This window comes from Triturus cristatus, chromosome 7, assembly GCF_964204655.1.
Source record: "Triturus cristatus chromosome 7, aTriCri1.1, whole genome shotgun sequence".
NCBI lineage: Eukaryota > Metazoa > Chordata > Amphibia > Caudata > Salamandridae > Triturus > Triturus cristatus.
Genome location: NC_140590.1, coordinates 383439944 through 383584122, shown reverse-complemented (window position 1 = coordinate 383584122; position 144179 = coordinate 383439944). Strand labels below are relative to the sequence as shown.

Sequence of the window (144179 nt, the reverse complement as noted above, 5' to 3'; positions counted from 1 at the left end):
CATGGTGTGCAAAAAGGATGGAGCAGGGATATGCACACAGACATCGGAGGGCAGGGGGAAGGAGAGTAGGGGCAACAAGCTAAGCACAGAGGCTAAGCAGGAGGTCAATGACGGGGCATAGAATTGGGCAATGGAGGGCAGAAGGAGTGGACTGGGACATCATGCTAAATGGAGGGCAGTGGCAGCACATCAGACCATGCATAGCCGGAGGGAGGAGGCTAGTGCATGGATTCAGACAACAGAGGATAGGGAGGAGGTGGATGGAGCAGCAAGCTAGCTGTTCAGAGAAGGCAGGAAGGCCAGTGGCAGATCCAGTGGCCACATAGGGCTGTAATAAGGGAGCAGGGACATGGACTTGTACAATGGATTGCTAGGAGGAGGGGAGGCAGGACCAGCAAGCTTGGGTGGTAGCAGCACAATGCCAGGCCAGGCCCTGCTTCCAACCCCCCACCATCCATTGTGATATGCATCTTACTTAACGTTAAAAAAAACCTAGAAATTTGCTGAAAAAAACAAAGATTACAGGGACGTTATAGTTAGACTCAGATTTCACTCATACACAACCAGTGAAATTCAGCAGTTATAGTTACCTGAGCTAACTATAACTTACGCCCCCGCAATTTACTGCTAATGACCTCAGACATTACATCACTCCTGACATGTTCAGTTACATCACTCATGACATCACTCATGACATCTAAAATGAGCTGTGAATGGAATGGAACTATAATCGCAAGAACTTTATTTAGGGATAGTGTGTGTATATTAACATCATAGGTTTCAGGGGCGTTATAGAGTTATGAATTATCATTTAAAAAACCTCAGAAATTCACTGAAAAAAACAGGTTTCAGGGACATTAGAGTTAGAAATTAGCATTTAAAAAATCTCAGAAATTTTCTGAAAAAAACACAGGTTTCAGGGATGTTATAGTTAGTTGGACATTTCACTCGTACAAAACCAGAGAAATTCGGCCGTTATAGTTAGTTGTGCTAACTATAACTCACGCCCCCGCAATGCACTGCTGATGATGTCACATATTACATCACTCATGACATGGTCAGTGACATTATAAGATCCTGGCAGACAGCTAACAAAAGATTTTACCAAAATGATTACAGTGCATATCTTGTCCCAAGATGATTTGTCAGCGGAAGTAACCAACACCAAAAACATTTCCTACAAAGATAATCTGGGACATTTTATGCAACAAAAACCTATCCATAGTCTTTATTATGGATATTATGGAAAAATAACACTCCAACGCAAAATGCCTATTGATTTGTCAGCCTAATGCTTTTACCATAACTCTTCATAATAAACAGACCTGCCCTATGACAGTAGAAATATGTTTTCCTAGTGAAACAATCAGCCCTGTAGCTGTTATAACTGCCTTATCACCATAACCAAAGCATGACTTCTGCACTGAGCACAAGCTTTTCCACAAGGCAACCATCAAGCATACAGTTATAAAAATATACTATTATACAAAATCACAACTGGCAAAGAAAAATGATATCTCTCATAAGAGGGCCTACCTAACAAGGATTCTGACAGAACCAGCACCAAAGCACGTGACTACCATGGTAGGATTACATGTTACCAAATACCTTTCCATGGCATGTAATATAAAACATTATAACACTCCACTGTTAGTGGACTATTTGCTTTACTACATGCGTTAGACAATAAATGAGCCAGGCCTACTGCTTTTGTAATAACATTTCATAATAAGCAAGTCAGACCTATGACAATAGGCCGAACATTAACCAGCACACCAAACTAGCCCATTGCTGTTATAATTGACTAGTCACCATAATCAACTCAGGCCTACTGTATTGAGCGTAAACTTTCCCTGGAGGCAACCATCCTGCATACAGTCATAAAATTGCAATTGTATACAAAAATTACAGTTTTGAAAGCAAAATGCTACTTCTGTAAACAGGGCTGAACAAGGATTCTCACAGTGCAAATCCTCTATACTCATGGTTTGCCAGAGACAGTAACCAACACCATATCCCTTTCCTACTAGGGTAATTTCTGATATTTCATGTAAAAAAACGAATCAGTAGGCTTTAATTCAGAGTAATAACAATCCACCCTTGAATACCTATTAACTTTAACATATGCTTTTCACAATCATTATTTCAGGCCTACTGCCTTTACCATACCCTTTTATAATAAACAATCAGGCGTATAGCCTTTATAATTCCCTTTTCACAATATTAATACAAGTCAATTTTACTGAGCGTAAGCTTTCCACATGGCAACGTCTGGCATAAAGTCATAGAGGTACAAATGTATACAAAATTACAGCTGGAAAAGGAAAATACTATCTCTCCTAAGAGAGCCTAACAAAGGTTATTGTAGTGCATATGTTCTATCGCCATAGCTTGACAACTGTGGTAAGCAGGGTTCCAATCCCTTGAGTACTATTGTAATCATGGTCAATTCCATGTGACAAAATACCTCCCTAGAGGCTTCGGCACAGTATAATAACACTCCATCCTCAAAAGCCTATTGTCTAAGCCCCATTCTCAGTAGGGAAGGGCTCTGAGAGCTCTGTTTTGTTGATCACATAAGGTCATATAAGGTCAGGTGACACTTGCACTGTCAAGTCAGACCTACAAAATCCCTGTAGATTAGTGTAGCCCTGGGCTCTCAAATACATAATTGCACTCTGAATTCTATAGTTAATGACTTCCCTCCTCCCATCCCTGCAGCTGCCAGAGAAAAACAAACACAGTAAATGATCAAGTTATCTATGACACTTTACTAGAATTGCAATATCATGTGTGTGTGCCCCTGAAAGTTCCAGTCCAAACGTACAGTCACTGGCCCCAGGAGCTAGATAAATAAAAAAAATTGATCACAGCAGAGAGGAGGGCAAGCACCTTTTTTGTGGAAGCACAGAACATCTGCCCAATCAAAGCATGTACTTCCGGCTACGAACATGTGGGTGGAGCCAACACCCCTCTGCTGGTAGTGCTTCTTAAAGCCCTTTTTAGGTCGAGCATTCGAGACCTCTTGTATATACTTTAGTATATGCTTCTTATATCATTTAGTATATACTGGGCTTACAGCCCACCCTAGGATTCCCATTTGCTGGCTCCAGTGTCACTCTCATATTCTTTCTCCCCATTTGTCCATGGCATGCATTTGTCAACCTCCAAGAACCCTGGAGACCTGTGCTGTCTTCAAACAAACTGGTGGTGCAGTCTCTGTGCTTTTGGTGCCCCCTCCAGTGCTGATCTTAAACTCCAGGGCCTGTGTCTCTGAACCGCAAGTACTTACCTGTAACAGGTACCTCTTCGAACAGCGGGGCAAGGCAGATCTAAGTTTGCCATAATCTATCTGGTGTGACTGTTTATTTCATGTTGCATTTAGTTTACGTGACCTTGCTGCGAGCTTAGACCACTGTTTCAAATACATTCTCAAAGCTCATTAACCCCCAACACCTGAATACTAAATTGCTATCCAACACATTTTATTTCTTTTCACCCCAAGGAAGTGAGGCCGGGTGGCATGCTCCTTCCCTCAAGAACACAGATTGGACTTTTCAGCGATTAATTAAAATATAAATATGCCAAATAACAGAGCCTGAAGGGCAAGCCCAGGCCAGACAGAGCGACAGCACCATTAGGAGGTGTTTGTCCCTGGCTTGTTTGTCACATGAGCTTTGAAGCTCTTTAGTGTCAGTGTGTTGCTCTAGCCAGAAAGATCATTCTGTTCCTCTGTCCGTGCTGTATTGATGTGTTTTCAACGAATTCTTTTTCTTTCTGTCATTTGAAGGCGAGGAGCTCAGTGCATTTGTAGAAGCTGAGATTTGTTTTAAGTTACGTTTGTAGTTTTTTATATTTGTGTTTCTGTGTGAGCACCTGCAAGTGTAATTTTTAGTTTTGAAAATGGGGATGCCATGTTTTGTCCTCTGGTGTTATTGCTTGTGCACCTCTACATATTGTGTTTGCTGAAATGTTTGGGGCAACAGAGTAGGGAGGGATGGTTCCAACAGGAGCCATCACTCCCCCACAGAAGGCTCAGAAGGAGATTAGTGTGGCCGGACAAACATCAGGTCGTGATAGAGTGTGAAACCAACTGCCTTTCAATTTGAGGGGGAAAAAATACATACGTCTACATCCAAGCAGCTAGACCTTTATTCGGCGCTAAAAAAAACAATTTCACATTTTTATGAGCCATTCTGTAACAAAGACATTTTACTCTGGTTTCTGAATCTAAAATGGTTCTAGTACTGTAATTCTGCAATTGAGGGCCCTTTGTCAGAACTGGGCTCCTAGCAGTAATACATGAATGTGAACCCAATGGGTTTACAAAAGGACATTTTTATTTCCTCTCTCTATTTACAGGGCACATCTGCCATTTTTACTAACACATTTGTAGGATCATGGCATCATTAATTCATTTCATTAAAAGATGCCTTTGAGTGTAGCGAATCTGCAATGTCAATATTACATGCAAAATTAATATTCTAGTGTAAACCGTGTTACAACACATATTGGAACCTGACTACCTAATCATATGTCAGGACAGATTGAGTGCAGAATCTACGTTGCAGCATGTGTTGCAGCATGTTCCTCTTACAAGCAGTAAATATGTGGAATAGAGGCATTTTACAGAGCGATCCCTCTCTGTCAGGCAAGGTAGGAAAAAGGTTATATAGATTGTGTTGCAATCCGTCCAGGCATTTCCACCCATCCCTTCACATAAACGCAAGTGGGAAATCAGTTACTCCACCTTGAGGGAGGCCACCTGAAGGATAGGAGCTTCTGTCTCCACCTCCTGAAGGTGGATAACATCGCCTAGAATTTTGCCGAAATTGCACCTATTGGTATTGTAAATGACAATGTGTTGTATTATTATAAAAGGCATTGCCATTTACAATACAAATAGCTCAAAATATCGCAATTGCGAGCCCTATTGCATTGTAAAATGCTTGTTTAGGTTACTCACATAATGTCGGGCGACAGCTGCACTGTCAAGCCAGACGTATTAAATGATAAAGCGTGAAATGCCCGTGTGACTAATGATCATGAGAAATAGCTTTGAACATACTGCCACCTTTTGGCCACATAAAAAAGAGGCTCGGTCAGAGAACACACAACATAAAGGTATGTAAAAACAACTGTAAAAACAATACTAAAGGTATCTGGCTACCAGAATGAAAAGGAATTAAAAAAAACAAAGAAGAAATCAATTCAAACATTTTTCCGTGAAACAGGAATCAAAAAACGAATACAGGGGCTATTTAAAAACAATAAACATTGACAATGTCTATAGACAGGGACTTTGTTTAATAGTGGCTTCTTAAGCTTCGCAAGTGTCCCTCAGAACAGAGAAGTGTGGCAAAAGCAGGACACACAAAAAGGGACACTAAAGCAGAAGAAGACACTGACTACTTTCCCCTGCTCCAAACATGGGTTGAGTGCTCTTACTACATCACCAGGGATTGGAATTTTACAGGTGCTATTCCATCTTGTATCAGAATACAGAGAAACATTCTGATTATATTACAGCTCATTCAACCACAAAATTGGACTGCTATGACTACATTATAATGTATGTGATAGAAGAAGCAGATATTACCCGTCATGGGGTTACAGTCAGAAAATGTAAAATGTTTAACCTGCAATACACTGCAGAAGATTATTCTGATCACTCAATTATTACATTATTGCATTCAGGTTACATTACCTTGCATTAAGGTGAAGGGCATTGCTCTAATTATATCACTCACAAAGCTGCATTCGATTTCATCCAGAATTTGCTTTGCTTACTGTACCCTACGTGATTACAGAAATCATTTTCTAAGAATACTTTATCCTAAATTAGATTACAGATTATTACTCCAATGTACCCTTTTTTAGATTCTGCGGCAATACTCTCATTAATGTATCCCGTTAGATACAGATAATGAGCGTTCCGATTATGCGATCTAGGATGTTTTAAAGAGATATTATGAATTACTTTTACCCTGCATTAGACTAATTGAAATTACTTTCGCCTTTGTTAGACTACAAAACAATACACTAATAACTGCACCCGAATGAGATTACTGAATGGGATCACTCATGTTACCGAGGCCTTTAATCAATTACAGAAAGGGATTACTTTGATTGTTTTATGGTGCATTAGACTGCAAGCAGTGATTCCTGTACTCTTCACTGGACTACAGGAGGATATCACTATTGTTCTACTATGCATTAGACCACAGAAGAATTGTTTAGAGACCAAGGTCTAAATAAACATTCCTTTGACTGACTGACACAGAAGATGTTTAATCTGGTTACTTAACGCTACATTTGGTTGTAGTGTGAGGTTACTCTGCATTAGGCAAAAAAAGGAGATTGCTAGGACTGCCTACTCTCTACAGAATTTTAAAAGGCATTACTTTGATTGCTGTACTCTGCTTTAATGATGAGTGTTTAATTCGATTACTTTTCCTTGCATTACATTGTAGTAGATTACTACAGTTAGCGCAACACCATTCCAAAACAGCCACTCCGTGAACATAGCTCCGGGTGGCTATTGTGGAATGGTTTTGCCCACTCTATGTTGTACATGATGGCTGTTTCGTTTCTTCTGAAACAGGGGATCATTTTGGATTGGAAAAACTAAGATAAAGCATACACAATATCATTCAAAGACACCTGCCTCTTGTTATAGAGGTGGCCATGGGCGATGCAGTGAACTGGATATGAAATGCATGGCAGCAGTGCAAGGGAGCAGCCCACTAACACTGCCTGGGAAGGAGGCAGGCCCTCTTTGAACAAAAGAATAAAGTAAGACATTTTGAATAAAGAAATAAGAGGGAATCTGGCAAATGAAACAGTGACAAAAGCCCTGGAAATTAAGTGCACTCATTTTTATGCAAATGAGGACGAGGCAATGGTGGAAGATGGGCTGGCCCATTGCTCCATGCCATATGTGCAAAGTGTAAATGACACTCAAAGTGCCCAACAGATGAATAGGGCTCAACAGTAGTACTTGTACTTTCATATGTATGAGGACAATACACAATTTAAAAAACCTCAACAGTGTAAGTGCAATTGTGACGAGTGAAACTCAGGACGGGTGCACTCACTATCACTGATTCACTGGTGGATGTTAATCAACTTTCTTAAATTGGCACCATCCAAAACTGGGATCTTTGTTATTAATTATAAGCTATATAGAGCAATTCCTCTGGATGGCCAACAAATATAGGTATGGCTCCTTCCACTGCCAGGTACGCCCAGAACATAGAGATCGCCTAGAGGGCCACCTTTCATTAGAAACTCAGGTAGTGAATTTCAAGCAGTTTCAAGCAGTTGCTTCTTTCAGATAAATCTCTCCAGAAGGTTGCTCCACTAACTTGTACCTTAACATCATATTCCCATTGTCAATGTATGTATCCAATCTAGACTTGACTGCGATAAAAGCAGTCAGCTTAGAAGTATCAAACACATTTCTTTCCTGGCTGCAGCTGGTACAAAGTTCCACAGAAAAATTATTCCAGATCTTTTAAATACCTTATCATTTCAACCCCATAAACCAGGGTTTATTTTGGTTGCCAGTGAAACTCCAAGACTTGGCTATTCACACAGGTAACGTACACTTATGCCGGAGCATCATTATGACACTCCAACAGTAACTGTACAATATCATTGATATTTAGGGTAAACAAGGTGGGAGCGAGGACACACCCCTCCTGACGTACCCTTCGCATAACTGGGATGCGATCCGTCAACTCTCCCTTGTTTCCCCACCGAACCTAGACATAGTTCGAAGTATGAAGCTTAGCCATTAGGTTGACCAAGTTTGTGGGGGCACCCATTTTCTTCAGAGCTCTCCACAGGTTCTGTCGAGGAGCAAGGTAGAACGCTGCCCTAAGGTCGGCGAATGCCACATACAGCTTTTGCTTCAACAGAAAAATATATTTCCAATAGAGAACAGGTAGTCTAAAGACTTGGTCTGAAGTGCTGCTACTGGGGTCGGGAGCCCACGTGTAATGGAGACAGGACATTGCTTTCTTCAACCCATATTACGAGTTTATCAAGACACTGTCTTGCAAATTCTTTTTGCATATTGTCAATAAGGCTTATGGACCTGTAGTTGGACGGTATGTAAGGATCACCTTTTTTATAAACTGGGATCACCTCAGCACCCCTCCAAGAGTCTACAATCTCTCCCCCTTTTAATATTGCAATGGACATAAGATTGGCATAACTAGTCCAAAGTAGGGGTTCGGATTTATAAAGGCTATTTTATCAGGCCCTGGAGCCTTAGCAGACTTAAGAAGGGAAACTGCATCGGCAACTCAAAAGTAAAAAAACACTGGTTCTTTTACCTCATGTCTTCTACCGTCCTTTCTGTGCTAGATGTTGGCATTAGCATCTTGAAGTCAGGGGAGGAGATAGCTGCTACATCAGTTCCGTTAATGCATGCCACTTAGAAAAATGATTGACCCAGAACTCTGGTTGAATGTGGCAGTGAAATGATCTAGTCTTATCGTTACTGCTGTGTGATGATAATTGCCAAAATTATCTGTTGTCCTTCAGATCAATGACCAGGAGCAGGTCTTGCCAAGTTTTTTCACTCTAGTATTTCTTGGTATATGCAAGAGCAGGTTAATAATTTCTCCTTGCTTCAGTCAGTGGCCTCTAATCGCTGCTCTCAGCCTAGCTAGAAGCACAGAGCCTATGGTAGAGAGGGGGAGTTGGCACAGGGACCTGCCCAGGGACTTGATTATTATGTTCTTGGCTTCCTAATAGGGCATTGGCAGGGACACCACCATTAGTTAGTTTTTTCAGCCCCAATTCTAAATTCCCCGGTTGGATGGGGTTCCATCCACCCTATTAAGAGCAACTTGGTGCTCTAGACCCTTCTCCTAGCTAATGTATTCAACAACCTGAGTATAAGTACTTTTCCACTGTCCTGCTTCCTCTCATCAATTGTGCTAATTTTTAAGAAGGGCAACAGGTTGGAACCAAGATGTTAGCGTACCTTATCCTCGATTTGTTCTGCAGTAAAATTCATTGGCAGGGTCAGTTTTAACCAAATGCGGGAATGGACTTATGAACATAACATACTACATTTCAGTCAATATGATTTCAGAGAGCAGTTGGGTACAGTGAAGCAACGCCTGAGTCTCTAGCTTATCATGCGGAAATATACCATTGCTATGTGCTCTCCGCTGTACCTAGCATTCTAGGACCTATTCATAGATTTCAATTGTGTGAAACGTCCCAAATTATGGAGGATGTTGCTGGATTTGGGACTTAATTTTGTTTTCATGGAAATTGCCCAGAATATGTATCTACCCTTGTGCAGAGATATATCCCCACTCTGGATCTTAGGTCTTCCCATCTGAATCTCTTGGCTACTCCTTTCTTTAAACGCAAGAAATTGGGGGGACTAAGATTTGGCTTCCCTCATATACATCTATAGCTCCTAGTGTGCCTTTACTACGGCACACAATTTTGGGGGTCATACTAACGCCAACCCATACACCTAGAGGACAATCAAATTTGTACTTGCTTACTGAATCAACCTTACTTCAGCTCACATTTTTTTTTTGTATATGTTTATTGAGAAGTACATGTCTGTTTATAAACAATACATAAAAAAGGAGTATAAACAAATCAAATTATGGCCACACAATAAATTACTATGAAATGTTACCTTCTCAGATTTTTAAATATAAAAAGGATAATACAGATATCAAAAGATACATTAGTTGAGGTACTCATAAAACCTGGAAAGGAAGAAATAGGAAAGGTGGACTAGGGAGGAGATGATAAAGATAGTATTCAGTATGTAGTAAACCATGTATTATAGATAGTTGGAAGAGAGTAGCGATAATATCATACAAATATAATATTTCAAGTGAAGATATTCCCACTAACGCAACAATTTCAAATAGGTGAACAGTAAGTCCTAATTCATATAACAGTGTTACTGGCTACAGCATCAACAGTCCCAATGATAACATCAACATCATGAATATAAATAATGATGGTAATGAATTAATAAGGAAATGAGAACAGAAGTAATTCACATATTGTAGTTCTTAACTAGAAGAAAAATCTGAAATATTACCAGAAATAGAACATTTATTAGCTAGAAAGGGGTTCCAAATTTGGATGAAAGTTCCAACATTGTGCTGCAATCTATAAATGAGTTTTTCATATGATGCTATTTTATACATTTCAATAAGCCATTCGTCATATGTAGGGCATTGTGGTGTTCTCCAATGTCTTAATATACAAATTTTTCCTACAGTGAGTGAAATAGCTATCAATCGTCTTGTATGGTTTGTGAGATTTGGGAGATCAGTAACATCATGTAATAGAACTACTTTTTCTGTTAAAGGAACAGACACTTGTATAGCTCTGTGTAGAGAGGCAGTTCTGGAAGACCAATATTCCTTCAAAATTGGGCATTGGAATAAAATGTGTAGTATATCGCAGTCCTCCTCTGGGCACCTCCAACAGGTAGATCGGTGTAGTAAACCTGCTGACTTGAGTTTTTGTGGTGACCAGTACCAGTTATGAAGAATTTTGAAAAGAGTAAATTTCATTCTGGCCTCTCTGATTCCCTTATCCATGTTAATAATAACATCCTCCCATTCCTTATCGGAATAAGCTACAGTAATTAACTCTTGCCATTTGACATGAAGCTGTGCAAGTAATGGGTATGAGTGTAATTTATGCACCATGAGATTATAAAATCCAGAGACTGCGCCTTTGAATTCCTCCCAAATTTTTAAGCATTTTAATACTGGGGAATCCTCAACTATCCAAGGAAAAGGTCCTAGTCTACGAAATAGGGCTTGTTTTAGTTGTAAGTATTTCCCCTCTTGGGAGGCAGGGAGTTGAAATTCTATCTTAAGCATTTCAAAGGTTTTAAGCTCACCTTCTAAAGTGAGTAAGTGATCAAACGTTAGAATACCTGCTCTCACCCATATATCCCAGGATATAGTCTGTTTACCTATTCTAATATCAGTGTTATGCCATATGGGGGCCTTTCCATGCAGTCTTGGGTCACTCTTAAGGAGTTTGTGGGAATGTATCCACATCTTAAGCATAGATTGAATAATAGGGTTGGAAGTTTGTAAAGCAGGTGATTTATGAGTGTAGAACATGTGCAAACCTGAAGTTGCCTGTACAGTTTGTCTTTCAATGAGAACCCATAGTGGGGGATCATCCTGTCTGGGCCAAAGATAAACCAATTGAGATAAATGGAGGGCTGTATAGTAATGCTCAATACACGGTAAACTGAGACCCCCATATCGCCTGTGAGCAATCAATTTTGAGATTTTAAGCCTAGGTCTCAGGGATCCCCAAATAAAGGTTTTAATACCTTTGTCAATATCTCACAATATTGATATTTTAACTGTCAAAGGCAACATACCTAAAACATAAGTAAAACGGGGCACTATAATCATTTTCACTGCCTGTACTCTACCCCAAAAAGTTAAGATGGGACCATTTTTCATACTTCATTTTGGCAATAAGTGGATCTAAGTTATCTTGAATCATACGTTCTAAGCCTGTGTTGATGTAAATACCTAAATACTTCAGGCAGTCCACTTTCCATTGAAAATTATAGCCCAAAATAGCTGCTTTTGTTTTACCCCTGGACAATGGTAGAGCTTCACTCTTATGACAATTGACTTTGTAGCCAGAAATGATCGAGAAGCGAGAAATGGTAGACATGAGTCTAGGGAGTGAAGTAGGCAGATCAGTAAGTGTGAGGAATATGTAATCTGCATAAAGAAGTATTTTTCAGATCCCTGCTGGTGTAGGAATGCCTGCTATTTGTGAACACTGTCTTATTGCCGCAGCCAGCGGTTCAAGTGCAAGAAGGAACAAAAGGGGCGATGAAGGGCTACCCTGGCAGGTACCTCTTTGCACTAAAAAAGATTTTGAAAGGAAACCCCCACAATTCACTTGTGCGGATGGTTTCTCATATAACCATTTGGCCTCAGAGATATATTCATTGCCTAACCCCAGCGTATGTAGTGTACGGAACCTATAGCTCCATTCAACACGGTCAAAGGCCTTCTCGGCATCTAAGGAAAAGGCTACTCTGTCTTCTCCAGCATCCTTGGAAAGCCAGAGTATGTGAGCCAAAGTACGTAGATGGTTACGAGAATTTCTGCCTGGCATGAATCCCACTTGAGAATTATGTATGAGTTTAGCGATAACTTGTTTGAGTCTTTTGCCGAGAATGGTGGCTAATATCTTTAAATCTGTATTCAGAAGGGAAATTGGACGATAGTTACTGCAGTATAATGGATCTTTCTCAGGTTTGGGAAGGACCGTTATGATAGCTTTATTTGTGAGAGAGGAGAGGCTACCAGTTTCCTCTCCTTCTTTATAGGCCTCATAAAGGGCGTCTATTGCTTCTGGTTTTATCCAACGGTAAAATTCCCCAGGAAAACCATCTTCTCCCGGTGCTTTATTGTATGGAAGATTAGAGATTGCTTGGGCAATTTCATCTTTTGTTATTTCGCCTGCCAGTATGAGCCGATCCTGTTCATTGAGGCGGGGAAGTGTTATTTTATCAAAAAATTCCTGATCTTTGTGGTGATCAACATCAACTTCTGAGCTATATAACTTCTCATAATAATCTGCAAATGTATTAGCTATTTCCTGAGTCTCAGTTATTAGCTTACCTTCATAATTATAAATAGCTGGAATAGTTGTCATAGCTTCTCTCTGTTTTAATCGTGCCGCTAGTAAATGACCGGCTTTTTCTCCTTGTTCGTAATTTCGAGCCTTAAGTCTATATAACATATATTCTGCTTTTGAAATATATAGTGTATTAAGCTCCATTTTAGCCTTTTCCAATCTACATCTGGAAGCTTCGGTTGGATTAGTAAAATGAGCATGTGTCAGGGTTTTGATATCATTTTCTAAAATAGTCTGTTGTTCTGTTCTACGTTTATTGGCTATGGCAGAATCTCTCATGATTTGCCCCCTAATGGTGGCTTTTGCAGCTGCCCATAAAATTTGTGGAGAAGAAACTGAACCTTTGTTGTCTTTCATATAAGTAGTCAAATGTGATTGTAATTGTGATTTTTCTGTCGGTAGTTTGTATCGGGATATGTTTAAACGCCATGGTTTCCTACAAGGACGTTTCAGACCCAAATCAAGCTGTAGACTGATAGGAGCATGGTCTGAAAGTGCAATTTCCAAAATATCACAATCAAGTACATGTGGTATGATAGAATGTGAAATAAAGAAATAGTCTATTCTAGAATAGAAATCATGTACTGCAGAGTGATATGTAAACCCTTTATCTGAAGGATGTATTCAGCTCATATTTCATTTGTCACAGCGAGCTGGGTTTGCCCTACTTAGAGAACAACATCAAACTAGCTCCATTTCTACTGTGGATTTCGGTATGAGTTGCCCTGAGGCGAGTTTAAATATGGCTATTTTTAGATATTGTTGTCAATAAGACAAAGGTTCTGCTATTAGTTGGTTAGCCTATGTCAAATCACTTTTTAAAGATATTGGTCGGCTGGAGCTGTTTTATTCCCCACTATCCATCCATAAGGAGGATAAAGAGGTGTGAAATCACTTTTTCTCAAGAAGAGGTCAGTGTCCATGGAGCGCACCGAATGCTGCAAAATCGCTGTATATAATTATGTACAATTAAAAATTAATTTTAGCATGGAACCTTACCTTACCTGAAAAATGGGCAGATGGATAAGGCCAATTTTGTTACGTTTTAAGGCTAGTACAGTCCACCACCTGCTTCGTTTTCCTGTGGGATTCGCTATAGAAGGACGTAGGGATGCCCGTCCCTGCAACCACACATCGAAACAAACTGTGTCCCATTTAATCTTTTCCTGTAAATGTTATCAACTTTAAACCTATATTTTGCTGCAGTTTTAAAAAAAGTATTGTTTTGTTCAATGCAGCGTTACCCTCGGATTTTTGCAATTGTTAAGTAGTGGGGAAGCCTGTTTCTGGATGGGCACTTTCCTGAAGTTAGCTGTTCAGGCTAGGAAAACTACGATTAACTGATTCCTTTTTTAATAAAATGTTGTGTTGGTGTTATAGACTGTTAAGTTCTTTGTTTTCTCCTATGGATCATGGAAAACATTATACGTATCTATTTCACTCTAATGCTGTTTTAATGCATATGTCCAATATTTTATGGAAAATATTGTATTCATTGTTGTAATGTTGCTTTTATCTTGCTTTTATGAATATCTTTGTAATGTGTCCATAAAGTTTGAATTTAAAAACTGAATTATATTTATAACTATTTTAAATAATTTTGCAGGGAGGGAAGGTGGGGCTAGTTATTAGTGGGTTTCCTGAACAGCGACGCTGATGTTGGCAGCAGATACTGCTACGAAGTCTGTGTTAAATTATCTATTTGCACTGCTGAATTGTCATGATATTACTATAAATTATTAATAAAATATGTTAAAAAATATATATATATAACTATTTTAAATAATTGTGTTTAATTTAACTTTATTTCTTTGGGGTTCTATTTTAAGTTTCTACCTGCATGATTTTGTATGGGAAGGTGTTTCAGTGGCAGTGGTAATTTATTACTGTTTTAGCTCCTTTTTGGCAAGAGTAACTTTAGAAGTACATTTTGTGACTAGCAATTTGATGTAAGTGAAACTGACGAGGAGAACACAAAGAGCTTCACAAGGTAAGTGTGGGTTTATTAAGGAACACAGAAGTACAGCGTACAACTCCCCAGCTGAGCGGACTCGTAACTGCCTGAGCTCGAATGCAGCTGGTTGAAAGAATACACAAAGAACATTCCTTGGTTCTAGAAGCGTGAAGGGAAAGGACACAAAGGAAGGGCTAGAACCAAGTAAACACCATTCAAGGATAAACATTTACAACACATCTTCTCCCTTTCAATTAAATATAAGACACAAGAATAAAAATAACAACATGTAAATACTAGCATAAATAATCATTCAAGAACATAGGTGGTCTGCGTGATAAATGAATCTGAACATTAGCACAAATAATCATTCAAGTATATAGGAGGTCTGCGAACTCTTCCACACCTGGTTTCAACGGCAGAAGGACACTCCTGAGGAACCTGGGTAATAGAAGTTTGGGAAAACTGCTCACTAGAACAACTTTGAAAGGCATCAGCACCTCCTTCGCCACTGCGAGAAATTGAAGAAGAAGATGGATTTGCCTCAACCGAAGTAGAGAGCATATAACCAGTGTTGGACATGTATTCCTGAATCAGGTGATTGGAAAAGTTAGGAGAAGAAGATTTTTGATACAAAGCAACTCTCCGAAGATTCCACTTCTCACCGTTGTCAAGTACAACATAATCAGAAAAACTTTCCTTAACTTAATAAGGACCCTTGAACTTAGCGAGACCTTTAGTAAACCTCCCCGGTTTAACCTTAACCAAATCACCACAAGATATGGACCTGGAAAAACCCCGGTTTTCATGCAAGCAAGAATCAACCTTAATGTTTCCAGATAATCTGTTCTTGATCCAAGAAGGTGTCAATTTGGTACCAGGGCGCCTCCCTCGCATTAATTCAAAAGGAGACTTACCCTTATGTTCATGAGATGTGGTGCGGTAAGCCCACACCATGTCTTGCACCATCTCATTAGTAAAAAGACCGGAGGAACAAGACATTTGTATAATGCCTTTTACCACTCTGTTAGCCCTCTCACAAGCACCGTTCCCTTGAGGATTGTAAAGAGAAGTACGGTGGTGTGTTACACCACAGCCAGACAAAAAGGTACGCATTTTATGTGAAGTGAGCTGTGTGCCATTGTCAGTTATCATAATTGAAGGGCAACCTTCTTCTAGAAATAAATCCTTTAGAAACTGTATAGAACATTCAGTAGTAATGTCCTTTACAAATTTGACAGTAAGCCATTTACAAAACAAATCCACAACAACGATGGCAAAACGTTGGTCTAATGGTAATTCATCCATAGGGCCAATAAAGTCAAGGCAGATACTATGCCAAGGTTGTTCAGGAGCAGAAATACTGCTCATGGTTTGAGTAGAAGCTAGTTTAAGCCTTTTTTCACTGTCTCTGCAAACTGGACAATTTTCAACCCAGGCAGAAACCTGTGCATCCAAACCGGCCACCAAAAATCTGCCTTAATTCTACGTTGAGTAAAAGTCTGTCCCAAATGGCCTTCATGGGCCAATTTCACTAACTTGGGTCTCAAGGTAAATGGAGGAATAAACTTATCCCTTCTCATAAGAATATGATCGCCACAAACAGATAATTCATCCAATACCTTGATAAACGGACGGCCCGAGGGTTGAACACAACTCTCACGTCTTGCTCCTAATTTAACCAAATCCATGACATTCAATAAAACACTGTCTTTAGACATGGCAGAACACCACTCCTCTTTATCAAAAGTACCATCACTCAATGCCACAACATCGTGAACAAATGCAATAGCACCATCGTCCTGGACTTCAGATGAGTCATTTTTACAACTTTCACTCTGCATAGACAATCTTGACAAACAATCAGCTTGTATATTGCGCCATCCTTGAATATAAGTTATATCATACTGGTACTCCTGAAGCCTGGATGCAAGCCTAGCCAGTCTAGGAGAACCTTTCCCAGCCCCACCAGGAGACAAAACACGAATCAACGGTTTATGGTCAGTCATAAGCTGGAACCTGGTACCCCAAAGGTAAGTCCTAAAATATTGTACGCCCCATGCGGCAGCCAAAGCCTCTTTCTCAATCACTGAGTAATTTTGTTCTGAAGTGGAAAGAGTGCGTGATGCAAACGCATTAGCTCTATCACCTTCATCAAACTTCTGGAGAAGAACAGCCCCTAAACCAGTTGCGCTTGCGTCCACCATAAGCACCGAGGGACGTCTGATGTCAAATGATGCTAAAACTTTAGCATCATACAATTCTTTTTTTATTGCATTGAAACACTCAGTATGACTATCACCCCAAGCGAACTTCACACCTTTTTTTAGTAAAAGTCTTAAGGTCAGAGTCTTATCAGATAAATTCTTAATAAATTTTGAATAAAATTCAATAAGTCCCATAAAAGATCGGAGTTGATCTTTATCTGCGGGACAAGGAGCTAAACGTATGGCTTCCAACAAATCCTTTTTGGGCCTAACACCTTGTGCAGAAATTTCATACCCTAGATATTCGATCTGTTGTACTAAAAATGAGCACTTTTCTTTGCGAAGAGTTAAACCAGCATCTCCAATCCTCCTTAGAACCTCTTTAAGAACACAATTATGATCGCCAATAGTTTCCCCAAAAATTAAGATATCGTCTTGAAAAAACACAACCTTATTGATACCTTTAAACAATTCTGTCACCATCCGCTGAAAAACACTGGCAGCAGAGGTTAGACCAAATGGGAGTCTAGTAAATTGGAATGTACCCTCTGTAGTAATAAATGCAGTGAGGCTTTTGGATTCATCATGTAAGCGAATCTGATGGTATGCACTCTTAAGATCTAACTTGGTAAAAATTTTGCACCTCTTAATGTGGTAACTAATTCCCCAATGTTAGGAAGAGGAAAGGTATCAGCTATGACATTTTTATTGAGGGACCTAAGGTCCACACAGAATCTAATTTTTCCATCCGATTTGCGGGAAATCACAACCGGAGAAATCCAAGTGGATGCCTCAACTGGTTCAATAATTCCACCTTGTAGCATTTTATTAATTAGTGACCTGACTTCATCTCTAACTGTAAGGGGAACTCTCCTAAGTTTATGTTGAATAGGAACAGAATTTTCCTTTAACAAAATCTTGTGAACATAACCGTTTAGTTCGCCTAACTCATTTTTAAATACACTGCTCGCTTCTTGTAAAATGCTATCAAGTGAAAGCTCATTTACAACCATCACTTGGGGAAACGCCATAGGGTTCACAATTATATGTAGGTCATACTGGTGAATCCACCCGAGGATTGGAGGACCATCAACAGCAACGTAAACTTTACCTTTTGTGGACTTGCCTGAAAAAGAAATGTCAGCATCAAAATATCCTAACAAACCTATACATTCACCTTGATAACCTGTAGGACATATGTCACTGGATGAGAGAGATAAATCAGACCACTCTTTTCTGAATACAGGTTCAGGAATTATTGTATATCTTGAACCGGTATCCACCATTAAGGTTATCACGTGACCATTGATATCAAAGTCTGCCCTTGGACGTTTTTCCCGCCTCTCATTAATAACATTAACATCCATAATAGAGTCATTTACTATTAAAATCTTATCTTTCTCTCTCTTAATTTCAATGAACTTATCCTCCACAACTGCTACTTTAGGCTTTCCTTTATATCTACACATTTTCGAAAAATGACCCATCTTGCCACATTTTAAACACTCTTTGTTGTTGGCAAAGCAGAATTTAGCATCAGACGCATGTGTATTGCTACCACATCTAGAGCAAAATTTTGTTGGGTTTTTTACAAAGGTATTTTTCTTTCCGAAGAATTTTCCTTTAAATTTGAGCGCAGCAATAGACTCCTCAAAACACTTTCGCACTCTTGCATATTTTTCTCAGATACTTCAGATATCTGTGCTTGGGTACTGGATCTCTGTAATTCCTTCATGCATATTTCAGATTGTTTAACGACTTTAGCCAAATCCACTGCAACTTTTAGCGATGGATTCTTGGCTTCCCAGAGTCTTTCTTGTATCTTTTTATTATTGCACTGCACAATCAATTGGTCGCGTATTAGTTCGTCTGCCATGGAACCAAAATTGCATTTCACAGATAATTCTCTTAACCGTGCTACAAAATCGTCAATAGACTCATCAATGCGTTGTTTGTGTGTATAAAATGTATACCTATTCATGACTAGATTTTATTCCTTTGCGAATCTTACTTCTAGTCTGCACACAGCATCCTTGTACTCATCGGGTAATGACTGACCACTAGCTTGCAATGCTTGAGGAAGGTATTTAAAGATACGTTGTGCTTCTTTGCCAAGGGCACTTAAATATTAAGGCTTTCTTCCGCTTTGCAGAAAACTCCTGACCATCAAGGTCATCAAGATAGTTATCAAACATAACTATCCAGTCCTCCCAAGGAATTTCAGGTGTTCCTGGTTCACTTAAAAAGGGTGGAGGAAGGGCCACAGTGACTTGCTGCGCCATGATGGTGATATGGAGCTAATGTGAGTTATGATTTTAGTCACGAATGTGAGAATACAAGCAATATAAAAGCAGAAACAGATTACATAAATTGTGACTGGGCATGTGATCCTCCACAGTTGATTAACCAGAAATACCTTTGCTTGAAAATGTGAAGGTACATACAATATGAACGCACAAGAAGGAAAAAATAAATAGTCACCAGTTATGCGATCTCCACCAGAGAAGAACCATGTATCTCCACGTGGTACTGCAGAGAAGAATCTACAGTGCACGTTGTGGGATAACGCGCACAGTCCGAGATCTGCTAGTGAAGTCAGCGTTCTAGCTGACTCGCATCCAGAATGATTCCAAATGTTTCCCCGACGTGATTTGATGACGTTGCAGCGTTACGCTGTGCCAGTAGATTGCGCTCTGAGTTCGTCGCGTGTAGGCTGAGCGTAATTAGGCAACGCTTGTCACGCGTGAACTCGCGCGCGAAGGGAAATCATCTCACAGTTGGGGATGATGTAGGTGCCAAGCTCCTCCACAACGAAACAGGACAGCCAAATCGCCTGAATTCTCCAAGAGAATAGGAACGGATGCACGGAGATGATGCCGATGCCGTCGCACGCAGGATCCGATGTTTGGGGAGAGTCGCCGTCCAGAAAATGTTCCAAAACCACACACGAGTCGCAGTCCAGTCAGCTTTCAAGATCGTCGCCAAATGAAACTGACGAGAAGAACACAAAGAGCTTCACAAGGTAAGTGTGGGTTTATTCAGGAACACAGAAGTACAGCGTACAACTCCCCAGCTGACCGGACTCGTAACTTCCTGAGCTCGAATGCAGGTGGTTGAAAGAATACAAAAAGAACATTCCTTGGTTCTAGAAGTGTGAAGGGAAAGGACACAAAGGAAGGGCTAGAACCAAGTAAACACCATTTGAGGATAAATATTTACAACATAATTGCCTTACTCTTTTTTGGGTAAGTGAATGTCCCTCACTAGCCCTAACTATATACTTCCTTACTACTCCCTAAACCCCTCTTAATTTAATAGTAAATAAGCCCCTTTTTCCAGCCACTCCCCCTGGTCCCGCCCACATTTTTCATTGAGTAGTAAACTTAAATGTGAATAGAAAAGATAGGAGAAACTGAGGTGGAGATTTACACCTGTAGAATTGTGAATAGCATGTTGAGGTACCATTGGAGTAACAGCCATAAACCAATGGTAGCAACAGACCCCTGCCATTTGAGGGTCAGATGGAATAGATAGGAGAGCAGGGCCGGACTGGCCGTAGTGGGCACCGGGCAATCCCCTGGTGCGCCGCACGGGTGGGGGCCGGTTTTGGGCCCCTGGAGGCCATTTTTGTTTCAGGGCCGTTTTTGCAGCATAGCTACAAAATCAGCTCTGTAACAAAATCGGCCGAAAACCACCCTGGCAAAGAGCTCGGCGGCACCCCCAACCCCAGTGGGGGCCGGCCGTGCACTTTGCCAGGGCCAGCGAGGTTTTTGACACTTGTCCTCTCAGGCCTAAAATTGGATTTTGGCATGGAGCCTTACCTTACCTGGAAAATGGGCAGATGGATAAGGTCACTTCAAATGTGTTACTTTGTAGGGCTAATACAGTCCACCACCTGCTTTATTTTCCTGTGGGATGCGCCAGAGAAGCCTATTGGGAAGCTCATCCCTGCGACCCCACCTTGGAACAAACTGTGCCTCATTTAATCTTTTTCGGTAAATTTTATCAGTTTTACACTTATAATTTGCTGCTGTTTTAAAAAAAAGTATTGCTTTGTCCAATTCAGGGTTGCTCTTAGATTTTTGCAAATGTTAAGTAGAGGGAAAGCCTGTTTTCGCATGGGCACTTTCCTGTAGTTAGCTGTTGGTAAGTGAATGTCCGTCCCTTCGTATCCCTCCCTATACCTAACTGGACCCCTACTTTCTACTCCCTAACCCCCTCTAATTTAGTAGTAGATATGCCCTGTTTTCAGCCACTCCCCCTGGTCCCGCCCACATTTCTCACTAAGGGCCTGATTTCGATCTCGCTAGGACAGCCCTCCATACGACTCAGATCTGTAGGGCTTTCCTAGCGAATTGCGCTGGGCGAGTCCGACCGAAAGAGTATGATGCAGTGGTATGCTGACGGACTCGGTTCGCTCGGACTCCCATTGAACCCTATGGGAGCCTGTATAACGACACATACACAGGCTTCCATATGAAAAAGGGTATGGGTGGGGAAAAGTGTACACCCTGTGGTGAACACCCCATGTTGGCCGCCACACTGTGCATGCTTGGATCAGGGGGACCCATGCGCAGCCCCCTGCGACCGATTCGGAGGACTCTGGGTGAAGGGGGGGCCTGATCTGGCCCCCCAAAGTTCGATTCTGACAGCCATTTTGTGTCGCTGAGACCAAGTCGATACGGCTGTTCAAATCGTACTCGCTCGTTCGGTAGCCGGGTCCATTGCGTGGCACGATTCGGCTCCATGCGAGTCGGACGGACAGATTCGGGTTCGGAAACAATTCGGGTTCGGAAACGATTCGGACGGCGTGGACGAGATCTTTGCATCGAAGTTGGTCGTTCGGAATGGGGAACGATTTGGATGGAAACAGTGGCTCCGAATCGGATTTGGTAATTCTGGATCCCATCGGGAGCCCTTCCGACCGAGATTGGAATCGAGCACTAAGTAGTAAACTTAAATGTAAAAGGATCCCCCTATAGAAAAGATAGGAGAAACTGAGGTGGAGATTTACACTTCTAGGTATGTGAATAGCATGTTGTGGTACCATTGGAGTACTACTAAATGTACTACAAAATGCAGTTTGTGAATAGACCCCAAAGTTTTCAATTACATGGTCATTAAGCACAGAGATGTTCATCAGGGTTCTCTGTAAATTCTAGTTGCATCAACCATCACATGCCCTCCAGTGCTCACGACAATACAGGCTAGCATTTACCACGGTGCATACTGTCGCATTTGGGGAATGAGCGTTCTTTATTGCCTCCGCCATTCACTGGAACTTCCTCCCATTCCATCTGATGGCTGAAAAATGATTTCCTAAGTTTTATCGAATTACAAAACTTGTATTTTAATTAATGAATAATTCTTGTTTTAAGTTACTATGCCAAGTTTTATTTTCTCCCCAATGGCTTCCTGTGGCACAATAATTTTCAGTCTAATTGTAATATTGTGTTTAGAAATACATTACACACCATAATATAACATATATGCATTTTATTTTTTTATTTATGACTGTGTTTGATTATATGAGACTGGAAAGACAGCTATAGCTGTTAATATGTCAATCCTAAAAATGCACCTCATTGAAGGAAATATAAAAAACAAATCCCCAAATAACCAATCCTAACCATAATCTTTTAAACTCACAAGTGATAATCTAGATGTATACAGAGGCCAACCGATCAGAACAAACACAAAACTAGAAGAGTACAGTGAATTAATAACAGAGTTCAAGATGCCCTACCTCGCAAAAGCTCGTAACCTTTCTAAACATTTCTAATCCTTTAAACCTATCTATAAATCACAAAAAAGCAAAGAGAATAAGGAAGACAAGAAATATGACTAACTGTCATACCATGCCCAAAAACATCATCACACACTCCAACATCCAGAGTCTGGGATGATACCTACACCACTCAGGTTCCAGCATAGTAGAGACTCCGATGGAAAAGTGAAAACCTACCTCGTCTTGCTTGGGGATTGCAGCTGGACCATGAACCTTTGTAGCTAGTTGATCGAACAAGATTATCCCAGGAAACCTGTTAAACACTCCCTAAAAAGGGATTGGTACACACCACACCAAGGAATTTCCTCCTGGCACTGAAAGTTAAAGACACTAGCATTCCTCAACTTGTGTCCTCACCTTCTCTAATCTTACCCATAAAACTAAAAAGATAATTTCAAACAACATAAAGGTCTCAACCACCTTCCAGATCCCAGGACCATTATTTTCTTTCAAATGGGGCAAGAATATGCGACAATGTCTGGTCCAGGTTGTACAGAAATCAGAACCCAAATCCTTAACTGACCTCTTAAAATTGTTCCCAGCGACTGGACATTACAATCAATCATTCAATGGCTACTATCGACGGTTATGGACTGAGAGGAGGACGCTAAGGAAATTTAGACTTCATTATTGCATAAATCGATTTTGGCTACCTGATCAACGCCATACTTATAGCATATACGAGACGCCTGATATGACATGGATTTACTTTAAGAGTTCATAGACCACACGCCTTGAAAAAGCCCCGGCTTACGGGCCGCAGTGGTTGAAACACGTGTTGGCTGTACCTCGCAATATGTTTGTTTCACAATAAGCACAAAAAGACTCCAAATAAAACTTGGAGAAATAAAAAGTTCTCAACTGTATTATTTACCTACCTTGGATTGATTTCGCCTAGTGCTTACAAATACGATTGATCTCTTATAAAAACTAGTACTTGTCCAGGTACTTCCTCCTCTACTGTTGAATGGATGGGAAAGGGGTTTCCCATTTCCATGGACAAGTGATACTGGAATTTTCCTCATTTGCAACAGGAGACAAACAACTGGACCAATTACCCCTGCTATCCTCTATCAACCAATCCTTAAATGATTGACTGGACATTACAAATGCGGCCAATGTTTGGCCAGCAAATTCACTTTAAATTCCAAAGAAGTCACGGTGCATGGAACAAGACGCAAACAACAAAAATTCTCAAACTGCAACACCATAAGTGTTGTGCACTGCTTTTCGTTCCCCTGTGACAAATGTTACATAGGCCAAACAACCCAGTTCATAAAAAAACACATCCTGCAACATAGATACAGGATCCAGTGAAAAACACCTCTAGTCGATAATTTTTCCACACAGCAGTATTCAGAAAATGACCTAAAGTAGTCAGTTCTCTTTGTACCTTTCCTAAACAGACGAGGTGGATCTATGGAATCCCTATTGCTCCAAACCAATGTCAGATTAATTGTCAAATACCACAACCATGAGCAGGGCCTCAATCAAGAAGTGGAATTATGGGCTCTTATTCAGTCTTAGATGGTTATCATGTCCATGTGTTTTTCATGCATATACAATTTGCGTCTATTTTTACCACAACTTTTGTAAGGGTTTCTTACATCTGTTTTCAGACCTGAGTTTTGAGAATTGTATGTCAAGAGGCCCTTTCACAATATGATTGCTCACTGCCATTCAGCCAAAGTGTTGAGTGAGAGTTTCTCATCTTCTTTTGGCTACAAACTCATCACATAATGATTATATCAATCTTCCATGGTGTTTACATATTGGTTCTGATATAGATGAATTAATGTATGTTCAGAATATACAATAGGAGAAACTTTGTGAAACAGGATGGTTTTCATCATTTCCCTTGATGCGACAAAATACACTTGAGTTAATTATATGACACAGTGTAGATGACCAATACACTTTGCTGTATAAAGTTTCATGCTATACAATTTTTTAATAAACTTCTGTACACAATGACCATATTTTCCTGCACTATCGTCTTTTTAACTAAGCTTGCTTACCTACTTTTTACTAACGATAATTAGGCAGATCCCCACACTCGTTATCTGCGACATTCAAGATCTGCACCATGATTGGCCTCTTTCATAGGTTTTTGATGGAGCTAGATATACATGGAGCACTGATCTTATCCTGCTTGCCAGTGATGGAGCAGGGTTTTACGAAATAAAACCTGCTCGGATGAAACTTCTCATTGTGTGAATCATTAACAAAATGGTGTGAAAATCAACTGTGCCAAACTAAAAGGGGATGATAAAAACTGCGCAAACGTGTTTCCAGTGTTTTCAATAGTAGGACAATGCAGAAATAACAGCAAGAGAAAATAATAATCTTTTAAAACATACATAATGTATAGAATAATTGCGTAAATTAGTGGAGTTTTGTAAAATAACAACGATAATTACACATGTATTTGTTTTTCCTAGAGCACGTTTCACTGCTTGCAGAGAAGGCCTCAAGAGTCTTTTTAGGTTTAATTTGTTTTCTAAAATGTAGGCAGCAAAAATAGGAAGAATGTTATTTGTTCTTCGAGAGTTCCTGATGATGGCCAATGCTGTGTGAAGGAAATAATGAACATTATGAATTGAATCTATCTCCTTTCGAGTGGAGTATGTGGACATTTGTACGAGTTTGATACAGAAGAGAGCTGGAGAAATGTACAAACTGCGGAAGAAAATTATCTGAGGTTCCTCGGCTGAAGATCAATGACGAAAGCTGTCTAAAGACAAAGAAACTGTTGAAAAGTTAGACGTAATGAAAGTGGAGTGACCAGACACCCCCTGGTTTTGACCAATAGGGTTAGAGGATTTTTCGTGTGATGATACATGGGGGGGTTGGATCTTTAGTGAAGTCTACCCGAACTCCAAAAGGACCTGCAGACGACCCGAAAAGATGTGTGGGAACTCCAAATCCCCAACAGACCTTGACAACTTCAAAACAGCTACCGCCGCCCACCACAAACTCATCAGACGTGCCAGGAAGAAAGCCCTCCAGGACAAAATCTCCACCAACGCACACAAAAGCAAAGAACTCTTCAGCATCATCAAAGAGTTCGCCCAGCCCAACAGCGAGTCTACAACCCACCCTCCCAGGACCTCTGCGACAGACCCAGCACCTTCTTCCATCACAAATTCAAGACCATCTACAACAACTTCGACGACAACAACACCCAAGAGGAACCCCCTCCCACCGCTCCAAGCACCACGCATACTACACTAGACAACTGGACCAACATCAGCATCGAAGACACCCTGAAGATAATGAAGACCATCCACTCCGGGGCCCCCACGGACCCCTGCCCCCACCACGTCTACCACAGAACCGCAGACATCATCTCCTAGTGCTTCAACAAACCATCAACCGATCCTTTGAGACTGCCTCTTTTCCTGATGACTGGAAACACGCCGAGATCAACCCTTTACCAAAAAAACCTTCAGCGGACCCACCGACCTCAAAAACATCAGCCAAATCTCCCAGCTCCCTTATCCAGCCAAAGTCATCGAAAAAGCCATCAACAGTCAACTCACCGGCTGCATAGAAGAAAACAACATCCTCAAACCATCCCAATCAGGCTTCAGGTGGCAAAAGACGACATCTACTCCCTACACGACAGGGGCGAGACAGTGACCCTCATCTTCCTGTACCTTTCCGGAGCCTTCCACAGCGTCTCCCACCGCACCCTAGCCAACAGACCCCATGATGCGGGTATCCGGAAGAAGGCCCTCGACTGGTTCCGCTCTTTCCTCTCCGGCAGAACTCAACGTGTTAGACTCCCACCATTTCTTTCAGACCTGACGACAACCACCTGCAGAGTCCCACAAGGGTCCTCCCTCAGCCCCACCCTGTTTAACATCTACATGGCCCCGCTCGTATCCATCGTCAGATCACATGGACTCAACATCACATCATACGCAGACGACACCCAACTCATCCCCTCCCTCTCCAACGAACCCAACATCACCAGATGCAACTTCCCGGACGGAATGGGAGCCGTTGCCAGATGGATGAAGAACAGCTGCCTACAACTCAACACGGACAAAACCGAAGTGCTCATCATGGGCCAACACCCCAAAGCCTGGAACGACACCTGGTGGCCCCCTGCCCTTGGGACCCACCCCCACAGACCACGCACGCAACCTCGGAATCATCCTGGACTCCAAACTCAAAATGAACCCGCCAGGTAAACACCATCACCTCCTCCTGCTACCACAGCCTCCGCCTACTCCGAAAGACATTCAACTGAATCCCCCACGAACATAGAAAAACCGTCACACACGCCCTCATCAGTAGCAGACTGGACTACGGCAACTCACTCTACGTGGGATCAACAAGAACCTCACCTGCAAACTCTAGAATGTCCAAAACGCCACCACCAGACTAGTCCTCAGCCTACCACGCCACTGCCACATCAGCCAACACCTACGGACCCTACACTGGCTCCCCGTTGAGAAGAGAATCACTACTCACCCACGTACACAAGGCCCTCCACAACACCGGACCCGCCAGCCTTAACCACTGCCTCACTTTCCACACTCCCCAACGTTCACTCCGCTCGGCCCAGCTCACCCTCGCAACAATACCTCGGAACAAGAAGACCAGAGCAGGAGGACGCTCCTTCTCCCTCCAAGCAGCTAGGGTATAGAGCTCCCTTCCCCTCCACCTCCGACAGACCACATTACTCCCGAAGTTCCAGAAGGACCTCAAGACCTGGCTATTCAATGAAACTCAGTGACCCTCAAGACTGCTGCCTCCACTTTCCCCCAGCGCTTTGAGACCCTTTCGGGTGAGTAGTTTGCACTACACAAGCCGATTGATTGATTAATTGATTGATTGAATTAGGGTATAACTATTAGTGATAGTTTTTCTTAGTTAGGCAGACTAGGAGAGACTTTGCGAGAGGAGAGAGTCAAGTTGCTATTTTCTAATCTATTTGGCTGGCTTTTGTTCTCCTAATCCTGACTCTCTGACTTTGCTCCTCAATCTTTGAGGGTGCCCCAGCTTACTCACTCAGCTGGAGGGTAGCTTTCCTGACTATTATCAATTTATGCTATAGTTATTTCATTGGTGCTTATATTCTGAATTTGCATATATTTTATTTGCAAATGTCTTTATTCTTTTGTCTTTTAACTATCCACTCTCTCATGCTACTCATATTTGAGATGTGTTTCTGAGAAATTACTGTATTGATGTTTCACTTGTATGATGATCCATGATTTGAGCTGTATTGAACCTGATGAGCATTCATACTAAAGATTGAAAATTTAGATAAAGCATATTGATAAGTAATTAGAGCCTGTCTTTATTAATGTTCAAAGGTTATATTGAATTATTATTTTCTTTATTCAGGTCCTCATTTACTAAAATTCTGTTAGTCTTTTGCCAATCCTTATCCACTATCCAAGATTCATGCGAGAGAAGAAAGGACCCAAATAGGCAAAGAAATTGGTATTGCGTTGTCTGCTGATGTGGTATTAAGCAATAGATGGGTTGGTAATATTTAGGGCTCCCGGGTTTTATGGTATTTATTTTTTTAAGCTTTCCGTCTGTATTTATCCATATTTATTTTTTGGTCATTTTTTCAGTATTTATCTATATTTATTTTGTCGCGAGCAAAAAAAAGATGCTGTCACTATAGGTTCAGATAGATTTATGCAGATGGGTAAATGGGTTACTGCTTTTAACAAAGAGATCCTTTTGTTACTTGCTGGTAATAAATTGCAAACCTTCTAATATAAGACAGTGAGCTATGAAGGGCCTTGTAAGCCTCGCTGTCTTATGTAACGCATCCTATGCATTGAATTACACATGATTTATTGTATTGTATTGTAATTGCATTTATATAGCGCTTACTACCCTTTAAGAGGCATTGAAGCGCTTTTTTATCCAGTAGCCCGCAAACAAACTCAGTATAACCCCGCAGGACGAGCACAGGCATTGACCAGTAAAGGTTAACGCTGTCCTCACTTGTTATGTCCCCACCGCTTCTTGCCCCGGGAAGAGCCTCCCCAGACCGTAAATGCTGTGGTACTCTGAAGTAAATACAGTGCTGTGCAGAGCTCCCTGTGAAAGTCGCACTGGTCCTGCAATCACCTACCTCAGTCTTAAAAGGACCTTAACAACGTTGCCAAATTATGAAAATGTCACACATAACAATGTGAAACCATGGCAGCTATGTGTGTGCATTAACATAAACAAGAAACTGTCCACAAAGAAAAAAACACGGGAAAGAAACAAGGGGGCACACTCAACTTTCCCTCTCCCCTCCATATGTTGTAAAATGTGTAAGGCACGGCATACACACTCTATTGACACCCATCAACACTTACTACAGAGGCCATTAGACCGCTATCGTGCACACTCAGAGGCATGAAGCAGGAAAAAGCAGCGGCACTAGAGGTCCATCAAGCAGCTGGCTCCGAAGATCATTTCACACGAAAGTATAATGTGTCAAGTAAAGCGCATGCGTATCTCTTGTATCTAGGAGCTGAACAATGTCAAAAGCATGCCTCTCAAGTATCTGTGAAGTGATTAGCTTTGTGCATTTGTTTTCCCTCCATTTATTTTAGGTGTGCATCCTGCCGCACCTCTGCTCCCGCCAGGAATGCTCCAAGCCAGGATACTTAAACAAAAGGAGGCCTAATGGCCCCTTAGCATCGACCTTTGTATTGAAATCCGATAAGCCCTCTCTCTGCCTGTGGTCAGACAGACTTGTCTTCTCCTCGAAGACCACAACAAAGTTAAACCTATTTATTGGCATTTTTCAATTTTTATCTATAGATGCAGACTAAGGAAAAATATTTTTCCGTCTGTATTTATTTTTAAAAATCCGTTTAAACGGAAAACCGGGAGCCTTAGTAATATTGTATAAGGAACTTTGAAGTTAGTATAGTGGAGATTTATTTGGGTACCTTTAGAAAATGCAGCTGAAGAAGTCCTGAGAATTTTTCACTTGATTGAGGGTGGAGTAATGCTGGTCAATATTCTACTAGTAGCAAAAGAATTCTTTGAGTGATTGAATCTATCTCTTTCTTTTAGTGGAGCAGACAAGCATGTTTGTTATGGGTTGTTTCAAATTTTATGTCCCTTGTTGAGAAGTTTGTAATTTTACTGCAGATTATTTTTGCAAAGGGAGGGTAAGTTGTATTAGTTATACTGATGTTGCAGAGAGCTGCGCTGACATTGGTCAGCTAATGTGAAATGTCACGTTATTGGTTGGTTGGTGTGAGTCACCCTGGTATAGGTCAGTATGCTTGGTGTTAGCGTAACAAATGAAATAAAATGAAGTTATTGAAAATGTTGAAAACTTTCTTTAGAAAAGATGAGCCTATAGTTATTTGAGTGGGTATTACTATTCCGCCTGATGGTACGCCTGTTTCTTTTATGTCTTTAGAACGAGGATATTACAAGTGTACATGGTTGGAGAATTGGGTGAAATATACAGAAAGGAGATGGGAATTTGGCGTTTCCAGAGTATGGTACTTTTAATGTAAGGATTTTAGAAAATTTGAGATATCAAATTAATCAATTAAGACCAAACCCTAGACCTATGCAGTATGAAGCGCTTGAGGAATGGGAACATGAAGCATATAAGAGAAATAGAGACAGGTCTCAGAATAATTACAGAAATACCGTGAGTAGATACTGGGAGGCAGAATGGGATGCTCTGAAGAAAAGGTGGAGAAGAGATGTGATTGCAGCTGGGGAAGGTTTATATCCGGTTATTGTAGCAGAGGATCAGGAAGATGCAAAGTGTAAAGAGAAAAAGAAAAATGTTGAGTGTTCAGATCCAAACGAGATTGATAATGAGTTATTGGATGAATTATTACTGAATAGACCTCCGCCATATCAGGAGGATCAAGAAAGAATTACCCTGAGTGCTCCCTTGATTCAAGTAGAAAATCCTCAGCCTTCTCAAGTGAGAAATACAAATGTAGTGAGTCAGGAGAAAGATGATTTGACACAAAAGATTACTCAATTAAATTTGAATGCAGAAGCTTCATCAGTTCCCGTGACTATTAGTCCTATAGTCCCATTGTATTAATCGCCAGAAGAATTGGATAAATGGATTAGTGGGATGGTGTCTAACAAAGTTAATATGAGCATGGATGTGAGTAGACTAAAAGCGGATTTGGAGGAAATGATTTTAGGTACGATTAATCATGAAAGACTGAGTAAATATCAGGAAGAAGAATGGCTGTTTTTGTGTATGAATATTACAATGAGAGCGAGGAATCTTCATTCAAGATTTGCTGAAGTTGCACAAACTTATGGAGTTATCATAGAATAATCAAAGGCTTTACAAAAAGACATATAGATTGGATTTTAGTGATAAAGATTTGGAGAATTTGAATGCCTCTGGTAAGCGATTGCAAATTAAACAGCTGATTAACACATTGATGGATGGATTGAATTGGAACGTTAGAAAGATAGATGGGCTAAAACAAAGAAGAGATGGTTGCAAATCAAGGACCTTCATCTATATTTCCAGTGCGAAACACAGGAACAGAGACAACAGTGACTGAAATGTATCCAATGAGAGAAGTACCAGGAGGTGGAATATGTTCACGTTGCATGGTCAAGGCAGGATATACTGTCTCTTACAAATGAGTTTCCCAGATTGAGAGAAAAAACTGTTGAGTGGTACAAACAAGTAGAAAGATTTGTAAAAGTTTCAAAAGTTTTGTTGAAAGATTTAGATGGTTTGTTTGACATTGTGGTTCCAGCTGATTTATGGGTTGAGTGTAAGATTGCCGTAAACTGGCCAAAAGAAGAATATCCTAGAGATGCAAACACAGGAGCACCATCAGATGAAGTGATGAAGAAATATAATCAGGTCATTACCTATTTGAAGGGAAAGGTCTCTCCAAAAGAAACTGGGTGGAAATAGATAGAACAACTCAGGAAACTAAAGAAACAGTACATGCTTATTACAAGAGACTTCTACAAGTATTTAAACAGTATAGTGGCATTGAAAGCGGAAATGACAAAGATATGGGACATTTTGTGTATAAGTTTGTATTTGGATTTAAACAAGAAATTAGTAACATGATTCAGCAGCATTTGATTTGTTGGCAAAACAAGAGTGTAGATGAAATATGGAGGTATACAAAATACTCTAGTGATGATATTGAATCGAGGCATAAGAAGCGGAAAGAGAAGTTGATGTGGGCACAAATGAAAGCAGCACAGAAAGGTGGTCATTTTTTAGATATTTCTCAAACATGTTTCAAAGGAACGAATCAGAATACTCAGAATGGTCAAATTTCAAATATTGGAGGTGTCATGGGCAATGGTGGTATTTTTACTCAGGGAAGAGGTAGGGGTAGGGGTAATAAAGAGGAGATGAAAAATACATTTCTGTGTTATGCGTGGGGCAAGCTGGGACATTGGAAAGTTTTCTTAGGGAATAATGCAATGAATCAGAATTGTAATCAACAAATGCAAGTTGAGGTTAACAGAAGTGAATTACAACCACTACAACCACAACAGGTGGTTACACAGGTACAAATACCCCAAACCCCGATGCCAAATAAAGATTTGAATGCTCAGGTACAAAGATACAGTGCAAATGTGGGTTTCCATACAGGTGAACAAACTAATAATATTCAAAATGTGCAAATGCTTTCACAATACTGGCTGCAGAGCCAGAGAGTGATTCAGATACATCTCAATGACGGTGCCTGAGGGAGGAGGAAGATTGAGTGCTTGGCGCATCTCTAGAGGTAGATCTGTATGGTCCCTTTGTGGATGGAAAAGTTGAAGGTAATGTGGTTACATTCCTTGTAGACACTGGTGCTACCCGTTCCACTATGAGAACAGAGGAAGTTCCTAACATACCCCTCTCGGGAGATACAATCCAAGTCATGGGTGTTTCAAACAAATTGATCAGAATTCCAGTGACAAAACCAATGAAAGTATAAATTGTAGATTTTTATGGCTTGCATCGTTTGGTGGCGTGTGATACAAGTCCAGTTAACCTGGTAGGTAGAGATTTATCTATTGTACATCAAATGGGATAGCATTTCGTGCACAGGATGAGGATGCAATTTGTTAAACTAATGATGATGAAGCAAGGAATAGAAGTGAATGATTTATATCCCTTATTTACGGCGAAGGAGACACATTGATGACTGATGTGTGGGATTTTTCAGAGAAAGACATTGGATTGATGAAAGGAGTAGATCCTATTCAAATTTCAGTTAAACAAGGTGCCGAATTTCCCAAAACGCTTCAGTACAAAATTAGTCCTGAATCCATTGCAGGAGTAACACCTGTAATTGAATTAATGATTGAACAAGGTATTCTGAGAGAGATACTAGGAAGCCCTTGCAATTCACCTACTATGGGAATTAAGAAACCGAGTGGTACGTACAGGATAGTTTAAGACCTTAGGAAAATTAATAAGATAGTGCTACCTTGTTGCCCAATAGTGCCAAACCCCGCAGTGATTTTTTACCAGATTCCTTGTGATGCAGAATGGTTTATTGTGATTGATTTGTGTCAAGCATTTTTCTTCTTGATACCTTTGCATCTCGATAGTCAATACTTTTTTGCATTTCGGTTCGCAGACCGTGTTTTGGCATGGTGCCGAGTTCCTCAAGAGTATACAGAGAGTCCCTCAATTTTTAATCAGATTTTGAAAAAATGCTTCGAGCCATTGGTAATGCCAGAAGACTCAGTTTTGGTGCAATACATTGATGATTTGCTTGTTGCATCAACGACAAGAGAAGCATGTGTGACAGATACAATTGCTCTACTAAACCATTTGGCATTAGGTTGGCATAAAGTTTCACCAGCAAAATTGCAATTCTGTCAAATAAAGGTTTTACATTTGGGCCATAAAATTGAAAAAGGAGTCAGGAAAGTATCACAAGATCGAATAACTGTGATGTGGCAAATGAATCCACCCAGAACACAGAAACAAGTTTGAATGTTCTTGGGTATGGTTGGGTACTGCAGACAATGGATCATTGGGTTTTCACTGACCGCTAAGCCATTACAGAGATTGACACATAAAGATGTGACCGATCCAATTGAACTGGATGAAGAAAGCATGAAGGCATTTGTAGAGTTGCGAGATAGCCTATGTCGAGCACCTGCATTAGGAATGCCAGATTACAGCAAAGATTTTGCACTGTTCTGCTGTGAGAGAGACGATTGTGCACTTTCAGTTCTAACGCAAATGCATGGAGCAGCACATCATGCAGTGGCATATTTTTCTGCAATATTAGATTCAGTGGCTGCAGCGTTACCAGGATGTTTGAAAGCAGTTGCTGCTACTTGTGTCAGTTTGGAACAGAGTGAATCGATTGTAATGGGATATTCATTGAAAGTGTATGTGCCACATTCTGTTGAGATCTTGCTGACAAGAACTAGAACACAGCATCTTACAAGTAGTCGATTGACAAAATATGAGAGAGTGATTCTGGGAGCAGAGAATGTGACTGTGGTAAGATGTACAAATTTGAATCCAGCTACTTTGTTACCGAGTCTGAGTTGTGAAGAAGTGGTGGATGAAGCTGATTGTGATTGACTGAACTGTGTACAAAGCCAAGAGCTGATATAAAAGGTACTCCATTGGATGAATCAGATTGCGTAATGTTTGTGGATGGATCTTGCTTGAGAGATGATAAAGGTACTTTACGTGCTTCATATACAGTTGGTAGGGTGGCTATGGTTTTGGAAGCTTCATGCTTAAAAGGAGTAAGTTCCGCACAAATTTCTAAGCTGGTTGCTTTGACCGGAGCATGCATAATTGGCAAAAATCTGAGAATAACCATATTCACTAACAGTCAATATGGTTTTGGGGTTGTCTATGATTTTTGACAATTCTGGTTGATACGCGGATTTTTGACATCATCAGGTTCACCAATTCGGAATAGTAACTATGTTAAAGAGTTGCTATTTGCACTACAGTTGCCCGAAGAAATTGGAGTTGTAAAATGATCAACACATCAATATAGACACGATTATGTAACCAAAGGAAACAGATACGGTGATCAAGTTGCACATTTTTGTGCTCGAAATTCAATTCCAATTAACAAAGATACACAGAAATCTGATAAAATTGTCATCTGATGTTTTCTTCTGTGGAGACATGGGAAGAGATTAGACAACTGCAGGAAGAGGCAAGTGAGGAAGAGAAAGAAATTTGGATCAAGACCGGTGTTCATGTAGGGCTGAAGATGAAGTGTGGGTTTACACTGATGGAAGACCAATAATGCCAGATAGCTTACTGTCACAAATGACAAGAATGTACCATGGCTCGACTCATGTAGGAAGAGATGCCATGATCAGGTTGTTTAAGCAGACAAGGTATAATCCAAAGTTCGGGGTCATTGCAGAAAGTCTTTGCCAGAGCTGTATAACTTGGCAGCAGCAAAATGCAGGGAGAAAAACAGTTGTCAGTTGGGGAAGAATTGGAAAAGCAGCAGGTCCATTTACAAGACTGCAAGCTGATTTTCTTTGAGCTGCCTCCATGTAATGGATTGAAATATATGTTGGTGGTGGTCTGTTTATTCTCTCGTTGGGTGGAAGCTTACCCAACAAGAAGAAATGATAGTCTGTTGCTAAATTGCTACTGAGAGAGATAATACCTAGGTTTGGATTTCCAGTCTCTGTAGAAACTGATAGAGGTACACATTTTAATAATGAAATAATTTGGATGAGTTGTGCAGTATTACAAATTGAGCAAAAATTACATTGTGCCTATCGATCAGAAGCCTCAGGTTTGGTCGAGCAGATTAACGGTATAATTAAATCAAGACTTTCAAAAGTGTGTGCATCCACAGCATTAAAATGGCCAGATGCTTTACCTCTAGTTTTAATGAGTCTGAGAAGCATTCCAGATAAAAAGACTGGATTATCACCCCATGAGACAGCCAGTAGTTCCAGTAAATCAACTGATGAATATAACTGACGATGGAGTGCTCGATTATTGCAAAGTGTTGGCTGATGTGGTGCGTTTGTGTCGGTGTCTGTGTTTCACCAGGTTGGAGAAGTTTCGACCACAGCACAGCAAGAATAAGCGCATGATCTAAGTCCAGGAGAGTGGATCCTGGTGAAGAAACACGTAAGAAACTCGTGTTTGGAACCACATTGGCTTGGGCCATATCAAGTGATACTGGTGATGACAACAGCAGTAAAGTGTGGTGGCTTACCAAATTGGATACACGCAAGCCACACAAGAAGAGTCCCAAGTCCATTCAAAACAACAGAAACAGATGAAAGAAATAAAGATCAGGCTGAAAATCAAAAAGAGTCTGAACAAAATCGAATAAAGTGGGCACCAGCTACTGGGACTCGTGAGACTTTTGTTAATGTTGATGCAGAAGAGAATTTGATTCAAGAACACGTGCAAACAAGAAAAGAAGCAAACAAAAGAGGTTTTGAATCAAGTTTTGAATCTGGTGACTCTGTACCAGTGAACTCTGAATGAAAAAGTACCAAATGCAATAATAGAAGTATCGAGCCAAACAGAACAAAGTGATTCAGAAGAAGAAACAGTTCGGAAAACAAAAAGAGCAAGAGTCCCGACCAAGAAGTACACGGCACCTGAATAGACATATGTGGTGACTGAAGAAGTTCAACCTACAGATCATTGTGAGGCAAAGACAAATACTGGATCAAGCCACAGAAAGAACTACAAGCCACCCTAAATGAACTATGTTGAAATTAAGGATGCAGAAGATTGGAAAGGCTGTTCTGTAAAGAGCAGAATATGAAGCTGGAACTCAGTTAAAGGTTGTAGGGAAAAAAGAAATTATAGGGGAAGGCAAGAAGGCTTAAAGAGGTGCTTGGATACACTACATGTTTACATATGTTTAGCTTAGTTTTTGATTGTTCTAGAAAATGGCAAGGGCAAAATTTCAAGAGACTGGATATCAAAACCGAAGCTTTAAACATAAATGTATTAATGCTTGCTTTATTGGTGTCTTACTAATAATGATTGGGTGGGTAATATTAGTTTTTGTGGTGCCTTATTTTATGTATTCTATTAAGAATAATATTACTAATAATTTGGTGAGTGAAAAAGTAGATGTGGAAAATCTTAAAGAAAATCCAAAGACTAACATTGAGAAAATAACAAGTGATAAAATATTACATCTAGATAATTCAATTAATGACTTTTCGGTAAATGTTCTCACCAAACTATTGTATGAATATGTAGATACTATGGATGTGAGAGATTGTTACGTGTGTATGCAACTACCTCCGTCTGAGTCTGAGGGGGTGACTTATCATCACCTACCTTTAACATATGGAGTTTTGTGTAGTGTACTAACAAGTTTGTTCTATGAAAAAGGAAGCTTGCAGTATTTTTATTCAATTTATGATTTAGTGTTCTCTAAAGGACCTTTTAGAAAGAATATGAATATGGTGAGTAGCGCGAAAAATGCAGAGTATTTTGGCTAATTCTTCCATACTACTAAAACGATAGATACTGTGTATGCACATCATAATAACTTGACCTGTAGTTTGCGTCAGGAAGAGATTGAATTTATAAATCTAGTGGAAGATAGAAGACAGAGTTTTAAGGAAAAAGCTGCCAAGCAAAAGTCCCATGTACCTCCTTGGGCTTTTAGAGAAGGTGATTACAAAAAAAGTAAGACATATGGAGCAATGACTCTGGATTGGCATCATAGGGGAAAGCTTTTCTTACTTAGACAGAAAACTGAATATAACGATTATTTCATCAGTTCCAGTGAATGTGACTGTTGTAATCCTTATCTTCTACCACTCTTGTATTGTTACCTCTGTTTAAATTTTCATACTTATGTTAAAATTTCTTTTTTTCCTGTAATGAAAAATCATTTGTAGATTTAGAATTATCTCTAGACAATTCAATTGTGGATAATAAAGAACGTTCAATTCCTTTAGCAATATCGATTACTTCTTGAAGAGTAGGATTCCTACATGCCAATAAACGTTCCTGAATTTTCTTGGTATAACAATGAAAAACAAACTGGTCCCTTATATAAACATCGACCATGTCTTTGTATTCACATTTAGTTGCAAGAACTCTTAGTGCAGCAATATATTCTTCAACCGTTTCATTTTCCATTTGTTTGCGCATTGCAAATTTATGTCTGCCCACCATAATGTTTGGCTCTTCTGAAAATTGTTTTTCCATTCGCCTAACTGCTTCAACATATTCATCCATGTCATCAATTTGACCTGCTGGTTGCTTAAACTCTGGTAAACTGTCGAAGATTTCCTGCCCAGCATTACCGAGTAAACCAAACATTATAGCTTTTTTTCTTTCTGCACTATATTCTTTCCCATCAATCGCCACCAAATAGTTTTCAAATGCTCTATGCCAATTTTTCCATCTCATTGGTGGTTTTCCAGCTTCATTTAAAAAATAAGCTGGCGTGCAGATTGCATTACTTTGAGCCATAATTGTTTTTGATACACTTTTATTTTCTGTATCTTCTTTTATTTCTGTATCACTCATTTATAATTTTTTGTCAACAAAATGTTAAGTTTTCAATTCGTTTTTCCAATTTTGCTTCAATAGCCCTTGTTTTAATATTCTCTCAGTTTTTTAGTTGAAGGTTTATTTTTTTTTTAAAAAACAAAAGCGTTTCCTTCATGTCGATTTACAGCACACTAGTCAATTTCACAAGTTTAAAATGGCCGCTAGCTCAATGTGTGCGTGCGACGTCAATACGGAGGCTTGAAAGGCATAAACAAGGATCAGCTGTTAACGCGAAGCGTTACGTCACCAGAACGGCTCGAGGCAGGGCTCTGCACGCTCGCACTGTTTCACCAACGGCATTCCCAACTGCCAACGAAACCGCCTCAGAAGTTAATCATCATAAATAAGGTATTTTCCTTCTACGCGCAAGCAAATATACGCGCTAGTTTAAATACCTTAACTTTCCTTTTAAGTTGATTTTCGTCAGTATAATTTTCCGAAAATTCTCACAATGTTCCTCAGAAGAATGCGTCGTGGGCCTTACAATTTTCCTCATCGCCAAATTGTTGAGTCAGGAGCCAACGGAACAGTGACCAAACTTTCCTAATTAAGGGGTGTTGGGGATTGAGCGGTGGTACGGATCCTGTTTTCCCTGGTATATATTATGTGTATGGTTAGAATGCCTATTACAGGTTACCTATGTGGGTGGTATGGGTGTTGTTATGTGGGAATTGTCTTTCCTAAAGTATACCATTTGGATAAAAGTCATGGAACCAATGAAAAGCAGATTGTACTAACTTGTAATAAAAGGTGAATTAGTGCTGCAGAGATTGTGGGTGAAATTTGTGGAGGATTGATACCTTCAGTTGGAGTAATCTTGAATTCACATCAAATTAGAAAATTGTCCACAGTAGTTGATTGTTTATCAAGAGGCACTGCTGGTGGGTTCTTAATGATTGATACAGAAATGCTGGCTATAAGAGCTGTGGTTTTACAAAATAGACGTGCACTTGATGTATTATTGGCAAAAGAGGGCGGAGTCTAGCATGTTGAAAATTCAACTGTGTTGCACATATATCCCTGACAAAAGAAAGAATTTAGAGGGATACATTACAAATATTACACATTTACAAGAAGATTTAACTGAACAGAAGGTTGACGTTGCTTGGGAGAAACTTGATAAGGGTTTCTCTTCAGTAGGTAACTGGTTTTCTACTTTTAGTAAAAGCTTGTTAGGAAAATTCTAACGCCAATAGTTGCTGTTGCTACAGGGATATTAATGCTGGTATTAATATATAAGTGTTGTAAGTGCAAGAAACCAGCATTAGAGATTAAGCGAAGAGCGAGAAAGAGAAAGACAGAAGAAATAGAGATGGAAGACAGAAGAGGAAATTACTATGAAATAGTAAAAGACATAGATGGGGTTATGTTGAAACAAAAGAAAACTACTGCTTTTTGAGTAATATAGCATGATGACAATCAGTTTTTTTTTTTTTTATGATGGCTCAAGTCACCATCAAAGGGGGGATTGATGGAGCAGGGATTTGCAAAATAAAACCTGCTCGGATCAAACTTCCCATTGTGTGAATCATTAACAAAATGGTATGAAAATTAACAGTGCAAAACTAAAAGGGGATGATGAAAACTACGCAAGCGCAAACGCGTGCTAGAAGAAATTAATGTTTCCAGTATTTCCAATCATAGGATAATGCAACAATAACAGCCAGAGAAAATAATAATCTTTTAAAACATACATAACATATAGAATAATTCCGTAAATGAGTGGAGTTTTGTAAAATAAACGATAATCACACATGTATTTGTTTTTCCTAGAGCACATTTCACTGCTTTGCAGAGAAGGCCTCAAGAGTCTTTTTAGGTTTAATTAGTTTGCTAAAATGTAGGCCGCAAAAAGTAGAAGAATGTTATTTGTTCTTCGAGAGTTCCTGATGATGGCCAATGCTGTGTGGAGGAAATGATGAACATTATGAACTGAATCTATCTCCTTTCGAGTGGAGTATGTGGACACTTGTACGAGTTTGATACAGAAGAGAGCTGGAGAAATGTACAAACTGCAGAAGAAAATTATCTGAGTTTCCTCTTCTGAAGGTCAATGACGGAAGCTGTCTAAAGACAAAGGAACTGTTGAAAAGTTAGACGTAATGAACGTGGAGTGACAAGACACCTCCTGGTTTTGACCAATAGGGTTAGAGGATTTTTCGTGTGATGATACATGGGGGGTTGGATCTTTAGTGAAGTCTGCCCTGAACTCCACAAGGACCTGCAGACGACTCGAAAAGATATGTGGGAACTCCAAAACCCCTACCGACCTTGACAACTTCAAAACAGCTACCGCCGCCCACCACAAACTCATCAGATGTGCCAGGAAGAAAGCCCTCCAGGACAGAATCTCCACCAACGCACACAACAGCAAAGAACTCTTCAGCATCATCAAGACGATTGATTGATTGATTAAGTTATTGATTGAATTATGGTATAACTATTAGTGATAGTTTTTCTGCGTTAGGCAGACTAGGAGAGACTTTGCAAGAGGAAAGAGCCAAGCTGCTATTTCCTTAATCCATTTGGCTGGCTTTTGTTCTGATAATCCTGACTCTTTGACTTTGCTCCTCAATCAGCTTACTCTCTCGGCCGGAGGGTACCTTTCCTGACTATTAGCAATTTATGCTATAGTTATTTCATTGGTGCGTATATTCTGAATTTGCATACATTTTATTTACAAATGTCTTTGCTCTTTTGACTCTTTAACAATCCACTCTCTCATGTCACTCATATTTGAGATGAGTTTCTGAGAATTACTGTATTGATGTTTCACTTGTATGATGAGCCATGATTTGAGCTGTATTAAACCTGATGAGCATTTATATTAGTTTAGATAAATCATATTGATAAGTAATTAGAGTATGTCTTTATTAATATTCAAAGGTTATATTGAATGATTATTTTCTTTATTCAGCTCCTTTTTTACTAAAATTCTGTTAGTCTTTTGCCAATTCCTATCAACTATCCAAGATTCATGCGATAGGAGAAAGGACCAAAATAGGCAAAGAAATTGGTACATGTTTTAAACTCATGCAGCGTGAAAGGGACAAGTTAGGTATTCATTTGGGTCCAGATGGTAAATATTAACAAAATCCCTTTCCGCTGCATCAACAGCTTTATATATATTTTCAGTTTTTATTGACACTAATGTCCCGCTTTACATTCTACTTCTCCAGATTTAGCAAGCTGCCGACTACATTGCACCCAGAATCAAACATCTCCTGAGACCAAAGGCACATGCTCTAATTTCTTGGGGTGCGGCGCCACGTCCCATTAACTCTGCCCACTTTCAGGCATGGCCGACGCCATATTATATTTAGGTTAGAACTCTGCCGCCTTCAAGAACGGCATAGTAAGCCCTTTCACACACCAGTTTGCTGACCGCATTTAAGACCCAATAACCAGTGACGGACTGCCTCTTACACTCCTCTGTTTTTGAACTCAACCAGTAAGTTTATGCTACAGCCTTGACCACTTTAAGTATATTTATTTATTGGCCACACCTCACTTTGCAGCGCCCTTTTCCCCCCGGGGTTCTTTGACCTAGGACTTGCCTAGAAGCCGCTATTCCACAGGTTTACCCTGCCTTTCGACCGCACAACCTGTGTCCCTGGCCCCTCATGCATTGCATTTAAGTGTGCACTTATAGCAAAAAAGCCAAGATCTCGCTGTTGTGTTTGGGAGGCGCCGAAGTAAGTCGCAGCCTTGTCCACTGCCAGCCTTCTTGGTTGATCTATTTTCCACCATACATGTAAGTTTGTCCCTTTGTTCCCTGTTTAGGGCGGAGCTCTGATTTCTACTTTCTAGCAGCAATCCATCAACTTGATAGCTTTTCTACACCAGCTAGATGGTAAGCAAGAGTCCCAGTATACATTTGTCCTCCGAGCAATACTAAATATACATTTCATAGGGAGATCCTTGGTGCACAGGACTAATTATTTCTTGATCTCACTAATAGTGCAATTTGTTCACCAAGTAAGAGGTACCCATTCACTTCCTTTTTACTTCACTCCAGCATAACTGATAAACTCCTTATTGCTAACAATGTGCCCTGGGGTCAGCTCTTAATATTTAATATCTACTTCAGGATTTTCCTTTATTGTTCTGCATGCTTTTCACTGGGTTACTATGTGTATGGTTCACACATCAGGGCAATATGTGCAGGTAGTGCACACCAGCCCACTTTCTTTTCAATCCTATGATACTATGTATTCAACCATACCGATTGATCCCTTTTGTCTTAAAATTGGGTGACACTCATTCTGCAAGTCCTGAAATTGGCTGAAACACGTTGACCAACATTACCCAGGATCAATGGCAAACAAGAAGAAATAACACTGAATTTAAACGTTGTTATAGACCAAAGCTGTAGTTATAGGCACATGCAATTGATTTGTGCACCGCATGAGCATGTCTATTGTAATTTGACGTTTCTTTAGTAACGGTTCATTGTCCGTCATCGCAGTCCTATTGGTCACCTGCATACAAACTGTTTTCCTTGACATTTCTGTTCCTGATTCATAGTAACAGCAATTTTAATTGCTTATAAGACCAGTTGATAGATCTTATGCTTCTTTCAATCAGTTTTGCTTTCTCTGTAAAGTATGCAATAAAATTTGATTAGGTAAATATTGCTGTGAGAACTATTTTTGGTGTCACTGGCTTCCTTGACTGTAGCACATCAATGCCTCTAATAACAATCGAACAGTTTAATAAGATAAGTAAGATTCAATTTAAAAGGGTGATTTTAGTTCCATTGAGGTTACAAATAATAAGTTTACCTCCTATTTAAATTCAATGTATCTATCTTGCTAGAGCCTAGTGTATATTCCCTTTTTCCCATGATCCTCAAGCAAGAATACTCCAATTGGCATAATGGTTTGCCTTTTTTTGGGGGGAGGCACCCTTAGCGCAAGAGCCAACCCCCTTTAAGGCCAAATATTTAAGGACCTACTCCCTTCCCTGAGGAGGGTGATTGGTCCCTAGTCTCCCCGGATTATATCCCACCAGGGAAAGGAAAACTCCTCAAGACAAAAGGGACAATGGAAGCTGCCATTCTGTAAAACTGCTGTCTGCTCCTGGAGGGCTGATGCTGCACCCTGGACAGAATTATTGGTAAGTGAGGCATGACTGAAAGGGGGAGACCTTCCCTTCCCGATGTTGCCCCTCCCCAAAGGATTCCTGAACAGGCATCAGGTATTGTTTTTTTGGTGGTTGGCCTCCTTGGCATACTGCTCAGCGATCCAGAGGATCAAAATAATTGTGAACCTTTTCCTTTCCTTTTCTTTCCTTTAGGACCCTGATGATTTAGAAAAGGTCACTAGACACAAGGGTTGTCTAGCTGGGGCATTCTTTTTTCCCAGGTGGTCCATGGCCGTAGGCCGTAGCTGAAAGCTAAGAAGACAGGAGAATGCACAAAGTTGAATTTCAAAGTGTAAGAAAGTGGGTTATCAGTAGGGTAGCATGTGGGTCCTCTACAAGGAATAAGGCCACACACTTCTTATGTTAAACACAAAATTCACTAGATACACCTGGGTAAGCCCCCTGGCAGCTATTGCACAAAACAGCCAGGCTAAACTTAGAGAAAATTAGCGAAGCATTTAGCAGTACAAAAACAGGTAAAATGTCGAAACAAAATTTAATAAAAGCCCCACAACCAACTTCTGAAACTCAAGAAGGATTAATAAGAAAAATCACATAAATTAATTAAAATCCAATCAGGGGAACCAGGTATATGAATTTGAAAAGTTTGGAGGTTAGAAAGTGCCAAGAAATAGCATAGCATCTATGGGTGCAGTTGACTGGGAACTAGATGCAATTTGAGGCCAACCTTGAAGCATTGGAAGCTGACTAAGACTAGCGGGTTGCAGATTTTACCTTCACACTTAGTCTTTTTTTCTAGAAGTATACATTTAAAATTCTCTAGCAGGGCGTGGTTAAAGGTTGTACCCGAAGAGGTCCTCTTGAAGTTGGATATGCAGTGGATGAGGCACCATTGAAGCTGTTGGTTTTGGTATGAAAAGGTTTGAGCTGGAAAATTCAAATTTCATGCCCACTGAAGTCCTGTGGTTGGCTGGATACCGTAAGCACCTTCATCCTGTTGTGTGCAGCAGAGCTTGCCTGGTGATACATATGTTACATTATTATAATGATATATTTTAGAGTTTACAGCCACTTATGCTGCTAGGACAGAAGTACTGGGATAAGCTTCTCATAGCAAATACTAGGGGGATACTAGCAGGAGTCATAAACATACACAGACATTTGAGACAGTATATACTGCAATACCAAAGCACTCAAATAGCAAAAGGTACACAAATACCTGCACAGACACCGCCTATTGCCAATAATCCACAAACTATAAATGCTATAACGGAGCTTTCATCAACTAAACAAAATGAGATACCATTTTGCTTAGCTAAGAAGATTTATCAATTAAAAATGATATTTCATCATTCAACTCCTCAGGATAAACACCTGACTTTAAATGTGTACCTACCTCAATAAAATATTGAAACATAAATATGTACCAACCGATGAGGATGGGCCACACTTAACAAAGTTTCATGCTTGGGGAAGCATATTTGCTACCCTGCACACAGCTACACATAGCACACCCTTAATAGTAGTGTTGCCTTATGTTTTACAATAAATAATGAATCTTATATGTTACATAGGCAGGGTAGTGGTATTTGCTCTTGGTAACGTTAAAAGCGCTGCAGCATTATTGGTCATATACCAGAGGTCTACAATATCATGAAAAAGCGGGATACCAAAAACTATTTTCTTAGGTTCAAGGCCACAAAGACCCTGTTTAAAACAATGAGAAGATATGAAAAATAAGAAGGGTATAACCTGAGAGAAAAGATGGCAATAAGAGCTCCAGAGAGCTATCCATCCTCTGATAAGCATTATTCTCATTCCTCACAGGAGCGTGGAGCATCAAGATCAGAAGAGTGCAGCTGTCCCCATCCTACCTCAAGACAAGAGGATAGACACAACTATCAAAATGGAAGAGGGGACAGTCGGATACTGGGCCCTCTAAGACAACTTTTTCAGAAGAAAAGGGAAGCTGCAACATAAAAAGAAGGATGCCTCACAGAAATGGGTTCTTGTGAAGAGCAGGCAGTGTGTAAAACCAGTACTTGATAGTGTGACGGAAATAACAATGGCACACTGGAAGCTCAAGCCCCTCCTCACTGTGGAGAGACCAATCACTGATTCAAATTAAAGGATATGTTGAGCAGATAATAGGAATGATGTTCTAGATTCAATTGACTGATTCCTAAGATATAATACTTGCCAAGGAAGTTTGGGTCCAACAGGTTATAATTGAAGCCCCTTAGGGGTCGGAAGATATAATAGAACTGTTTTTTTCTTTGGTGCCCCAATCACTTGAGGTGCCTGACAAAAAGGGTGTTTCAGCTGGCTCCAGCACTGTAAAAATATCAAGCAGGTTAGGATAAAGATGCAAAATCATAAGTAATACTTTTGAAAAATAAACAACAGGTTCAAAAAGAAATATTCAATGAAGCTGAAGGCTTTAACGAATCATAAATGAATTCCAATATCAGGGAATCGTCATCTCATGGTCATCAACAATATATTTTGGATTTACCTGATTTTGTAACAAAATATGTCTTGCGGCGTAGTTTGACTGTCACAGTGTGAACCAACATTGCAAAATGTATGCTGTACAAAAATACAATGCTGAATTGTGGATGCAGCCAACAGACAAAAAATACAAACCCACAATAGGCAAATCAAATGTTTTTTCCACTCAAAGTAAAGCCCCTGAATCATATTCCACTTCTTTTACTATAGGGGGAACTTAATTTGGCTTCACAAGATTAACACCTGAGTATTTTTAGACGCGTATATTTGAGTTACTTCAATATGGTTTTAGTGTCCTCTCTTATGTTGAATACTTCTGTTATCCTTAAATCTTACAATCAAATTGATCAACAAAAAATGTTATGTGAAAGGGACTCAACAGAAGGTTTAGTCTTGGTGCAAGAATTTTAATTAGCGCCTTTCACCCATTATAAAAAGTCAAGTATTACAAGGTTAATTCATTATTTGATCGCAATATGCTTTAATGTATTGCAGTTTAAAAGTTGTCACATAAAGAGAGCCGCAAAATTGCATTCACAATTAGAAAGTTCTCTTGTTAAATATACCTGGGAATTCCATATCCAATTTATTGTTTACTTCAGTAACAACCTGCACTTTTAAGCACAAACAAATTCTTCTAGCTCTTTTGGGACATCGGTAATAGGTAAACAGATAATTTGACATGATGAACACAATACAATTAATTTAAATTTTATTTCCAAATTGAAAGTTTCATCAAAACAGAAATTGCTGAAATATTTGTGATAACAAAAAACAGTTCACAAATAATGGGATTTATACAAGATTGCTGTTCACTCCTTAGATGTTGCACTTACATGGTTAGTGTGAGAGAGATAACTGAGGATAACTGAGTTTCGTGGTTATAATTTTATATCCACCACTACAAGGAGTAGTAAATACACACTATTGGCCAAATATAAACAAGTTCTTGTATGCACATTTTGACAAATTAGCAACTGTAATATCATTATTGTTAAAACAGGATGTGGTGTGGCTACGAGCTAATGGAGTAAGGTACAGAAATTGGAACTCCCGGCTGACCGGCCCCTATACAGAATCCTTACTTCGAGTGCCGAGGGGACAACCACAAGGTAGAGTGACCCCCCCCTCCACCCCCAGGAGGGCTAAAACAGCTTCAGAGTGGCCCAGCCAGCCTTCATTGGCAGCCCGAGGTTGGAGTCGGCAGTCGCACAGCCACACTCCTAAAATGGCAGCTTAGTGGAGTCACTAAAAACCTGAGTGCGGGCACCAAGAAGCAGAGAGGGAGGCTTCCCTGACCAACAGCACCCATGATGGGCACTCCCCACTGGTACCGGATGTATGGGGGAGCCGGATTGGCGACCCTGGCAGATCTGAATTCGCATTCCGTGCCTGGAGCAGGCGGTTGGACAACGTGCGTAACAGCAGAGGGAGACAGATGGCTCCATACTCTGGCAGGTAGATAGTAGTGAGTTGTGAGGGCATTGAGAGCGCACCATGCCCCGGGAGAACACTAGCTGCACTGTGCCTGTGGGTGGACTCAATTGCTGGACCGAGGTCTCTCTCCATCACACCGTGAGCGTGAAGGTCTGCACACAAGGCCCTGATAACTCGGCTGCTGACTTTGTGAAGCAGAGCAGAAGATGCAACTCTCTGAGCAAGGGTGGGGAGAGAGGCACATCTCAGCTGTGCCACCCAAAACTAGAGAGCCAAAAATATCAGACAGACCAACAACACAAGGGAACACCTGAGATTAGTGCAGGGGAGTCCTGGGCCCCAGCGGAGCCCTACCTGCACCTAGGAGACCCCCACTCCCTCCCTGAAGGCGGATATCTACATGCAGCCCAAAGCCCTTACTCGGACACCAAGGAACACCAAGCTGCTGGCCAGAGAGGAAGTGAGGCCGAGTTTGATCAGTGGTGAGGGGAACGGAGTCCCTCTGAGAGTTATAGGGGGGACCACCGCCCTGTGCGGCAGGGAACCCGAAGAGAGCGGCATTGAACCACGGGTACAAGGAGGAGAATCCGAGCCCCTGGGGGAACTTTATCAGCACCTAGAAGCCCTCTCAGACAGAAGACACTTCCAGTGGGCCCGGAGCCCTCAGGAGGAAGCCAGTGGAAGGGGCGATATTGGCAAGTTTGGGTGAGAGACCACACGTGAGGCCCAAGCTGTTCGGTTGCTAATTTGGAGCAGCGGCAGGGAGATTTAGGATCCCTAGAGGGCATAACAGAAAGCCTTATAACTGGCAGAGAAGGACGCCGCTCTGCTCTGATTTCCCCTGACACTGCAGAGTGGTCCCACAAGAGGACACACAGAATGGAGGGGTACCCTAGAGTCTGTTCCCATTGGGTATTTGCAGTATATTACTGGACTGCGGGGAGCATTCTCTGGGGGAATTTGGAACAACGTTAGGCTCCTGCTGGATGGCGCTGCCCGCCGGCGTGAGCAGCCATGGGTAAAGCCACCGAGGAAGAGAACCTCAGAGAGCCGCCCTCATTGGGAGCCAATGAAACGGAGGATGGCGCGGAACCAACGGACTCCCAACCAGGGTTTTCCAAAAGAGCCACCTTAAAACACATACTGCAGGCAATACCTGCCTCCAGAGAAGCACTGGTGTCAAAATTAGACACACTAGTTGCAGACATGGGGATCTTGACAGACGTCTAGCAGAAAGGGTCACAAACATAGAACGAATGTTTGCGGGTGTCCCCTTGGAGGTGGAGACTCTGAGAGAACACTTTGCCTCTATGGAGTATAGAGTCAAGACTTTAGAATACAGAGCAGAATACACCAAAAATAGATCCAACATACGAATGATAGGCCTGCCTGAACATGCGGAGGGATCTGACATGTTGCTCCGCCTGGAAACATGGTTGAAGGACAAAGCCACTGACCACTCTCACTCTGGTGGCCAAACTACTTCACAGTAAAGACTGAGACCACATCCTACATCAGGCCAGTTCATGTGGAGACCTGAAAGTGTAGAGCAGTAGGGCATACTGTTACTGGATTAAACCAGAGGGGTCAAAAAACAGTGGTACACATTCCTGGAGGCTAAACGGCACCTTCGCCAGATGGGAGTGTAATAGGCAATGTTGTTCCCCATCAGATTGTGAGTGACAACAGCTGGTGCAGTTTTTCAGATCACCGCAGAACGTCTGGGATTGGACAGATCAGCAACCCACCCCCCTCCCCTTTGAAGGTATCTCGACACGCCTTACGAAGTAGACCAGAGCTGAAAAAGCTTAAGCACCAGGCTAACTGCCTCAGTAAGGTAACCCTCTCAAAGGCAGAGTCACACCACGAACAGGTGAGAGTGGCGGAAGTAGTGGATACGATGAGTGGATCGGGAGCAAGCCCCCGTCGACATTGGGGAATGATTGTGCTCGAGACTCAAAATCTGAATACAGATTGATATCTTCGACTGGCTCAAACCGTGCTACCTTTGCTGACACCCCAAGCAGCTGATGATCTAATATAACTGTGAGTACTTTTAGATCACATGGGACACCACCCAAGTGCCCCACAGGAACTATGGAGAGACACTTGGTCCCCTCGGCAGAACAAATAAGCTAAATGCATGATGCTGGGTGGAGAGGCATCTGACAGGGAGGTGTTACGCTTGGCACACCCCTCCCTGAGAGTTTCATGTTTGTGCGTTGTTGCAGCTGGAATACTAGTTTGGATGGGGGGATGTGCCCTACCGATCCTGGGATAGGGAGGTGGGTTAATTGTTGTTTTTGTTTGAGCCTTACCTCTGGGGGAGCTTCACATAAGTCCTAGATCTGGGAGAGCAGGTTACACAGCTGAGGCAGAACTAGTACGAGGGTATGGTAGGTGGCGACAGCGAACTCCCTATGGATGCCTTCATGAAATATAAGTTCCTAGCCTGGAATATACGGGGAAGAACAACATGTCAAAGTGATATAAGGTATTTTCCTACCTTAATAGGAGGGGGGGCCCATATAGCCCTACTACAAAAAACGAATTTCACTGCCAAGGAGGGGTTGGCGCTGCACAGGCATTGTCGCGGCCAGACCTTCTACACTACATATTCAGTGTTCGCAAGGGGGTACTATTCTAGGTGCGCCCAGGGGTCCCCTTTCAGAAAACTGGGGAACTAGTGGACTAGTGGGCCATTACGTGATGGTCATAGATTGGCTGGGGGATACCTGCCAGTGAACACTGTTTATACCCCGAAAATAGACCAGGTAGGCTTCCTGGAGGAACATTCCTGGGTTTCGGCACCCTATCTAGTGCAATTGGTTCTGATTGCAGGGGACTATAACTGTGTTGCTGACCCTACCCCAGATAGGTCACATCCACCACTGGGAGACACACTGGTTAACAAGGGGGCTCCTACATTTCTTGGGTGGTAGTCACACTGGAGACTGATAGATTCCCACCCGACAACCAGGTATTACTGCTTTTGTTTGAGCTTCGAGAGTTATAGGTGCAACTAGACACCTTCCGTTGCTCTCCCGATGTGCACAAACAGGATAATACAGGATGCTGAACACTTAGCAAGGACAATATCAGATCATAGTCCGGTATTATTATATTCAAATTGAGAGATGGCATGGCCCTGTATCCCTGCGTGGAAACTGAATGTGGAGGCAATGGAAGACCTGGTCTTCCGACATATGAGTACAGTATCAGGCAGTATTTTGAGGACAACACTGACATGGAGTCCACTGAAAATGCCACTTTATTCCACATGCTTTGTCCCTGCATGCAATTACAATGCATACCATTACCCCTGGATGTTGGAATAGTATAATTTACTATTCTAACTCCAGTATGTGCAACAGTAGTCGTTGTTCCGACTTGCGGAGTAATGGTATGCGTTGTTACAATGCAGTCGTTGTAACAACCACATTGTAATTGCCTGCGGGTAAAAGGATTTGTGGTAAACGATGTCTACCAGTCCACTCCGTAGATCGGGTGGGATGCCTTCAAAGTGGTGATCTGAGGGAACTGTATAACAGAAACAGTGGGTGTTACTGTTAAGCGCACTCTGTTAAAGGAGGCGGAGATCCTTGAGGCCGGGGGAATGGTGGAGGCCAGCATGTTCGGAGCTGCAATGGACACTGCTAGAATCCAAGGATCTTCTGGTGGGCTGAATAGAGAAACTCAGGCATTTCAATTACAGTGAGTACATGATCCAAGCACATGCGGAATGAGACACTATTAGCTAGGCTTGCTAACCTTTCTAAGCGAGGCTCTGCGATTGTTGAATTGGAATGAGAAGTAGGGAAAAAGGCTACATAGACAGGATGATGTCAACGATCACTTCAGGGAGTACTGCACCCATCTCTATACAAGCGCCCCACCCACTCTGCACATAAAGCAGACGCCTTTCTGGACCCACGTAAAATGCCGATGCTTACGTGGAAAGAGGATGAGGCATTAGGAGGCAACATAACACTGCAGGAAATAAGGGCAGTTCTCAAGGGGATGGTGCAGGGGAAAACACCTGGGACTGACGGGCTGCCAGTTCAATCTTATGTAGAATATGAAGAGATGCTGGCACACAAACTAGTGAAAGTCTACAAGGCAGCGGGGACTTCAGGACAGCTACCGGCTGACACTCACACAGCATTAATGGTACCAAATGTCTTGGTCGACAAGCCTGTTACCTTACTTGACTAAATTAGTTCACGAGGACCAAGCAGGGTTTATCACAGGTCGTAATACAGCACATAATATACAGCGGCTGCTGGCATTAATGGGCGATGATACCTACAATCGGCGTGCAGCGGTGATATTCACGGTGGGCATAGAGAAGGTCTTTGATAGTTTAGAGTGGGGACCAGACTATTATACACTAACCCAGTGGCCCAGGTGAAGACCGGCAGAGGTGATATTGGGGGAAGTATGCTATGCGGCAGGACACCCAGCAGGGCTGCCCACTATCGCCTCTGCTCTCCATGCCAGCGATGGAGCCCCTGGCTTGCAGTGCAAGAACTGGGATCCACTACCAGGAACTAGAGGTCAGAGGATTGCCTCACCACATAGCTCTGTATGCTGATAACTTGCTACTGTTCCTGCATGACGCTGATGCAGGGTTGTCAGGAGTGATGGGGCTACCGGACAGATTTGGGAAACTCTCAGGCTTGGGGGTGAACTGGCGGTAGTCATGGTTTTTGCCTGTGAAAGCGAGACTACAGCCTTCTGTGACCTTGAGGGCATTGATAAGGGAGCCCATTTGCCTGCATATCTGGGAGTGAAGATATTTCCTGACACTGGAGACTTGTTGAACAGAAACGTGGGAGAGGGGTTTGCTGATCCCTCTGAGCTAGTTTTGATTTTTAGAAAACTATCCCAGTGTCGGTTGCAGGGCGAGTGCCCATCATTAAGATAGTGACGCTTCCCAGACTGTAATACCTCTTTGCGGTCTTTCCCATATGGATTCCTCGCGCTACAATTCGGGAACTAGACTCACTCCTCATCACCTTTATTTGAGGTATGAGACACCAGAGAGTGGCCCAGGCTATGTTGCAGCGCCCTGTCACAGAAGATGCAAAGGTTCACCAAATGGATGCACAAAAGTATGGCTCCATGGTGGGAAGTGGGACTGTTTGTGCCAGAGCTCCGACCTCTATTCCAGCTGCTTCTTGCCATCTGACAACCACTTTGAGAGGGATTTGCCGAGCTTTAGGAAGCACTCTTGGCTAAGTTGCTTAAAAAAACACGCACAAAGTTCCCATACTTACTTGAAATGCCCCTACACACGCTAGAAGAACTACCCCATGGGGGAGACTAGTGGGGGTTGTCGGAGTGGACGGTCATTGGTATAGTTCAAATAGATTTATTCAGGGCAGACAAGCTACTCTCATTCAAAGATCTGAGGCTAGCATACGACCTGCCGCTGAGACACTACTTGCTCCATGGAGTGCTGTCAACAGCAATTAATAAACACTGGGGGGTGGGTATGACGGAACCTGCCACTAGTCGGGGTTGCCAATTAGTAAGTAGGACCTCTGGCACCTTCAAGGCGGTCTCTTGTTTGTACAGAATGATAAGGGCATATATATTGAAATCACTGGATGGCCTCCAGGCCTGGGAGTATCGATTCCCGAGGAAGACTGGGCAAAAATGCAGGAGCTGGTCTCGAAGATGCTCAGAAATGCCTGATTCAAATTTGTAGACTTCTATGTTCTGCACAGGGCATACATTACCCCGAGCAAGGTGAATAGGTTCTTTCAGGCAGTCACCTTCAAGACAGCCCTCAACCTCCAGCGCAGACATTTGAATCGAAGAAAAAGGCCTCCGCCTGATGCATCGAATCAAGCTCCAATAACAGCAAAGAACTCTTCAATATCGTCAAAGAATTCCCCTCAGCTGCAACAAACAACATTACCCTCTCTCAGGAACGCCACGACAACCTTGCCAACTTCTTCCACGACAAGATCGCCAACATCTACAGAAACTTTAAACCTAGCCCAAGGCCACCAACTTCTTCAAGCAACACAACAACCACTTTACCACCACAGACATCCGACTAACCTAATAGAGTCAGCCTGCCACAGAGGACACCGTCTCCATCATGAACTCGGTCCACTCAGGGGCCCCAACCGACCCATGCCCTCACCCCATCTTCAACCTAAGCAAAACCAGAATCAGCCATATACTCACCACCTTATTCAACACCTCAATTGCCATGGCCACCTTCCCCGAGGACTGAAAATATGCAGAAGTCAATGCCCTACTAAAGAAACCATCGACAGACCCCAGCGACCTCAACAACTACTGACTGTTCTCTTTGCTCCTCTTCCTGGCCAAAGTTTGCAATGAAGCCATCAACCAACAACTCTCTTCATATCTGAAATGCAACCTTCTACTCAACTCCTCTCAATCTGGATTCCGCACCAATTACAGCACCGTGACAGCCCTTATTGCGGCTACTATCGACATCCTAGCTCTACTCGACAGAGGAGAGACTGGGGCTCTGATCCTCCTACACCTCTCAGCAGCTCTTCAGTAAAGTCTCCCAACACACACTCATCACTAGACTGCACAACATAGGCATCCAAGGATCTGCCCTCAGATGGATCGCCTGTTTCCTCATCGGAAGAACGCAAAACATCCGCCTTCTCCCCTTCATCTCCACACCCAAGGAAATCATCTGTGGAATACCAAAAGGATCCTCGCTCAGCCAACCCTCTTCAACACTTATATGACACCTCTGTCCAGCATCACCAACAACACACAACTCATCCTCTCCCTCTGCGAAGAGATCACTAAGACCAACTTCTACAACTGCTCTCCATGGGACACATTCTGTTTGCCCTCAGAACTTTGACCAACTCTTACCCCCACTGACCAAGCTAGGAATGTAGGGGCCGAGTCACAGAACTAATCTGAGACAAAATCCTAAACGTACTACTTTTGGTATTCACAGAAGGCATTTAGTAGTAGTAAAGTTAGGATTTTGTCTTAAATTACGATTTTGTCTTAAGTTAAACTCAAGTTAAACTTAAGTTAAACTTGAGTTTGTCCTAAGTTTTGGTCTTAAGACAAAATCCTAACTTAAGACAAAATCCTAACTCTACTACTACTGAATGCCTTCTGTGAATACCAGAAGTAGTAAGTTTAGGATTTTGTCTCAGATTAGTTCTGTGAATCGGCCCATAGGCATCATTATGGACAACAAGCTAACCATGACGACTCAGGTCAACTCCGTTTCTTCTTCATGCTTCTTCATCCACCATATGCTTCGCAAAATATTTAAATGGCTACCACAAAGCTCAAGACGCACTATCACCCAGGCCCTCATCTCCAGCTGACTGAACTAAGGCAACACTATCTACCCAGGGATCACAGCTCATCTCCTCCTCCGACTACAGACCATACAGAATGCGCAGCTAGACGTGTCCTGGATCTCCCTAGATGAACCCACATCACTCCCAGCCTCAGGGAACACCACTGGCTCGCTGTACAGAAAAGATGCCAGTCCAAGCTCCAGACCCATGCATACACGGTCCTACACGACTGCAGACCAGACTACTTGAACCACAACCTGAACTTCTACCAACCCACCAGACACCTCTGCTCCGCATCCATTTCACTAACCCTCAACCCCAGAATCCGACGTAGCAGATGCGGAGGTCGCTTCTTCTCCTACCCAGCAGCGAAGACATGGAATGAGCTACGCGTTCATCTATGGATCTCCCCATCTCTTCCAGCGTTCCGAAAGTCCCTGAAGACCTTGCTATTCAGCTAACCAACTGTAACCTGCCAGTGCCCGGATACCATCACAGGTGACCAGTAGTGCTGCTGTAAATTTGTTAGGTGATCTATACAAACAAGATTATAGCTGAAGATACCTTTGAATAATAGATGGGGATTTTAAACTATTAAGAATAAGGATGTGTGTTAAAACATCTTTGAGGCTTTCCTTGAGTTAGCACTGACTTAAGCTATGAATGCTCAGATTTTAAACATAATTACCATAATTCTAATACATACGTTTTACAGATGATTTGTGCTTATTAACCAATGATTGTAAAACATCAATCATTGTGCGTGTCTTGTGTTTTAAGGAACTACGGTGGGGCTCTACTTTATGCATACCAGCTAAAGATGTGAGATACTCTGACAGGTTTGTCTGACTCCTACCATAGCCTGTCTAAACATAACTTAATATTATAACAAAATAATCATAATAAAATATAATAACATAATCATATTTCCTAACCCACTAGAGGGGGGAACCTGCCAGTTCTCATTATCTACAAGCAGATTGTGCAATGTATATTCCCCTTGGGACTAGGATGGTCGGTCTGGGTGTGCCACAGAAAATAAGGAGGTAAAAACAGCCCAATCTAAGATTCTACATTGGACTCAGGGCCAGTTGTATGAAGCCTTGTATGAAGGACCGATTCACAAATTTGGGCCCTTTGTGACTGCAAAAGGGCCTTTTCTTCAGTACAAAACTAAATTGCGGTTTGGTAACATGTTAAGTAAAACGGGTTGCATTTTAAAAAATTGCTTCATTTAACCCCTTCAGCGCTGGGCGAATTCCGCCGCGGTGCTGAAGGGTTCGTGCGCGGGCGGGCCGATGACGGAACGGTTCCGTCATGAGCACAGCTCAACCGTGGCTCATGACGGAACCGTTCCGTCATGAGCATGGAAGGGGTTAAAAGTAATCACAGACAGGAAACAGCCATTACAACGCGGCTGTTTCCACGCAGGGCCTTTACCATGCAGGCAGTGTCATGCATAAACTGTTACCACACATAGCCTTCACCATGCATTGTTTTTACAACGTACGTAGTGAGGGCATATGCTGGTAACAGCACCTGCATGGAAAAGGCTATCGGTGTCGTTAGAGGAGCGAAGAGATCCTTCCGCTTCCTCTTGACCACGTGTGTGCAGTGCCTCACAAGAGATACCTCATCCTGTAAAGGTAAGGGAGATTATTGATTTTATTTTAAAGGATCTGGGGGCCAGGGGACAGACTTAGGGTTTAGGGCGGGGGGCAGGTATTTTTTATAAGGGCTGGAGGCTAGGAGGGGGTAGCGCAGGGTTCTAGATTTAGGGTTTAGGGAAGGGTCTGATATTTTTTAACAGGGAGGGGGTCGCGCTGGGCGTCTAGATTTAGGACTTAGGGAAGGGTCGGGTAATTTTAACAGAGCAGGGGTCACACTGGGATCTAGATTTAGGGCTTAGGTACGGGTCTGGTAAATTTTAACTGGGCGAGGGTCATGCTGGGGTCGAGATTAAGGGTTTAGGAAAGAGTCAAGTAATTTACAAAAAAGGCGGGCAGTGGGGGGTCGTGCAGGGGACTAATTTTAGAGATAAGGGCAGGGGTCTGGAATTTTTAAAAGAGGGACAGGTGGGGGAGGCCTGGGAACCGGCTTAGGAACTGAGGGTAGGGGTTAGGGAAACCTTTCATCATGCATAGGCCTTTACCATACATGCTTTACAGCAAAATACATTATAAAAGCATGTGTGGTAAAGGCATGCATTGCAACGGAATGCGTTGTTCCATCATACAACCATCACAGACATGGTGATCTGCTGATTTCAGGAGGACACAATCCCTGTGATGGCTGAGATTTCTAGTGGGTTGCAATTTGCAAACAACTTAATATTCACGAGTTAGGTCAAATTGCGATTCAAAAGTAATTGGTAATTTGTGAACCGACCTATTAGTACCTAGGTTGGTTTGCAAGTTACCACAGTGGTTGAATGTACTCTATAGCTTCTTCCAAACTAAAGTTGAAAAATAGCATTTTAAGTGTACTTAAGCATTTCTAATAGAAAAAAGCACAGCACATATATAGTGCACATTGACTTTGGGGCATGGTCACTCTAGGAACACGTCAACCTTAAATTCTAACATGCTCTACTTTTAAACACTAGGCACCCACACTTGTGTGATGCATGCTTTACTTAGAATTTACTTACTTAATATTTAAAAGTAACACCCTCCTCCATGGTCTGTTATTTTTACTTGCCAAGGTTATCTTTGAAACGGTTACATCTGAACTGGAAGATCATAGAAAAAGCTTTAACATAGAAAACTACAATAACTAAAACCATAACTATTTTTATTTACTAACTATAGGAGCCATTGTATTTGTACTGATTCAAGTATATGAGCCTAATTTTGTGATTCTATTGGCCAGCTCATAGCAATGCACTTTATTTTGCTAAGTCTTTCTGGTTTTAACCCCTTCACTGCTATGCCTTTTGCCCCCCTGTGCTAAGCCTTTTTTTGGCTATTTGGGGTAGTTCGCGCTTTAGCCCCTGTAACTTTTTGACCACATAAGGTATCCACGCCAAATTTGTGTCCTTGTTTTCCAACATCATGGGGATTCTAAAGGTACCCAGGGTTTGTGGATTCCTCCGGAGGGGACCCAGAAATTAGCCAAAATACCGCTAAACTTTGTTTTTTGGGGGAAAAATGGGAACAAAGGGCTCTGTTTTTTTCCTGCAAATGGTATCAAAAAAGGGGTTGTGGTGCTGAAATCACCATCCTCCCAGCTTTCAGGGACAAGCAGACTTTTGTCAGAAAACCACATTTTTTTACACAGCTTGGGATTTTTGCTATTTTTTTGTGCTTTCAACCTCCTTCCAGTTAATGGTAGAAATGGGTATGAAAGCAATAATGGAGAGCTATACATTTTAGAAAAGGAGACAAAATTCTGAAATCAGCAAGGGGTCATTTGTGTAGATCCTTCAAGGTTTCTTCATAGAAACTAACAGTTAAATATAGGAAACATTGAAAATTTGTTGAAAAAAACAGCCATTTGTGGCAACATTTTCACCTGTAACTTCTTCTGGTTGTGGGGATATATAGGACTTGTAGGTTCAACAAGAACCCGACGAACCCAGAGCCAAAAACTGAGCAACGTCTTGCAATGGTTTTTTATTGTGTACCGGGTATATAGCAATTATTTGGGGAAAATTCATACATGGAAACATTGGTATAATAGACACCTATGTATTTCTGAAATGGGAACAAAATATAGAGTTTAGAAACAGTAGATATTTGCACATTTCCGAAATTGTGAGTACCCATACTAGCATGAGAATTATAGGTCATTTTTCAAAATGACATCTTTTTTACACATTGTCTTTCATTTGGAAGGCAGAAATGCATCGGAAATCAATAGGTAATAACAGTGTTAAACTAAGTAAGAAAAATGGTACCTCACTTGTGTGAAAAATTACCCTTTTTTTGCAAAGTGCCTAGCTGTAGTTTTTTCATCCTAGCTCTGCCTAAAAGTTTATGAAAACTAGACACCCAGGGGAATCCAGTATGGGGAGACTTGACTGGCTCTCACCAGGTTCTGTTACCCAGAATCCCTTGGAAACATAAAAAATTGTCAAAATAAACACATTTTCCTCACATTTCTATGGTGGAAAGTTCTGGAATCTGCGTGGATCCACAAAATTCCACCCACCCGGCGTTCCCCAAAGTCTTCCGAGAAAAATGGTACCTCACTTGTGTGGGTAGGCCTAGTGCTCGCGACAGGAAACGGACAAAAACGCAAGTTGGACACACCACATTTTCACTGCGAAAAATGACCCTTTTTTTGCAAACTGCCTAGCTGTAGTTTTTTAACCCTAGCTCTGCCGGCACCTAGGGAAACCTAGCAAACCTATACATTTTTGAAAACTAGACACCCAGGGAATCCAGGATGGGGTGACTTGACTGGCTCTCATCAGGTTCTGTTACCCAGAATCCCTTGCAAATCTGAAAAATTGTAAAAAAAAACACATTTTCCTCACATTTCTGTGATGGAAGGTTCTGGAATCTGCGGGGCCAGCTGCGCTAGGGCCCAAAATCCACAGGTAGGCACATTGCTAAAAAAACGTCAGAGCCTTGTGCGTTTTCTGCCGCCCTGGGGGGGTAAGGTGAGGGGGGATTGTTAGGCCATTAAAAAGAAACCTTTGTTAGAGCAAACAATACTAGAAGCTGTACGCCCTATTTCACTACTACCATTTGTGGCCAAGATTGCAGAGAAAGTAAACAATAAACAACTGGTAGACCACATCAGTAGGAATGACCTATTGCACTTTGACCAACTCTTACCCCCACTGACCAAGCTAGGAATGTAGGGGCCGAGTCACAGAACTAATCTGAGACAAAATCCTAAACGTACTACTTTTGGTATTCACAGAAGGCATTTAGTAGTAGTAAAGTTAGGATTTTGTCTTAAGTTACGATTTTGTCTTAAGTTAAACTCAAGTTAAACTTAAGTTAAACTTGAGTTTGTCCTAAGTTTTGGTCTTAAGACAAAATCCTAACTTAAGACAAAATCCTAACTCTACTACTACTGAATGCCTTCTGTGAATACCAGAAGTAGTAAGTTTAGGATTTTGTCTCAGATTAGTTCTGTGAATCGGCCAATAGGCATCATTATGGACAACAAGCTAACCATGACGACTCAGGTCAACTCCGTTTCTTCTTCATGCTTCTTCATCCACCATATGCTTCGCAAAATATTTAAATGGCTACCACAAAGCTCAAGACGCACTATCACCCAGGCCCTCATCTCCAGCTGACTGAACTAAGGCAACCCTATCTACCCAGGGATCACAGCTCATCTCCTCCTCCGGCTACAGACCATACAGAATGCGCAGCTAGACGTGTCCTGGATCTCCCTAGATGAACCCACATCACTCCCAGCCTCAGGGAACACCACTGGCTCGCTGTACAGAAAAGATGCCAGTCCAAGCTCCAGACCCATGCATACACGGTCCTACACGACTGCAGACCAGACTACTTGAACCACAACCTGATCTTCTACCAACCCACCAGACACCTCTGCTCCGCATCCATTTCACTAACCCTCAACCCCAGAATCCGACGTAGCAGATGCGGAGGTCGATTCTTCTCCTACCCAGCAGCGAAGACATGGAATGAGCTACGCGTTCATCTATGGATCTCCCCATCTCTTCCAGCGTTCCGAAAGTCCCTGAAGACCTTGCTATTCAGCTAACCAACTGTAACCTGCCAGTGCCCGGATACCATCACAGGTGACCAGAAGTGCTGCTGTAAATTTGTTAGGTGATCTATACAAACAAGATTATAGCTGAAGATACCTTTGAATAATAGATGGGGATTTTAAACTATTAAGAATAAGGATGTGTGTTAAAACATCTTTGAGGCTTTCCTTGAGTTAGCACTGACTTAAGCTATGAATGCTCAGATTTTAAACATAATTACCATAATTCTAATACATACGTTTTACAGATGATTTGTGCTTATTAACCAATGATTGTAAAACATCAATCATTGTGCGTGTCTTGTGTTTTAAGGAACTACGGTGGGGCTCTACTTTATGCATACCAGCTAAAGATGTGAGATACTCTGACAGGTTTGTCTGACTCCTACCATAGCCTGTCTAAACATAACTTAATAATATAACAAAATAATCATAATAGAATATAATAACATAATCATATTTCCTAACCCACTAGAGGGGGGAACCTGCCAGTTCTCATTATCTACAAGCAGATTGTGCAATGTATATTCCCCTTGGGACTAGGATGGTCGGTCTGGGTGTGCCACAGAAAATAAGGAGGTAAAAACAGCCCAATCTAAGATTCTACATTGGACTCAGGGCCAGTTGTATGAAGCCTTGTATGAAGGACCGATTCACAAATTTGGGCCCTTTGTGACTGCAAAAGGGCCTTTTCTTCAGTACAAAACTAAATTGCGGTTTGGTAACATGTTAAGTAAAACGGGTTGCATTTTAAAAAATTGCTTCATTTAAAAGTAATCACAGACAGGAAACAGCCATTACAACGCGGCTGTTTCCACGCAGGGCCTTTACCATGCAGGCAGTGTCATGCATAAACTGTTACCACACATAGCCTTCACCATGCATTGTTTTTACAACGTACGTAGTGAGGGCATATGCTGGTAACAGCACCTGCATGGAAAAGGCTATCGGTGTCGTTAGAGGAGCGAAGAGATCCTTCCGCTTCCTCTTGACCACGTGTGTGCAGTGCCTCACAAGAGATACCTCATCCTGTAAAGGTAAGGGGGATTATTGATTTTATTTTAAAGGATCTGGGGGCCAGGGGACAGACTTAGGGTTTAGGGCGGGGGGCATGTATTTTTTATAAGGGCTGGAGGCTAGGAGGGGGTAGCGCAGGGTTCTAGATTTAGGGTTTAGGGAAGGGTCTGATATTTTTTAACAGGGAGGGGGTCGCGCTGGGCGTCTAGATTTAGGACTTAGGGAAGGGTCGGGTAATTTTAACAGAGCAGGGGTCACACTGGGATCTAGATTTAGGGCTTAGGTACGGGTCTGGTAAATTTTAACTGGGCGAGGGTCATGCTGGGGTCGAGATTAAGGGTTTAGGAAAGAGTCAAGTAATTTACAAAAAAGGCGGGCAGTGGGGGGTCGTGCAGGGGACTAATTTTAGAGATAAGGGCAGGGGTCTGGAATTTTTAAAAGAGGGACAGGTGGGGGAGGCCTGGGAACCGGCTTAGGAACTGAGGGTAGGGGTTAGGGAAACCTTTCATCATGCATAGGCCTTTACCATACATGCTTTACAGCAAAATACATTATAAAAGCATGTGTGGTAAAGGCATGCATTGCAACGGAATGCGTTGTTCCATCATACAACCATCACAGACATGGTGATCTGCTGATTTCAGGAGGACACAATCCCTGTGATGGCTGAGATTTCTAGTGGGTTGCAATTTGCAAACAACTTAATATTCACGAGTTAGGTCAAATTGCGATTCAAAAGTAATTGGTAATTTGTGAACCGACCTATTAGTACCTAGGTTGGTTTGCAAGTTACCACAGTGGTTGAATGTACTCTATAGCTTCTTCCAAACTAAAGTTGAAAAATAGCATTTTAAGTGTACTTAAGCATTTCTAATAGAAAAAAGCACAGCACATATATAGTGCACATTGACTTTGGGGCATGGTCACTCTAGGAACACGTCAACCTTAAATTCTAACATGCTCTACTTTTAAACACTAGGCACCCACACTTGTGTGATGCATGCTTTACTTAGAATTTACTTACTTAATATTTAAAAGTAACACCCTCCTCCATGGTCTGTTATTTTTACTTGCCAAGGTTATCTTTGAAACGGTTACATCTGAACTGGAAGATCATAGAAAAAGCTTTAACATAGAAAACTACAATAACTAAAACCATAACTATTTTTATTTACTAACTATAGGAGCCATTGTATTTGTACTGATTCAAGTATATGAGCCTAATTTTGTGATTCTATTGGCCAGCTCATAGCAATGCACTTTATTTTGCTAAGTCTTTCTGGTTTTAACCCCTTCACTGCTATGCCTTTTGCCCCCCTGTGCTAAGCCTTTTTTTGGCTATTTGGGGTAGTTCGCGCTTTAGCCCCTGTAACTTTTTGACCACATAAGGTATCCACGCCAAATTTGTGTCCTTGTTTTCCAACATCATGGGGATTCTAAAGGTACCCAGGGTTTGTGGATTCCTCCGGAGGGGACCCAGAAATTAGCCAAAATACCGCTAAACTTTGTTTTTTGGGGGAAAAATGGGAACAAAGGGCTCTGTTTTTTTCCTGCAAATGGTTTCAAAAAAGGGGTTGTGGTGCTGAAATCACCATCCTCCCAGCTTTCAGGGACAAGCAGACTTTTGTCAGAAAACCACATTTTTTTACACAGTTTGGGATTTTTGCTATTTTTTTGTGCTTTCAACCTCCTTCCAGTTAATGGTAGAAATGGGTATGAAAGCAATAATGGAGAGCTATACATTTTAGAAAAGGAGACAAAATTCTGAAATCAGCAAGGGGTCATTTGTGTAGATCCTTCAAGGTTTCTTCATAGAAACTAACAGTTAAATATAGGAAACATTGAAAATTTGTTGAAAAAAACAGCCATTTGTGGCAACATTTTCACCTGTAACTTCTTCTGGTTGTGGGGATATATAGGACTTGTAGGTTCAACAAGAACCCGACGAACCCAGAGCCAAAAACTGAGCAACGTCTTGCAATGGTTTTTTATTGTGTACCGGGTATATAGCAATTATTTGGGGAAAATGCATACATGGAAACATTGGTATAATAGACACCTATGTATTTCTGAAATGGGAACAAAATATAGAGTTTAGAAACAGTAGATATTTGCACATTTCCGAAATTGTGAGTACCCATACTAGCATGAGAATTATAGGTCATTTTTCAAAATGACATCTTTTTTACACATTGTCTTTCATTTGGAAGGCAGAAATGCATCGGAAGTCAATAGGTAATAACAGTGTTAAACTAAGTAAGAAAAATGGTACCTCACTTGTGTGAAAAATTACCCTTTTTTTGCAAAGTGCCTAGCTGTAGTTTTTTCATCCTAGCTCTGCCTATAAGTTTATGAAAACTAGACACCCAGGGGAATCCAGTATGGGGTGACTTGACTGGCTCTCACCAGGTTCTGTTACCCAGAATCCCTTGGAAACATAAAAAATTGTCAAAATAAACACATTTTCCTCACATTTCTGTGGTGGAAAGTTCTGGAATCTGCGTGGATCCACAAAATTCCACCCACCCGGCGTTCCCCAAAGTCTTCCGAGAAAAATGGTACCTCACTTGTGTGGGTAGGCCTAGTGCTCGCGACAGGAAACGGACCAAAACGCAAGTTGGACACACCACATTTTCACTGCGAAAAATGACCCCTTTTTTGCAAACTGCCTAGCTGTAGTTTTTTAACCCTAGCTCTGCCGGCACCTAGGGAAACCTAGCAAACCTATACATTTTTGAAAACTAGACACCCAGGGAATCCAGGATGGGGTGACTTGACTGGCTCTCATCAGGTTCTGTTACCCAGAATCCCTTGCAAATCTGAAAAATTGTAAAAAAAAACACATTTTCCTCACATTTCTGTGATGGAAGGTTCTGGAATCTGCGGGGCCAGCTGCGCTAGGGCCCAAAATCCACAGGTAGGCACATTGCTAAAAAAAAAGTCAGAGCCTTGTGGGTTTTCTGCCGCCCTGGGGGGGTAAGGTGAGGGGGGATCGCCCCCGATATGCCCCCAAGGGGGGCAGAAAGACTGTGGCTATTTTTTGTGGGGGTGGGGGCATTGGTATGACCATTTTGGGCAGCCTCCACCCCCACACAAAAAAGAAGCCAGCGTAATCGCTGGCACCTAGTGGGCTTTCTGCCCCCCCAGGTGGCAGATCAGGGGCCACTGCCCCCATCTGCCCTCCTGGGGGCAGACAGACTGGAATTTCTCTGGGGGTGGGGTGGGGGTATTGTCATGCCCATTTTGAGCAGCCCCTACCCCTACACGAATAAAAAAAATATCCCTGTAATGGTGGCGGGGTGGGGGCATTGGCGTGTCAATTTCGGGCAGCCCCCACCCTACAAAAAATTGTGCAACAAAAATCCCTGGCATTTAGTGGGCTTTCTGCCCCCCTGGGGGGCAGAAAGGCTGTAATTGTGGCGGGGGTGGGGGCATGATAAAAACAAATGCGCCAAAAAAAATCCCTAGGGTTTAGTGGGCTTTCTGCCCCCCCCCCCGGGAGACAGAAAGACTGAAGTATGTCCATTTGTTTATGGGGGAGCAAAGGCCTGGTCACTTGGCCCCTGCTTCTGTTTAATTGTATTTGGCTCAGGGGGGTGAGGTCCCTGGGGCTTGAAGGCCAATCCTACGCCACGAAATAACAATGAAATTATTGTTGCGAAAACTGTGCATGGCGGGGGCGGTGGTTTAAGTTACCTTAGGGCACGAGTTATAGTTACTTAAGATAACTATTACTGGTGAATTTCTGTGGTTTTCAGAGTTTAAAATGTTACGTTGAAACTGAGCATTTCACCTAACTATAACGGTACTTTAACCTTTGGCTTCTTCAGTGAATGTCAGTAGTGGCCAGTGTCTTCGAAGAGTGGCGAGGTTTGTGGATGCAGGAGGGGAGGGGGATGGATGACACAAATAAACAAAACAAAAATAAAACTTATTGCCACATCTACAGATTGGCCACATAGTAGTCTTCTAAGCTCCAGTCATGAGCTTAAACAGTCATGTGCACTTAGAATGTTCTCTACTGGGCTGTGTTGAACAGCCCGGTGGAGAACATGCTCAGCCTCCCAGGTACTGCCAAAGCGGCCAAACAGGCCGCTAAGACTAGTCACAACACTACTCATGTACTGTCGTAATTAGCTGGGAGATTCCGTGGGCCTAAGTACTTCCGGTGCGGCAGAGTGAGGACGGAGGAGAGACATGCGGCGGCGTAGAAGAAGAAGCTACGTTTATTTCTTATTTTCTTTCATCCCTCCCATCATCCCCATTGCGAGGCAGCCGCCACTGCTCTCATGTTGCTGGTGGCAGAATGAAAGCAGCGTCAGGATTGGCCTGAGTGCCGTGAATTTGCGCTCCCAGTTAGACTGGAAGCCTGTGCTTGCTGTCTCCAACACAGCTTGAGTTAGAGGCAGCTTCAGTCAGCATGATGATTTGACCGGCCTGAGAACGCCGGGCAAACCGTCATGCACAGTGATACGAGTGCAAAACACTTCCTCTCGTGCCTTCCCCTCACTCCCTGAGCCCCCCCTTCTACCCAGCGATGGCCACGCCCCAAAACTAGGCCGCTAGAAAGGAAAAAAAGGATAAAATGGTATATTATCCCTTTATTTATCATGTTCTAAGGCTGCTGGCAGGGGGAGCGACACTCCTCCGCCATAGCGGGGGAGGTGCTGCTGGTGAATATATATATATAGATGAAGGAAGAGAGTGCTTTGTGTGATTTAGTGTAAATCTGTTCAGTAACATTGTACATATTACATTGAGAAGGATTCGTTGACTTGACAGAGCTCATGTTGAGATCTGATTGGCTGCCACCACATCAACAAAATATGGCAGCAGCCATCTTGGGACTCCGGACTCAATCCTGAGTCCTTAGAAAAATGTTAAAAAAAGACATTAGGGGGCCGGGTAGGGATACCATGACTACATAGGCATGATGGTCGGGTCAAAAATCTTTTTTCTTAATTTTGTCACAAATTTGTGGAGGATCTGCATATCCGCTGTAAAATAAAAGTGTAGACTCCCCGGAGTTTCAGAAAACAAATACCTCAGGATAGGAAACTGCCCAGGGGGCTGGCACTTTTTTTTTTTTTCTAAGGGACCCCATCATTTTAATGAAGAGGAGGGGGGTCGCGCATCAGCCATTAGATGGCCCATGCCCTGGTGCCGGTTTAGGGACAGTGTCCCGGGGAGCCCAACCTCGGGACACCATCTATTTCCTTGTCCGAGAGCGCAGGCAGGGAAAGAGTAAGGTGCTCCACCTGGCAGGCACACAAAACAGCTCCCACGAGGTGGGAGCACAAATCTTTTCCCTGCCCACACAATCTGGCAGGGAAAAATACAGAATGGCTCCCACCCGCGAGAGTAAAAGGAAACTGTCCCTGCAGGGTTCGTGTGATGGGTGCAAGAAGGGGAGCCGGCAGGGCTGCAGGGGCCTTGTGCCTCCCCCTATAGGCCAAAACAGGTTCTGAGGACCCCCAGCAACATTAGGAAAAAAACTGTAAGTCTTCAGGGTCATTGAGTTCATGACCCCAGGAGAACTTAACATATTTTTAACTGACATCTTCACATAACTATTCATAAACAAAAAAGGAAGCAGGAGCTCTGGGTAGTTTCCAGGTTTTAGGTGGAGAGCAGCTCCTTTCTATGAAACACATCACAATGCCACTAACATACTTGCTCACCTCAAATGTCTATTTTTTTAGGAGAGTATTTTATATATACACATACTTTTGTGTAAATATACATATAATAAAATTATTGTGCACTGATTTTTTAAATAAATCACAACTAACTCTAACTCCACAACCCTTAAAAATCTTTAAAATAGAAAAACCCAAAACAATTATTTAAATAAAAAATGTGTTAGTAGTTAATAAGATGGGAATATCACAAATTAATATATTAAATCTCAAAAAAATGTAATAAATATTTTAAGTGTCAATAATATTTTTTCTTAAACTAAGAAAATGTGGCAATATTTTGTAAACACAATATTTTGACTAAGGTATGCTAGTTAATATTTTGAAGTCAATATTCAGGTACCAAAGTTTCTATAAACTATTACTATTTTTGGAAACTGTAAAAGAAACAAACATAGCACTCAAACCTTTTGTTGATGCCATTTGTTGGGAAAACACATACTTTTTTTACCAAAATGTTGTCAAATATTTTAGAAAGAAAAACACATTTTGCTACATGTTGGCTATTTTCACTGTTCCCTCTGAGGGAAACCACAAACCATGGGTATTAGACCTGTCAGCTTTAGGATGGCATTTGGCACTCCTGGGGGGTGGGAAGGGAGGGTGGGGGGATTGTTGTTGACGACAGCAGTTGTCACTGTTTCTGTCATCTGTAGGCTATAGTTCTAGGCCTAGACGACCTATTAGGTATAATATCAGTACCGGTTGACCTGTTTATCATTGTATTTTGGAGTGACCCAGATCCTGGAATGCACTCACAGCAATAGAAGACCCTAAACAGGAACAAAGTGTTAGGCACTGATGATACTGAGAATACAGAATTATCCAATGTATGGATATTTGTAAAACCAACAACATTTTGTTTAAAAAAAAAGCTTTAGGGTGGCCTTCCCTCAAACATTTTGCATGCTTGTTTTGTTGGTTTTAGGACTCTAGGCACTTTACCGCTGCTAAGCAGTGCTAAAGTGCATGTGCTCTCCCTAAACATGGTTTGATAGACTTATCCACAACTGGCATATTTAATGTACTTTTAAGTACATAGTAAAGTACACTACATGTGCCTAGGGCTGTAAATACAATTTTACTAGTGGGCTTGCAGCACTAATTGTGCCACTCACTTAAGTGGTCCTTTAAAACATGCCTTAAGCTTGTCACTACACAGAGCCTGTGTGGGCAGTTTACACTGCCATGTCGACTTGCCATTTCAAACCCCTTGCCAAGCCGTAAACCCCCCTACTACACATAAGTCACCCCTAAGGTCGGCCTTAGGTAGCCCAAAGGGCAGGGTGCTGTGTAATTAAAAGGTAGGCCATGTATTGGTAGTGAGAAACCTCCAAATGTTTCACTACTATGAGGCCTACCCGTTCTGTAAGTTAACATTGGGGATTCCTTGTTTTATCCAACAAGTGTAATTCCCAGTTGGAAGGAGGTAGAGCTGTCATTTTTAATACGTATGGAATTGTAATAATAAATACTCTTTAATGGTAAAGTTGAATTTATAGTTATAATTTTAAAACTCCCACTTTTAGAAAGATGCAATTTTTCTACTCTTAGCCCTCTGTACCTGCAGCCTGTCTCCAATACACATCTTCAGTGGGTGACAGCTGGGCTTGCTGCATTCCCTCTAGACATCCACACACAAAGTGAGCTTAGGTGGGCTTGATGGGCCATCCACATTCTGATGAGCCATCATGGGCTGAATGGGAGGGAGGAGCTGGACACAGCCTCACATTTACACCAGAATAGGCTGTGCCCTGTCCCTATACAAAGGACAGTTTAACCTCCTGTAGTTGGGCTGGAGCTAGGGCAGGAAGGGAGGCCCTCTATGCAATTCAAAGCCCTTCTTTGAAGTCTCCCCTACTCCAAAGACACCACTGGGTATAAGAACTGACCTTCTCACCCTGCCATTTCAGTACACTTCCAGACATTTGGATACTCTGCCAGGAAGAAGGACTGATGTACTGCTGAAGGATTGCCACTCTGCTGGACCGCTGTGTTGGAAGAACTGTTTTCTTGCTGTGCTTACCTGCTGTCCTCCTTGCCTTGGTGAAAAAGACTGGACCCACATCACTTGAACCCAGAACAAGAGTGACTCTAAGGGCTTGCTGGCTTGCCTCCTGATTGAAGTCTCAGGGACATAAAAGACTTCGAACTCACCCGCTACAGCACCTGGACTCCTCCATCTGTAAGTCTTGCCCTGCCAAGTGGTGCTAATCCAGTCCTGGGCCTTTGGAAGTGGGTAGAAAGTACTGCTCCAGCAAAAATCCACTCATTGACACTGCTGCACTGCTTGGAACCGGCACATCTCCATCGACGTTGATGAATCGCCACTGCTACGAGGATAAAGTGCATCACATCGCCGATGGCGTGGGACATCGCCTCCATCTCTGACACATCTCTGACATTGCGCCGCTTGGAGCCAACACATCACCTCCATCCTAAGGATAAACAATGACGCATCACCACCTCTGCTCCTCACATCTCCCTCAACATCACGGTCGGCCTAAACATTTGAATTTGACTTGGTCTAGCGTGACCAGATAGCCCCGGTTGACGCTTTATGCTTTTACGCACTACTTTTCAGTTTATTCTTCAAAAATTCATAACTCCGGTTCTACCAATTGGATTTTTGTTGTTTTTGGTCTTGTTTTGTTAATGAAACTAAGCTCTATTTTGCTAACGAGGTGTGATATCTTTTTGTGTGGTGTTTTCACTTTTTTACTGTTCAAGTGTTGAACAAATTCTTTACACATTGCTTCTAAGTTAAGCCTGACTGCTCTGTGCCAAGCTACAAGTGGATGAGAACAGGTTAATTTAGGGTGTGTTTGTGACTAATTATCACTAGGATTGTGGTTCCTGCTTGGGCAGGGTGCATACCTCTGCCAACCAGAAACCCCATTTCTTACAATGGGTACCCCCAAACACGGGGGAAAAGGATGCAGATTTGTCCTGGATATCTGCTGTGGGGAGAACCGTTATGAAGGCTTAAGCATGACTTGCTACTAGTATCTAAAAAAGAGCTCAGCACTAGGTAGAAGACTCTTCAACAAATAGGGGGTTAAATATGGCTCCCGCTTCTCAAACCATCAGTGCTGTCAAGGTAGCTTGAGCAGTCCCCCTCACAGAAAAGAAATTCTTATAAAACAGATAGGAATCTCTCAATAGAGTGGACAGTTCTCAGTTCGCTAGTGGACCAGCTGACTGGCAGGCCGTTCCCAGGGTCTAAATGACCCTGTAAGTTCAAGTCATAAAGCTTGTCAAATGTTGACATAAAGTGAGGCTGAGAAGTGTTATTTTAAGGCATGGTTTGTGACACAGTTTTAGATTAATTTGTATCATAGAGTGGTAGAGCTGCAACAACGTTTTGTTGCCATCTTTGGCTTTGTAAATGTCTGTTTTCACTGGAATGTCATGTAATGTGCTGTTTTTGGCAAGAAACGTAGCAACATTTGTGGAAATCAGTAGAGGACTTACATAATGCAACAGAACAGTAATAACACCATCAAAAAAGCATAGCAGTACAACAGCACATAAAAAACCTAACAAGTAAAAATATTTAAAAAAATACAACACCATTAGAATGCAGCAAAACAATACAATAACAACACAGCAACTGTACAATATAACAGCACAATATACAAACCGTTATGAAACACAAGTGTGAAAACAACACACAACCTGTTTAAGACAACAAAACAAATTCAAAACAACTGGTATTTAACGCAAGAACCATATACAACAAATACAACAATTACACATAATACAAGCAACGGAAAAATACACTAGTAACACATGAAAATAACAATAGAAAATCAATACAACTAAACAACCAAAACAGAACACAGCACTACACCAGCACAACACAAAATACAGTACTACAACACAACACTGCAACAGCAAAAGAGCGTACCAGAAAAACCACACAGCACAACAGCATAGCAAGAAAACAAAAAATCAAATGGGGACAAAAAAAGAGCTCAGAGTGAAAGGTACCCACAAACAACTTCAATTTTTAACATTTAGGCACATACGGTTTGGTCAAGGACAAGCTAAATTCTTTACTTAGGGCACCCGCTAGCTGCCTGTGTTTTAATGCCATTTTTTCGATATGGGGTTTCCATTTCATCCTTTTCTCCATGGTGACACGTAGGTACATAAATGCTTATACTTCCTTTAGTGCCATGCCCTCCATGGTGATTTTTACCCCCTATATGATCGATGTTTATTAAAAATCATGAGCTTTGTTTTGTCTGCATTGATCTTAAGCACTCTAAGTTTGCAGAACTCTTCAAACAGGCCCAGCGCACGCAGTAGTCCGCAAGGGGTCTTAGAGATAATAAGGGTATCATCCGCAAACATAAGAATTGGGACCTTGGAGCCATCAAGGGGCGGGGCATCAGTAGGTGTTAAGGCTAGAAATTTCGCAGCCTCGTTAATAAAAAGGGAGAACAGTGTGGGCTCCAAAACGCACCCTTGGCGCACTCCCTTATCGACCCGGAATGGGTCCGTGATTTTCCCCTGGGCACCCCAACGTATGTGAGCAAAATTGCTCTCGTGAAGGCGCACTAGAAAAGTTAACAAATTAGCCTGCATACCTAGATCCTGCAACACCTCCCACAGTTTGCTACGAGACACTAGAAGAAAAGCCGATTTTAAATCGACAAAAACTGCATATATACTGCCTTCACCGAGCACCACTGTCTGCCAGTATATCAAAATAAATCTAAAATCATGGTCTACAGTACTAATGTGGGCCTGAAAGCCAGCCTGCTGAGGGGTTAAAATGCTATTATCATCGACCATTCCTGAACCTTTCCCAGTACAGGGTGTGCCGCCACCTTCTGGATGGAGTCGATGAGGCAAATGGCCTGGTAATTCACAGGCTGTCCCCCTTCTTGAATACTGGAATACTCTTGGCCCCTTCCACGAATCTGGAATGGGGGCACCTTGGTCCAAACCATTTGCTAGCAGTGTTATATACCTGCACCACCTTTCCCTATCATGTAGAAAAACATCTGCGGGGATACTGTCAATACCAGGGGCTCTTCCCCCGTGATTGCATTGAGGGCAACCATAACTTCTGAGGGTTGGAACCCAAACTTGTCATCTGACTAGGTGTCCTCAATGGAGGTTCAGAGATCCCTGCATCGTCTTCTAAGAACTGTTGAGAGCCATTGATCAGGGGCTACATGATTTTCCGGTGGTGGAGGTTGTGCACCAGCGCCCCATTTTACAAGGGCCCAAAAGTGTTGGAAATTGTTTCTTGTGCATGCTAACCTCGATTCCTGCCACCTTTACTCATCCCATTCTCTTTTTGCTTTACTCTGCGCAGTTCTGTAAGCATTCCTAGCTTCCCTAATAGAGTCCAGATTTTGAATCCTAATGGCTACCCCTAAAGATTTACAGACTCTACTGCATTCTTTATTATACCAGGTTTGTCTCTTTTGCTTAAAGGAACCTTTGGTACTACAAGGTTTCTGGAAATAGGTCCATACTTTGTCGGATAGTGAGGCATGGATGGTAGTAATCAGGTCTATTGGCTGGTCCCAATCGCGAAGGCCCTCTAGAGCGTTAAATCCCTCTTTAACTTCTCTGCCAATAGAGGACAGCGCCTCCGGGTCGCTAATTATTTTGGACCATTTGAGTCTCCTCATGTCGTTCCTAACCAATATGTATCTAGTGGTCATCAAGCTTACTGGGCGGGCAGGAACATCCAGTTGCAAAAGGGTAAGAGTTGCAGAGAGTGGATTATGATCACTCTCGTCCATATCAATTAGGGTGTGCCACAGAGGTAGATCAATGATAAGATAATCAATACGACTAGTATGGAACCCATTATTGAATGTATTGGGCCATTTTCTCTCAGAAATGGTTCTACCATTAGCCGCCCTGAGGCCTCTCTCTAAACACAGCGCCTTCAGTTGTATTCCTGCTTCAGTCCAACGTTTTTTTGGATCTACCTCCAATTTAGGAATGCACCAGGCTGCGTCCTCATCCTCTGCAAGGTCACTGTCGTCCCTGTCCATTGGCTCAAAAGTAGTATTAAAATCATAATAACCAAGGATTCACCTGATCTAGCACCCAGGAGCTCATCTAGGGCCTCTACAGTGGATATCGCTAGGGCAATGCTAAATAATGTTCAAAATGTACTTAAGATAATTGCAGATGTAAGCAAAATATTTTGAGACAAGCTTAAAAGTGCAAGATACAGTACAAAAGAGGAAGTATGTTTTTCATTTATTGTCAAGATCATAAAGGTATTTTGCACAAAATTAAAGGTTAACATACTCTCCAAACAAAAACTACAATTATAGCTAACAATGTAAAAAGAATTGTGAAATGAAGAAAGTAAAAGGAGGATAGCTCGGTGTTTTCACCCCCTTTTGCTGCTGCTGTGTTTTGTAGAGGAATATAAGTCATGGGTTTGAGTGCCTGGTGATTCAGCCAATTTTAATTTCATCAGAGACCAATAAAATAGGGGCACGAATGCGGGATACATGGTCGATTGTGCACACATAGCACTTAAGGCAGCAGCTAGAAGTGTGTATTTGCTCGATTGTGCACACATAGCTTTGGCTCACTTCCAAGGTCGACGTTGCACCCCACATGCTCTCTTTCACAATCATGAAATCATTTCTGTCCAAACCCTAAAAGAAGCTCACAATCCCCACTGGCACAACAACCCCACTCCAGGAACATATCCACCATTGACTACATCTTACTTAGTGAAGTGCTGGCAACCAAACTTCATGATTTTGAAGTTGACGATATGGACGAAAGTGTCAAGAATTCCTGTCATGCGAGGGGAGGAAAACACGCCCTTATGTAAACAGGAGAGCTGTTACATAACTCAAGGAAAACACGCCCTTATGTAAACAGGAGAGCTGTTACATAACTCAAGGAAAACACGCCCTTATGTAAACAGGAGAGCTGTTACATAACTCAAGGAAAACACGCCCTTATGTAAACAGGAGAGCTGTTACATAACTCAAGGAAAACACGCCCTATAAAGGGAGGAACCGGGAGGTACAACGCTGTCGGATATTGTGTTTACACCGACGTACCTGCTTAGTGAAGAGCAGTGTTCCGGAGTGGTGCTCCAGTAAGGCAAGAACGGAGGTAGGTCGAGTCGTTACTCCCTGGGCCGTGTCTTGCCCCATCGTCACCTGTGAAGGACCCGGAAGCTCTACCGGATAACCATTGAGCTTCGCTTTTTGACTCGGCTGAGTCAAAGCGCAGTGGCGCTTTTGCTGGTTGGAGTCGTAACTCCCAGCCCGACCAGAGATACAGGGACTGCCAGCTGTAACGCACACCAGGAGGTGTTTGCCGCGTTACAGACTCGGAAGTCCACGGGATCGATCGAGCGGCTGCTCTCGGTTCAGTCTTCTTTGCTTGTGATTGGGGTATCGGTGACGCATCACCAGGAGGTGACTCCGCGTCCCGGTGCAGTCTGAGGAAGAGGTTGAGCGGCTGCTCCCTTCAGGTAAAGACCCCGGCTGGGTGTTTCCCTGACTCCTCAATTCTCCCCAACACTCTTCGTGCCCCTCACAGCCTACCGATTGGCATTGTCGGCCATTTCATTTCTGCCCTCTGTTGGCATACGCCGGGATCGGCGTATATGCAGAGGACGGTTAGGACCATCCGTGCTGTGGGCTGGTAACGTACTTAGCCTGGAGGATTCCAGTGACTATAACCTTTGTTTATTCCTTGTATTATTTTTGCCTTCATTAAAATAACTAAACCTTCACAAGTGGTTGCGTTCTCATTATCGTGTCTGTTAAACGATCCTGAGACGTTCAGGGCGTTACAAAATATCCGACCTTAATAACACTAACTGTCTCCCGGTCGATAACAGACATGGCAACACTTGATGATGTGCTGGCTGCTTTAGCGACCGTGCAAATTGAATTGGCTGCCTCCAGGCAAGAAACAGCCGATGTAAAAGCCAGACTGGATGCTATCCAATTGGACCCGCTCACGCCCAGCACCTCCCTCACGAACCAGACCCCTGCGGTAGTAGTGGAAATGCCGGTAGCCGTCCCCTTGGCAACACCAGAGAGGTACGGTGGGGATCCTAACACAGTGCAGGTATTCCTCACACAAGTGGCGCTACATTTATCGTGCAAACCAAGGGCGTTCCCCACGAGTCAGGCTCGTGTGGCTTTCCTTATATCCTATTTGGCTGGAAACGCGGCACAATGGGCCGTACCTCTGGTGAGCAGGGACGACCCCATCTTATGTGATTGGGGTGCTTTTCGCGAGGAATTCCTGAAGGTCTTCGACAGAAGGGCTGACTCGTACACGGCGGACCGTGAAATGCTTGAGTTGAGACAGGGATCCAACGACCTGGTGCAGTATCTCAACGCGTTCAGAAGGCTGGTTGCGGAAATCAAGTGGCCTGTTGCTAAACAGACGGCGCTCTTCCATCACGGGCTGTGCGATGAGCTCAAGGACGCCGTGGCTCATATTGACCCACAACCCAAGACATGTGAGGGCCTTATCAACCTGGTATTACGGCTGGAACATAGGCTAAGTGAAAGAAAAGGAAAATCCCTTCCATCCTATGTGACAGTGGGAAGTCCTGAAACTGCCACCGCATCCAAGAGAGAACCCATGGACATCGGCGCAATACGAGCGAGCCTCACAGCCACGGAGAAAGAGTCACGCCGTAAACAAGGATTGTGCCTATATTGTGGCAAAAAAGGCCACTACGTACGTGAATGCCCTGCCAAACCGAAGACGTCACGTTATCGGGCCAACCGGTCGGTAACAGCCGTGGTGGACGTACCGGCGGAAAACTAGAGGACTCCCAGACCAAAGAAGGGGCATCTCGGAGTCACTCATCCATCCCTTCACTTTCCAACTCGGTCACTAAGGGACAACGACACCTGTTTCTCACGGTGCACGTGGGAGTGCATGACCAGTGGATACCCGTTGTGGCCATGGTGGATTCAGGGGCCACTGGCATGTTTATGGACCACAACGAGGCATGCAGGCTAGGGCTAGTGCTTCTTCCCAAAGCTGTACCCGAAGACGTCTATGCTGTAGACGGAAGGCGATTGGTGACGGGGCCCATCGGGCAGCACACGGGGGTCCTTCCGATGAGATGTGGGAGGAACCATTTGGAACAAATCGATTTTAACATCATCCGAGCGCCCCAATATGGCGTCATATTGGGATTGCCGTGGCTACAGAAACACAACCCCTCTGTGGATTGGCCAACACATCGCATCGAACTGACGTCACCGTATTGCATCCTGCATTGTGGAATAAGAACGGAATCCCTTGACGCAGATGAGAGCGGGAGTCAGACGGTGGCTACAGCGGCAGAAAAAGATGTGGCTCTCCCCCAGGCTTATCACAGTTTTGAGGATGTATTTGATGAGGTGAAGGCGGAAGTGCTACCACCACATAGACAGTTTGACTGCCAGATCGACCTGGTGCCAGGGGCCAGCGTTCCCAGCGGCAGGCTGTATGCCCTGACGGAGCCTGAAAACGTGCATCTCCGGGGGTACCTGGATAAACTCCTCAAGCTAGGATTCATCCGCCCGTTCAAGTCTCCGGCCGCCTCGCCACTCTTCTTCATCCCGAAGGCTAATGGGGAGCTGAGAGCCTGTGTGGACTTTAGGGCATTGAATGCGATAACCGTAAAGAATCGGTACCCCTTGCCTCTCATCAGTGTACTTCTGGAACAGGTCAAGAAAGCTCATATCTACACCAAGTTGGATTTGAAAGGGGCATACCATCTGGTGCGCATGAGGGACGGAGACGAGTGGAAGACCGCCTTTAAGACCAGGTTCGGCCTTTTTGAGTACCTCGTCATGCCGTTCGGTCTGTGCAACGCCCCGGCAGCCTTTCAGTACTTTTTGAATGAGGTATTCAGAGAGGAGTTGGATATCTACGTGGTCGTATATATCGACGACATCCTCATCTATTCGTCCAGTGTGGAGGAGCACGTACACCACGTCAAAGCTGTGCTCCAAAAGCTGAGGGAAAACATGCTGTTTTGTAAACTCAGCAAGTGTGACTTCCACGTCACATCCGTGGAATTCCTCGGAGTGATGCTGAGTCCAGAGGGACAGGAGATGGCAGAACGAAAGATCAAGGCGGTGAAAGAATGGCCGGTGCCCCAAAGCGTGAAGGACGTCCAAAGTTTCATTGGCTTAGCCAACTTTTACAGGCGGTTTATAGATGGATTTTCAGGATTGGTGGCCCCAATCACACAGCTACTGAGGAAGTCCAAGGAGTTTGTCTGGTCCCCTGAAGCGAACACAGCCTTTGAGGCCCTGAAAAGCGCCTTTGGTAAGGCGCCGGTGTTGGCTCACCCCGATCCGGATCTCCCCTACGTGGTGGAAGCGGACGCATCGGATGTGGCGCTGGGGGCTATCTTGTCCCAACGCAACCACGACACAGGGGTGCTTCATCCCGTTGCGTACATGTCCCGCAAACTCAACGACGCCGAACGCAACTACCATATTGCGGAGAAGGAGCTTCTCGCAATCAAGGACGCCTTCACCGAATGGAGGCATTGGTTGATGGGGGCAAGACATGTGGTATCGGTGTACACGGACCATCGGAACCTACAGTTCATGACGGCCACAAGACACCTTTCTCCCAGACAGCTGCGGTGGATGATCTTCTTTGCGGGGTTCAACTTCCGCATCACATATCGGCCGGGGACGGAAAACCGGAAGGCGGACGCCCTGTCCCGTCAATCTGCAGTTAAGGAACCATTGCCTGCGACCGAGCATTCCATCATTTCCCCGAGGATGGTATTGGGGGTTATCCAACCGGATACTTTCCTGAGGGGAATAAAGAGAGGGATCAGGTCATTCGCATGGCGGAGGTGGCTCCTCAGTCACAGAGAATGGCAGCTGAAGGACGGGATACCCCTGAAGGGCAGGTGCCTATTGATACCCACGCCTAGGCTAAGGAAACAAGCATTCATCTGGTGCCATGACTCTCCATGCGCAGGTCATTTGGGCTTTGAAAAAACGGTGGCTAGCATGGGACGGCATATCTGGTGGCCAACCATGAGAGTGGATGTCAGGAGGTGGGGACAGGAGTGTCCTACGTGTGCTACCATGAAGGCCGACCATGGCCGAACCCAAGGGCTCTTACATCCACTTCCGACCCCGGATAGACCATGGGATAGCATATCACTGGACTTCGTGGTGGGCCTACCGGTAGACCAGGGGATGACGGCAATACTGGTGGTGGTGGATTACTTGACGAAAATGGGGCACTTCATCCCCTGCAAGAGAGTCCCTACGGCCGGGGAATTGGCGTCACTACTCCTAAAGAATGTGGTACGACTGCATGGATTACCTGGGGTGATCGTGTCGGACCGGGGGTCGCAGTTTACTGCGCAATTCTGGAAGACTTGGTGCACTGCGCTGCATGTTAAGACCGCCCTGTCCACCAGCTACCACCCTCAAACGGACGGCCAAACCGAGCGCCTGAACCAAACGCTCAAGCAGTATCTGCGATGTTTTGTGGACCAGGGCAGGGAAGAATGGGTCGACTTGCTATGGGTTGCAGAGATAGCCTATAACAACGCCACTCACAGCTCCACACAGTCATCTCCGTTCTATAGCAACTATGGCCAACATCCCAGGTTCTTGCCATTTCTACATCCGTTCAGAGAGGACAGGATTCAAGCCACAGCGGACAGGGTGGCACACATAAAAGACACGTTGATGCGCTCAAGGGCTGTCCTAATAGAGGCCAAGAGAAGATACAAGGCTGCGGCAGACAGGAAGAGAAGGCCCGGGCCACTGTACCGCACTGGAGACTACGTCTGGATATCCACAAGAAACATGAGGTTTCGAAAGAACAGTGTGTTCCATCCCAAGTACATGGGCCCCTATCGAATTACCAAGTGTATGGGTCCCGTGAACGTGAAGGTGTGCTTGCCCCAGTCATTGCGGATACACCCTGTCTTTCATGTATCATTGCTCAAACCAGCACCCTCCAAGCCGTCTGGGACACGTAGGCCGGTATGCGTGGAGTCGGAGGTGGAGTATGAAGTGTCGGGCATACGGGCGTCCAAATGGCGCAGGGGGAAGCTGTGGTACCTGGTTGCGTGGAAAGGCTATGGCCCGGAGGAGCAGTCATGGGAACCGGCTGAAGGGGTTCATGCTCCGCGCTTGGTCTCCTTGTTCCATCGGCGTTTTCCTGCCAGCGCTGGACCCGTGGGGAGCCGCTGAGAGGGAGGATGTACTGTCAAGAATTCCTGTCATGCGAGGGGAGGAAAACACGCCCTTATGTAAACAGGAGAGCTGTTACATAACTCAAGGAAAACACGCCCTTATGTAAACAGGAGAGCTGTTACATAACTCAAGGAAAACACGTCCTTATGTAAACAGGAGAGCTGTTACATAACTCAAGGAAAACACGCCCTATAAAGGGAGGAACCGGGAGGTACAACGCTGTCGGATATTGTGTTTACACCGACGTACCTGCTTAGTGAAGAGCAGTGTTCCGGAGTGGTGCTCCAGTAAGGCAAGAACGGAGGTAGGTCGAGTCGTTACTCCCTGGGCCGTGTCTTGCCCCATCGTCACCTGTGAAGGACCCGGAAGCTCTACCGGATAACCATTGAGCTTCGCTTTTTGACTCGGCTGAGTCAAAGCGCAGTGGCGCTTTTGCTGGTTGGAGTCGTAACTCCCAGCCCGACCAGAGATACAGGGACTGCCAGCTGTAACGCACACCAGGAGGTGTTTGCCGCGTTACAGACTCGGAAGTCCACGGGATCGATCGAGCGGCTGCTCTCGGTTCAGTCTTCTTTGCTTGTGATTGGGGTATCGGTGACGCATCACCAGGAGGTGACTCCGCGTCCCGGTGCAGTCTGAGGAAGAGGTTGAGCGGCTGCTCCCTTCAGGTAGAGACCCCGGCTGGGTGTTTCCCTGACTCCTCAATTCTCCCCAACACTCTTCGTGCCCCTCACAGCCTACCGATTGGCATTGTCGGCCATTTCATTTCTGCCCTCTGTTGGCATACGCCGGGATCGGCGTATATGCAGAGGACGGTTAGGACCATCCGTGCTGTGGGCTGGTAACGTACTTAGCCTGGAGGATTCCAGTGACTATAACCTTTGTTTATTCCTTGTATTATTTTTGCCTTCATTAAAATAACTAAACCTTCACAAGTGGTTGCGTTCTCATTATCGTGTCTGTTAAACGATCCTGAGACGTTCAGGGCGTTACAGAAAGTGACTACAGACCCTGGTGCGCAATCCTGCAATTAGTCTCTAAGGACTCACAACCACTATCATCGCTCAGGGAACCATCTAGGGGACATCATCATAAGGCCCTTCACAGAATCAAATGGGCAGCGAACCTTGGAGGTAAACTTCTAGCCTGGGTTGAGGGGAAAAAAGTCAGCCACCGAGACACTCAGTACAAAACATCTCTGGGGTACTGGGAGGAACGCGTTGAAGATCTCCAACAGGCGTTGGGAAACAGACAACTGAAACGCCCGAGAAGGAACTCCCCCACCCAAAAAATGGACCCTAGCCAGACAAAGGAGCTCACTGCCAGCAAGCGCACTCTCATTATGGCCCTGGCTGCTCGAAGAAGAGGTTGCAAAATACAATTTGGCCAAATACCTCCCACACTCAGAGCAGCTCACAAGCAGAAAGTATGGCAACTCAAAAAGGAGCACATTGAAGCAGAGTAGCTTAAGCTCTTCTACCTTTTAAAAGAAACGAACCTTTCTCTTATTTGGAAGTAAATAAATCGCCTCTGTAATTCGGCTCAGACCACTGACCACTGGTGTTGCATAAAGGGCTTGGATCAGCTACATGAAGCAGCTATATACAACTGACCAGGCTGCAGAAACAACATCTCTCCCACCTCACACCGCCTCAGATCCCAGGGCTCCACATGTCATCACTACCACAGAGGCCGCAGTAACAGCAACCATCAAGAAAATGAGGAACAAGGGGGCACCAGGGCCTAATAGCATCCCTGCCTCCATGTTTAAAACTGCACAAGATATCTGGGCTAGGATCCTAACGCGACTCTTTAACTATGCTTTTGCCACCGTAAAGACACCAACTTCATGGAAGGGGTCAATTCTCTTCCCAATCCATAAAAAGGGAGACAGCTCCAATTCTGCAAACTATTGGCTCATTGCCCTTCTCGATTTGGAGGCTAAAGCCTACCCCTGTATCCTTTTGGAGAAGCTGAAAACCTGGGCTTCAGAAAAATGAATCCTCCCTTTTATGCAATCTGGATTCAAGCCTGAATGCTCCACGATGGACAACATCATAGCATTGGCGCATCTACCCCATCAAGCCATAAGGAGCAAGCAACTCCCTCTGTTCTGTTGCTTTGTTGATTATAGCGCTACAAACAAAAGGGTGGACCGGGCAGGCTATAAGGGAAGCTAACGGCATGGGGGATTCCCCCTTGCTCCTCAAGGCAATAATATCCTTATATCAGGAGACCTGGGTTCGGGTAAAAACAAGTCCCATCACAGCCACTGCCAAGGTGCCAACTAAACGGGCTTAAACAGGGCTGCATGTTGGACCCCCTCCTTTTTAACTTTTACACCGCTGAGTTGGGCACCGCATTGGAAGGTGCCAGCTTAATTACACCAAGGCTGGGAAGAGTGCACCTTCCCATTTTGCAGTATACAGATGACACTGCAATAATGGATCACTCCAGAGCTGGCTTGCAGACAGCCCTCAAACCTCTCCACCATTACAATCAGAAGAACAAAGGAAAAACCAAGGTTATCGTCTTTGGCAAATACCCACACAAAAAACAAATTCACTGGCAGCTAGGTGACAAATTACACTCAAAAACTATAATTACCTTGACGTATGGTTCATGAAAGGGGCCAAACTAGCAGCCAACTGAATGCACCTCAGAAATAAGTCCACCAGCATCACCCACAGCCTGAAATGCCTAAGCAACCACTAACAAAGTCCAACTGCTGACCGAATGTTGAAAGTTTTGAGAGCAAAAGTGATCCGGGCTCTTAACTACGGCCATTTAGCCTTTTCCGGTGCCTTCAATAAGCTTCTTAAGAACTCCCAGATCATTGAGTATTAGAAGAACAAAGCTGAGACTGGAGCTGGGTCTCGGGAGCCCAGACCTCAAGGGGGCTTAATAAAATACTACATTAGGGTCCTGCTGGCTCCAGAGATCTCCCTAAAGTTTCATCTTAAATCAATTTTAGAAGGGAGGGAATCCCGTGGCAAACCCAGTTAGTCAAGGCTATCAACAGTCTTAACATTGTGGCTGACAACTTGCACAACCAAGAAATCCCATACTCACCGTGGAAAAATCTGTGGACTGGCAGGTTATGCGAGTTGGACATCGGAAATCTATGGCCCAGCACCACCACCAAGTCAATGGACACATCCTACACCCCAGAGAAGGCCCATCCCTACTTTCAACACGCACTCTCCGCCCAGGCATGGAGGAAAATCCTCTCCATGAGGCACATTGCCTTGCCAATTTTGGAATGTAACCCACCTGGGTGCAGCGGTCAGAGACAATCAACAAGCAGGTTATGTAATTGCTGCACAGAATCTTGCCTTTATCTGCCGTGTTGCAGCCCTAAACTTGCTGATGATTGCCGCCAACTGCTGCTTCCTCTGTTCCGGGTTAATGGCATCAGGCGGTGCAGAGAGGCCTCGGATCTGTGCTTTTCGGGCGGCATGCCAGGACCCTAACTAGACTCGAGAAATTCACAGGTGTCATCTGACTCGCACTCCTCAACGCTTCTACAGGGTGACACTGGCTTTGTTGAAGTGCGTTACAGGCTCTCTCTCTGTCCCCCAGTCAGCCCTCACTAACTACTACAAGGGTAACATGAAAAGTTCCCTTATCCTCTGCGGACTTGCGCCCACAAGATAACTGTCTCGTATCTTCTGGCACTTTATAAAGTCACTATGCACTTCAAGAAATGTTTGTCTCTAAGGCTGCATGTCGGGACAGAAATTCTTTTTGTGCTGGGTAAAGACACTTTGCACTTTAAAAAACAAAATGTTTACTCCCAGGGTTCTGTGTCATGCCCGAAACATTTAACAAACATTTTATATATTTAAATATAATTGAATGAGCATTGTTTTATTGTGTTTGAAAAATGATAATGAATTTTAAAGGATTTGGTCTGGATGGTCCTGACGTGTCCTAATGAACCTCAATATGCTAAGCTGCTTTTTCTCTGAAATTCATGTATCAAAGTTACATGTTGTCTTGTGTTTTTATCTGTGACTTTTATGGTTTGACAAAAACCAAATAAAGTTTTATTGATGATGATGATGGTTTATGTCCCCACACCATCTCTGTGGGCTCTACCCAGTGGGGCCGGGACGTTAAACCAGCCTCTATTAAACACCCTGATGCCCCTATTTGTAAGCACTTTGAGTTCCAATACCGCACAAGGGCCACCCAGCCTGCACCTTGCACTTTCTCCCTTTTTCCCATAAGCCTGGACGTTACGTCCATAGCACAGAACTGTCAAAACTATATGGACTTATTTTAATCTTTTATCATTATTAATCATTTTAAACCTTGCTTACAGGGTGATGTGCTCTTCTTAAACAAATCATTGATTGTACTTTACATCCTCTTACAAGTTTTTAACAATAATCGATGGTTACCGTACCTATGTGTAATTGCACTGCATGGCTCATTACATGTAATGATTTTAATTAATCAAACATGAATAAAATAAACTGAAACTGATATAATAATTTAAGCAGTTGTAGTTTAGGAAATATGACAACTATCATCAGTTTCCATGGTGACTGCTAGCAGTTCAACAGCAGCACAGAGCTTTGCTATTGGGAGTCTGAGTTCCTTCTGGGCCATCACTGTGACTGGGATTTTTTTTTATACCTCTATAATGACAATCATATTTACTGTTAACATGGTAATGAGTTACATGCATAATGTAACATCACCATGCATTATGATGGTGGTGATAAAGATGGTTACCACATATGGATTTTTGACGTTATGAGTTCAGTATAAATAAGACCATATAGTGCACACAATTTTGTATTTGTAAAAGCAAACAAAACGTTATTTATTTTTTTGTCTCTCGATAATTCCGTACGAAATTGTAAACTATTGCAAAGTTTTGGATGGCGTTGTCACATAAATACAAATTCAATAAAACTACACATGGCAAAGACACAATTGTAAGTGATAGCATATTGTAATTTTAACATGCAGCTATGATTATGGAGGAAGGAAATTCCGGGTCACAGGCCTGTGATTACAGTTTTGCCCCACTGCTCTCATTATTTAACAGGTATCAGACGCAAAAGGAATAAAATGAGTTTTAAGATGGTGGACTAATCCTGACCTCTAAAAGCAGTAAGCTGAAATGTGCAATGAACTGGCATTATACTAGTATTCAGGGCTTAACCTGAATATTTATAGCCAGAATGAGAATTCTGGAGGTACTCACTTGGTTTAATATGTTCACTTTGCTATGACATTTATTTATATTTTCTATAACTAGTGAGTCCTAAATGGGATCTAGCAGTATATGTAGTCAGAAAGAGACATATTGTATGGCAAAAGAAGAACTTGAGATACTTTTAAATCATTAAAAGACCCTTGTGATTTTACGTAGCTTCAAAATCAAATATAAATTGATGTTTTACTATAGACAGACCATCTTAGGCGATGCTATACTTTTACAAACTTCAGATTCAACAGGAGAGGACGATTTTTACATTAAAATATACATGATGGAGAAACAGTGCAGCCAAAAAAATGAGGAAGTACAAGAAGGCTCATTTATGAATATGGTAACATATTTAGCACTTATGCTGTTGAGCACTAACACTTGGTCTAAAAAAAGTACAAAACAGAAGCCCATATAAATACATCCACAACCCTAAATATCCATAAGGGTAATTTTGAGGACTTTAATTTCGAGTGGTAATTATGAATGACTAGAATCTGTATATTTCAAACAAATGTATATGCAAGGGCAAACATTTTTGTGTGTATATTGCAGATTGTTTTTTGATTCCATCTATTATTTGTGAGCCAGTTAATAATTGGATAGTATGCATAGTATGAGTGATAAACTGTACCAGAGATCATTGCCTAGTAACATGTTTAAGAGTATCTATTTGTTTCCCGTTTTTTCAATTGGGGTGATTTTTATGGTTGCTATATACAGTGTTTAATTTGCAAAATAAGAGTGCCGGTCGCCCGGCCGGCGCTATTTAATGTCAGCGGGCTGAATACCAAGGCTGGTAGTACTGAATCCACCTGGGCACTCTTCAATCCACTACCAGCCCCTTTATCCAACTCTTACAGGTCCCTCCTTTCTCCCTTCGTGATAGCTTTTCTGTCTTTTCTCTTCCTCCTACTTTCCCGTTTTGTGCATTTTCCTTATCTTGTTGTAGGGAAATATCTGATGAAGAAAGTAAGTGACTGTCCCCACAAATGAGTGCCGATGGCCCCCACATTTAGCTCTGGCTATATATTACCCTATTTAATTTATAGCTTCAAGAGAGCAGTATGTAACACCACAAATTATGGGTTGGGTTTTGTCAACAATGTGACTACAAATTCTGAAAAGAATATACTGTGAGATTTGGATGAATTTAAGTACCATTGTAATTGCTCAACTCTAAAGCCTTGCTGTAAGAACTATACACAATTGAATATATGTTTTAAAAGGGAATTATTTAAATCTAAGGACTTTCTTATTATAATATCTGTTTGTTGTTTCAAAATGAGTACATTATGGGCTTCATTCAGAGTGCACTTGTATTCTACCATTGTATTGATCGCACCCTTTGACGTTGCCTTATCCATGTAAACACCAATAATCTGATGTGTTTCTCTCAGTGATTTCTACTACACATAAACTGAGAAGTTACTTGATGAATCGGCTATTCCAGATGCGTGTGATAATTCCCCATTTCTTAAGGGACCCCCTTCCCCAGGGATCAACTTGTGATCACAGAGGTTTCCTCTAGCCCTCTCTTCCCCTATCTCTCCCCAGAGGTACTAACGGCCTCATTATCAGTAACTCCAGGCAATGGAGAAATACTCAGACACTTTACGGTCTTCTTGTACTGAGAGAGTTGGTGGGTTAATTTGATGGAGCCAAAAAGATCCTGAGTAGTGTGTATGTGACCTACAATCTTGCATCTGTACTGTGGACACCACATCTGTTATACGGTCCTGCTGATTACCACTACGAACACCAAGGTTGCAGCCGACCTCATTTGCAGGAATAAGGATCTGGGAGAGTTAAGCCAGCTCCTACAGTTACCACATGTCTCTGGCTATTGCTTGGATGTTGGAGGCTGTTGGCAAAGGTGGTGAGAGAGCAGTGCTCACCTGCAAACATCCTCACTAAACCAAACCTAGCTCTTCCTAGGTCTTTTCTGGTGAAGTTGCAACCACCGACTTAGGCCCGTGCTCCTTCTTCAACAGTGCCTGCACCCCCACCCTTCTACACAGGATGCTACAGGTCCCTGTGCAGCTGATAAGGAAGAGAGCAGTATATCCACTACCATTTCTTGCCTATCTACAACAGTAGGAGTGGCAACTGCAATGTTTATGAATGCAGACTGAAAAGAGTGTTGCCCTAGAGACAAGCAAATACACAAATGTGTGTTCAGACTACTCATTTTAGAAGAGCACAAGCAGTAATGATGGAAATTCCACAGTTCATACTAACTGAAGCCCACTGTCCTACCTCCTGTGTCCTATGGTAAGCGCCTCATCATGTCATTCACTCAACTGAATTGAACAATGTTAACCCATGTCTTTTCACTGCGGCTTTGACACATGTGAGGCTGAAGCCTCTGTTAGTGCATGTCATGTGCTATTTCACACATCTGAATTGAGGGCCCGATTCACAGAGTCTATGCAGTTGTGGCAGAGGCACAGAGACTCTGCCGTGACCGTCGAGACTCTTGGTGAATTGGGCCCACAGTATGTGCGTGAATAGAAACCCTGCAATCCAGCACACGGACCTGATTGTATCCCTTGGGCAACAGGATCTATACAAACGTGACGGTGTAAAAACAGCCCTACAACTATTAGGTGACGTGGCAATTGTGTATGGTGCCTTAGCTATGTGCATGTCTATGTCTTTGGGAGGCTAGAACTGTATATTAATAAAGAGGATCATATACTATGATAAATTGAGCTGCATGGATTAGTTGAAGGATTGGTTTGGATCCTTGAGCATAATCTGATATATGAACTGCACATGTAAAGTGTCCTTGGTTTATACATTCTCATGTTTCAAAGGGTGATTTTTTCATACACATAAAGGAGCTGCTTAAGATCCTCCATTGCTAAAGCACCAACAGCACTGATGAGCTTATGGGTCTCATCTAGAGTTTGGTGGACGGGTTACTCCATCATAATCATGACAGATATCCTACCCACCTTATTACGCGTGCCATAGGATATAATGTACTTGTAATAAGGCAGATGGGATGTTTATTATGTTTATGTTTAGTAAACCATCTCCCAAACTCTATTTCAAGATCTGAATCTCTCTGGAAAAAATCCAAACCATTGAACACAGCAAGTCAATGTTTAGTAAAAGGGGTGAGTATACCACAGACACAAAGTAAACCCACAGTAATGTCACACTGCCTACTGTATTGCCACTTCAGCAATTCATCTGCTACACTTCACATCTCATAATTTCTACTGTGTGTTACTTGTAGGTGATGGTGTCCGGCTGACTTCCACCAAGAACCTGTGCCTAATCTCCAGTGTAGAAGGGTGCTGTATTGGTTCTATGCAAAGAGGACTGGCAGTATCAAAATGGTTGCCTTCACTGTAATACATCGATTTGTTCAAGTCTTCACACATTCACACGCAACAATGTGTACACAGAGCAGAGGACATGCATGCACTGATAGGATTAAGTTAACATTCATACACAACAGTTCAGGTGGTAAATCCTCAGCAATTACATGGCATACACCTCAAAGGATGCTATACAGTTACTGGTTATAGAGTGGTTTAAGATGGTAAATCATCATCAATTACATGGCACACAACTCAAAGGCCTGGTAACATTTATACAAAAGACAACAACACTGTACTTTACAAAAGACCATTCTAGACACATCAAAATATGCACTTCCCTATGTAATTTGTGACAAATGTGAGTGCAATCATAACTCGTTGAAGATATCGTTGAAGGTATCTCAGGGTGTCATGAGTTATGCGCTGACCTTTAGGACACAACAATTTCCCACCTTTTGCCCAAATATGCAATGGCAACTCACAAACCTGTGAAACACGTGGTCACAGAGTCTCTCTCGTGGCTACACATGTGGGCATGGAGGGAGCTCAGGATTGAGGTTACTTTATAAGGTCCCTCACCTAACACCATTGTGCAACTGTCAAAACCTGTTCGGGGGACCACAGTAGAAGCAGCGGCTACTGGGATTCAACTGTGGAGGTTGGGTCCTTTTAACACAAGTGTCCTGGAGTCTGTCCTACTATGGCATTGACACCTTAGCCAAGAACACCCCTAATGCAATTGACTCTCAAGACAGTGAAGATGAGCAATCCAAGGCATTTCAGGGAGGCAGTTTGGGTGGTAGAGACTCAGAGGTCAAATAATCAGTCAATGTCCAGCCCAGTGCTTTTGTTTTTATGCACAGAGAAGCACTTTCATACAGCTGTACTGGGATGTTCACAGAAGGCCTCGGGGCCTTCTGAAATGTATCTCACTGGCTATTGTCCAGCTAGCAGACACCATACAAACAACCTGCACCTGACCTACAACGGGGGGTGGGGGGGGAGGCGGGGGAGTCAGCACAGGGTCTGGACATGACAGTCAGGCAGAACTTTACACAAGCCAGCCTGCAGGCTCCGCTGTCTTACATATAACAGATTTTTTTAAAACTGTCCAAACAAGAAAAATAAAATGATAATAAAATAGGTGTATTATCTTTTTTTTTCAAGCTCTAAGGGCTGAGTCTTGGGGGCGGGGCCATCGCAGGGGCTGTCTTAGAAGGGCCAAACCGACATGAGCACTGAGATGTCTCCAACCTGAGCTGCGTTGCCGGGTTGGAGACAGCAGGCACAGGCTCCCAGTCTCTCCGGGAGCGCAAATCCAGAGCGCTCAGGCCAATCCTGACGCTGCTCTCATGCTAGTAGCAGCATGAGAGAAGCTTCTGGATTGGCCGCGGGGGAATCTGGGAGCCTGTGCTGCAGTGGAGCCAGAGAGTAGCAGAAGAGTGGCGAAGCGGCTGGCGGCAGGTAAGTTCTTTTTGTTAGTTTGTTTTTTTGTGTATTTTCTCCGTCGCCACCTTTCCCTCCCACCACTCTGCCCTGACACCAGCTGCTACTGTCTCCATCACTAACTTTACATTCCTCAGAGACACAGATGGTGTCTTGTGTCAAGAAGACAGTATGCTTTTGGAGCTCCTCCTATACCTCATGCCAGGCTGTGGAGCTCATGGTCAATTTCAGGCCTAGCCTCCAGCGGGCATGCAGGACTTCACGTGTACTAGACCAAACGGAAGTCAGAATCCCAGATTCACTTGAGGTCGGGTGACTCAGGGCAGGGGTACAGGTTTAAACTCCAAAGGTGGATTACGGGTATCCCCTCTTAGATAACTAAGTGACACTTTGCCTCTGCTGATAGTGGCGGTGGTATGGCAGATGTGCATCAGGGGACATAGTTACACCAGTTACATACCATCACCTTCATGGTAATGGATGGGTTTAATATTCATGTGGCGTCTTTCATCTACCAGCAGATATTTCAGCACACATAGTTCAATAATTATAGTGTATGAGGAAACACATTTGCATACATTTCATGCTGCCTGTATGAGTGACAAAGGCAATTAAGTTACATAATGCACAGTTTACTCGTATATCAACCATGATAATGCGTGATACCCACAAAGCAGGCACATGGAGTCACATTCACCAACCTGTCACTCAGGAACACAAACTAACAACCATTCAAACAACAGGGGCACGTGCATACACGGGAATGTATACACATGCATGGTGTAACAACTGACATCTTGAAAAGCAGATGGTTAATGTTACAAGGAGGTTGTAAAGATTATTTTGCTCTTCCCAAATGTGTGCATTCCAGGTGGCACACACAATAAGAAATCGCTGACTGCATACAATTGGCGGGCTAATGATTCACTGCCCATGACTGCCTGTGCTTGGTGGTGGAGTGCAGCCTGCTGTAGATAAATTCAACCTGCACAGGAGCGTGGTGCCCTGCATAATAAGCACAGGCATTATTCGAAGTCTACCCAGGAGAACACTCGTAATATATTATGCATGCGGCTTGTAATGTGCCACCGCACCTGGCGCAGGCATGGCGCTGGCTAGCCTACAAAATACCAGCTGTCATGCTACTATTTCTCTGGATGGAGCTGGCTGCCAGCGAGGACTTTGGCATGAGCAGGAGTGGCACAGCAGCAGACAGTGGACTAAGCTCACCCTCTTATTTCCGATTTCAAGGAACATGGATGGGGGGTGAGGGGGGTGATAACCTCCATCCACTTCTTCTTCCTCCACGTCAAGGAGAGAGGCTCTTGCCCGGAATACTGTCTCCATCCCTTAACTCTTCCTCTGCCAGGCTACCAGGAAAGCAGCAACACTGCTAGGAGGTGCGCTGTTTGCCTTATGTTAACTGATTATGCAACTCTGTACCTTTCACTGGCCTTCAGGTGCTTGTGTAATCCTGTGTGCATACATTGGTATTCATGTAAGGTAAACCTCCCTGGGGTGCAAAGGGGCTGAACACTGTAGGGAGCTTTGGGTGACTGTGACTACATTAGTGGGATTTACATCTTTGAATTGCACACTTACATTTCACATATTCACAACTGCTTATAATATCTTTGATTTTATTAGGCAGAGGGAGCTTAAGTGTTTTGCCGTGCATCACACCATGTTCAATCAAGTGAGGTGACAGGCTTCCAGACAGGACCCAAATCAAGTCCCCCAGGTTGAAAGGTCTGCAATGTAGCACCTACACTACATCCCCCCTCTGTTGTGTGAAAAGTAGACCATCTGTGAGATTTGGCCCTCTGTGGGTGAAGACTTTGAATGAACACTGCCTGGTCTGCACCACTCATTCCAGCTTGCTATTACACTCACATTTTGCATCTTCGTATTTGTCAATATTCAGATAAAATCCCTTGGAATTGTATGCCAGTGTTATGAAATACATTTCTCATTCACGCATATTTAATGTATGCAAAATTGCCGACCAGACACCTACAATCCTCCTCCCTCTTCCTCGCAGACACCTCCCCTCCCCCCCCCACCCCCCCAGGATCCGCTAAAGTAACAGCAGAGGACGCTCCTTCTCACACCTGGCACCCAAAGCTTGGAACGACCTTCCCCTGCACCTCAGGACCACCCCATTGCTCCGGCAGTTTAGGAAAGGACGCAAGGCCTGGCTGTTTGAATGACGTGATCGCCACGAGGCAGTTGCCATCTCCGGAGCCTGGAGACCCTCACGGGTGATTTGCCGAGCTTAATAAAGCCTTGATTGGTTGATTGATTGATTATGTATTTCTGACCTAAATATATTTACCTCCAGGAAAATGCTTTGTGAATCGCCACCTTGGTAATCTAAAGACTGGAAAAACAGGTATTTCAGCAATAAAACTGGGCCAAGTTTTCAATTTGTCAAAATAAGACGTCACAGGCGCCTTAACTCTTGAAAGTCATACGCTACTTGCATGTACACAAAGGAAGGCCTAAAACAAAAATATGTTTAACTTAGAGAGGGTCACCATTACTGCCACCTAAAAGATGGAGTGTTTAAAAAAAATTGTACGTTAAAAAAAATCAGACATTTGTCATAATTAGTAACAAGCGTTGACAAAACCAATAGGACTGGTGTTGGTTGCTGATGTTGGTTTTGTCAATGCTTGTTTTGTTTTATCATGGTTTTTGCAAAAACTGTATAGCTGCAGGAGCTGCCAGCTCCTCATCAATGCAAAAATAATTAGTCAAAACCATAAATATTTTGGCCACAAAAAGCACACATTGCCATAGTAGTCCCTGGCACTGAAAGAAACCACTTTGTGTGTGGATGTGCTCCTTGTAAGAGGGCGGTGTGCTCTCACGTACAGTGCAGTTAACAAATGGCTGAAGTGGGCTGACCGACTGCCCAATGAAGTATTAAGTGGGTGGAAGAAAAATGTGAATCACAACCACAGACAAGCAAATGAAGTTTAATGTACATATCATTTTTATTAAAATCAAACGGTCTTGACTAACAGCAAAACTAACAAGCATGGGCAAAGTCAATAGGTGTGGTATTGGGTGCCAGCCTTTTACAATTCATTTACTGTTTTGTCAAAGTTTTTGCAAAACGTAATTGTTTGGGAAGCTGCTGGGCCCTCACTAAATCTAAAGAAAAACACTGGCTAACGGCAAATGTGTCACCATGGTACACCTGCCATTGAAGAGAAAGACCCAGTGTGTGGATATGCTCCTTGTAAAAAGACAGCATGCCGTAACTCACAGTAAAGTCAGTCAAGTGCTGAAGTCGGCTAACGTTGCCCCTAGATGCATGCTGGAGTGGGTGAAATAAAAATGCGCATGACACAATCACAGACTAATGGATGAAGTCTGTCTGAAAACCTCTATAAGTAACTATGTTATACATGCCTTTAGTAAAATCAAAAGGACTTGGCTAACACAGACCTAAAAAGCCATTGATCTGTCACTGGCTGCTAACCTCGCCTCCGAGGCAAGAAAAATAGGAATGAAGGAAAGCAAGGAAGGGAGGACAAAATGGAAGGAAGGCAGACAATGAAGGGAGGAAGACATGCAAAAAAGTAAGGAAGAAGGGAAAGAAAGAAAGAGAGAAAGAAGGAACAAAAAAGGAATGCAGGCAAAAAAGAAAGAAAGAAGGAAAAAATAAAGAAGGAATGAATTAACGAAAGAAGGCAAAATAGGAAAGAGAAACAAACAAGGAAAAAAGGCAGAAGTAAAGAACAAAACAAAAATGGAAAAAAGAAAGAACAAAAGACAAACTAGAGGGAAAGTAAAATCAAAGAAGGAATAAGGTAAAATGAAAGAAAGAAGGTAAAAAGAAAGAAGGAAGGAAAAACAGAAGAATGCCAGAAATAAAGAAACAAAAAGGGAAAAAAAGGGAAATAAGGCTACAAAGAAACAAAGGAAAGAAGAAAGGAAAGAAAAAGGTAAAGAAGAACAAAGGAAGGAGTGAAAGAAAAATCAAGAGAAGGAAAGAAAGCAATAAAGGAAAGAAGGCAAGAAAGGAAGGAAAGAAAGAAGGAAAGTAAAATGGGAAGAAGGCAAAAAAGAAAGAGAAGAGGAAAGAAATGAAAGAAAAACAAGACAAAACAGAAAAAAAGAAAGAAGGCAAAAAAGAGAGAAGGAAAATGAAAATAGAAGCAAAAAGGAAAGAATAAAGGATAGAGGATTTAAAGGATAAAATGTTAGATACTAAAACACAAATTTACCCCACCTATGTTTAGATAAAACTGTTACAAGTATGCTGCAAATGAAGCACAATAAAGTTTGGGGTTCTTCTTAGGTAAAGTCTATTAAAGAACCATTGGTGAAACTGAGTCCAGGAACACAATAGGTATGCTGTGAAGTAGCAGCAGTCCACTTCAAAAGGAATTTACAACCGCATAGGAAGGGGACATGAACTGATAAAGCTGGAATGTGCCATGTGCTCACTTCAAATGTGTTTTACTAGGAGATCAGGCAATGCTGGCACTAAAGGGAACTAAACTACCTTGTCCGCGGATGTGCTCATTGTCAAAGAGCAAAATTAATTCACTCAGAGGCTAAAGTAGGCTGATCTGATGGCCCACTGTATGCTGTCGCGGGCAGAAGAAAAATGGGAATGACACAACAACAGACCAATGGGAGAAGATAGGTGGCTGAAAGCCCCTCTAAGTAAATATATTATACACATTATTTTGGAAAAATCAAAAGGACTCTGCTAACACCCGACCTAAAAATGGGCCACACAGCAGAGTCTCACTGAAAGCACAGACAGATAATAGTTCTTAATTTAGGTCTAATAAGCAGACGAGAATTGCACATTGGTGGTTATCGGTACCTGAACACCTATATGATGTGCCTCACTATACATATAAGTAGAAAAGAGCAATGAGCAGAAGTGCAAATTGTATAAAAGGATACACTATTGTATAACTTCACGCATATACACCAGAGATCATGTTCTACAGTCTAGTGTGCGGGTAGTTTTTGCATTGCCAATACAACTACATACTACAGAAGAAAGGGTTCGAATCTTGGGCTGAGGGTGTAATGTTGCTGGGTGCCTGGCTAGCAGTAGCCCTTCCCCAATGACTCTCAGGAAGCGTTCAGGAGGTTGTAGGAACCTTTATTACACTTTTAACTATCTTACTGAGAGAGCGCCGGGCAACACGCTCCGATCGCCGTCTCTAACTCGCGCGCTCTGTCGCGCATGCGCAGTAGCGTCCAAACGGCCGCTACGCACATCGCCGTCTTCACGTAGTGCGCGCGTCAACTAGACCGCGACACTACATATCTCCCCCTTTTCATACCCACAACACAATGTCCCAGACCGGGTGGTCAGTCCATTACAAAGTCTCTGAACTTGGATGGCTTCACCACTGCTCTTCCCCCCCGGGTGTGTCTTACCGGAGTGGAATGTCCTTCTCGGCTTCCCTCTGCGACCGGGCCTCCGTCGGTACCTTTCGGAGTGCCCTGGCCCTCTCTCTCTTTTACCTCGCCATCTTCTCGAGTGGTTTCCACCAAGGATCCTCCCCCTGGGATGTCTCTCTCTCTCTCTTGCTCTCCGCTCATGTTCTCTCCGTGGCCTCCCTCGGATGAGTCTGTGTCTCTCATCGGCCCTTCCGTCGGGGTTTCCCCTTCCGTGTACTCTCGGGGCCACTGTAAGATCTTATTGCATTTGGCCATGCGCTCATGTGACCACACGTTTCCGTCGCTGAGCAACGCCGCCCGGTCATACACTTCTTCTACTCTGAGGGGTGGGGAGTACTTGCTTTCTCCCTTTCGCTTTAGGACTGCTAGCTTCACTCTGACCCACTCCCCTTTTTCCAACGCCGTCTCTTTTGTCCTCTTGTGGCGGTTGTAGTGTTCTGTATAGATGTGTTGTGCCTTCTGTAGGTTGTGTTGCACCACTGCTGGAGACCATTTGCTGGTGATGGTCTTCTCCTGCCACGCCACATTGTCTCTGGTGAAGGGTTGCCTTCCACGTAAGATCTGGAAGGGACTGTATCCCGTACCGGTGGGGGTGATACGGTACGCCCATATCGTGCTTTGCACTTCTTTCTCCCAGTCTTTGCCTCTTGTGATGGCCGCCTGTATGGAGCCCATCAGCACCCTGTTAAACCTCTCTACTTGTCCATTGCTGGACGGGTGGTATATCGAGGTGTGTCTGAGTATTATGCCATTCCTGCTCGCGAACGTGACCCACTTGTCGGAGATGAACTGGGGGCCATTGTCGCTGATAATGCCCCTGGGTATGCCTTCCCGGAGGAACACCGCCTTGAGGAAGCGTAGTATCTCGTCCGTGTCCATGATCTCGTTAATGTGTACTTCTGGCCATTTCGAGTACTTATCAACTAGTACACATAGGTATTTGGGGATCCCCTGGTCGTCCAGTATTGGCCCCAGTATGTCCACTGCCACCTCTTCCCATGGGTTGCTGGGATTCGTGAATTTCCCTAAGGGTGGTCTCATAGGTTGAAGTGTCTTGTCCGCCCCCAGGCACTGCACACAGTCTCTCACGTGCCTCTCTACATGCGTGTCCATCCCTGGCCACCAGTATGTTTGTTTAGTCCTGGCCTTTGTCTTCACGATTCCCAGGTGGCCTTCGTGTAGTATGGTTAGCAGGGTCGGTACGATGTTCTCCGGTGGTACCACCCTGTCACCTCTGTAGACGAACACTCCGTCGTTCCCCACCGACAGCTCTTCTCTGACCTCGTAGAACTGCCGGATTTTTGGTCTTTGTCTTCTCCTTTCTGGCCATCCTCGTACGATATACGCCTTGATGTCATCCATATCACCATCCGCCTCATACACGTCTTTCCATTCCTGCCTGCTGATGGCTTTTTCCGGGTCGTCCGTCAGGGCCACCATCTCATCGTCGTCCTCCCTGTCATTGGAGGCACTGTCCATCGCGGATGCCCTGCTGAGGTAGTCCGCTATCTTGTTTCTGGAGCCCGGGATATACTCCACGTCGTACCTGTACTCCAGGAGTTTCAGTGTCATTTTCGCAATCCGGGGTGTGGCGCCAGCATGGCCGTCCGATGTCAATACCTTCACGAGAGGCTTGTGATCCGTCTTCACTTGGAATCTGGTGCCCCACAGGAACTGACGGTACTTCGCCATAGCCCACACTACCGCCAGCATCTCTTTCTCGATCACACTGAACTTGTGTTCCGACGCCGTCAGCGTCCTGGACGCGAAGCTGATCGTCTCCGTTCCGCCTTCCGGTCTTTCCTGCATGAGCACCGCTCCAAGCCCCTTTTCACTCGCGTCTGTCATCAATATTGACCGCCCCTGGGGATCGAATCCTTGCAACGGGATCGCTCCGCCGATTTCCCGCTTCACTGTGTCGAACTCCTCCTGTGTCTCCTCGGTCCAGATGAACGTCGTCTTGTCTCTCGTGAGTTGCCTCATGTGGTGGGTTTTTGTGGCAAAGTGGTGGACGAACTTACTATAGTACTCCGCCATCCCTAGAAATGACCGTACTTCTTCCTTGGAGGTGGGCGGTGGTGCTTCGCAGATGGCCTTCACGTTCCCTCTCTTCGGCGTTATTCCTTGCGCACCTATCTCGTGCCCCAGGTAGGTGACTGACGTCATCCCGAAGTGACATTTCTCCCACTCTGCCGTTAGGCCTTTCTCTTCCAGGATCTTCAATACTGCCGATAGCTTCCTGTCATGGTCCTCCAGCTCTGTCCCCATCACGAGGATGTCGTCCTGGAAGTATTGCCATCCCTCAATGTCCTTGAACAGGCGGGCCATTAGCTTCTGGAACACCGCCGCTGCCGAGGCGAGACCAAAGGGCATGCGGCAGAATTGGTAGCAGCCGAACGGCGTGATGAACGACGTCAGTTTTTTGCTTGTCGGATGTAGCGCTACCTGGTGGCATGCCGATTGCAAGTCAATGGTGGAGAACCATTTCACTCCTTTCGTGCGGGCCAACATTTCCTCTATGCGTGGCAAGGGGAACCTTTCGACCACTATGCACTTGTTCAACTCCCTGAGGTCCACGCAGAGGCGCACCTTGCCTGACGGTTTCATGGCCACCACCAGAGGCGCCAACCACTCCGCACTGTCGATGGGCTCAATGATCCCCCCTTCTTCCAGTCGGAGGAGTTCCTGTTGCACCGCCTCCTTCACCGCAATCGGGATGTTCCGTACTTTGTGCGCTACCGGCCGGGCGTTTTCTTTAAGGACGATTTTGTGGGAGAACTTCTCTAGTTTCCCGATCTTCCCGCCGAAAACCTTCGGGTGCCCGCTCCGCCATTTTTCTGCCGTCGACTCCTCTCCGTCCAGAGTCACCATCACCTGGGTGTCCCCTCCTGGGTTCAGCTGTACGCCCAACTCTCCTTGGTCCATCCAGCCCAGGACTGACGGTCCCTTCTCCGCGACGTACAGCTTGCAGAGCGCACTCCGCTCCTTGAACTGGAACTTCAGTGACTTGAACCCTACCATCGGGATAGGATCCCCTGTGTAGGTGACGGGTCGAATGTCGGGGGGTTCTAATTGCGCGCCCCACGTGGGTCTGAACCTCTCATTCCATACTGAACGTTGGACGATCGTGTATGGAGATCCTGAATCCGCCACGATGGTGATGTGTATTCCTCCAATAATCATGTCGCACTGGGGTTTGCGCGTTCTTCTCCCCTCTATGCCCAGTACCTGGTCTTCTATACACAGGACTTCTTCGTCTTCTTCATGGCCTTCTACTTCTTCCCCCTCGTCCTGTGCCACGAACTTCACCGCCTGCTGTCTCCCTTTCCTTCGGCATACTTTTTCGTAGTGACCTACCAGGCCGCAGAACGCACACTTGGCTCTGAATGCGGGGCACCGTTTGTCGTGCGCAGCATGGCTCGAGCTCCCGCACCTGTAGCATCTCATGGCCTCGCCTTTTTCTTGTTTCCATGTCTGTCCGGGTCTTGATTTCCCTTTGGTCGCTCCTCTGTACTCCCCCGTCGTTGGTTTCCCACGTGTCTGATGGTCCGCGTCGTCCACCTTGTTGACCGTGAGTCTGGGGGCCGGTTCTCTCTTGGCCGCGTCCGCACAGCGTTTTGTTAGTTCCGCTCTTTTCACTATGGCGATCACCTCGTTCAGCGTCGCATCTCCATTCGCCCATAGTTTGTCCTGTACTGACTTGCTTGTCGTGTGCATGACGATCTGGTCCTTGATGAATTCATCCTGCAGTCCGCCATATTTGCACGTCATCGCCAGTTTCCGCAGCGCCGCTACGTAGTCATCTACGGATTCCCCCGCTTCTTGCTTTCTCTGCTGGAAGTTATAGCGGTCGATGGAGGTGCACACCGCTGGCCGATAGTGGTTGTCTAAGTCTTCTATGGCGTGGGTGAACACGTCTGTGTCCCCTACCTGTCTGGTGGTCGGTGTGAGGTTTTGAAACACCCATATTCCTTCTGGACCCAGGGTGTGTAGAAGTATCCTCTTCCTCCTGGCACTAGAGAACGCCTCCTCGTTCTCATCTTCTAGCGCTTCCAGGTAGTTTTTGAAGTACTCCCTCCAGTCTTCCCACTTCATTATGGGTTCTCCCAGGCGTGGTAGGAACGGAATCGGCGTTGTCAGGGTCGATGACTGTGCACTCATTTTGACTTCCACCAGCTTCCTTGGACTACCTGGTGCGTCTGTCCCCGCTCCCCTGCTTCGGGTACCTGGGACTGCGTTCGAGCTGGCTGCTCCGTCGTCCCCCGACTCCGCCAGGGTCTCCTCTGTGGTTCCGCTGTCCGCCTGCGATATCCTCTACCTCGTGGCTGGCTCCTTCACTGCCCACGTGCCACTGCCCGGCGTTTATCTGCCTCTGCCGCGCTCTCCCGGTGTGTAGGTGTCTGTCCTTTACCCCTCCGGTCTTCTTACCGCGTGGGGTGGTGTCCCTCCTGGTGGACCTCTTCTCTGATGCAGGTTGGGGGGCACCTTCCTCCTATTGCACGTAGGGTTCTCAGGATCCCAGTCTCGTCGCCACTGTAATGTTGCTGGGTGCCTGGCTAGCAGTAGCCCTTCCCCAATGACTCTCAGGAAGCGTTCAGGAGGTTGTAGGAACCTTTATTACACTTTTAACTATCTTACTGAGAGAGCGCCGGGCAACACGCTCCGATCGCCGTCTCTAACTCGCGCGCTCTGTCGCGCATGCGCAGTAGCGTCCAAACGGCCGCTACGCACATCGCCGTCTTCACGTAGTGCGCGCGTCAACTAGACCGCGACACTACAGAGGGTCCGATTTTAAGCTGCAGATTTACTTCATTGAGAACGGCAGAGGAAGGTCTTTGGACTAATTCTGCATTGCTGGGGTTTAAGAGTGGCATATTTTAATGCTGTAATTCCTGCAAAAGCAGTAGAGGCTTTTGTAGGATAACGTGGGGTAGATCAGCCTCTTTTCAAACCAAACTACCCACTGTGCCTTGCATTCACAATCACTTCAATTGCAATACCTTTTTCTCCAGTTGTTGTCTCAGAAACAGCAACTGCACATGTGCTCATAATTGAAAAATATAAATAGTTCAAGAGGCACTGCCTGAAAGCACCCTTCTGCTACTTAATGCAGAAGTAACAATGACGGGCTTGTACATATAGACAGGGCCACTGGAATTATGCGAATTTGCTGCCGCTGTGAATTTTCCACATTTGCCACATAATACACCACCTGCCGCATTATCTCCGGATTTTTACAAAATAATTGTTTCTAGCTCAAACGGGGAGCGATGTGTTCCCATGCAGAGGGGAGCTCTTTGCAGAGGTTGCATAAAGTGACTGGTCACCTTTCAGTTGCTTATTGCTGTGTTTGGTTGTTAAACTGGCACTAATGTGGTGAAATCGTTGCACAGACCGTTTTACCATGTGTAAAAATGACAAAATAATGAAATAATCCTATCACGAAATGTGCTGCATTGCACTGAATAATTGACTGTTTCTTGCTGCATAGCTTTGTCACACCTACCACATAATTTGGTCCTCCACTGCCACATAATTCTAGTAGCCCTGCATCTAGATGAGTACTGCACTGATTATTGTATCACAGTTCAGCACCAAAATAATGTGCAACTATTACTTAGATGCTGGACTACACCAGAGCAGTCCAGTTGCAATGGATGCCTACATCCTTGTTGCACTTCCTTTTGATTTAGCAAGAACGGTTGCACTGCAGAGTGCGGTACAAGTGATCCTGTCTACAAGTACTGTGTGAACACAAAAGTAATGATAGGACAGAGTGTGCCACAATTGTTTCACAACATTATAACTGCAACCAGGGTTGAAGGCACAAGCCCTTTACAAAGTGATCATTTCCTAGTTTGCATGCTGAAGATATAGTTTTTGTTACCAATGTGTACCCTGTAACTAGGCGGAATGGGACACCCCACAAACTTTGATAGATGTCCTGTGCCTGCCAAACCTTAAATAAACCTTTAGTTTTCCGACAAATCTTGGAATTCTCTCACCCTATTTTCTTATCCAAACAAAGTAAGGCTCCACAGTTATCCTCAAACTATACAACCTTTTTTTAATCAACTTAGATGTGCAAATTCTAGATCAGCGTGACTAGGCTGAGCTCAGACATATTAGAATTAAGTGACAATGAATAATCAAGGTTTTTAAAAGAGACAATAGGTTCAGGCAACTTTAGATTAGTAAATAACATTAGATTACGCAAATCACTGAGAACAAATTGATTCACCATCTGGAACTGATTCTAGACACAAGGCATTGGACAATCAAGGCTACCTCGTCTAATGAGAAATAGTGTGGTCGGGGTAAAATCCTTATATTAAAACTCACCCACCAGCCTCAACTCAATTAGTTTACAATCAGGTAGTGTACCAACTCACAAGTATAAGGATGGCCTCTTCCTCATTACTAGTAGAACTAGTACTAGAATATCAAGCAGTAGCAAAGCCAATAGGTCTTGCATACACAAGAGCTATTGTATTTGTCAATGTTTGTCAATGTTTTTAGCTATGTTGTACAGCAACATGGCTGCTGTACAGCATGACTGCAAGTTAGAAAAAAAAGCTATGACGCGCCCAGCGCTGGCCATATCATGGTACTTTTTTCCTGGCAGGGCGGGAGTGGGAAAGCAATGATACAGGAGGGGCAAGCAACAACACAGGACGAGGTGTTGGGATGAGGCGAGCAACAATGCAGGAGAACAGGATGGAGACGACAAGCAACAAAGCATGGCATGCTGGGGGATGGAGCAAGCAAAATTGTGGTGGGTCAATCAACAATGTAGGAGGGGCAGGAGGGACCAGGCAAGCAACAACACAAGAGGGGCGGGAGGGACAGGACAAACAACACAGCTGGGGCAAAAGGGACAGGGCTAGCAATAGCGTTGGAAGGGGAGGGGATATGAGGCATGCAACAACTGAGGAAGAGGCAAGAGGGAAGGGGCAATGAATGACAATAGGGCAGGCAGCAACGCTGCAGAGGCGGGAGGGAAGGGGCATGCAGCAACACAGAAGGGGAGCAGGGTGGATGGGGCAAACAACAAAGCGGGAGCGGGCAGGAGAGAGGGACGTAGCATGCAACAACATGAGAAGTGGCAGGAGGGATTAGACCAGCCAAAAATGACCGGAGAAGCAACAAGACCAGAGGGAGAGTGCGCAAATAACAACGTGGCTGGGGGGAAGCAAATATGCAGTATGGGACAGTGGGAGAGTTAACCTGCAAACATATGCACTCTTATGGAACTAAACGAAAAAAGTAGTTCCAAAAGCATGCACCGTGGAAGAACAGTGGGCTAGAAAACAGTATTTGGGTCATGCTGCAGGGAATGGACAAATGAGGAGGTGAAGCTGGTACACGCTGACTAAAGAGAAACAAGGGAATGAAAGAGACGATAAAGCCAACCAATGGTAAGCAATGGGTAGGCTCTAAGCAACCTGTCATTAAAATAAATGTTTAGTAGGAAACAACTAAGATACTTGGAGAGATTTTCTGACAAGAGCATCTCAGAAAAGACGCAAAAATTAATTTAGAAAAATTAATTTAGAAAAAGAGCGGCACATCTCACATCTTTTGATTTAGAAAATTGGAAAACATGAATGTTATAAAAGGGTTAAGATAAAGTCGTGAATGATGAACATACTAACAATAATTCTTTATTTTCACAATATATATAACTCCAGAACTATACAGATACATGTATAATCCAAAAATATATTTGCTTACCTAAACATAAATTCCTACTTTCATTAAGTAAGCTTACAGCTCTGGGTACGAAATAAAGATATGAATCCCAAATTTTAAGGAGTGTTGCCTTACTGAGTGTTGTCTTACTCTGAACTTACACCTAAATCAGTTAAAATATCAAGCTAGGTCCTGAACAACAACCTTTTTTCTTGCCTTCTTCTCACATATCTGAACAAATTCAAACCTCCCTTTTCAACAGTATGAACTTTGTGAAATCCTTGCTTAACAACATTATGAAATTAATTACATTTCACACCTCTGCTCTTTCTAAAGCACGAATTTGAAATAAACACTTTATGATAAATGGGAAGGTCCTTGATACTGGGAAGTTTGGATTAACCACAACAATAATTCTATTCAGCCAATGGCAGTGAATGATGCAGAAATATAATGCAAAGGATTGAGGCAGGCATATCATGTACTGTGGAACTACCTTTGCTTAGGCAGCTATTTAAGCCCGATTCTGCATAGAATTATGAAACCAAATGCTTCATATGCCTAAAAGCAACTGAAGTAACCTCAATCAGACATTTCTTTTATTTACTAGTGTTCCCAAATCCATAAACAAGCAATGCTTACCTTTGAGTCAAACGCAAATGAGGTTGGTAACTTATTCCTAATTGTACCAAGAAGAAAACGATTGGTCAATTTATTTCAATCAATTGTAGAAATTCAATGTAAATCTCCTCAATGTACAGACACAAAGGCAAACTATTTTAGGATTTATTGGACTCCATCTAAAATGTACAAATTTGGCTTAAGAGAGAATGATGAATGCTAAATATACCAAAACACCCAGACCCATACAAACTAATGCTTGTATACTGTGCTCTCATTGGGAGAATAAAATGGCAGGTTTTCTCAGCAGCACTATATTACCAGATGACAGATAAAACCTATCCTATTCAGTAAACTTGAGGTTTGTCAGTCATTATCAACATGTCAAAAACTATGGGTCTTCCAAAGTATAATGACAGTGAACACAACTCTTTTAACTAGTTTGAAAATTAAGATGTTAATCTGGCATTGGAGAATGGACCTTGGGTTGGGTACACCTAACCCAAATTGAATAAGTGATGAATAAACTAAGGGACCAAATGGAAACTTTTATAGGAATCTGGAAACACTTTCTACTTGATTGTTGATGTCTTTAGAGGTTAGATCTAGAATGTATTTAGATATTATCACGTGATGTTCTATATCCCTACTGTTTCCACAATATGTTAACACTGATTTATTTGTAAAGTTTGTATAGTTCACTATACCTCTAATCTTAGTTCTTAACCTTAATAAACACTCATTTAATAATAAATGCTTAGTTCATTTAACTAGAGGCTTTAATATTCAGCAATATTTTCCCAAATCCCAACAACGAGTAAAAGTCTTTTGCAACGAGCTACAACGTTCTACCACTGGCACAATTTTACTAAATAGCTAAGTTATAAATAGAAAAAAGGAATACAACTTGCCCTCACAAATTGATTTATTTGCACATATAAAGTGAATTCAGTTGGACAAACAGCTTTGTGAATTTGGCCAAACAATCACCCACGGTCCATAAATTGTAATAGTGTAACATATACCATAGTAACGCTTCCACTTAAAAAGCACAAGGCAGCCCCAAAGATCCACACCTCAATTAGGCCTAAGTTACACAACCAGTCAAAAAACTTTTGCAACAATCTAATTGTTCAACTATTTTGATTTGAATCATTGTTAGCTAACACAAAGTCAGGATTTTGAACAGTGAAAGGTGTAGGAACCAGCATGATGTACATAAAGCATGAATTATTGAGAGTTAATAGTGAAAGCCAAGTTGCGGTATTTATTATTATTATTATTTATTATTTATACAACTATGCCACTTGTTCTTGGTTAATATCATATATCACATGGCCCCTCACTCTTGTCTTGAACATGATTTGCACAACATATTCATATCATTACGTTGATTTAGGTACTTCTTACAAACTGCACACAAGGTGAAACTGGGACCACTATTCTTAAATCCTACAAACTTTATACGTAGGTTAAAGCAAGGCTATACCTTGTCACTGCCATTTAGCAGCAATATGAGAATATTCATGTTCCATAAACCACTTCCAGCTGGGATCTCTTATGCATGTCAATAATACTCAGATTCTCAAGAATGCACACTTTTTCCTGCGTGCTTAGTGGAAACTCTAGCTTGATGGGGACCAAATCTTTGATTTTGAATGCTGCTAATTTATAGAATCTTCTTACATGGGCTCCCACACCCACTGACCTCCATTTGCATGGCTACCTGTCAACGGCACATTTTAATTTGAAATGGGAACAGAAGAAAATAACAAATATGTAAGGATTTTTCTCAACTGCAGTGAGTCCTTTAAACTGCAACTTAATGCAGTAGTAAAAATTTCCCAAGTCTGAAAAAGAAATGATCTGATATGGTTTCCAATCCCATTTCAGTGATACTGGTGGTGGATACTTATTCAGTGGTAAATTATTCTGCTCAGAAGATCAATGCAATCAGGTTTATTTGAACCCTGAATGGTATAAAATCATCTGCCTGACTGTGGCCTGAAGTGAACAGGATCATGGGTCACCAGCTCTGAAGTTGTTCAGCTGGCTTCAGAATTGCCAATGCACTGACTTTAAAAACTTAGCCCGATTCAAAGTATGCATGCCAGATTTCATTTCTTTCAGTTTGCAAAGGCACTCACACTTGATATTGGGGCGCTGCCCACAAGCCCTCATCTTTTTTGTATGCAATTGTACCACCCCATGTTGGACAGGATGAACGAGCTATTGCACGCTGTACCATCAGTAGGTTTGCCCTCTACTGCCGCTACATAGGTTGCTTCAATGAATCCTCTGCATTACCATCCGCCTCAAAATCAGAGACTGGGCATTATTTAGAGTTGGGCATCCGCCAAAAAGTAGTGGATGTCCTGTGCACCATATTAAGAGTGCATTGATACCAATCGCATTCTAAATATTGTCGAAGAGACCTGTGCCACATTTTGGTAGATGCCCCACACCACCACACTCTAATAAGGCCATGTGAGTGTTACTCACACAACATTTTAAATCAAATATTCAATGGTACAATTTAATTGCAGTTATCACAAGTTCAGAAGAGGCCCAAATCTTTTTTTCTCAGACATAGATCCCCGCAGCTATGTTCCTTCCTGCAGTTACACCATTCCTAAAGCAGCTCTTTGAGTAATGCCGAAAGCAAGGCTATATAAATAAGTTAACTCAATCACTGAAATTATAATATGAAACTACTGTGTGTGTGGATCACTAATGATGGAGAGATAATATTGTTTCTGGAACTACCTCCCAAATAACTCAACTTTAGACCTAAATGTCAGATAACTCCTTGTAGCTAAATCACGTTAATTACTTCTGTTATCTCTTAAACAAGAAAAGAAACTCACCGCTAATTGATGAACTCAAAGTGGAATGATTTGCTCCTTCGTTCTCAACATCTGTAACATCTTGGGGAGTAACAGTCAATCCCTCAATGTTTCTTATCCCTCACTTTTGCAGAATGGCCAAAACAACCAACTTTCAAGTACACTCCCTCAAACAGATCAAAGATTTACTCTTTTCTGCACTCCAGAAATATACTGCACATGTGTTTATCATCAATCAAGTAGATTTTAAGAATGATGTCCTTGCTGGGATCCCTCAATCCTCACTGGCCTCATTCGAGGCAGTCCTCTAGTAAATGCACAGACTGCTATCCTCCACCAGAAAGTGCAACCACATTGCGCCCATTCTTACAAACCTGCACTGAGTCCCTAATGATGCAAGTTTTTAATTTAAGATCTGCTGGGACATAAGACACAGAAACCCACAATCCTTTCATTGAGGAAATGGCAAGGGGCGTAGCCAGAAATATAGGTTTCGGGGGGCATGACCCCCAGCAATGATAACAATTTAATAGAAAAAGACTGAAGGTTCACGAGCAGTGTTGGTCAGGATTATGCGGTTAGGGCCTTCTACATTCAGGAAGGGTTTTTGAAAATATGTAGCTAAATGTAGTTAGGTTTTAATGCACAACACATTTTCTGCTGTATTTTTTAATGCCTCTGTTTTCTCCTTGAGACATTATGTAGAATACTTTGTGGCCATTTTGTCATTTTAGCACTTACAAACATTAGTGTATTGTATTGTATTGTATTATCACTATTTTATGTTTTTAGTTTTATATTATTCTCCCCTGGAAAATGTTTGTTGAAATAAGTGCAGATTGTTGCCTGCTAAAGCACATTCATTTATTCAAGACAAAGGTAAGGCAATGATGTTTTGTTCTCATTCTCAATTGTATGTGTGACGAACACATTGTGTGATTCTAGGAGAATCTCTTTTACTTCCTCTTCTTGAATTGCAAATACATGTGAGACCGGTACACTGTGCATACATGTGAGGGTTCCATACTAAGCATATGCTAGAGGCCTGCATGCAGAGCATATATCTGAGTCAGACTGATGTATGCAAATAATATGCACATTCTCAATTGCAGATTAAAAAGCATTAGAAATAATAACAAAAAATGCCTCTTCACTAAATATAGACAGCCAGTCCTTCTTCTGCACATAGTGGTACGGGAACTACATAAATTCAATGTCTGGAATAAAAAACACTGGAGGATATTCTCAAGAATCTGTGATAATTATTGCAAAATTACCTTAACGCAACTTTGCACATCCCAGTCTATCGCGGGAAAATAACACTGTGTTAACGTTGCATTCTCAACACGGCGGCACCATGCGATTGTCTCATGATAACGCGCCAAATGACCGCGTGAAAATTAACGCGACATCGAAAATATGCGAAACACGAATGTGAAAAAAGTTGCGATACCTCAATAACGCAATACAAAAATCTGCGATAACCAGCGAGGAGGCCTGCAATTCCCACGCGTCATGTGGGAAAATGCACTATAAAAGCAGAACAAAAAAAACTGCATAGCACCATGGATGCACCCGGACCGAGTGTAGAGGACAACGCGAACCACACAAGCCCCACAGACGAACAGCAAGGAACCTTGGGATCGGGGAAGGTCAAGGAGAAGAGGAAGACGCGGTTCAGTCTACAGGAAAACAGGATCATCGTTACGGAGGTGATAGAACACCAACAACAACTGTTCGTCACCTCCAACGTGTCATTGGCAACAAAGACGCAAATATGGAAGACCATCCTGGACCATGTGAATGCAGTTGCAGCGTTTAGGAGGACAATGGAAGAGGTCAAGAGGCGCTGGAATGATGTGAAGGGCAAAACCAAGAAGAAACTCAATGCCAACATGAAAGCAGCAACGCAGATTGGAGGTGGGGGTCCAGGGGCACACCAGGAGCTGGATGACATGGAGAAAATGGTGGCCACAGTCATCAGTCGGGATACGGTGCCAGGAGTTGGGGATCCGGACACTGCTCAACATGACCTGACACAACATCAACAGGGTGAGTACTGACCAGGGACTGGGGGGACGGGGGGAGATGGGCACAATGGCACACATGCACAAGTGAGTAGAGCACACTGCACACCCACAATGACTCTGGATCATGTCCCTGATCCCCTTGGCACACTGCAGCACACATGCAAAAAACAAGTAGGACCCTGTCCACCATAGGCACAAAGGGGTCCCTCCCCACACAGCACCAATCTCACAACCAACCCATGCACACGTGTTAAAACCAGCAAAGCTGCGTGTCTGTGAGCCACACCATCAATGCAAGTGACACTGCATGACGAATAGCATGGCTGCAGTTCCATGATCATGACATGGTGCACGCTCCGACACTGAGGTGGCTGAGTGTGGAACAAATCCGGAAAGGAGCAGGTCACTCTGGCAAATCCACGTGCACAAACAACCCCTGGCGTCAACAACACATCTGCGGCTAAACCATGGCCAAGAGTCCAAAATACGAACTAGAGCCAAAATTAGCCAAGTCTGCAACATCTCAGCACTGTAGAAGCACAGAAGTCAAAGGCACACCACTTCAAAGTGATAAGGAGCAGCAAAATCACAGCTGCAGGGGCGACTCTCCCACAATGCTGCACACACACATAGCAATAACAGCACATCCACATTAATGACAATGTGGTACAAAGTGCAACACTTTCACCACAGAACAGAGGACACAACTGGTTCCGCTTGTGCGTAGAAACTGTCCAATCACATCTGGCATAGCAGGAAACTGTGAGATGAAAATGTACATGTACAACCTCACATCCGTGATGTAGTTCAAATGTCCACTGTCCTCCATCAAATAGTCAGCTCCTCCCAAACAGTCACAATGTACATTGTCATGCAGTCTGTATGTAAACTTGAACAATGCGTCAACTGACAGGTCAACACAATGTTAAAATGCATCTCCCCTTCACATTGCAGAGGGACAATCAACACCTCCTGCAGAGCAGACCAGACAACTCATCGGTGATGATGAAGAGGACCTCCACACCTTCGACACCAACGCCCTACAACAGGAAACTCTTAGGAAACTCACCTCCAGGAACAGGGCAGCCTAGCTGCATCGAAGAGACCCCACCCCCTGCACAGACCACACAGCAGGAAACACCCACCACCACGGTTGGCTCCCAGAACCTCACCGAAGCACACATCACATCGGTTTGATTGATTGATTGATTCCAAGGCCAGGTTTTAGACTACCAGAAGGAGGTGGCTGAACAGGTGCAGGTGGGGTTCGACCTCATGGCAGCCGAACTAGATCACATACGTGGGTGTCTAATTACCATCAGGGACCACTTACAGTCCCCAACGGACACCCACACTGTGATAGAGACACACACATTTGCACTATTCCAGTACTGAACCACACCCAGAGCCCCGGGATAATCATTCACACCCCTACGCTGGACTTGCGTACACCGGCCCAGTCCACTCCTTTTACGTATAAAGTGGGGGACCACAAAGCTACATGTCCAAGGTCTTACCCACTGCCTGAGGTGACATGGTTGCGTCCGCTGTACACAGCACAATGTAATGGGGTAGGGCAAGGGGCCATCATGCATACGTAATGAGCACACGGACACACTTTGATAGTTAGTTGAACTGGCTACGGGCACGTGCGCACGGCCACTTTTTATTACCAGGATCACCTGACCAGTGTCGCCTTTGCTGGATGGGTGTGGGGTGAGTGTGAGTCGGCCCTCAGGGAGTGGTTGGTGCTGGCAACAACTTGAACAGTGATCACTATTGAAGCGGAAACAGAAAACACCAACATAACACAAACAACTGCAAAGCATCATGGTGGTAGCCGGAGCAAGTACAGAGGTCACCCAATATGCAATAAGAAGGGTCCTTGAGTTGCAGTGCACTGAGGTAGGGGCACCAGAGCTGAGCATGCTCATGTGAAGAAATTGTCTAGGATTGTGTCCTTTCGGGATATTCCTGCTGCAGCTGCAGTGGGGTGTGTTACACCTACCTCGTCTTCCTCATCATCGTCCCAGGTCTTCCCCACTGCCTGAGGTGACATTGTTGCGTGAGCTGTCCACAGCACAAAACTCAATCACCTGAAGAGCTGAGCAGGGCTCAAGCTGATGAGACAGGTGTGAGCAACTCTGACAGTCTGGCTGTAAGACTCTTTCGACTCTGGCAGTTGTTGGTTGGAGGTGGTCCTGGCGGTGGTGGCGTGTGCAGCCAGTGGTGATGCGTCGTCTGGACAGGTCAGGACTCGATTTGATGTGTAAGCCCTGGTGGACCGCAGTTGAGGCCGGAGGCAGCGGTCAGCGCAGGGCCACAGACACATGGCGTTGATGACCCCCAGGCCATCGACTCAGAGGCCATCCAATATTCAATCAGACTGGGTCCATGACTTGAGCTGCACAGTTAGTGGCCCCGGTTGCACTGCGGCAGGCACACCCCCACGGGACGGTGACTTGCGGTGCACTGAGGTAGGGCCATGAGAGCTGAGCGGGTCCTCGTCGATGTCTAATGTGAATGTCACGGAGTGTTTCGGGGGACAGTGAAAGGTGTTCTTCCAGGGCATGATGCAGAGGGCAGAACCAAGCAGACATAGGCAATATGGAGGAGATGAATGCTACAAACTAATTTTTAACACCAATTCAGTATGAGCTACATGATGATGAAGACAACACCCAGACCATAGGCGCCACCGAAGTTCAACCAGAGAGTGTCCATGAATTTCGGGGCACAGAGTTAGTGGCACCAAAGCTGAAAGGGGATGCAGTCTGCAATGAGGCCTGCACAATGGTATAAACTCTGCCATAAAGAAATCAAGACTCAGCTCCAAATGTGTGACCTACTTGACCGCAGTGTAGTCCGGAGGCAGCGGTCAGCAGGGGCCCACAGCCACGTGTTGTTGGCTTGCGATGCATAGAGTTAGTGGCACCAGAGCAGTTGTTAGTAGTGTTCGATCACCTCCATAACGATGATCCTTTTTTCCTCCGGATTGAACTGTGTCTTCCTCTTACTCCTCTCCTTACGTACAATGATTTGAACTCTGCCATAAAGAAATCAAGATCCAGTTCCAAATGTGTGACCTACGTGACCGCAGAGTAGGTCGGAGGCAGCGGTGGAGTATGTCAACGAGAAAGGAGTGCTGGGGGCCAGTGTCGCGGAGGCCAGCGATGGTCTAAGGAAGCTGCCATGGTCGCGGGCATCGGGCTTTGAGCTTGCACCGGCACGTGGTGGGTCCTCTTTGACACACGCCAGTGTCGGCAGATGAGCAGTGAGGCCTGGGTGAGCAGGGGCGGCCAAGATGGGTCTGGGGACCAGCGGCCTGGGGTGCACAGGATTGCAGGCACCACCGCTCACAGTGTCGGCCTCGTAGCGGGGTGAGAGGCGCCACCCTGGCAGACACGTTGGCCATTCTGGAAGAGAACCACGCCCAGAGCAACGTGCTTTTTGTTCATACACCTACGCTGGCCTGGTGGTGGCAGTGGGTGTTGTAGCCCTCTTGGGGCTCCGAGCTGCATGATCAGTGGCTCCATGGCATCTGCTGTTCTTCAGGTGTGGTTCTGGACTGGGTTCCCTTTTATGTTACAGGTTGTTGTCCGACTTAACACCAGGTATGAGCAGGTGTTAAATCCCTGGTGCTAACGCGCCTTATCGCCTGTTTTGGGATCTTATCGCCGATCTGGCTGGTCGTTGATAATATTGCGAAGTGGTGTTATCGTGGCTTTTTGCACGGGAACGCCTACTTTGCATCTCATTAGCGTTAGGTGCCGGTGTCATCCATGGCGATGTTTTTTGCGGCTGCTATAGCAGGAAAACTGGCGATATCGGCTCTTAGCACTAGCTTGTGAATACGGCGACACTTTGGCTGCGATAAAGTGCCGCTAACTCAGCGATAAATCCTTGAGATTATGCCTCACTGTATTGGAGTCTGGATTTCACAAACTTTTTTCCTTTTTCTTATATATATAATAAGTTGCTGACATTTGAATCTGAAGAACACTGAGTTTTGTAGAGATGAATGCCAGGCTTATTTCCAGTGACTTCAAGACCACCTAGATCAAGTTGATCACGAAGAAACAAAACCTCAATCCAGCCGATGCATTTCACTACCAACCATTTTACAACGGTCTGTCTAGGCAAAACACACCAATAGAGTGACTTTGGACAAGATCTTATTGAAACGAAACAACCTGTTCTCATATCACCAAACTGCCTCCTGGCCATTCAGAAATACGTGATTTGTTTTGATTTTTATCCAGGGTGGATACTGTTGCACTGGAACTATGCAAGCAGACTTTAACTGGTACTATTATTTTACCAATGAAGAAGACTACAGAGACTTTAGAATGTGGCAGACAATTAATACACCTATATAATCACATCACTCTGGCAATGTAAGCACTCCTTGTTCTGGGAACTCTGTTTCACCCACAGGGAAATGTATGGCCCTCGACCGTCAAGGGCCATGTGAAAATATTGTGATAAAAGTAAAATAGGAACCTCCACTCAAGAATGACCCCCTAACAATTTGTTGCACATTTTAAGAACAGTCAATGTCAAGAACTCACTGCTGACAAAGATAAGAAACGTCTATCATCACCTGGGATTCTGGAAGGCAGCAAAGATGTGGCTCTTCCTTTAAATTGTGACCCTCTCAATGTAAACAACACCAAACCAGTACCAGGCCATGACTACCTCACGTGGAGAAGAATTAGTCAGATGCATGCTACTAATGTGTAAACCTCCCCTTACCCCTCCACTTCAATCCATGATAAAGTGCAGGTACAACTTTGCCATGACACAAAAGAAGCACTCATTCAGGCTGCATGCACAACATCAATACTCTTCCCACAATGGCCACACTATAATCCTACACTCTATAAAATTAGCACAATGAACGGAGTAGGAGTCCTAAGTTAAAATACCAGGAAGACTTACTCAGTTGCAGCCGTGGCCCATGGAGGGAGTTCCGTGGGGCAGAGAGGCGGAGCGGGGGAGGGGCAGGGAACGGGGGTACTAAAAACTGCAAAATGCAATGCAGTGCGCGCTACGAAATTCGTTTTATTTATTTAATTGTTTACTTACCTCCAATTATCCATATTCCGGTTTTTAGAACCCCCCACCCTGCCCCTCCCCCGCCTCTCTGCCCCACGGAACTCCCTCCACGGGCCACGGCTGCTCAGTTGTCCACCCTTCTGAGGTAGATAAACTGAATAATAATGTCTGCAATTTATAGGACTTAGAAGCAAAGTGTGGCATGAATTGCTTTTCAAAAACGAGCTTTTAATTTATTTAGTGTAACTGAGAGATAGTGGGTGTTTGCCACAAGGTCAAAGTGTTACACAATACTCACCCTTTCTTGTTGGTCAACCTATTCAAGCACTGCGAAATGAAATGATATGATTTGAAACTTATAATGTGGGCAGCTACTCCAGGGAGTGTCCCGGCGCAGTACCAGCTGAAAGGTCAGAAAGAAAGTATGCGCAGTTTAACAAGAAAAAAATGGTTTTCAACTTCTTTTCAAACAACCTTGTATCGCTTAAAGCGCGTAATTCCAGGGGGAGCTGATTCCACGCTGCTGCCCCCCAAAAAGTCAGTTATCTGCCTCCAGGTCTCTGTCTACGAATCCTGGGGGTGCGCACCAGGAATTTATTGCAAGTTCGAAATAGTCTTGGCGGGTTGTAGAAGCTGGTACTCAAGTAAGTAGGACCTGTGCCATAAAGGGTGGTATGAACCAGCACCAAATTTCCCTCTCTCCCTAATGGGCAGCAAGTGGAGAAGTTGCGGCCTGATGCATGCCCTTCTTGGAAGATTGAGCAGGATATGGCTCAATGGATTTTGATAGGGCGCTTTTTTCTGTTCTTCAAATGGGGATCACAAAGTGCTTTGATGAACCGGGAGTGGTGTAAATCCTGTAGGGACTGTGGGGCCTTGCACTGAGTCCAGTCAACAAGTCATAAGCAAATTGCAATAGGTAAGCATACTAGGTTTCAGAAGGTAAATAGATCTGGATATAGAGTCAAAACCATTAAGGTTTATTTAAATCAATAAGAATTAGAGAAGTTGAAAATTAGGTTGGCAACTGTTAAGATTCAGCATGACCATGAGTCAATTCATATTACAAAGTCAAAGCTTGAACCCAGTAAAGTTCTTCTCTAAATAACAAGCAACAATTGCAAAATGCAAATAGCAAAACGGAATAAGAGTCAAATCAAAAGAGGCAAATGCTCTTCTTAAATGCTAAAATAGGAATGCCCCTGCAAAATGAGGAAAGGACAACTGTTCAGCTAGAATTCTAAGATGGGACTGGCGAATAAACTCAAAGTACAACTAATCATAAAGCACATTAGACAAATAAATCTCATGTGTCAGCACACTAAATCTCGTTCCCACAAAACTAACAAATTAGCACAAAGCAAGCTACATTTCCAATTATTCACACCTCTCCAGACTACAAGTTCCTAATTTTACTTCAGACTAAGGCCATTCTACATAAACATAGACAAGTGTTAGATAGACCTCGGATCTGTACTTCTTGGGATGCAAAGGAAAATGATCCTACACCAGTACAAAAGTACATCTTATTCATTAATGTTGAGGTAATACAAAAAACCTCCTGCAACTCTGCACTTTTGTCAGGACCTGACAACTGATCTATATTCACAAGTATTGGGTTACTATGCTGCTGTTGCCAATGGGATAGTTCCCAATTGTCACCCCCCAGAGAGGTTCTCAGAACCCTTCTATATACTTATAACAATAACTATGGGTAAATACAGAGGTCTTGCAATGTATTACAGTGCAACCTCCTCTGTTGGATTCAATTACTTGCTTCTGCAGGTATATTTTCCCTACCTAAAGTCCTTCCATGACCTCTGACAAAATTGTCAGGTGATCAAAAGCATTTTCTCCTCCCATGAACTGAAGGTCAACTGGGTTAGTGACCCTTCAATCTTACAATTGTGGTACCTGTTATTGGACACCAACTCACAAACATGACAAGATCAGGCCACTGACTTGCTTTATGATGCTGGGTTAAGTAGAGAAGGTATTGGCCTCACGGGGTATATTGAACAAGAACCTCGGCCTGAGAGGGAGGTTTTGCATGCAGAATGCGCGAGTTCCACAAACAACAGCATTTCTGGGCCCTTTTGATATGGACTGGTTTCATAGCTCTGTGATGAAATTTCTCCCCTGCTTGCTGAAGCAGGTCAGCTAAAATCCGGCAATGACCACTTGTTCCTAAGTCTAGACACATGCTAATAAAATAAGGAAAAGTTCAAAAAGTTTACATTTTGTAATTAAATGTGAGAAATTTTTTCCCTGAAAACGAAAGCAAACTATGGATTTGACATTGTTCAGTAAGCTTTTTATGCAGTTCTGTGATTGCGGCTGAAAGTAAGTGTAGGGCTCTCTGCTGAATAGCATAGGACAAAGAATTCCTTGAAAACAGGGAGTATGGAAGCTTCCCGATACTTACTTCTTCTCATCTGTTCTAATATCTGAAGAAAAACTAAATATCTGACCACCTCCTCCCATCTCCCATCCGACATTATTCTTCTTCTACTCCGAAGGGCAGAAACAAATGCACAAATCAGACGTGAAGTAGTACCGTTCCAAATGATCTGTCTGGAGTTAGGTGTAACCGTCTGGTATTTTTAAAGCTGTACGGTATTTTTAAAGTTGTATGGTATTTTTACAGTATGGATTACACACCTCCCGGGACTTTATAGAATGCAGAGGGGTACGCAGCAGGGGTGCCCACTCTCGCTAATGCTGTTCACCCTAGCGATAAAAGTTTTGGTGGAATGGGAGCGGACTGATGTGCAAATTCGGGGCTGGCAGGGGGGTAACGGATGGGAAGAGATAGTGGCTCCTTTTGGGGTTCAGTTGGTGAGTTACACCGACGACACCCAGCTGGTGTTCTCTTTGAATCAGGCTGCACATTCTTCTTTGAATTTGTGTAACTGCCTAGAAGCCGTCGCAAGCTGGATGGATCAGTCCCATCTCAGGCTGAATGGTGGAAAGACAGAGTTGATGTTGTTGGGACGACAGGCTATATTTGACAACTCTGCTTCCTGGCCCTCCTGAATGGGTCCTGGCCCCATCCCTAAGTCTGAAATGAAAAGCCTGGGGTTCTGGCTCGATGTAGAACTGTTGTTTAGAACTCAGGCTAGAAAAACAGCTGCCACCTGTTTTGGGCTCCTGAAATCCACGCGTAAAATCCTTCCACAATTGCCGGAAAAAGCAAGAAAAATCTTAATACAGTCATTGATTCTATCCAGGATAGATTATGGGAATGCAATCTATTTAGGAGCCCCGGTCTCCGCGATTAAACAACTTCAGGTTGTTCAGTATTCGGCGGCAAGGCTACTTACGGGCACCAGTCACCGCTTATCAGCCAGACCCGCATTAAAAACCCTCCACTGGCTTCCGGTGAAAGAGCGGGTCCATTTTAAGTCGTTGTGTATGGCACATAAAATCATCCACGGGAAAGGTCCTCCCATCTTAGAAAACATGGTAATGCCCTACAAGCCCTCTCTAAATATTCGCTCTAACGACCAGAATCTTGCAGTGACTCCAAGAATCAATAGATCCCACTCCGGTGGCCGTCTTTTTTCACTGAATGTATCCAAATTGTGGAATTCTCTTCCTTTATCTTTTCGCCAAGAGCCCAGTCTTCTGGTGTTCCGGAAGAAGCTAAAAACATGGCTCTTCCCGAGAAATTAGAGATCTCAGATTAGCTAATGGTCCCTCTATTATCCTCTGGTTATCTTTCCTGAGCGCTGGGATGCTTTCGAGTAGCCATGCGCTATATAAGAGCCTTTTCAATTCAATTCAATTCAAGAGCGCATATCACTATACACTGATGATATTTTGCTATACCTGATGGACACGGCCCAGACATTGGGCAGACTGCGAGATGTGTTCCACATTTTCGGAAATCACTTCGGTTTCACCATAAACTAGGACAAATCCCTATTCTTCCTGATAGAACTGGGAACAGGAGGAGCTACCCGCACTGCCAATGAGAGTGGAGCCCAGCAGATTTAAATATCTTGGGATCGAGATCACCAAAACTCCAGACGCGCATTATGAGGCAAATCTACATTCCCTGTTAAGAGGGCTGGAGCAGGATGTGCAGCACTGCAGTCACTCCTGCTTTTGCTGCTTGGGAAAACAGCATTGTTTAAGATGGTGGCACTCCCTAGGCTGCCGTATATCCTCTAGAACAGTCCCTACAAGGTCCCAGACACCTTGTTTACCAGGGCGTATGCGCTTGTGAGGATACAGCTTTGGGCAGGGGGGCAACCCTGCTTAGCTAGAAGGGTTCTTCAGAGATCCAAACATGAGAGATGCATCGCCCTGCCATGCGTCTGGAAGTACTATGAGGCGGTGCAGATGAGTGTAGTTAATGACTGGGAGTACGTGGATTGGGAGGACAGGCGTATCACCAGGACAGTTTGGGTATGGGTGAGATAAGCATCATGCATGCTAAAAGGGGGCAGGCTGCTGCCGGGAGCGAGTCTGGCCACTGGAACAATAGTAGATATCTGGAAGAGGTTGACCAGAGAAATGGAGTGGGGTAAAGGATGACCCCGAAAACACGGCTATGTGAGGGATCCCGTTTGCACCCCATGGTGGCTCTGAAGTGTTTTCAGGGCTGGGACGACATTCGTCATTCCACGTTGACGGATGTGTGAGATGCGAATGGAGTGGTGCCCTTTGCATTTTTGCAGAAAGAATATTAGATGTCAGAGTCACAGTGGCTGCAATTTGGTCAGTTATGCAACGCCCTTAGCGAATGTGTATCACTGGAGGAGGAAACAAAGAAAGATGCCCCACTGGAAGGGAGGCTGCTGGATGGGCACTTGGATAAGAAACTGATCTCAATGACATATAGCACTGTAATGCGAAACACACAACCCCCTCTGTTGAAAATGCAGGAAACATGTAAACAAGATCTGGTGGAATTCAATTAGGATGATTGGTGGGGGACTTTGGGGTTTCCGGTGGAGGTGGCCATAAAGGTGAGTTTTCACCTAATCCAGATTAGAATCCTGCACCAGCCCTAATACACACAAACGCTGCTCCATAGGACATGCAGAGTGGGAGATGAGCACTGCCTCAGAGGCTGTGGACTGAGGGCACACTACTACACACACTCTGGAGTTGCCCCGCTAGCGGGACTTCTGGGAGGCTGTGGGGAGATCCCTAGAGGAGGCAGCGGAGCTGCCTTTGGATTTACAACTCCGGCTGGCACTCTTGGGTATATGGAGTCCAACAGATCTATTCTGAAATCAGAAAATTCTAGTAAAATGCATGGTGGCGAAACTTAACATTGCTCAGAGGTGGGGTTCTGGGATCCCCCCCCCGCATCAAGACTGGGAGACAGAAATTGAACACTATAAACTTGTGGAGCGGAACGTCTAAAAGGGACAGGGTTGTTGTAAATATGTTTACAAAATCTGAGGCGGTTGCGTTGCGGGAGCTGACTAAGAGTTTAGATGCGACAGGTACCCGCACCTCGGTTATGTGTTGGAAGAGTGGGAGCTGAATATATAAACAGCGTTACATGTGCCAGAACTAGGGGTGCTGGGGAGGTGAAGAGGCTGGTTATGATTGGTTGCTGTTTCTGCATAAGCTGTTATGTATAAAACAATAAACAAATATATATTTTTTTTTTAAAGAGTGAAGAACTGAAGCAGTTGTAAACGTTAAAAAACCACCAGCAAACAAAGAGTCAGGGATTGCAACAAATACAAATCAGAACAAATATTATGATGGACAACTTCATTTCCTGAACACACCTCGGTTACAGGGCATGTATGGCAACATCAGTCAATCCTGGCCTTTTATCCAACAGCTCTTTGCTCTTTCCGTCTTGGAAGATCACGTTTCGAATTGGAAATGTGGCCTCCAAGTCTCAGAAAGTAGGCGCTTGGGGGCAAAAATCACGGACGGCCTGATGACATCACACATGACATAGGGCCCTAGAGGCTATGAACATATCAATCAAATGTGAGCACAAGACTATAAAGGAGAGGAGGTTCAGACACAGTGTTTCTGTGTCCTTGTCACATCCTGTGTACTTATCCACCATGGTTCCCCAAAACAGACGTACCCAGGTGTAAATAAATTTCCCCTGACAAACCCAATAATTCAACACAGCTAACTGGTCACAGAGACCAATCAAAACTAAGCACAGGCTGGCAAATCCCCAACAACACAGCTTCAATGATATTCAGGTGTGTCTACTGGCTTTAGAAGACCTTTCTTGGTTTTTATTTCTACCTGGTTTTGTGAGCTTTGCAATTGTGCACTGTTTTTTGGTCAGAAAACATCCATCCGGTTTCAACACAAAGGGCCTCATTATGAGCGATGGTCAATTTTGTTATGTGTGATAACTGCTATTACCGCGCATATTGCAATGAAGGCCTTTGTGATAACTAGTAGAAGGTCAAACCTGCAGATATGTTTGGGGGGAAAATGCCAACGATTGACCGGACTCTGCAGATTTTGATGTGGTAGCACCCAAATCTGCATGTTATTCCCCAAAACAAGTAATCATTGATATCTATCACACCAAATTAATTCTGACTCAGCGGAGTCGCATTTTATCAGGTGCAATAAATATCACACCATTTACCAGGCAGCTGGGAATGAGGGCTAATATGTATTCAGAAATATAAATGACATTTAGAAGGGTGCATCTGAAACTGAAGTTAGTAGAGGAATCTTCTAGAGGTGGACGAGCCATTAAAGGCTTGAGCCAGGCTTGGGCGAAATGCCTGGCTCTGGCTCAGCTCGATGTCCTTTTGGAGCTACCTGGTACTAGGGACAAATGCAAGCTGAGCTTTCTTGTGGCTTCTGCTTCCAGTGCTCTAACCTCATGCGCCAAGAAAAGGAAGCATTAACCTTTGATTAAAAGCAGAACCGAATAAAAGATACCCACTTAGTGACTGAATTCCACAATGAAATAAAACGCATTGAATCAATCCTGGCTTCCCTACTTGACCAAAGTGTGTGATCCTAGGCACATTTTTGATGTTGCTTTTTTCTTCCTCATCACATATGAGAGCACCTGTTAATTGATGAGTTGAGGATGGGCACTATACAAAAGCCTCTCTTGTGCTCGATTTAATGGGCTATAATGTTGCCCTATGCATAGTATGAACCTATGCCACATGAGGTTTTCATCACAACTGACTTGTCCCTTAGTTCGCTAATGGCATTGTTGTCATGGGTGAGGGGATGAATGTTTTTAAGTTCGTATCAAAAAAACAATCACTTTCAATAAATGCTTTTAACTGCAGTGATACGATCTGAAGTACTAACTAAGGTGAACCAATTCTGCATGTGAAAGAAATACACATTTTTGAACTTTGAAGAAACCTTATCATATTCTAACATGATGCTTGTTGCATGATTTGGCCGTGCCCATGCCAGGGCCAAGAGAAGCCCCTGGATTGGTTGGGGATCGGCTTACCCATTTAATTTTTTGGCTCGCCCAGCTCTAGACCAGTCTGTGAAACCCTTAGGGTGTCCGGTAGCGGCCTTGTACTCACATTACAGGGGCCCAGAGTGCTTCCCCATAGCGAACAGACACTAAAATAATTACAGTGTTATTATGCTGTTTACACATCAGAAGAGAAATTAATTATTTTAGTAAACCAATTCTGTCTTTTCAGAAAAAAATGTCAGTATTTCATTGCAATATGAAATCCATGACTTCCACTTAGGGACCATTTTAAAATGCCACTAGATACTGCTGGAGTTAAATGATTTAATGCTGGCCTATTTATCAGGTTTACAAACTGGCGTTGTTTGGATTCACTTACCTGCCTGTACTATGTTCAGGGCGATGCGGGTTTCCTGCTTCGAGCATGTGCATGTCCCAATCACAGCTTACGGGGAGGGGGGACAAGATGCGGGCATTAGATGTGCCAGCGCAGGGCCAGCCCTGGTCGGCCCCTGCGTAACCGCATAGCTGTTCCGTCCGATGGGAGTTGAGAAGTTTGGGAAGAGGCCGCAGCTAGCGTCCCCGCAGTTGCGCACTGCTGCCTGACAGAGGGTGTGGCACCGGGGGGGGGGGGCTTTCCATGAAGGCGCAGAAAGACTTTATGAGGATAGACTGCGTGCACCTCCGTTTGCACGGCTACTTCAACAGCTCTCGCCTAAAAACCGAGGTTAATGGAAATTAAAAAGAAATTGCTGTGCTTACTTTAAATGTAAATACCACCGTTGAGTTAATAACACGAGGGCTTCGGAAGTAGGGGCCCACTGAATAATGGGGTGGCCTAGCCCCGCTCGCCTCCCCCAGGCCCCCTGCCCCCATGTAGCTACGGCCATGGGAATTACTTCCTGCCTCTGATCCTTAAAGCCTGTATTCTGCTGTTTTAATATTTACTGTTGCCTTTTCCTTTTTTTAATTCTAAAGCATGCTAATATCCTATAGTGCAGCAGCGTTATACAAAACCACTAGGTAAGCAAAGGACATGAACAGTGCCAATACCAAACAGTGAGATGTACAATTGGCCCAAACCAAATTTCCATCCCAATTTAAACAAATCATCAATGAATCTACATGGCTTCAGCATACCTCCGCTTATGCACAGAAGGCCATATACTAAAATCCCATCGAAGAGGCAGTATGAAGGTCCCTGGCAAAAAAACGGGGCAACACCACAACAATGATGGGCAAACGTAATGAATAACTTTACAAACCTGTTTCTGCGTCACTGATACATCATGCTTAATATATGAAATGGAGAAAGTGACATTAACCTGAATGATCGCTGAACTGATTATTTGAAATTGACTTACAAACAAACAATACAATTCATTGTGTATAGCTGGTTGTAACCGATAATGAACTGGTTACAACAAGGTACGATAAGCAAACTGCTAGGAATACGGAATTACGGGCCTGATGTGCTAATTACTGCTCCCAAAATATTGGTCGCAATTTCTATTCTAACCAGTAATTTTGTGACCAGTAAAGAATTTTAAGAACCAATCTATGTACTAAAGGGTCAGTTTTTAACATTTCTAATTGGAGTGGGTCACAATCCTACCCACCTAATAAAAATTAATGAAGTAAGTGTTAAATTACGACTCAATATGATTGGAAGCCATCACTAGATCGGTGCCCATCTGGGACAGCAGACCACTATGTCTGTGATTGCTTTTAAATTAGGCAAACTTTTTTTACTTACACCACAATTTGCTTAAAGGAAACAGGGCTGTGTTAAAAAAAATTAAGAGTTGACAGTTGGACCTTGGACCAGTGCTTATTGTTCAAGACATATTTTTTACATTAGCATTTTAACGGTTGCAAATGCCAAATTGGATCCACTGCAAACGGTACAAATCTTAGTACATGTGGCCCGTATGTTTGAAAAAGGCATCAATGATCCATAAAATTAAATTCCCCAATAGAGGAATTACAAATGATTGGAGGAGTATCAGAATAATAAATAGATCCTAATAGAAAGGTTTACACAAAAGCATTCTCTTAAACTTATAGAGAAATCCAAATAAAAAAAAGATCTAATATAGAAACAAGACCTATTCACTGCCTCAAGGAGACAAGACTATAACGAACTCAGATATACAGGTACAGTTCCAGGTGTCACAAATAGGATCAGTAATCAATACAATCATCATCATCAAATCTTTATTTCTGTAGAAATCGCCATAAAAGACACAGAATCAAAGAATGAATTACGTATATGTCAATATACATCAAAAGATGCACTTCAATAATAAAAGTTGTACAATTTTAAAAGGCAGCATTAAATATAAAAACTCGCGAGGATAAAACTAGACATAACATTAAACTACGGGAGGTATGTACATCTAATTGTCCCGATAAATGCAAACCATCCCGATGCTATAATATAGGCAGACTTGCAGATACATTTCCTACTTAAGCCAAGTTCTGGTGTAATCAATAAATACCAGGTCATTCAGGGAATGAATAAAGGGCTATTGGATCCTATGAGGCATGTCTCCTAAAAGACAATATAGGAGATCAAGGAAGCGAAATGACATATTTTGGAGGCGCTGTATGAAAGTGAGAGAACAAATGCCTTCTGTCTACATCCGAACGTTGTACATATGCATTCAAATTAAGTAAAATTTGTCAATCAATTTGTTGCAAGAAAACTCAAAAGGAAAATGTAATGAATACATTTATAAACGTAAACACTTATGCAGTATGCACTTTATAATGAGTGTGTTACCTGAGATATATAGGGAGTGCTATGCATACACCACTAAAAGTGACAGTAGCCTAGCACATTAAACCAATAAGAAATAAGGGGAACGGATGCCATTGACCTATCTATGAGGATCAGAATATTAGCAATCTCAGAATAATAGGTTGCTTTATAATTATGCATGTGGATACATCTACGACAGGTGGAAAATGCGAGAAAAACCTAAAGCAAATGGAGGTTAAGAATATCCGTAGACTAGAAATGAAGATTAATGGGAAAGAATAAGGAGGGTGTCAATAACTCAGGTAATATAAACAGAGGAGAATTTTAAAAACATGGAAAGATGGACCCGATTCACAAAAAAAAGGATGCCATGCAGGCATCCGCACACACCTAGTATCTGCCTTGTTTGCCATATTTCTTTTATTCACAGTGCCAGTTCCACCTTCCAATCAATTCACTTTCAAGCACCTGAAACATCAATCAAGTTGTACTTGTATAGCGTGGCTTATCATCGGAAAGGGTATACAGGTGCTGTGCTGCAGGAACCAGTCGAAAAGCCAGGTCTTGAGTCCCTTCCTGAAGTGGGTCAATGAGAGTGAGGTGTGAATGTGAAAGGGAAGGGGGTTCCAGGATTTGGTGGTGAGGTGGGAGAAGGAGCATCCTCTGGAGAGGCAGTGGCAGATCTGTGGTATATGTGCGGGGGCGTAATGTGCAGAGCGGAGATTCCTGGGAGGTCAGTGGGAATGCAGGCGGTGGTTCTTGTAGGCAGGTCCTTGGTTGTGGAGGGCTTTATAGGCATGGATCAGAAGCATGAAATGGCAACTCTTCTGGACAGGGAGCCAGTTGAGGTCATTTAGGTGCTGGGTGGTGTAGGTCCTCTCGGGCAGGTTGAGGATCAGTCTAGCAGCTGCGTTTTGGATCATGTGGAGACTTTTCATCAGTTTGTTGGTGGTGCCTTAGAGTGTGTTGCCGTAGTGCAGCCGGCTGGTGATGAGGGCTTGTGTCACGTTATCCTGGTGCTGATGGGGAGGCACTTGAAGATTTTGCAGAGCATGCAGAGCTTGTGGAAGCAGGCTGAGGAGACAGGGTTGACCTGATGTTTCATGGAGATGCACAGGTTGTAGGTGTGGCCTTTTGGAGTAGGGATGGTTCTGAGTTCTGATGGCCATCAGGAGTCATTCCAGAGGGCAAAGTGTCTGGTTTTCTCCATGTTGAGCTTTAGGCAATTGTTCTTCATCCAGGCTGAGATGCTCTTGATACAGTTGTGGAAGATGGCCTTCATTGAGGTGGGGTCTGTTCAGAGCGAGAGGATGAGCTGGGTGGCGTAGCAGATGTTGTTGATATGCAATCTGACGATGTCTGCAAGTGGTGTCATGTAGATGTTGAAGAGGGTTGGACAAAGGGATGAGCTTTGAAGGACGCCACAGATGGTGTGCTTGGGTTGTGAGGTGAAGTGAGGGAGGCAGACTCTCTGGGTACGCCCCGTGAGAAAGGATGCCATCCATCTGAGTGTCTGGTATGTGATTCTGATCAGGTGTAGTTGATCAATGAGTGTATGGTTGGAGACGGTGCTAGCAGGATCAAGGTGGCTGATTCTCCTCTGTCGAGTAGGGTGCGCATGGCATCTGTTGCAGCGATCAGGGCTGCCTAGGTGCTGTTGTTGGCTCTGAAACCTGATTGGGAAGTGTCCAGCAGGTTGTTTCTCTCAGGGGTTCAGTGAGTTGGAGGAACGACAGCAGTAAGATGGGATAATAGTTCTGGAGCTTGCTGGGGTCTGCAGAGGGTTTCTTGAGGAGGAGTTTCACCTCAGCGTGTTTCCAGGTGTTGGGAAAGGTGGTTGTGGTTATGGAGGTGTTGAGGATCATGGTGAGCTGGTGGCTGATGTTGTCTCTTCCGAGGTTGAAAAGTCAGTGGGAGTATGGTTTGGTGGAGGCTTCCGAGTGGATGTAGTTCATTAAAGTGGTTGTGTTTGGTGTGCTGGGTTGTTTCCATGCGGTGAGTGGTTGGTCGGCGGTGGTGGTCAATGGGATGCCAAGGAAGTCAGTAAGTTGGGGGTCGACGTTTCTGTAGATGGTTGCTATCTTGTTGCGGGAGTGGTCTTGACAGAGTTGCAGAGTTCTTGTGGCAGTAGATCCCTTGGAATCCATCCCCTAAAGCCCAGGAACATGCTGAACCTGTACTGAGGTAAGAACACATGGTTCGGGGAAACTCCTTAAACCTGAGTTATCCACACCTAAAGTTTGCCTGATGTCAATGGCAGTGAAGTAAAGTACAATAGGTTTTATCTCCCAACCCACACTTAACTCTATCTTGCCCATTGCTGCCTCACACAGGTATTTTGCAACTCACATCAGCGCTCTGTAGTGGCCAAACGGTTATTATAGCCTGACCATAGCTGATCTGTAACTAGTGGGTTTTACTTAATAAAAATCGATTTATGCCATTGGGATGATGGAGGAAAACCTAGTGCATTTAGAAAATATACAAGCCAACACCCATACTTCAGGCCTAAAGAGGCTGCGTTACATAAACAAAAACCAGTCTTTGAGGCTAAAGTAGACGCATTACACAAACCAACATCAATCTTTAGGTATAGAAAAGGCACAGTGTGCTATCCTCCCAGAGATTTCAAACACAAACCAATAGTAGTCTTCAAGCCTTCAGGAGCCAAATTACACCAGCCAACAACAATCTTTACGCTAAAAGAAGCCACATTACAGAATCCGCAACACAATCTTTAGGCCAACAGAAGCCACATTACACTATCTCACCAGAGATTATATACACAAGCCAACAGCAACCTTTCGGCTTTCAGAAACTGATTTATGTAAACAACACCATCCCACACATAGAAGGTGCGTCAGCTGTTGTCATGCAGTGTTAATTGTCCTGTAGGGGGTGCGGGTTTCTATTACAGAAGGACACACAAGGTCTCTTGTGTAATATAGAGCATATTGAATCAGGGTAATAATAATGTGTAATTGATGGAATCCTCCCTTCACCCTCGTGCATCCATTATGAGCCAACAAACCTCCTAATAACCCGCTGGGAGGTTAGCATGGATGCCCCCCAGAAGGCACCTGCCACCTCTGGGGTGACGTTACTGATTGTTGATCCCCTTTGCACCTTAGGGGTGGGGTGGCTTCTCTTCTCTCGCGTGAATGGAGTCATGGCCTACCCTCGTGGGGGCATTCACCCATCATTAAACAACTAGGAGGCTGGCAAGACACTGTATGAGACTGGCAGGCAACTGCACCCCTTGCCACGGCGTACTGCACTTGGTCATGCATATGCCAGGCGCATCTAGCATAAGCGCAGCAGGTGCGGTGGCACAGGGGTCAGGGGGTGCGAGGAGCACACGGAATTCTAATTTTGGCTATCTCTCAGTACCCAATATTTGGGCAGGCGACCCATTGACCTTGCGTGCTCTAAGGGCCATGGCACCCTTGCCACTGGGCCTTCACGTGCACACACTCCCAGGCGTGTGCAGGAAGCGGGGTGGTACTTTCATAATCCAGCGCAGGGCACCTGGCTTTACTCAGTACTGTGATTTTATGTATAGCCAAGACGTGCACCTGATTTACATAATGCTACCCGGAAGAGATAGCGGGGAGGTAAATGGAAAGGCTAAGGTGTGGAATCCTGTGTGCAGATGTCAGACAGCTAGCTAGACTCGCTGAACGGCAAGTACATACATACATACATGATGGAAAAACGTATGACGATGAATGAATAGTTGACAAACATTCTGGAGCGGTGGGAAGACACAAAGCAGAAAGGCACACACACATTTAGACAGGCAGATAGACAGGCAGATAGATAGATAGATAGATAGATAGATAGATAGATAGATAGATAGATAGATAGATAGATAGATAGATAGATAGATAGATAGATAGATAGATAGATAGATAGATAGATAGATAGATAGATAGATAGATAGATAGATAGATAGATAGATAGATAGATAGATAGATAGATAGATAGATAGATAGATAGATAGATAGATAGATAGATAGATGTGTTTTGGTCTGCTATATGCGTGTAAATAGAGCGAGAGAGAGGTGAGATAAATGGCAAGCTAGACACAGACACATTTTTCTCTTTCTCTTGCAATATTTCGGATCTTGAAAATAATATCTGCTGTGCCGACATGCTTTAAACCTCGACAAAAAACAGCTCGCTCTCGTCGGCGGCATAAACGGAGCGAGCGATCTGCCTAATTTTCCCCTGAACCCTCTAGGAGCTTGCAGCCCGGCTGCGGCCCCTTCTCCGGGCATCTGTCAGCAGCTGCAATGGAGCCCGGGCTCCCTGCAGCATCCCTCCCCTGCCTGCATGCACGGGCTGCACCCCCGCCCCCCGCAGCCGGCCTCCCCCTCCACACACCCATTGATTTTACCTCTCTCTCCCTCCGGCTGCAGCAGGTTGCCCTCTCTCAGGCTGGGGCTGTGTGCATTTCTCTGAAGGGAGGGGGGAGGGGGTGACGAGGAAAGGGGGGTCAGGAGAGGAGGAAGCGGAGAGGAGGAGGTGAGGGTGCCACAATTTCAACATTCCCTTCAGAAACACTGACCATGTTTATGGCTGCACACTGGATTTCAGGGCAAGAGACCCACCGCACGTCCGTGCTACACACGGCTGGCTTCTTTCGGGAGGAGGGCTGCGTCCGTGGTCATTAACCAGCAACAATTGGTTAATTAAGGATTGTTAGATCGCCTCAAGTCCTGGTCGTTCCTTTTGCAAATTATTGCTACCAGGTGTGTTGTCTAGTCGGCACCGTTCAAGTAAAGCATATAAATGATGTCACTCCCAAAAGGCGCTGAAGTGATAAATTAAACCCAAACTGGATAATATGGGCATGCAACAAAGTTAGGTAATCTGTGCAGTAAGCTGAGCTGTCACTGCACACACCAACTCACACTTTACAGAGGTGTCCATGGGCATGTTTACAGAGCCTGTGGAAGCTACTGCAGTTTGGGGAAGTATACTCAAAACATCAAGTTGTGGGGCATGAACTCCTGTAATCGAGAGGCAAGTGCACCACACAGTGTGCTGTTCCCCCATCTTAACTGTGACATTTGCAGGAACACATTTATGTTGAGAAAAGTCAAAATAAAAATACTTGAAGGCAACGTGGATCTACTCACACCTGACATTTGACTTATAAAGAGATCCTGGTTGTTCCATGCCCAGAGGCCGTTAACTCATCCACAAAGGATGTCACATTCGAGACAGCTTCAGACAGCAGCCTCTGGCTGTCCGATCCACCTGAGGACATCTCAAGCTGAGGCCATGTCTCATCAGTGTAGCCCACCTTGTACTGTCTCTTGCCCTTTATACTTGCAGGATTGCAAGTACCAGGAACATTGCTTGCGATGACTTGGGATTTCCAGCACTACAATGCACATGGCTTCCCAGCTAGGTTTGCACTATATAAATACCATCAGATGCATAAGATACCACGTGTGCATGCACGTTTCCGGCCACAAAAAGATCTTTTCTATTGTTCCCCTATACCTGAAAGGTCTTTACGGGTGATCAAAGCAATTGTGCTGTCAGGAACATATTTCAAATTGAAATTGATTTAGTCACCCTCATGAGTAGATGCCACCTGGCGTGCATGTGCTAAGCCATGGACATTCAATTGAGCATCAAGCCTGATGGGAATATGAAGAGCCTCGCCTAAACTTCCATTCTGGTCTCAAGGTAGTGGCATGCGGGTTGTCCATGAACTGTGTCAAACGTAGCTCAGATACAACAGAGGTTACGGCGCTATGTGGATCACCTTCCTTGTGGACATCCAGCTGGTGACCGATGCCAATGCCCCTCCCTCAATCCCAGTGAAGAATCTTAGTGTTCTGTTAGACAATTATTTCTCTTTTAAAATTGCGTCTTCAATCTTAAATTGTAAAGGAAAATGTTGTCTTTCCTCTCGAAAGAGATGCACCATCCTGTCATTCAAGGAGTCGTGAGTTCTAGAACTGATCATGCAAACACCGTCATCGCGGTCTTCTCTCGGGTACCACTCATCAACTTCAACTGTGCAGAAAGCGGCAGTGTGCTTGATTCTCAAACTGCCCCCTCATTCATCCTTGTTGGATCGTCCTATAACCTGACATTGTGTCCCAATCCACAATTGGACACTCTTCAAAGGCTTTGCATTTGCTCTAAAGGCCTTCTGAACATCCAGCAACAAGCTCTCTATGCAGGCTGCTGCATGTGCACTGTGATCCACTGCTGCCTTTCTACCAAAGGTGCCTAAGAGCAGAAAATCCAGTCACGCGGTCAGGATGTTTGCCCACCGGGCAGCAAAAGACTGGAATTCTCTCTCTATGGACTTGAGATGATTAACTTCTTAGAATTTTGGAGGAAATTAAAAGCCTGGCTTTTAAAACTACAACTTTGATTTTGCCTTGCATATATCTTAGCCCCAGGACACCCTACTGAACGGTGCTCTCTACACATATACTAAGTAAATCTATAAATAAATAAGATTCTGAGGACAGATCATAGGTGGTACATGTGTTGACCATGTGCATACCTGGATGCAAGACAAATGGCTTTGACTTTCTCTTTTCAAATAAAAATAGGGTAGGTAGCATACTTCTGTTTTGGAGTCTTGATGTGAAATCAGCGTTTATTCTGGGAGTAATATTTCACTGGCCCTTGTACTTGTTCCCACAAACTAAAACAGCAGTTAAGTCAGCTTGCTTACTTCTCCAATAAATCTAATGGACAGATTTACATAACTTTTTTGTGGTTGATAACACAAAAAAGTTTTTTGCAATGTACAAAAACCATTGAAAATTTACGGACTCCCAAGTTAGGGGTAACTTATTCCCAAAAGGGAAAAGGTCCCCTATGTAAATTGGAGTTGATAAAGCTGGGTTCTTATCTTATCGTATCTTACCATCCCTAAGAATCCTCAGGTCGACTGGACCTTTTTACCTGCTGAATAGTGTGAAGGGAAGAAAATCCAATTTCTCAATATAGCCAATTAAACTTCAACTTATACTCCAAAAAGCACTGACTCCGAATTTCAAGTTTTGGGGGTTTATCACAAAGCCAAAAATAATTTCACGTACAGGCACCTCATCACGAGGTTAAGGAAATAAATGGGCACTAATACAAAGAAGATTCTATGCAGAAGTCTCATTCGACTCAGAATAAGAAGAATAGTTAGCTTCAGGAGCATTAGGCAACCAATAACTGCTCCAATCTCTATGTTAGAAGTCATTAACCTAAAAAGAAAAGCAATTAGTCTATCCCTACACTATCTCTAAGATGACATCCCTACTTAGCATTTTCACCAGGCAAGAGAGAAAAGGTGTCAGTAGTGAAGACTTCCTTAGAAGTCTACTCACTTTGCTCAAATCAATAGCCAAAGCTATAGAGCTCGTTCTAAGATGCTCCGTCTAGCTTCCCTTCTAATCCTCGACTGCTCAACCCTCGGGGCACTGTCCCTAATTCAAAATCACAAAACACGCCCTCGTCACACCTCTTCAGCCAGGTCTTCCCCCTGTACTTTTCCATTGAAACTCTTACTTCATCCAAAGACAGTTGGCTTGACCTTAGGTCTCAGGCACCTTCTCCGCTGAAAGTATCATATCTGCATTCCAGTGTACTCCCATGGTTGCTTCTCCTACCATCCTAACTCCTAAAACAAAGGGTTAGTCTTCTTAACGAGCTAGGTGTCCTTGCACCTGCAACAGAAACATGGGAACGAGCAACTTTCCACTCTTTGAGATCTGCTGACTTTCCTAAAACCCAGAGCCTTTCCAAGGGAAACAATTTTCGTCCTACAATATTCAGTTAACATAAGAACGAATAGGCCTTCTCTTAAATGTATATGCAGTCAGGCCTTTGCATTTAAACACGCATTTCTAAAATCACATTAAAAGCATTGATTTCATTATACTTTATACATGGATAAACAAAACTACATGTGCAGACTTTAATATGGTGCACGTTTAAACCTAATGCATCACCTTATACATGAACTAATTCATTATGCATCATCTAAAATACATTTTTGATTAAGTACTACATTTATCTTCATAATTGACATGATTATACTTAATATTTTCCCTCTAAATATATGGGTGCGGACTACCTGTGATTATGATGCACCCTGTTAGACCTGGCACCATTGGCGTGAGTCTCCCTTCCTTTTTTCGCTGTGTCTCCTCTGTTTTTGCTGGTTATAGATGCTCTGGGCGCTGTGCCACTGCCATTCAGTGCCACAGCGCGAATGCTCCCTTGTAAAGATGACACATGAATTGGTACATCCATGATTGGCTTATTTGGTTTACCTGTTAGTCCCTAGTAGCGTGGCCTGTGTGTGCCCAGGGCTGGTAAACCGAATGCTGCTGGTGGGCCTGCAGCACTGGTTTGTGCCACCCACAGAAGCAGCTTGTAAAGTGCGTCTCAGACCTGCCACTGCAGTGTCTGCGTGCAGTCCAGAACTGCCATCTTGGCTGTGAAGTGCACCCACTTCCCAGCCCCTAAACCTTCCCTTGGCATCCTGTAAGCCCCCCTTATGATAGGGCGCATTGTATGTGTAAGGTAGGACATGCCCTGTTGTATGTAGCATGTCCTAGTAGTGAATTACACCCAATTTCGTTTTTCACTACTGTAAGGCTACCTGTTCTCCATAGGCCAGAATGGGAGGTCTGGGCTATTACATTCTATAGTCCTAAATGACCCACAGAACATGGTAGAAAAACGAATTTAGTATGCCTGAGCTCAGAATATTAAAATACATCTTTTAGTGAAGGTTATTTTTATATTCTGTGTTTGAAACTACCACTTTTAGAGTATAGGTACTTTCTTGCCTAAGCCTTCCAGTTTGCTCTGCTATTATGTGTATTGGCTGTCTGGTTTTGGAGGGACAGGGCAGGCTGAGTCAGACCTGGGTTGAATAGAGCGACCTGCCTTGGTGTGAGGGGAGGGGTAGCTCCTGCACTTGAATAGGGCTGTGCCTGGCAAGGTGAATGCTGGCTCCACCTCCCACTGTGCGTCTGAGGCAGACCCCCTCTTTCTGAAAGGAAGGATGCAGCCTGATCAACAAAGTGCTCCAGGGCTGGGCAGAACTGGTTCTGGCTGGGTTCAGAGACTTGGGACCCCTAAGAACAAAGACTTTGGGGGTATAAATATTTGTGCACCAACCCCTACAATTTGTATTGCTCCTGGACTACAAGAAGAAGAACCTCTGTCCGTGTGACTACAGGAATCTACAGGAGAAGGACTGTCCTTGTGCTTGTGTGCTGTTTCTGGGACTGGCCTGCAGTTGTTACTACTGGACTCAAGAGAAGAGGAAAGAAACTTGGATTGAACTTTTATTTTGGCTACAACAATTACCCAAGGGCTAGAAGAGAGCTAGCCTCCTGTTGGAGTCTCAGGCACATCAGACTCCACCATCAGCCTCCTGTTTCCTCCCAGCGAGGATTTCTATCGGCAGGTGAGGCTCCTGTGAGTTCCAGGGCCTCTAGTTTACTGTTGAGAAGAGAGCGCTGAAAATCGACGCTAACCCCCGTTAGCGAGCCGCTCAAGCTGGTGAGCGTGAGGAAAATCGCCGCTCCGCTGTCGCCCAGTGCTCGCTAACCCCGAAGATCGTCGCAGCACCTGTCTGCGGGCCTGAAAACGCCCGCTATCCGAGGATTGTCGCATTGTTTGTTAGCGGGCCCCAAAGCGCTCGCTAACCCCAAATCATCGCGTCAAGCTCATAGCAGCGCGGACGCCGAGCGTTCGCCATTTTCCCCGCATCGTATCCAGATCGTCGCTCCCTCGCGGAGCGCCATTTTCTTCAACGCAGCAGAATCGCACACGCAACAGGCTCGGTGCAGCATCCTCCCTTCGTGGCAAGGATTTTATCGCATCACCGGCTTAGCGTGAGGAAGTTTGTCGCTTTGTCCTGCCCGCAACCCAGCGCATCATCCTCCCTTGCGGTAGGGATTCAACGCATCGCTGATTAGCGTGAGGAAATTTCTCGCTACAACTCCTTAGCGACATTTTTGTTGCTTTGCTCCAGGAACCAGATACTTTGTGAGTAAAAGGGTCGCAGAGACCCCTGCCTTGAACTAGACATCATTTTGTGCATCCTGAACTATTTTTCCTTGCAGCATTTCTAAAGTAATTATATTTTTATAGTATTGTGGATTTTTTCCTGTTCTTGGTCTTGTGATTAAGTCTATATAAAAATACCTATTTTTCATAACTACTTGAGTGGTGTCCATTTGTAGTGTTCCTCATTATATTACTGTGTATGGTCATAAATGCTTCACACACTGCCTCTGAGATAAGCCTAGCTGCTCGTGCTACGTTACCACAGGGTTGAGCAGGGGTTGTCAAAGGGTGTAGGCTGCTTACTCTGACTTAGAAAGAAGGGTCCCTACTTGGACAGTGGCCAGCCATTGCCAACTAGAGACCCCCATTTCTAACACACCCCTAGAGTTTCCGAATAAAATGGCGCTCTATCAGTTCCCCCCTTTGATGAATAGTGTCATCACACCTTTACACAACTTCCTTGGAGAAAGAACCGACCTAAACAGAACTTGTTGCCATTCTCTCCCGTCGGAGTCTCTCCAAATTCTTGAGGTTCTGATATTGACTGTCCTGCAGTCTGGCTATTCTCATCTCATTCTTCCTAAGGCTCTCTCGACTCTGTTTCCTTTATACAAACATATAAGCTCTGGCAAATCCCCACAAACAAACCACACAAACCACAATGACGATGAGAGGTCTCAACACATAGCCAAGAAAACCTCTCCCCAGATTTGCGAACCAACTTCCCACCTGACTGAATCCTTTGCCAACCTTTTCCCAAACACCTCCTTCAGTCAAACCCTCTCGTAGTGGATCGTAGTGATGTTACTTATATATTTCTTCAGATCTTTGCTATTGTCTGGTATATAAGTACAGCACTCTTGAACTTTCAATAATTTACAGACCCCGCCCTCTTTTGCTAATAAAACATCTAAAGCAAGGTGGTTCTGCAAAACCACTGTCCTTATCGACAACATCTCTCCATCCACAAGTGACAGCAACTTTGCTGTATTCATTGACAACTCATCAACCACAGTCGCCAAGCTTCTAATTTCCACATCATTCAGAATTACTCCCAAACTTGGTATGATTGCTCCAAAAACATCTCCAATCACAGCTCCTGCACTCTCAGCTCTTTTCACTCTCGAAGCTTTCCATTCTCCAACAGCTCCAGATCCTCTGCATGGTAACTCTTTGGAAAAATAATCCCCAAATAACACATACCATACCAATTCGTAGGCAACCTAACATAAGCATTCTTTCCACACACATAATACACAGTTGGTATCACTTGTACGGACCCTTCCACTACAAGGAGCAATAGAGGGGAATCACCAGGCCACCCTCCTTTCACAAATTATCAAAACAATAAAGACCTGGTAATAAGAGAGTTTCTTCAATATCACTCTTGAGAACTGTTTCCAATGTGGGAATCCTATTTTGCTTATCGTTAACCGCACCCGCATTACCACTGAGCGGCGTCTCGTCCCACCGGGAGTGCTTTCAATCCAGTGGTAAGAGTGATGAACACACCCCTGTTGGTCTGGTGTAGGCTGGTATGAAAGCCCTCTGCCGACACCGGCCAATCCGCACCATACAAAGTATTGTCCAGTGAGGCGAGTGATTGAACCCTTCGCCCTGACGAATTTGCCACAACATTTGTAATTGGCAATGAAACATGTTGGCCTTCCTGGTAAAGGTTAGCAACATGCTGTACTTTTAAGTCGAGTAAACTCACATTTTCGAATAAAGAGGGCAACTTAACAGTGAGTCTTAACTCGATTTAATTGCATGTAACCTGTTGTTCTTTGCATATCAAGGGGTTTATGTTTTGGGACAGTTGATCTCCTTTTTCTCTGCTCATCTTGCCTTTTTACTGGACACTTTTGATTCTGTGAGTGGGCAACCGATGATGATAAACGTGGGCATACTGGCGAGAACCTGCTGGTAGCCTCCCTGGTGTTGCAAACGTGAGGTGCCCTCTCATTCTTTCACTTATTTTTTCAAGTGTTCTTCACTCACATGTTGTGGGGAAGTATATGTATCGCGGGGCGACTTGACTGACAGCGGTTCTTGATTTTTTAATGAATGTCGATCCGAGAGTTCTGGGACTGCGAGAAATTGGACAGGGTGTCAGATAGTGGGTGTAAAAATAGGATTCCCACATTGGAAACAGTTCTCAAGAGTGATATTGAAGAAACTCTCTTATTACCAGGTCTTTATTGTTTTGATCACTTGTACGGAACCTTGCAGAAAGTTCTTAGCAGAATCTTCCATGGTAAAAATGTGATTACACGTACTTTGTCCCACTGGGACCTTCTCATAATAGGTCTGATACCGTCTCACACACAACTTTCCTCTCTGCTCCTTGTCCAATGCTATAGGACCATAACTCCCCTTTGCTCTGTGCGACATTTCTTCTTCAGTCTAATCTACTGGACTGTCTCCTGTATCTCGTGTCTGTGTCAGTTTCCTGTATCTATCTTCTACCCGATCCACAAACCTTTTTCTCTATTTCTGATAATGAGCATGTTATATTGTGCCTATGGGCATATGCTGTATCTAGTTCGAAAGACGGTATGAAATACTTCCTAAGCCTATCTTCTTGTTTATAGTAATCGTACTTATTCAAAAGCTTGTAAGCTTGAACCTCAGGAAGCACTGCATCGTAATTGGAAAAGAAATACTCAAATTTACCTCTTTCATAAAATATACTGAGCAACAAACTACATGAAATCCCATACGTCAGTGGAAGGTTGTGATACCTAACACCCTCATCCACTGAAGCTGGCAACTGCATACACACATAGCAGTCTTACGCATCCATCGCATCCACATACTCATATAGCAGCCTGGCATACGCATTCAGCTTAAAATCACCTCTAGACAAATCTATTTGAAATCTACGACTCTCTTCGATTAGTAAAGGTCTTTCAGCTCCTATGGTGACCTCCTTTTGGCTAAGAGTGGTGGGTGTAGGGGTCCCTTGCACCTCCACTGCCTGCTCATGTGGGAGTATATACGAAACCACAACTACTATGATTATGGAAATAATCACTCCACCTACGAATGTACCGACTACTAATTTGGATCTACGGTGTGTATCTCCAGCCTCAATGATTTCGGAAAAGTTCTCAAAAATTTCTTGGTTTAAACAGCAAACACTCAAAGAGTCTCTTTCCTCTTCCACATGTCGCTTCTTAACTAGTTCGAACAACACTCCCAAAAGCTGGAAATACCCTTTTGCAATCTCAGTTCCTTATTTACACAGTCCACAAAAAGACTTCTCTAACTCTCTTTCGTTGTCTTTGCAGAAAGTCCCTAAATGTATTCTTCTTCCACTCTGGCCTAGGTTATCTTCTTTGTATACTCTTATTTACCACAAAGTTCACTCCTAGTCCAAAATAAGATCAGCTCCAAGAATCTGCAAAACATGCTGCAAAAGTTTGAGTCGAAGAATTATCGTTTCATGAGTTGGCGGCTCAAAACCAAACGTCGGGAAGGTCAACCTATGCAATATCAGATGGCGAACTCTACTCAGGAGTGGGGGATTCGGAACAGTGAGAGTCAGCACTCCTTCAATTTCAAGTCCTGGCACCACCAGACCCACATCAATTTTCACGTTAGGAATCTTGCTGACCACAGTCACGGACCTCAACCTCCCTGAGCTCACCACTCTTGGCATCAGTCACAACGTACGTCCACTCCGGGGTGGCGTACCTCTGACACGGCACTCTTGTTCTCCTCAACCTTCTCGGACCTCTTTGAGCCTGTTCTCCATCATTTGTTTTCGATTCAGATGTCTCAGACACCGGAGCAAGGTCTCTTTCAGGTGCCAACCTCAGATTCAGTCGCCTCTGACTTACAGGCCAAATCTCGTCTGCTCTGGTCATACTTCTGCTCTCTCCCTGAATACCCTGTGCACCACTTCCTCCTTTTGCTGTATTTGACTCTACTCCACCCACAGCAACACCTCCTTCATCTGAGTCAAAATCGGGGTACTGATTGATGCAACCCCCTTCAGCTTGTTCCGGTGCACAGCCAGCTGCTTCAGCGACCCTCACAGCTTGACTTGCCCTCTCATGTGGCCCTGCCACATCAGCTGGATTTTCATTCATGAGAGGGCTGTTTCTTCCAAGGGTGCTGGAACTCTTCGGGTATGGGAGGCATGCACCCAGTTTGGCAATCCTCCGCACTTCACTGCTGTGTTCGTTAACAGTATTACATAGTAAGGGCCTCGCCACCAAACATCCAGGCAACTCTTCCTCACGTGCTTACGAACAAGCACCCAGTCCCCGGGACACAGGTCATGGCATAGGTCACTCGAGGCTGGAACAGTTGCTGCTTGCACCTGCTGAGACACAGAACGGACCACATCAGCTAGTCCTTTGCAGTAATTGAGAATCAAGTCATCAGTGATGTTAATTAAAGCTGCAGCTGGTACTGCTGGCAATCGCATTGCCCTCCCCATCAGGATCTCAAGTGGGGACAACCCAGTTCTCCTGTCTGGAACACTGCGGATGCTCATGAGCACAAGGGGCAATGCATCAGGCCACTTCAGAGACGTCGATGTGCACACTTTTGCCATTCGAGCTTTCATAGTCCCATTAATCTGCTCCACAATCCCAGAAGCCTCTGGTCGATAGCTGCAATGTAACCTCTGGTCCACATTCAATGTGGCACAAAGCAACTTCATGATTTCACTGTGGAAATGTGTCCTCCTGTCTGATTCCAAAGAGGTCGGAAAACCGAACCTCGGGATAAGCTCCCTCAATAACAGCTTAGCTATAGTGAAAGTGTCACACTGATCCAGCGAGAGAGAGACCGGGGGAGAAAAGAGAGAGCAACATTTTTACACAACAACGTATCCTTCCCTCGTCGCAGACCCGCCGTCACACTAACTCATTCACACACGCAGTCATTGGTGGGGCCCATAACACCAACACTCACACTAACTCCCCTCACGAGTCTGCACGCAGGAGGGATGATAAATCAATCGCTGGACATGGGGGGGGGGAGTACCTTATTACCTCTAGGGAAGAAAAGTTATTTTACAGAATATACATTAGCATCACCCCCTATAGGATCCTAAACTTAAACATCAAGGCACTCCACCACTTGGTCGACGGACCAATTAGTTGGACTGGTTGATGGTGATTTAGAACCAGCTAAAACACATTTAAGCCTCGGAATCCTCTAATCTCTTCATTGAAAAACCACAAACTCGTAATTTCTGTTAATCAATTATTTGTTTATCTAAATGTTGTTTGCAATCAATATTAGCATTTTGGTCAATCAAAGTTTAGAATTTTGTTCAATCAGCATAAATCGCAAGACATTTATATTGACCTATTCTTGCTATCTGGATTTTTCCTAAATCATTTGGCTCTGCATAACCGAATTAAGCCGTTAATTTTCCCAATAAAGCAGACCTAAGCTCACAGTCCTAAAGTTCTTTGCTCAGCAGGTTACAGTCCCAAAGATCTCCAAAGGACCAGAAATCGTGCAAGCATCTGTCATCGCCTGTGGGGTCGATAGGGGTGTGCAGTCATCGAAAACCGCAGAATGCCAGCCCCTCCCTATTCTACTACCCATTTTATAATAAAATTCGGGATAACATGAAACATTCTTAGACTAAGGAAGCAGATGATTGGTCAATTTGATGAATTGTGTAATTTCGTCCGATATAACGTCAGTCTGGGGGGTTCTCATGGATTTTGCTGGTTCACTTCCTCTGTCCATGTCATCCTCAGGCAACAATGTAAAGTTTTGCTTGTATGTCTCCATTGTTCATTTAGACCAGATTTTACTGACTGAAGTTTGGCAGTCCTCCATGTTCCTATCCTTGACCAGGAACACTGTGCTTCTAAGTGAGGTTGCCTGGAGGTCTACGGAGCCATGCGAGTCTGCGCAATAGGCATCGCGCTCACGAGACGGTGGCCACTTCTAAACTCCATTTTGGACGCCATGTTTTGGTAGGCCCAAATGCCAACTTAAGCGAAACAAACACAAAAGAGTAATTAATACAGAGAAATGAAGATTCTAATGTTAAACCCTCACTAATCCCTTTATGTATTAGTATTTTCTTAGCTTTTAGCGACATTTAAAGCAATAAAACTCACCCTTCGGTCCAAAACGGGAACGCAAACATCACAAAAGCGACATAAATCATGCAATATCCTATTACCCCACGTACTATAATTAATAGGCGTAAAAGTTTAGCTATTAGAGTTATTCTGCCATGCAAATAGCAATAAGTCCCACGTGTAATTGGTGTTTAATAAAAGTGCAAATGATTGATTAATATAACACTGCAAACAGTTAATTCAAATTATTATGTAAGTAGGTTATGTAATTAGTATTTTCATGCAAAATAGAGGAGGTATACAAAATTTTGCTTTACCTGCTCCATCAATCCCCCCTTTGGTGATTTTTAATATCACCACAAATCCCTTAAATTTTGAGAAATTTTATAATAGAAATGAATTCAGTTCTCGTTACGTTTTGTTAGATCACATGATTGTTTCCCCTGTCTCTTCCTCTTTTGTTTTCTTATACATATTCTCTTTCCATTCTTCTAGTTCTATATCCTCCATTTCTCTTTCTTTCCTTTCTTTCTCTCTTTTCTTTGCAGTTTCTCTTTTTATATGTTTTTGAAATTGTCTTTTCTTGCTACATAAACATCCTAGTCTCAGAATTAATACTAAAAATATCACACGTTACTGGAAATGAAATCTTACCAATAAAGGTACTACCTAATTTTAATAAAAAGTCCTTAATAGTAGAAAACTTTTTTCCAATCTTCTCCCAAATACCTTCAACCTCCAGTGGAACAATCTCCTCATGCAAATCAGTTATATTCTTTATGTACGTCTTTAAATCTTGACTTTCGTCAGGAATATAAGTACAACAATGTTGAACCTTCAGCATTCCACAGACTCCACCCTCTTTTGCCAAAATTATATCAAGGGCAAGTCGATTTTGCATCACCATGGCTCGCATGGCAACCATTTCGGTGTTTAGCAATAAAAATCCTCCAGCAGTGCTTGTTGACAAGCGATCCACTACTGTTGATAATTTTCTAATTTTATGTGCATTCAGAGATATTCCAACTGCTGGTATTAACGCTCCAAAAATGTCTCCTACAATTTCTGCCCAAGATTATCTTTTTCTACGTGTTAGTTGTCTACCTATCTCGTATGCACCATCTTTTCCTCTTCCCACATGAAATATCTTTGGGAAAACCAGGCCTAGATAACATGTGCCATACCAATGGTCGGGTAATCGATAATAAGATTTGTTCCCACAGATAAAATATAATCCAGGAAATACCGGATCATTTCCTCCTTTAAATCCCCATCCACCCATGATTCATGCCAATCACTGGCACCTATGAAGTAATTATCATACGCAGTTTGATTTCTTCTAATACACAATTTCCCTTTCTGAGGCCAATCTAAAGCCATTGCTGGACTAGCTTCTCCTTTCAAATGTTTTTCTCTTTCAACATCACAAACTGTCTTTTCTTCTTTCCCCTCAGGTACCTTCTTTTGCATTTTTATTCTCCTTTCTTCTACCAAATCTAAGAAAGTCTTCTCTTCTCTTTTCAGACTACAAGTGAGATTATATTTGAATACTGACTCCAATGTTAATTCTCGAGTTTCTAAGAAAAATTCACCTAACACTTTACCAGGTTTTACCTTATTCAATTTATGGACTACAGGTACTTGAGAAAATATGTTACCTACATCTGAAAAATAATATTCTAATTTCCCTGTTTTGTAAAACAAACTTGCTAATACGCTATATGTTATTCCATATGTCACTGGAAGGTGATGGTACGTCACTCCCTCAGACACTGATGCAGGCAACTGCATGCATACATAGCAATCTCTCACATCCATTGTTTTTACATATTCATATAATAATTTTGAGAAAACGTTGTTAGAAAAATCCTTTATGGACCTTTCTTTATGTAAGTAATTTCTATCTATTTTAGTAGGATAAATCTTCTGAATCTTTTCTACATCAGTCTTATTTTCACTATGACCTTCTATTGTTTCTAATGTAACTTTAAATGAAACCATTGAAGCCAACACCCTCCAAAGAAGCATTAGTAATCCTGTACAACAACAACACATTTTGCACCATCTTCGAAGGAACACACATGTATATTTTCTACTTTCTGTGTTTGCCATTTCAGAAAATGATCAGTGTCTTTTGACTTAGCCTCATCCACTTCACAACTAGTTTTGTCTAAACCCAAGGCTCTAAACACCTACTTGGTTCTTTTCTGTTATGTCTTTCATTCAGTAATTTTGAAATTCCTTTACTAGAGCACTTTTTTCTCCTCAGTTTGGCATTTGATCGTCTTTCACTTTTCTCTCACAATCTTGATTCAGAATTTCCTGAACATTCGTCTCTTCCCTGATGTTTGACAAGATAACTCTCAGGATTTCCGATTCTTCGTCGTCCTCAACCACTTCTGGTATAGTCACCTCTAGATCTCCTTGGCTATCTGCCTCTTCTTGTACTTCAGGAAGTGCCACATACGACCATTCTGGTGACTTATACTTCTGGTTAGGCTTTCTCGTCCGCGTGCTTTCTTCTGATGGTGTCTGTTCAACGTCTTTTGATTTCTCTTGGCTAGATACCTCATTCACTTGTTCAGCTCTGGATGATTTTACTTGTGTCAATCTGTATCTCAGTCTCTTTATCTTGTTTGGCCAAACTTCATCCTTTGCTGGCCTTTTTAACTTATTTCCCTTTTCATTTCTCTCAGTTCTCCATGCTGTTTTTCTCAGGACTCGACCTTCTGGTACTTCGTCACTGTCCTCAGATTCAGTTACAACTTGACTCTCACTTTCAGTAGTCCTTCTTTCCACCACTTCCTTTTTCTTATCTACTTCTGTCCCTCCTTGTGGGTCGTCCACACAATCTTCCTGCTGACTAACTGTCCCTTCTTCTACCTAGATGTATGGTTTCCCTACATCTCCTCGGGGGTCTTCCGCAACAATCTTTCCCTCTCTCTCTGTATCTGGTACCTTACCATCTACTTCTGTTATTTCAGGTGGAATTTCTCTTGCCTTTACATGCAGAATTTCTTTATCAAGAATTTCTTTGACAGTCTCTTCACTATTTTTGTTTACACTCTTGTGTGCTTGTTCTGGTTCAGTGTCTGATTCTGAGCTGGTGTCAGAAATGTGCAATCTTCTTCTTCAGATAACTTACAGACCTCAGGATCAACGCTGGACTGCCTTTGCACATTCTTGCTGTCCCTGTGCTTGCTGCCAGCAACTCGCCGGACCCGCTGCGCGGGTCCCGCAGCGCGCCAACACAGCGCGGGAGTTTGCTGGACAGGGCTGCCTACCATCTGGGGGAAAAACCTACCTGGACCGGGGCTGCGAGCAGCGGGGACTCCATTGCCCAGGAGTCCCTGCGATCCCAATCATCAACACCTGGGCGGCTCTCCCTGGCCACCACGCCCCCTAGCCCACGAGAGTAAAAGAGGATCAGTTCCCTCCTAACAGCGGGATAACTTACAGACCTCAGGATCAACACTGGACTGCCTTTGCACATTCTTGCTGTCCCTGTGCTTGCTGCCAGCAACTCGCCGGACCCGCTGCGCGGGTCCCGCAGCGCGCCAACACAGCGCGGGAGTTTGCTGGACGGGGCTGCCTACCATCTGGGGGAAAAACCTACCTGGACCGGGGCTGCAAGCAGCGGGGACTCCATTGCCCAGGAGTCCCTGCGATCCCAATCATCAACACCTGGGCTGCCTGCTCTCCCTGGCCGCCACGCCCCCTTGCCCAAGCACCTCCATATTTCTACGAACACAGTTTCCCGCTGCGCGGAAGCGCGCGGGAGCGCCCGGGGCTAAGCCCGGGCAAAGGGCGGGCCGTTTGAGGCCGTTCGAGGACGAGTGAGGACGGGACGGGCCACTCCCCTAACTCCTACGGCCCGGTAAGACTCATGTGACAATATTCCCACAATTACTTTGATTGTCTGGACCTTGTATTGCTGATAATTCGAATTTGTTTATTTGTGTTTTGAGTCCCTGGTACATGTCCATAGTCCGCAAATATGCCAGTAGATGCCGGCAAATCACGCACTCTAACCGTTAAAACATCTAATGGTCCTGTCTCTGGCACAATAGATCAGTTTTTTAAACGGGTTACTACAGTTCTGGAGAAGGAAATTGCGGACACGGAGAAACGCCTATCCCTTGATTTGTTAACGGGCAAACGCTCCTCACTTGGCCAAATTGGAAAAGTACTCTCCCCGGAGACAATGAATGAGGGTGCAGGCTCTATCCCTGAGAATGACGAAACAATCTTACAGACAAATACCTCAGTTACGGCTAGTATTGCTGACCACACAATTGGCTCATCTATATCAGGGCTGTCAGATTCCCCGAATCTAGCAATTTCCCCCGCACCGTCAATAGGGCCCCTCGAGACTAAACACATTTTAAGAAAGAGGCAAGGTGCCTCTGCGACACCATTTGTGGTGAAAAAACAGAAGACCAAATCTAAAGTACAATCCACGATCCTTACTGGTCCAACGACGATAAAAAATCCCCTCACAAGTACTAACACAATAGGGCTATCCACTGACGAGGACCCTTTGGCCGAACTACTCACGAAAATAGAGACAATGGTTAAGTCCCTCTTACTCGCCCTTTTCGAAAGGACTAGATTGATTAGCCAACATCTGGACGATCTGGGTAAACAAATAAAAGGGAATAATCTAACCCTAACTGATTATCTTAAAACCCAGACAAAAACCACCACTTCCACCTCTCCCCCCATTTTATTAGAGCAACCATCAACTAGTGGTACTTTAAGGAAAATATTTACCCCGATGGGTAAAAAATCTGTTGGAAATACACTAGAAAAAACTGTGTCTACAAGCAAAACTAAGTGCCCAAAGAACAACACAGAAAATGATAGGGAGATAAGGATGGATAGCAGTTCCATACAAGAAACGACAGGAAATGTTGAAGATAATAAAAACAAAAGTACAAATGTCCTTAAGGGGAAAAGTAGCACCTCATTAAAACATACATTGGATAACGGAAATGAAGAACAGCCCCCTCTTCAACAACCCATTGCACTATTTAGAAGA

The 144179-nt window shown here is 43.6% G+C and overlaps 1 long non-coding RNA gene across 1 annotated transcript; it reads right to left on the bottom strand.

The window, feature by feature from the left end:
* Positions 1–43866: 43866 nt before the first annotated feature.
* On the bottom strand, positions 43867–127460 carry LOC146809740 (uncharacterized). The gene is made up of 3 exons (XR_014965585.1): positions 127411–127460; positions 69091–69371; positions 43867–44258 (listed from the first exon to the last, which is right to left on the bottom strand). It is a non-coding gene; the product is annotated as an uncharacterized LOC146809740 (long non-coding RNA).
* Positions 127461–144179: the final 16719 nt, after the last annotated feature.